At 28.6% G+C, this 144,179-nt stretch overlaps 2 protein-coding genes across 2 annotated transcripts in view; both read left to right on the top strand.

Moving 5' to 3' along the window:
- Positions 1–35,956: 35,956 nt before the first annotated feature.
- On the top strand, positions 35,957–107,654 carry LOC107452159 (cell adhesion molecule Dscam1). The gene is made up of 27 exons (XM_043050066.2): positions 35,957–36,350; positions 48,331–48,651; positions 56,363–56,524; positions 57,545–57,691; positions 57,796–58,089; positions 70,722–70,991; positions 73,149–73,559; positions 74,536–74,700; positions 75,498–75,788; positions 77,820–77,939; positions 79,677–79,850; positions 83,148–83,295; positions 85,207–85,355; positions 86,523–86,654; positions 87,100–87,261; positions 88,448–88,518; positions 89,624–89,864; positions 92,632–92,730; positions 93,359–93,544; positions 95,258–95,551; positions 97,181–97,351; positions 100,884–101,110; positions 103,024–103,087; positions 104,480–104,591; positions 104,697–104,809; positions 106,315–106,395; positions 107,497–107,654. The coding sequence occupies exons 1-26, from the start codon at positions 36,293–36,295 to the stop codon at positions 106,383–106,385; spliced, it is 4,653 nt and encodes a 1,550-aa protein (XP_042906000.1). The 5' UTR covers positions 35,957–36,292; the 3' UTR covers positions 106,386–106,395; positions 107,497–107,654.
- Positions 107,655–143,419: 35,765 nt separating this feature from the next.
- LOC107440193 (uncharacterized protein F54H12.2-like) overlaps positions 143,420–144,179 on the top strand; it is a 1,272-nt gene continuing 512 nt past the window's right edge. Inside the window, exon 1 of the mRNA XM_016053046.3 lies at positions 143,420–144,179. This exon is cut by the window's right edge and continues 512 nt beyond it. Coding sequence (XP_015908532.3) covers positions 143,420–144,179 — 760 coding nt within the window.

Below are 144,179 nucleotides of genomic sequence, written 5' to 3'. Positions count from 1 at the left end.
AACTATAGATAAATAAAAAAACAAAAGTTTGATAAAAACTTTAAAAGAAATACTTTTAGAAAAATTCTTTCTAAATAATATTTAAATAAAACACAATCACTTTGCCTGAGTGATTCTGTAAGAAATTCTAAACTTTACAATTTTACAAGTTAGGTGAAAAGTAAATATCTACAATAGTGGTAGGGAATTAAGAAAATTCTAAATCTAAGGTTTGAGTCCTAGAACGTAAACATCTGATCATTAGATCAAAAGTTAGTTTTAGATTTTTCGTTTAATGCTCACTGTACACTAAAAGGTTATTTTTTTTTCTTTTGAAATTTTGATTTTAACGCCCTTACTTCAACCTACTTCGAGTTATGCTTACTTTATAAACTTAATCTCAACTTTATTTTTCTTTTCACTTTTAAACTGTAAAAGACTTTTTCTCCATTTGTAAATTATGAAAAAAGTTATTAATCTGATTGCGTAAACAGTTAATTTATTAAAATTGAACATTCTCAATTAATTCCTTTTAATAGTCATTTATATTATTAATAATAATTATTTGCACAAAATTATAATAGAGGAAAGTTTGATTAGAAATTTAAAAGTTCTTGCTACAATAATTAGGGAATTTCTATTGACAAATTCAAGTAATTTTGTTTCCGGAGCAAAATGCATTTTTATTTAAAATGGAACAGTACTGACTTAACGTTTATACGATAAAACACTCTCTAATCGCTAACACCGATGACAGGAAATTTTTTTTTTCCTTTCCACAAAAAGTTTAGAACTTAAAATGTTGTTCTTTCATTATAAAGCAATAGCATAATATTCTCGTACCATGTAAAACTTTATAACGAAGTTACTTATCTACCGTTTTACAGTTATAAAATGAAATGATTATTGAATTCTATTTGCACTTTAAAATGTCAATGTCTCCATCGTTCAATGAGTTTTACGATTATTTTTATAGAACTGTGTATAATGAACATTTCAACTAAAATAATTAGTACAAAATAGCTGCTAATAATTCTCTTAACATTTATAAATATTATACATTTATAAATTTCAGATTTTCGCATTATTGCTAAATAATCTCTACGTCGAAAAATATTTAAGTAATTCCATAATAACTGAAAATTAAATAAAATTTGAAAAAAATTGTAAATGGTTATCGAGCAGAACCATTAAGTTTAATTAATGAATATAGAATTAGTAACAAAGTCACTGCTGAACAATAATTTTTTTTTAATCTTTTAAGTAAACAAACTTTATTGTAATAATCATTTCATTATTAAGGATTAGAGGTTATTGTGAAATTATTAATTTTAATTAGTGGATGAGTAGGTAAAGAAGTGCACTACTCGAAATACGCGTATACATTTAATGAAAGTTATGAAAATACAGAAGGGGGCTATGGTGGTAATAATATATTTTTTTTTTATCTTAGTTTTACTGCGATCTTCTAAAAAACGCTAATAAACACAATTATGTTAACAAATACAAACGATTATGTCGGAGCTATAACAAAAAAATACGCTTTATATTTCATTTAAAGCGGAAGAATCTAATGAAGATCAGCTTATTTGAAACTCTGAAATGTCACACCCATATATAACTTGGCGAATGATAGATACGTGATACCGAAAACAAAACAAAAACAGAAGCACATAGCTGTTTGGCGATTTGCGAGACGCTCCTTCAACGCCGATAAATATTTTCGCCAACCCCTTTACAATCTACGGTATGTTCTGTCAATACGCGTACGGTGTACAAAATCAACTGTAAAAGGTGGAGGCGGCTCGGTGATGGTGTGGGATGCCATGACACCTTCACGATGTGGTCCAATTCCCAAAATCGAAGAAATCATGGATGAGCATGTGTATGTGGACATTATCAAGACTTTTTTTCTGCCTTGTTACAGGAAACTTCGCTTAAGAAAACCAATCATGCAAGCCGATAATGATCCAAAGCGCACGAGCAAAACTGCGAAGGCCTTCTTGTCAAGCAAGAAAATTGAGGTTTTTCAGTGGCCTTCCCAATTACCATATCTCAACCCGATCGAGATGCTGTGGATAGATGTGGATAAATATGTGAAAAAACAAAAACCAAAAAATTTAGGTGATTTATGGAAATGTGTCCAAGAAGGCAGGGCATCTATACCTCCCGAGCGATGTCAAAGATTAATACATTCAATGCCTCGTAGAAGTGAAGCAGTAATTGCCACAAAAAGCTTATCGACTAAATACTAGCTCCAAAACTTTAGTTTTTGTTACATTTTTTACGTAGTTATTAATTTTATTAACGATTAAGAAATATTTATTTTGTTGTCCTTAAGTATGCGGAATGCATATTTTTTCTAAAATGTTGCATAATTTAAGTATAACAGTTAGATAAAAGATTTTCATTGTGAAAATATAAAAATAAGTCATTTATAAGTTATTATTTTAAGTTAATTATCAATTCAATAAACTTATGCTTGAACATTAAATTTCGGATTTTACTTTTCATAAAGACATGTCCTTAAGTACGTGAGCGCCACTGTATGTTGTAGCAAAACTTCCAAAGTAGTTAAGATACTTCGTCGGAATTAAAATTAGATTGTAACTCATGACCGGAAATGACTTCATACGTCACTAGGGGCGCTTAATTAATATGAACTGTTTCTTCGTGCGTTTCTGAATAGGTCGTAATAGGAAAGCATCTCTTACAGCGTGCGACGACATTTCTGGCAAGGTTTCCTATGAAATTTTAAACCTGATGGTTTATTCTAACTCTCTTAAAAGTTTCCCCCAACATTTACGTGATCCCCTGTTACGTAATCCCTTGTACGCACAGCAAACACAGTAGTGTTTTCAAACTTTCGACAAAAGCAGACTAAAATGTATTTTTATAAAAGAAATATATATATATATATATATATATATATATATATATATATATATATATATATATATATATATATATATATATATATATATATATATATATATATATATATATATATATATATATATATATATATATATATATATAATATATATATATATATATATATATATATATATATATATATATATATATATATATATATATATATATATATATATATATATATATATATATATATATATATATATATATATATATATATATATATATATATATATATATATATATATATATATATATATATATATATATATATGTATGTATATATATATTTATGGTGAAGGAAGTTCAGGGTACCATTTATGTTGAGATGATGGAATATTAAGGTGTGGGTGGAGTTTGTATTGGTATAGTGGACAAGTTGAAGAATACTAACAAATCGAAGATTGATGCTGAAATCAGGGGATGATGAAAATAATACTTGAACCGGATCAGAATTAATAAAAAGCTTTTATTTTATATATTTGCAGAGCTCGAGATACCAAATATAAATATTAACCATAAGAATTTCAGTTGAATCAATTTTGCATAATAGTATTAATAAGGACGGGCCATGGGAGACAAATCCCCCACAACCTGCCTAATCAAAAGCTAAATTTAAAAAGTACGTGTAATTTGTTCCCAACCGACACAGAAGCATGGGTAGGAGATCCAAAATTGGCGAATTATCAAAATATAACATAGCCAAAACAAAGCCAACCAGCATATCAATATTGGGTTTAAAAGAATTCCTTGGCGATCACGAATCTTCAACAAATTTATGAGAATTATTACAACCATGCAACTGAACCATATTTTCGGTTAGAAAATTTAGAATTAAAAAGTTATTAACAGATTTTTGTTCTCGATTAGAGGTGACAGTGAATTAATAAGTCTGCATTAGTAATGAAATAAAAAGTATCCGTTGCACTGATTTAAAAGAGAAGAATTTTATGTTCGTTCTAAAAGATTAAGTCCTTGATTTATTTTAAATGTAATTCTATTAATAAAAATTAGCTTAAGTAATAAGAGATATTTAAAAGGATAGGAAATAAATACGTAATGCCAATTGTGGCATCACATATATTCCCGCTGGACACAGAAAAAAAATATGCAATATTTTTTTTCTTATTAAATTTATGGATCTCCCCCATGTTACAAAATAAGGTATTCACTGAAGCATAATATATCAATCTAACATATAATATACAATTATGTATAGTTAAATATTAAAGCAAAATTATTATTCAAAAAAAAATTTTAGACATATAGTTATACTTCAAAAATGTATTTTCAGTATTCATGTTATTAAATCTTATGTTGATGTAAAATTAGCTGAGCATTGTCATCACCTGGACAGGATCTTCTAATTTCTCTCGAATTTGAGAAAACTTTATCAGTAACAAACAACATAATTTGCAAAATCATTTCATTTACCAAATATTTTTTTTTTATTGTCATTAATACTTTTCTACATTGACATACCTATACAATTCAAAATATTTAAACATATAAGTGTAATTTATCATATCATATTCTATATTTCTTATTATAAGTTAATAAAATGTCACGAGGTAAAATCATCTCTTTAATTTCAGAGGCAAAATTATCTAAAAATGCAGCATGTATATCTATATATTTATTCAGCATTTTTTTTTTAACCTTTGAACTAACTAATATGATCTAGAAAACATCTGATCAGGATTCCAACCTGAATTTTTGTCACACAATGTATTAACAATTATACTATCACAGCTATCTAGTATTAAATTCAAGGTGAAGTCATTTTATAGTTTTTTTTTTTATTTTTTTATTTTTTTTTAATCCTATCAACTTCTGAATTAATGTTATAACAAGCCTATGATCAGGATTCAAACCTGAAGTTTTGCATACATGATGCATTGTATTAACGTTTATACTATCATGGCAGTATATTATATGCAAGAAGATAAAAGTTATCATTATTATTTTTACTGCATCTATAAAAATTCACTTCATTTTAATGAAGGAAAATATTTTAATCATTTTATATATGAATGTTCAATTTTTCTTCCTTTGAATTTCATGATTATATTTTTAGCTCAGTTGGACACTTATTTAATATAAATTAGAATACTTAAAAATATTCGACAATTGCATTGTTCAAATCAATAGATTATTTTTTTTACATATAATAAAATTTCTGAATTTATTTATGTTTTGATAAAACAAAATATTCATGAGTAACTATTTGGATTAACCCTATTGAATATGCACTTGTAATGAATAAAATGGCTTACTCATGTAAGTGAAAAACTATTTGTGCTAAATATAACAGCTATTGTAAAATTTAAAAAAAATTATATTAGATAAATTGTTTATTACTATGTTCATTTTATTATAAAAATATCTCTACGTCACTTAATGAATTTTAATTACCTTTCACCACAGTAAAGAAAATCACCATAAATCATTCCGCACAGAAGCCTCCATGCAAAACAACAGCAACAATGAGACAGTTAATGAAATTTTTAATTAAAGAAAAAATATAGAGGCTGAAATCATTAATTTTCAAATTTGCAAACACTACTCATACCAAGATAACAAAAGTGTGTAATTGTATGCTTATTATTTTGCTTCTTAAAATAAATCTGGGTGAAATTATGTTACACTACTATAAGTAACGATTAAGAATTACTTTGGGATAGCTTAATCCTTATAATACATTTTAATAACATGTTTTTCCCTATTGTGTCTTTTTGCAGAAGTCAATATTCCTTATTTAAGTATTGTTATCTTATTTGAAATTTGCAACATTTCTAAAACATAGTTAATTATTGATATTTATGAGTACTTTCAAAGTAACTTAATTAGCTTGAAGCTAATTTAAACTGTAAAATTTAAGTGTGCATAAGGGTTCATAAAATATATCTTTATTATTATCCGTATTATTTAAAATACATTTCTGGTTTAGTTTAATAACATTTGTAAATCAACAACAATAATTTTAAAAATGCACTTGAAATATATATATATATATAGTATATTAATTTATGGCAAACAGTATAAAATCAATTTATTTTTATTGTAATATTGCAATTCTTGATAATGATCAACCCAAAATATCAACGGTAACATAAATAATGTTAAAATGACCAATGAAATTATACAAAATTGAAATTATTTTTAAGAACTAATATATGATACGAATATTTAAGTTCTGTTATTCTTAATTAGATAGCAAAATTTGATTGCAGAAATAAATCTTTGAAAATAAATTTTTACAAAAGTAGAATGACAAACACCTCATTATCTGTAAATACAAGATACCTAAAGAAACTTGACATGCAAATTACACCTAACCAACACTATAATCATTTCTTGTTTTGCTTTGAAGAAATTGTCTGTAATAAAAATACAAGAGTTGAAGAAAATTTTCAAATTAACAAAGTTTGCTTACTGATGGTCAAATCAGAAGCAAAAACACTAAAGCTCCCGTAACATCCACAAAAACAAAACGCAAGGAAGTCTGGAAACATTCCTTCTAATTTACCAAACAAAATGTCCTTGAAAACCAAAGTATATTTACATCGTTTAGTTCAGACATTAAAATAGTTTAATTCACGAGTTATAGGCAATTTAAAATCTTAATTCAAATATCATTTATTAGAATAATCCACATGGATAATAAGAACTCTTAAATGTTATTTCTGAGAATAAATAAACATTCTTTAAAATAACTGAAAACATCGTTAGTGTTCATTAATAAAATATGTTTCAAGTAAAATAACACTCGATTAATTTATAGAAAATAAAATATGGAAAAATTGATTTTACATATCATTTCTTTTGTATATTAATTAATTGCAAATCCTTATCACTGAAATTAAAACATGAACTAAAATATTCAAATCCCGTGAAAATAAATTCGTTTCAGAATTCAAGTTAATTCCAACAATAATTCAAATTTCAATAAATTCTTCAACTGCATAAACATCACCAAAAGGCTAATAAGATCAGATATGCCGCTTAACTGGATAAATTACAAAATTTTAGGTTGTAAATAAATAAAACTAAAAATTTGCTATTATATTTTTAACCTTTTAAAAAAATTTTTAAGTCAAATGCTCAATCAATTTGTCATACAAAAATTAAAATTCATTTAAATGTTGTAAACATGAAATATAAATAATTGAAAGGATACGTAACGGATGGCAGTTCGTTGAAATTCCATGAAAACGAAATCAATTCCAAAAGCAAAGACGACAGTTGATAGGAAAAACAAATTTAGTTTCTTCTTTCTGATAAATCATAAATTAACACCGAAAGTTAAGGAGAAATTGAAGTAGATTATTCTTTCTAGTTGAGTAGGAGTGGGGAATGTAGAACATCTAACGAAATAGAGCATCGTAAACCATTCCAGGGTCAAGGTTCATCCAATTCCATAAGTTTTCGCAGCATTGCAAATTCACTGCTAAGCATTCCAATCCAGTAGGAAGTATAAAGTAGCCGTGAAGATAAAAATAATTATGGATTGAAGATCAGTAGATGCTTTTAAAGACTTGCGTTGATAACCCAATTTCGCTCCTTGTAACTAGGCACCATTTTATGGTGAAAGGAATATTTGAAGTTTGGGAGCCAATAATGTTAATATGGAATGGGCAGGTGTTGCAAAAAAAATATGTATATATACTATATATACATATTTTTTTCTGTGTCCAGCGGGGATATATGTGATGCCACAATTGGCATTACATATTTATTTGCAATCCTTTTAAATATCTCTTATTACTTAAGCTGATTTTTATTAATAGAATTACTTTTAAAATAAGTCAAAGACTTAATCTTTTGAAACGAATATAAAATATTTATTCTTCTCTTATAGATCAATGTAACGGATACTTTTTATTTCATTACTAATGCAGACTTATTAATTCACTGTCGCCTCTAATCGAAAACAAAAATCTATTAATAACTTTTTAATCCTAAATTTTCTAACCGAAAATATGTTTCAGTTGCATGGTTGTAATAATTCTCATAAATTTATTGGCGACTCGTAATCGCCAAGGTATTCTTTCATACCCAATATTGATATGCTGGTTGGCTTTGTTTTGGCTATGTTATATTTTGATAATTCGCCAATTTTGGATCTCCTACCCGTGTTTCTCCTGTGTCCGATCGGAACAAATTACACGTACTTTTTAATCTGGCTTTTGATTAGGTAGGTCATGGGGAATTTGTCTCCCATGTCCTGTCCTTATTAATATTATTATGCAAAATTGATTCAACTGAAATTCTTATGGATAATATTTATATTTGGTATCTCGAGCTCTGCAAATATATCTGAAATCTGAATAAATTTTGGAGCAAACCTAATTTCAGGTTTGAAATCCCGGATTTGACAAATTCAAGTATTTGTATAAATGTAACAAGAAATTAATCCCTATTGTTACAATTGTTTTAAATTTCAATAATATATGCACTTTCATAAGTATTTAAAATGAACAATACTTCTCTCGATATCTAAAAAGCCACTGAATCCTAATAAAAAGATATAATGCATAAAATAACCATCAAAAGTTATTATGTACTCTTAATAACGCGAGTTATTCTCATAGAAGTCGTGAATTATTAAAGCATAGTTGAAAATTGGGCGGAAACTGATTTAATTACGGTATTGACACTCTTAGTCTATTTTTAATGATATACAGAATTATGTTATGATGTTTTCTGCAAAAACAAGACTTTTTATGTGTTTCTGTAACCAATGCTCCTCCTCATTCAACAACAATGCTTTTAAAATCTGAATGGTTGCAAAAGTAAAGAATTGCCAATTATCCTCCTGAGAGCATCCCAAATACACTCTATAGAAGGTATGTTTGGAGACAAACTGAACTATCCATATAGCAGATAGTCTAACTTTTCAAAAATGCTTCTAACTAATAGGGCTACGATACCAGGCGTTGTGGTTCGAAACAATAAAGCTTTTGTAACTGCATCGCTGAAAAGCAAACATAGCCTTATGTAATATCATCGTTGTGTCTGACACCAAAGACTGACATGCTACTTTTAATTATAGTGCTCTGTAATATATACACCGAAGAGCCATTACATTATAACCACCGAAGAGCCATTACATTATGATTACATTACATGAAAACATATAGGACCACCTTTAGCCCTCAAAACTGCTAGCATCTGCCATGGCATTGATTCCACAAGGTGCTGATAGGTAGTCTGAGGTATCTGGTACCAAGCGTTCAACAACTGGTCCCGTAATTCCCTCACATTGCGAGGGGGTAGCGTGGCAGCACGAATGTGGTTTTCCAAGTAGGACCGCAAATGCTCTATTGGATTAAGGTCAGGTAAATTTGGGGGCCAAGACATGACTTGAATGTCACTGGAATGTTTCTCGACGATTCTATCCTTATGACATGGTACATTATCCTTTTGGTAAACACCATCTCCCGCAGGAAATACTGTTGCCATGAATGGGTGAACCTGGTCTGCAACTATGTTCAAGTAGCTTACAGACGACAGGGATTGTTCTATGAAGATTGTGAGTCCTAATGTGCCCCATGAAAACATTGTTCTTGGTTGAGAAGCCATGAAAACCTGGGCGAGCCCATTGTTATAGATGGAGGGTGGTCATAATGTAATGGCTCTTCTGTGTATACGCCTAACACCAGACTCCTGAAATGCTTCTTTCAAACATACGGAGAAATATTCTGCTATCAAATATGATATATTCCAGTGTCTTCAAGCCATTGCTGTTATAGTTGTGGATTTCTTGGTCATGAAGAGTATGCTATATGTGCCAGAATCTCGCAATAAGAAATATAGATCAGAAACATCCTACCTACCCACCTTTTGCTGTTTTTTAAAATACTTTTAAGAGTTTATAAAGAGAAAAAATGATTACTTCCCATCTTAAGGTAAAACAACAGCTTTTCATGAACTTCTTTAACGGCAGTTTTTTTTACGTTTCTCTACTGTCTACAATTACTTAAAATGGAATTTAATTTTCAACAAAGGATAGGGTGTGCTTTATGAGTAGATAAAAGAAGACAATGTGATTATTGGATTTTCATTTATTATATACGTACACATACAATAAATTAAAGCGCTTTGTAAGTATTGAAGAGTGTAAGTATAAACAAAGTGCTTTATAATGAAAGAAAAAGCTTATGTACTTCCATCTGTGCTTCATTCACATTGTTATGTTGCTTTAGGAATTAATTTTATTTTAGTTAGTTCATCAATTAACTTCATGAATTAATATCTTGACATCACACGTGTTGAGCATTGCTCGTGTCTACCAGTTTCATTTACTCTTTTATTAAACTTATCCCATGAGTAACTTAACTTTCGTTTTATAAAAAAATGGTAGAAACAATATATAATTAAAATGAATTGGAAAGATATGAACGCTTTGAAGAAAGCTCTTTAAACATATAGCTCGAGATATAAAAACTTTATATCTAACAGTAATACATGCGGAGAAAAGAAAGCAATATAAATGACCTCAAAATCACTTCTAGTGATTAATATTTGTGAAATTGTGTTTTTAGCAATGAACAGAATTTTTTACTTTTTTATAAAGATGCACGCACCAAACTCGATTATCTCTCAATCTCGTAGGGGTGAATTAACCTGAGAATCTTAAGAAAGCATAATTCTTTAATGCAGATTTAGATTTTTAATAAAAGAAATCTTATGACTCATGAATCCTTGTATTTTGTCTAATTTGTAATTGTAAAATGGAAAAGATTGAGACATTGCTCAAAATCGAAAAATCTCAATAAATATATTTTAGATTGAAAACATAACCATACGTGTTTTTGATATTTTAAAAAATTTAATTATTGACAAATCAATCCCACCCCCAAACTCAGGCCAAATGAAAGGTAGGCATAAATATTGCTTCGTACCAATGTTTAAATGCATTAAAAAATCTATCAATAATTAATTAATGGAATCGGTTCAATCAGAAAATGTATCATTGCATTATCTATCAGAAAAAGTATCGATAAATGATAAAAAATTTTTTTTTAAATATTTGACTCCTGTATTTTTATATTTTTGATCCAATGTGTAATTCTTAATGCATTTTATCATTTACATGCTTTTCAACCACCCTATACTTATTTCCACACAATGAAATTAATTTATATTTTTAAAACTGACGCAAAAAATGTTTTAAATTGCATTCTACAAAAGTTTACTGTTACAATTTCAAAATTTATTCGGATATCAAAATAGTTTGTATAGAAATAAAATAAATACATCCATCCAAGATAAATTAAAAAAGCACACAGGCTTGAAACAAACTTATTTGAAATGAAAGATTTCACTATCTTATTCTAGAAATTCCTTTCGAAATGAAGATTCCAAAGAAAATTGAGAAGCTTCATTTTGCTTGAATGGCAGCGAAAGTTTTCTCATTTTCTGTTCGAAATGTGGAAGGAGATTCTTTAAGAGAAACTTTTCATTCAAGCATTATAGATATTTTAAAGGTTGTGGATCGGGAATTTTAATGAGACATGCAAACTAAATCAGAATAAATAGTTGAATTTGAATGAATATTTAAGCAATTTAAATAAAGAAGTATATTATAATGTTATTATATATGATGGGTTTTAATTATTATAAAACTTTGTTTATGAAATTAAATTCCTTACTTTTTCATGCATGAAGTAACAAATGATTAAAAATAAATTTTGTTACTGTTATAATATATATATATATATATAAACACAATAAATACAAAAAGAATAGAAATAAAGGAAATAGGGATTAAAAGAGAAAATTAAGAAAAATAATAATAAATTTTATTTACTCCGCATAAGCTGCAAGTGCAGTGCGCCAATAAAGCGTACCACCCTGAATAACTTTTGAACTAATCATCGGATCTTCACTCTCCATGACTCAATCTTAATGGTTTGAGGGGGTGACCTAAAATTTGCCAATCAATAAGTGCAGACGATATTTTAAGTTACGGAGACACAAAAACGTACTTTCTCTGAATAACTATAATTTTTTTTCAGCGGATGCGGATTCTGTCCACCGAAATATAGGGCGTGGCCGCGTTTTGAGAAATATGGTCCCCATTGTCTGGTCAGGACAGAGATTCTAAGTCCCAACCACTTAGTGTTAAGTTTACTTCTTTGATTATTTCGCTATATTTTGAGAGCATTCAGGTGAATTCAAATATTTCTACTCAAAATTATAAAATTTGTTTGCCGAAGGACAATTCCATGCAAAAAATAAAATTTAGCAAATATTTATTATTTTTTTATTATTTTATTCAATAATCGACGGGAAAAAAATTAAATGTTAGGTATACAAGAATGTACATTTACATGGCAAAATACAAAATTTGAGTCAAATCGGTTGTCAAGTTCCTGAGAAATCGAATTTTTAAAAAATGACTTTTCCAAAATTCGATTTCTCAAAACGTTATCATTATATCAAAAGCTATTCTGGATGGTCCATTTTTTCAACACACTGTACGTAGAACTCCTGAATGAGTTACAAATACAAGAAAGAAATGGGAAAAATATATCTAAATATTGCTTTATGGAAAAATATATAAAAATATATGGGAAAATATATCTGTGGCTTTACGAAAAAAGTGCGCGAATTTTTTTGATTTTTTTTAAATACTTTTGTTTGAAAAAATACTACCGATAGTTTTGCAGCTATTTGATGCTTACCCCAAAATAAAATATTTCAAAGAAGCGGGCAACTTTATTTTTGCAAATTTTTTCTACCTGTTATTAACCAGAATTTGTATTTGTTTAGAAAAAAAATGTTATTCAATGACCAAGTACCTATTTAAATTTTCAGTTCCATTTTTAAATAAATGAAATAGTTGTGTTAGTGTATCTTTCATTTTGTTTCTTAAGCAAATATGTATTCAACTTCAAAGAGATTGCAATATAAAGCAGCAGTTTCGTATTTGAATCCATGTTGGAGTTCTTCCATTGAAATGTTTCAATATCAAATAATATTTAAATGAAAAGAAAAAAAAAACGGTTTTCGAAATCCTTTCATTCTTTTTAATAGTATATTTTTCTTCGAAATATTTCTTTCTGTTTAGTTGGATGGACATTTCATTTTGTACTCGATAAAAAGTAAATGTGAGAGCTAATTATTTAAAATTTATGAATTACGACCAGAAAATAAGAAGTAGAAAAACAGTAGTGAAAAATAAAATGATTTCTTTAAACCTAAAGTTGAATGGTTTAAAAAGAGTTAGAATTAACTTTGTATATTGGGAGATTTTGTCAACTAAATAGAGAATGTAATGAATTAGGAATAGAGTTAGGATTAACTCTATTCATATCTTCCTTTTTTTTTTGGAAAAGAGAAAAAAAGCATGCTTCATATTATGAAATTCAATGTAAATACAGTCTTAGTTATTGGATTTGTATCAAAAACGTGGTTTGCTTATGATTTTGTTGACCCAAGCACGAATTAGTAAACAAGTAAATTTCTGAATAAATGCATCATATTAAACTTTTATTTAAAGCAAAAGTGTGAAGACAGTTTTAGTTTAGATTTTCAGTCGAATATATAATAAAGTTAAAGACCTTTCTTTTGAAAAACTAAATTCATTTATATTTATTCAAAATAAAAATATAGTTAAAAGGACAATTAAATATTTGAAATTTTGAGTTGCTATTTATAAGTAAAATAGTTTTAATTGCACTAAATAATGAACTTTAAAATTATAATTTCGCTTTTAATTAGAATATATGAGTTTTTAATAATCTAAGTTTATTATATTCTGAATTGCAAAATGATATTTTTTGCCTTGAATTGAGTAATAAAAATATTTAAAGTAACAATTTACTTAAATTATGAGCATTCTAATTTTTTTCATACCCTTTTATGAATAAGTGCCTAATAAGTTTAGTATTTTTTTATTGCTCTATGCTGAAATACAGAAATTAAATCTATTATTTTTCATAATATATTATGTAAAAAAGCTTTATTTGTACTAATCAACAAATTTTTAAATTATAATCTTGTTTTAATTTAAAAATATGAGTTTACACAATTGTAGCAAAAGTTTTTAAAGCATCAATTTACATAAATTATGAGCATTATATTTTTTTTCATATTCTTTTAAAAATAAGTTAAAGCATAGAAATTAAATGTATTATTATGCAAAATAGTTTTACTTGAATGAATCAATAAATTTTGAAATTGAAAATAAGTTTTCTTAATTTAGAAGCATGAGATTACACTAATTTTTTATTACATTCTGATTACAGAATAATATTTCAGTCTTAAATTATGTAATAAAGAATTAAGAAATATCAATTTATATAAATAATCTACGTTATATATTTTTTTCATATTCTCTTATAAATAAATGCCTTAGATTAAAATTAGAATTATATTAAAATTAAAATAAATTATCAACTTCATTTGTGCTATTTTTAAAAAAAATGTACTTTCACTGAATAATTGGAACTAACTCTATCCATTGCACCTGATGCAATCGTTATTAATTAGGTAATCATTATTCTGGCTTAGTAGAACATGTTCTATGTCAGAGTCAAATCGTGGTGTGACGACGAGGAAATTGAGAGCCCTACACGACGTATGCATATCAATTTGTGACGTCAAAGTATTATTCGGTTATGCATAAGGCAATTACCATGAATCTATGTCATTTCATCATAAAGGCTGTTATATTATTGGTTAGAATTATTGAAATGGTATCAAATTATCACAGTTGCAGTAATAATGCTTATTTTTTACTAAGTATTAAATGGGGAATTCCGTTACAAACATAAATCCTTTCGAATTACCATGAACGAACTTTTTTCATTTGTTAAAGGATCGATAATATATAGGGCGGCTCCAATGTATGTGACTAGAATATATATATATATATATATATATATATATATATATATATATATATATATATATATATATATATATATATATATATATATATATATATATATATATATATATATATATATATATATATATATATATATATATATATATATATATATATATATATATATATATATATATATATATATATATATATATATATATATATATATATATATATATATATATATATATATATATATATATATATTTAAAAATTTCTTTGTTTAAAGTAAAAACAGGAATAGACAGTCTACATTTGTTATGTGACCGTAGAAATAATAGAGATAAATTTAAAATTAAAAATATAATTCAATCATCAATAAGGATTGAAAATATCCTTTTCTGGCAGAAAAATATGAATTGCGTTGTTAATGAGATATCATTATATTTAACCGCGTTTATAATAATAAATTGAAGAGTTAGTCTCTCGGTGCGTGTGCTCCTCTTGCAACTTCAGAATCGTTTGAGCTAGCGTCCTAAACTTCAGACAGTGGGTGAACATGCTAATTTTCGCCAAAGATCCTAAAAACCGATCAAATATTTCAATTAGATTATTCTAGAGAGGCACGTTAAAACTGGTATAGATATGAAACTGTAGGGGGGTCATTCTCACAAAAAGGTCTTTTTTTAAGTCCCTTAGTAATAAATATTAGGAAATACAGCAGATTTCTTAATATTTTTCCTCATCATTTTTCGCAAAGTTCTAATTAACAAATCATATGCATTTCTGCAAAATGTATTTAATATTTCATTCTTATTTTTTAATAAACACAGATTCAAAATCTCCTCCGTGGACGTCCCTACGTCTGTGACACAGAATAATTTTTAATGGCTGTTAAACAATTTAAATGTTATTTTAATGGTTTTTTAGTTTTACCTAGTTAAATGTTTATAGTAACTTTTCATTTAATATTTTTAAAAAAAAATTATTTTTATGAAATAAATGACTAGTAAACTTTGTCCATCAAAAATGAAGTCTCCCTCCGTGGACAATTAATATAGTTCGGTAAATATGCAATAAAGGGCAGGATATGTGAAATCCCTATAAGACAGCTGCTGAGAAAGGTTTTCTAATGTTAACTATCAGTTGTTTTTGTTTTCTTTGGTGTCAGTTTTAGATTGTTGTGTTCAAATGGGGTTTGGCAAAGTTCTCACCGTATACTCCGTCGACATCATAAAGAAGGTAAGAGAGAATTATTTTATTTTTGATAGATGAATTTTAGATTGCAAAAATAGTATATTTAATAAAAAGATCTCCGCCATATTTGAACTTTAAAATCAAAAATCAGTAAAATTCAAAAACTAGTTTTTGTCTTAGTTCACGGATGAGATGGTAATAGAAGAGACAATGTGTTATATAACCAAAATACAATTTTAATAATTAAAAAAACTATTTTCCTTTATCTGATATTTTTTTTAATTGAACAAATGTGTTAATTTGTTTGTATTTTTAAAGAAAATCAATTAAGTTTAAAAATTTTTTATCGGAGAAGTAAATACTGGCAATTTTTCTAAATAATTTCTGTGAAGTTTAAAATTTTTTTCTCTTCTAATTTTATTAAAAAAATGGCAAAACCAAAATATAAAAAAAGACGGCAATCTAATTTTCAAATGCAAAAACTTAGTATGAGACAAGTTAGTCAGAAATTAAAAGAAAACCCTATGTCGTTTGAAAAAATTAAAAAAAAAAAAATTAAAAAAAAAAGAAAAAAAGAAAAGAGCAAGAAACTTTAAAATTTGTATCAGAAAAAGATTTAACAGAAAAATCATGATTAAATGTACTTAAATTTCTAGAAATTGATAGAGAAAGTCGCTTGTGCTCAGGGAAAAAGAAACAATAGCAAGAAGAAAAGAGAAAAAACAAAAACGTTATTTGGATGACGGTATGTTTAACTTGCATAAAATGTTCATAGAAGAGTACCCTCAACACTCAACATTCATGTGGAGTCAGAATTTTTATTTTAATAGTATTTACATTTAATTTTTTAATATACAGTAAGAGTTACTTAAAAAATTGTACACCTAGGATAAAAATGGATGTTTCTTTTCATAGCAGCATAATTAATTGGAAGTAGCTCTATCTCTGATAATGAAATATTTTATTATTTACTTATTAATGTTAAACTCATATCAGTTGTACCCAATAATTAATGAATTCATTGACATTTTATAACATAAAATGTCTCCTCCGTTGACTATTACATCTCCTCCGTGGACAAGGCAGAATTTAAAATATTTTAAATCTTGCAAAAAATAAAATAGAAAACTTGACCATTATTATAAGGACTAAGGACATATAACAAAAATAAATAAAGGCATTTATGTAATTTTTATCACCTTTTTAATTACTTTAATTCAAGAAAATGTTTCAGTCTATTTATACCTTTTAAGTGAGAATGACCCAGGAGAACTTAACCCTTTGTAACTCAACAACTCTGATTTAAGAAATATTTACGAGGATGTTAGAATACCCCATATTAAGCGTGTAAAAAATTAATATCTTAAAATTAAAAATTTATTGATAAAAAGTATTTGCTGGACATCTCCAATATCGTGAAAAATAGTACAAAAATTCGAATATATTTAAAACTTCATGTGAAAAATTTTGAAATTGTTGTTTTTATGGTAACAAAGTCTCACACCGCATTTTTCAATCCCTCCTTAGTCAAATATCCAATCAAAGGGATTGTTGAAAAAAAATTGTATATCCTGCAATTATGTCGTGGAACAATTCTTGCTAAACGCATTATAATATTGGTAGCTGCACCAAGACTTGGTTCCCCCGAGTTTGCAATATTTTCTTTTCCTGAATTTGGTTCGATTTGGTTTACCAGCTCATTATAGGATTGAATTTTCATGTATGTTGCAGATATGTAGCGCGGTGATACAAAGGGTTAAAGACAGGGTCAGTAATGTTATTTACTGGGAATTCAGAAAATATACTTACATAAAATTTATTTGCTGCTAAAATTATAAATAAAGACAATTATAAATAAAGACAGTTATAAATTTACGGGATGTTACTAGGAAAAACGAAGAAATACGTAATATCTTTTTCAACTAATATAGTGCCCATTACAATATTGGTTACCTGGCCCAAAATATAAAGAATTTCTAAATGCATCTATGAGTGGAAATCTGACAACAAACTAACATATGTATGTTTATTTAAATACCAGTCATGGAAACATAACCGATTGGCATAAGGTAGCCTCATAGTTACAAGACAAGCCTTTTCTAAATAGAAACCTTACTTTTCGACAAAAAAAAGAAATAACTTTAAATTACTCTATACTTTAGAGTAGTTGCATTGACTTAAGCACAAAAATGACAAGCACATGAAGTCAAATTCTCATAAATATATCAGCTTAAAAATGGTCCGAAAAATCACAACACTGATAATAATGATAGTGAATTAATTGTATAATGCATGTTCTCTTCTAATTTTTCACCACAGAAAGAAAAAGTTTAAGCTTTGCGATTGGTTTGGAATCAAAAATTTATTATGAAATCACGCTACCATTTTTCAAGCTATAGGGATATGATTATGCACCATGAATTAGATGCTATAATTTCAAACAATTACTATGACCTGACTAAATACCTGGAATTGATTGAATTCTAAAGTTTCATAAAAGGCAAATTTCATAAAAGGCACTTCGAAGGAATAAGAATATAAATTTACAAGGGGCCAGGAAAAAGAACTAGACAATTATTCTGTACCGAATCTCTCTCTTCTATACATGATGATTCCCTAATTAGCGAAAAAATATGAAAAAAGAAAGTAGTTTTCAAACGAAGCACTAAATACATCAGTGACTTTATTTCAGTTTTTATTTAAAAACAATATTTGAATTGAAGATGGGGAATTCGGAAGAAAATTTACTCAGTCAAGCTCAACTGAGCTGATGAACTACTTCAATTAAGTTCTTTCAATCAAATTTAAATGATTTTAAGTTTGGGTTTTTAACAAGAATAAGAAATTTTAAAATGCATATATAATTGAATTCTACGTATTTTTTTGCTTTTTTTTTATTATGTACTCTTTTCCAACCTCTTTTCAATATAGACAAACTGCGGAAATATTTATTCATGCATCCTAAGATGGTATATATTTAATCAAACTGTGGTACACCTATGTAAAAAAAAATTTAAAACTTTATTCCTTACTTAAAACTTACTTAGCAGCCGATGTAAGAGCTGCACCACCCTACACTTTAAAATTAAATAAAAAATAATGGTTAACATAATAAATATTTTAAAACAAAAAATAGAAATTTTTTATTTAAAACAAAAAAAATTCATTTTTGTTTACTAAATGTTTGTTAAGGAGAGGTATAATTTCAAAAATCAGAATATTCGATAAAAATTTACCGTTATCAACAAAAAAATTACCAGCAATGCCATAACCATGTAGAAAGATAATTTTACCAGATTTTTTTTCTCAGTGTAGTATTGGTGTTCCAATGCATAATATTAATAATAAATACCAAATGAATAATTACATCGCTTTGTGATAAAAATAATTTTATTATTACGATTTTTAATTATAAAGATACATTCGACTAAAGTTTTAACGAAATTTTAATTCATCATTAGTATTCATGTTATGGAACTACTTTTAATTATTTCTGAAAACTAATGTCTCACTTTTTCAAGAAATCTATTAAAAAAGAAGACAAATTTAATAAATAAATAATCATTTTCAAAACTTTCATTAAACTTAAAACACCATTTCTTTTTATGCCAAAAATTAAAACACTGGGATTATAATTGTATTAAAATAAGTTAATTTAGCTCAAATGCTCCTCAGAAATTTTCCCCGCCTTTCATATTACACTGCCGCTAGATATTTATTGACATTTGCATAAAAGTTACGGAGAACTTGTATTATCAATGATCCATTTAACTCCTTCTCTCAGCTTTGACAATATTAATTCGATGTCGAAAGTTTCAATTAGAAAGGTCGTGTGTCTCCTCCAACTAGTTAGCGTGAACACGATTACTAATTGGACGGCGACTGAACCATTGAGTTGGAAATATTCTAATTAGAAACCGCATGTACTGGAAAGAATTTCTGAAATTTTAGAGACGTCACATTATCCCCCAAGCTTTTAATATAAAGTTACTCTACTTGCAGAAAAATGCGTGTATAAAATAGTATTCTGTATCAGAAAGTATAAATATTTTATTTTCTGAATACATGGTAAATTTTAAACTACATAGAATAAATTTGCAATTTAGTAAAAATTTAGAGTATTTATTTTTTGTAAACATTTCTTTTCTTTAAATTATTTTGCTTCGGTAAAATACTTTTGTTTTTCAGTATTGTCATGAATCATTTTTATTTGCAAATTCATAATTGGTAGTTGGATATAACATTAATAAACCCAGCTATGTAAATATTCTCATATGATTGTTGAAAATTTATTAAGATATTATTATAATTTGAAAAGCGAGCTGAATTTGTATATTACTATTATTTTCTATTCATGTGTATTTTCAGCTAGTTAAGGAAAACTGAACAAAGCTGTAAATCTCATTTAAGTATGTTTTAAAAATGCTTACACATTCATATTTTTAAAGTAAAAAAGTTAATAGCTTTTAATATTATTAGTGGAACGAATATTGAATTTAAGACTTATAAATCTTGACAATAAATTTTAAGTTTCGTTTAAACGACCTAGTCAATGACTTATTAAAATATCCTAATTTTCTTACTGTAGTATATCAAATAATAAATAATAGCATATTAAAGACAAGTGGTTAAAGATGAAAGAAATAGTTAAAATATTAATTTCTGAATCAATTTTAATTTTCCCATACGAGAATAAAATTTTTTTTTGCCTTAGTACATTTTTTCTGAGTTATTATGTTTTAAGTAAACATTCTTCGTCTTATTTAATGCTTTTGCTTGACTTTCTCTTTAATATGTTTATCTTGTGAAAGTAATATCGATGTTGAACAAACTCTTCTGCCTGTGACTGTCACAGATACGAGTGAAGAAATAAATAGTTGAAGATATGATGTTTTGTTTCAGTGCTCGGAGCTTCCACGTGACGGAAGATAAAGTGGACACTTATATAAAAAGCTGTTGCTCATACAACTAATCTTATTGTTCTTTTAAATGAATTTTTTAATATGTTTCTTAGAAGAAGGAATCAACTTTCATGTAATTAATTTTCTGCGATGAAAAAATAATGCTTTAAGAAAAAATGTTCCATGACATCGTTTATGCTTTATTAAATAAATACTTAAGATAAAAAAATAATTTAATATGCTTATTAAAAATAAATGCCTTGTTCGGAAACTTACAGGATTTCCAATAAGTTCTTATTCTGTTTCAAACAAAAAGTATCAGTGCATTGTGAGAAGTATTATGGTTTTATTTACTGTAAAAGAAAGAACATTTTTTATAATAAAAAATAGGAATTGGGTTGATTAGATAGCATTAGCAATTTTTTTTACCAGCTCTAGTCTCTTTTTACGAATGTTTGAAATCATCACGCCCAACATTAATAAAAATTTCTTCCCGTACATGCAATATAAAGGTACCGAATTCGTTTAAAATTGCTAAAACAGCTACTTATGCTTGCAGTATAAAACTCCAAATTTGATCAGTTTTTCTAAAACCACAATTTCCAACCAGACTTTAAAATTAACGCTACTGTATTGCTAAAAGCTTGTATACTGTAGTGCTTTTCTGAATAAAAGATTTGAAGAATATTTTATAGATTGTTTAGTTTGAAAAATAAGTATCGAATATTCTTCTTTAACATTTAGAAAAATAAAAAGTTTGGAGCTAAGAGTATCGTATTAGATTTCATGAAAATATAGTTCTTCTTTGCAAGCTTAAAATATAAATTTCTTTCAAAGGCAATGTTTTTAAATGGATTTTTAAAATCAGACATATCAAAGTTGAGGCTTTTAAGCTACATGCTTTAAATATTTAAAAAAAAATAGTATACAGTTAAATAAGTTTTTTTTTTCCAAATTGAGCAAAAATGTGTCTAAAATTTTTCAAAAATGTGTTAGCATAGCTCCTAAAAAACTGATGGTCCAGTTAGAAAACTCGGTGTATTCAAAATTGAAACAGAATATGCTCATTTTTGAGTAAAATGCTTAGTATCAAAAGTGATGATGAAGAGAAGTCTGCAAAATAGACGTTTGTTCGCTGCCCCTAGGATTCGAACCACAAAGGATGTCCGAGATTGTAGTAGGAAGCTCTAACCACCATATTTGTACAACCCGGTGCAGGAAGAGTTGCAGAATTGAAAACCTTTGCACCATTGTAATTGGAAACTCGCATGCTATGAAGCGTCATTGCGGTGCAAACTATTTAGAGCTTCCTAACTCTGCCTGGTCTTAGTTGAAGAACTGTTTTGGTAAGAGCATCCGAACCAAGGCTTTCTCGGTTCGAATCCTGGCAATAGCCAATAAACCCATCTCTAACATATTTCTCCCAATCATTACTTTTCATATTATGCATTTTGCTCAAATATAAGAATATTCTCTTTTAATTTTGAATACATAGGTTTCTTTAATTCGACTATTATATTTTTGGATCTATTTTGACACATTAGTGCTCAGTTTCAAGACAACCTATTATACACTAACAACATATAATTCCTAATATTCTTCTGATTCAAAGACATTGAAGATAATTTGACATGTTTTTTTTTCCTTTTTGTAAATACAGCAATGACATATCCTTTCTTGTTATCAGAAACAATAAATTAAAAGTTAATAATACTGAATGCAGTTAAGAAGATTGAAACTAAGAGATGCGAATACTGAAGTTTGAAGCAAGGATTTAGTCTGAAATATTTTTATAGGTTTATAAATCAATACAAATAAAAACTGTACTCGTTTTTTTAAATGATTCTTTAAAAATAAGATTCTTAAAAAGTTTTTAATTTATCCGAAATTTAAAAAAAAAAACACTAGTTTTCAGTATCCTTTAAATGTCTTCGAAGAATAAATATTGTGCAAATGAATGCTGCACAAAAGAAAATATCTGTCGTTTTTCGCAGTTGAGTCTTAAATTTTTAACTTAAAAATATAATATTTGGCAAGATTTTTTTAAATTTTAATCAGCATTTAAAATTGATGTAACTGATTAATAAAAAAATCATTTTTTTAGCTACTGTATTTTATTTATATACAAAAATGTGTAAAATAAATTAAAGCAAGTTTTCTAATGCAAAATTAGCTTTTTTCTATAAACATACTTTAATGGGCATGTAAAATATTTAAACATTGGAACGAAAAAAATTTTTTAAGATGATTTTACTTATTTTATTACTTAAAAGAGCGAGGTAGTTCTTATTTCCATTGTTTTTCGATAATATTTGAAGTAAGGCAGGGATAGCCGGATTGGTAGGGCACTGGACCCATGTCGAAGAGATCGTGGGTCCGATCCTTACCAGGCGAAGACTCCCCGTGTAGTAAATGGTGACCGATGCACGTTAAATCTTATGTCGGGTCACAAAGTCCTCCATCTCCCCATAACAAATTGATACTTCTGGGGTTACTGATCCAGGAGATCCCGTGTGTTCTGGATTGGGATCCAAATTACAAGGGTACAGAGTTGAACATTAGTAGTCGTAAAACCAGATTTGAGTCGGCTGTTCAACGACGGTTGTAAAATAAAATAAAATATTTTAAGTGAAACAGGCTTTTGATATTTTTTTTTTCATTTTTAATCACTTTACAACAAATACAATCATAAATACACATATTTTAGATTATTTTTAATTGTTTTCAAAATATTTTACGTTTATAAAAATATTTTAAACAAACAAATTATAAAATTAGGAAAAATATACAATATTCTTTTAAATGTAAAATAGAACTAATTTGAAAATAAAATAAATAATTGATAATTTCTTTAAATTAATTTAATTTTTTTTAATATTAAAGAAACTCATAATTGAAAACATAGAAAAAATTAAATAAAAGTTAGCACCTCACTTTTATTTTTAATTTTACTTCTGGAACTTTATTTTTTATTCTTATTTATTTTTTTGAACATTCTTAGAAGTTTTGCATTATTTGTGAATACTTATTATTTGGTAAAATATCTCATATTTAAAAAAAGAAAAAAAATACAAATATGTTCTGATTCTATTAGATTTATAATAGGCTTCGTAAATGCATTCCAGCAACAGCTCGACGCGAACCATTGGGGTTATGTAAATTAAGATTCCACAATTTCATGACAAACGGAATGATTTTAGCAATGAGGACAGCACTGTGCACTAGTCGTCTTTGTTTATGAAACTAGCTAGTGGCAATCACTCTGAAGCTGGTTGAACTATCACTAGGGTCCAACCCCTAATTCTTCGCGTTGATAGATCAGTGTCTTAATCGCTGAGCTATCAATCAGCAAGAAGAATTTGGATGTTCTGGCTAGGAAGTGCCCTGTTGAGTTGGGTTGTTTCGTTTCTGCTAGTAATAAACAGTTGTTTCCGTCAGATTTTCGCGTGCAGGTCGTCGGGCTACCGAAGTGGGAGTGCCATCTCCTCTGCAGAGGATCAAAACTGTGATGGCATGTCTTCGGATCATCCTCAGAGATGTTTCCCAGACCGTCGCCAATAGCCCATTGTGCAGCTCTAGTGCGACGTAAATGAACTACAACAACAACAACCATCAGGTTGCCATCCCCTACTGAAATCGTGGCTCAATAGTTGTGATATATAATGCATTTTGTAGATTTTGCACTAAATTTCATTAATTACGCAATATTTTATTATAAATTTTAAAAAGCGTAAACTTGATGATACTAAAATAATCATATTTCAAATTTCATTTAATTACTGAGGATACAGTATTATACATAAATACTACACATGCAATCCATATTATAAAAATATCATACACGTAGACAAATTTTCCTTTCATGAAGTTCTTTCCTTTCATGAAGTTCCAAATTTTCCTTTCAAAGTAATGAATATCAAAATATCTAATAAGGCTTAATTTGTACAATACCTGGACACAATTTTCCCGTTTAATGAATCCCATATGGATCATAAAGCTGATAATTTATAATCTACTACATTTGATGTAAATTCAAGTAGCATTAACATTTATGAACTTCAATTTAATTCCCCACTCCAACCAAATGTCCCCTACTTTTCCTTTTGATGTGTTTCTTCTTAATCCTATTATGAATAGATATTCAATACCGCGTATCCATATGGATCAGAGTACTTTGCTATTTAAATCGTTTCAAAATACTACCTTTGAGACCAAAACTTTCAAAACACTATCTGATTTTGAGTAAGCCTGATTAACATAAGATCCTTCTTTTGTCATACATATTTATGAATTGGTGTATAAATGAATGAATTAAGTATCCATGGTATATACTTTTGTGCATCTCCAATTCAGATGCTGTTGATATACTATCTGAGGATTTTCATATTTATTGCTACTAAATTTAAAGTCGAAATCGTTCTTGGTGCTTACCCTTATTTGCAGCATCTGTTTGATATCTATATTTGAAGCAACCGTTTTTTATATAGAATAAGTATTTTTTGTATAATAAATGTATCCACCCTTTTTTTCAGATGCAACTTTAGACTTATACATTCTTCTCTATTATACTAATTTCATTTTCCTACTCAAGTATCAGATTTGACTATTGTTTTTATATTATCTTCCTTCTGATGTCATTAAACACCGATTGACTAAATAAAATCTTCGAAATGGAAAACCGTGTGGGGTCATTTAGCGACTCCAGTTTGAAAAAAAAACATGTTTATTTACCTCGTGAAATAAAATCAAAACTTATCATGTTATAGATTATTTCATACTTTTATGGTATATACAAAATGCTATACTTTTCATTCTATAATTACAGTAAAATATCCGACAGCAGTCTGTCTACTCATTAACAGTAAAGTTTACTGTAAATATCTATTTTTTTACATTTATATTTGAACTATTTACAACTAGCGTGGTTTAAAAACAATGAAACAATTGTTTTTTGTAAATTGCCTGCTTCATTTTTGTATTCAAAGATGCGAAAAATTATTTTAAATTAATTTTCCATGAACTCAAGACTTATTTTTTTTTAGTTAAACTAATTTTTTCAATAGAGGAGTACTAAAAATATCAAATAAAAAAATAGATGGCATACTTAATACTTAAAAGCACACTTTCCTAGTTTCGTAAAGTGAAATACCTATGAACAAAGGATTTTTACGAGCTTTAAAAATAAAATTTATTCCTTTATCCTAAAATGAAAATAAAATCGGCTTTCAAACAAAATTCAATACACTCAAATTTAATGTAAACAAAAATAATAAACCTTAAAGTGACTTTTGTTTGAAAAAGTCATTTATGACATATTCCTCTTAACCATTGGATTAGAAGGCTATTTATTTGAAATATATTGCATTACGAGAAAAATGCAATATACGGCTGCTACTTGCAAAGGAAATTCTATTTACACAATCTCTAGCTTATATTTGCTATAGTTCTTTGAGTAAAAGCCTTAACCGACTTCATAGAAACCATAGTAATAATTTATCAAAGCTTAGCCTGTCAAAGCAAGATTTTCTTTGAATCGATGGCCCTGTAGGGATTTTCGTCCGCTTCATTATTTTTTGACAAGCTGTCTTAAAATATGATGGATAGACTATAGATCAGTTTGGTTTTCTATTTCTTTTTGACGTGGATTTGCTGACGAAATTCTAAATCCTGTACTGGAAAACACAAGGATTTGTTTTGAAAGTTATGTGTTTGTATATGCTCATTCTTGTAAATTTGGGATTTGGGCTTTGATAATATTGATATCTAAAAATATATGCGAAGTAATAATAGTCAATAGTTTGATAAATAGTGTAAACACAAAGTCATTTTTTAATTATTTAGACTACATCTATATAAAGATTGTTTTCGTTAATTATTTTTTTAATTAATTATTTATTTTTTAAATTAATTTTCATTTCAGAAAAATTCAGTGGCGATAGTAGTAGCTAGGAGATCGGAATCCAGTCTTGAAGTGCTGCAGTTTGATTCTCGACTAAACAGTAACCCACAGAGTAATTGGCATGTACGTGCTAGTAACTTTCGTGGAATCGAAAGTCCAGTGGTCGGTTGCTGAAAAGTACCACGGGTACAAGAATGTGAAGAATATTTCCTATCCCCGTAGATCAATGTCTAAATTAAGGAAGCGGCCACACAAAAGAGATCCCCTCTACAGAGGATTAATGGTATGTTATCGGGTCATCCTCAGGGATATTTCACAGATCATCGCCAAAAGCCTACTGTTCAGATATAGTGCAACGTAAATGAAGTACCTACCTACTGAAAACAATCAGTCTAAAGTCGGATCATGATATATATTTGAAGTAACTTTAAAAGACGTTAATTTGTTAAATTTTTCCGTTTACGTAGCAATAACGATTCAGAATTTCAATCATGTGATTCAATTTAGCACTATATACTGATTCAATTTAGTACTATATATGTTGTTCAGTAACTTTAAAAGACGTTAATTTGGTCAATTTTTCCGTTTACTTAGCAATAACGATTCAGAATTTCAATCATGTGATTCAATTTAGCACTATATACTGATTCAATTTAGTTCTATATATGTTGTTCAGTAACTTTAAAAGACGTTAATTTTGTCAATTTTTCCGTTTACTTAGCAATAACGATTCAGAATTGCAATTATGTGATTCAATTTAGCACTATATACTTGCAAATTTGAATTCGATATTAAGGTTATATTATCACGCTTAAATTTGCTGATAGTATAGATTTTATATTATAGTTCAAATAACATGAATTAACTTAATAACTTACTTATATAACTTAACTTAATTTTCTCTATAAATAGTAATTACAAGGAAGTTGAAATACCCTTGTTTTTTTCATGAAAATAGAATACCTTATATATACCTATGGGTACCCCATACCCAAAACTATCTAGAGGTATGGGATATTTATCAAAATATCTAAAGGGTCACACTGCCCTCCCTCGTCCTTTCAAGTATTCAAGTATAACGTTCTATATATACGCTCCCATAAGGCCTATACGAATGATTAAATCTCCATTTAAGTTGGATCAAATTATTGCGGAAATACTCAACATTTTCAGCAAGTTATTTTTCGAATTATGGAGCAACAAAAACGATAGGATCAAATTCATCTTTCTAGTATTTAAAATTTGCGAACCAGGTGACAAACCAGGCTGCGGAGCCATTAGCCGCAGGTTCGAATCTTGCTTAGGGCATGGATATTTCTTTCTCTCTCTGTGTTCTATGTCCTTTCCTCTTTGTGTGAATGTGACCCTCCCTATAAACAGGTTTGTGGTTGTGTGACGTGGGCGACGCTGCTCCACCGCCGTAACTTCGCCACAGGTGCCCCCTGGGCAACGAGAAGAGAGTAGCAGTTCTGGCATATCTGCGGCCAATGGGACAAACCCCAAGTGCCCGCCATTAGAAAAAAAAAGTATTTAAAATTTTCTTATATTTTTTTAAGTAAAAACTGAGCATATTCTTTTATTCTTACTGTTTGAATAATAACTTGAAAGAATGAATACCACATTTAATTTCAATGAATATATAATTATATTTTTTCCATGTCGAATCACGAATTGGCTACTTATCTCGGTTCTCCTTTTTTTCTTTATTTTATTTTAATTTTTAGATGTCCCCTCTCTTCTCCGCTCTTATCATCGCTTAACGCTAAATCTTGTGCAAGAGTAGGTTTAATTGCTCTTCATAGAACTTATCTAGACGTCCAGATTGTGATTCGACATTCTTGTCAAAACCCTCGAATCATAAGCTGTACTTTCAGCTATGGTCAGTAGAAATGTCGCGAACAGCTTTTTTGGCTTTTGAAACGTAATATGGATTTTGTAAGCACAACGAAAAAAAATATCAAAAATACTATTTATTTTTAAACCTTCAAAGTTAAATTGAATTTCTTGAATTTCTAATTTAATGATTTGAAAATTTGCTTGCCTTAACTTGTATCAAATAAATAGAACCCCGGAGAAAAAATTATTATAAAATTACCGTATTAAAAGGTAATGCCAATTTTGATAAAAAATAAAAAAATAAATAAAAAAAAAATAAAAAAACTTCCCGAAATTCTGGTTTTTTAAATTATATTTCTTATTTACCAACAAATGTTGGATAATAAGAAATATAATTAGAAAATACAAATTAAACAGATTAAGAATATACAAATCTGAAAAGTGTAATTAATAGAAGAAATTTTTTACAATAGTCTCCAAAATATCATTATAAATCTAATAAATTTTACTACCTTTACCAAATTTTGTCGCATATTTCAAGACTAATTTCACTGCTAATTTAACCGAAATCATTGTTAGAGTGCTTTATAAAATATTACCGAGTTTTTTGGTGTTACTTTAAAGCCATAAATACGGTAAATTTTTCTCTAGTCTCGTAGTTTTATTTATGCTTTTTATTCACTGAAGTCATAATTAGCATAAAAAAATTTTCAAAAAAAGACTAGAATATAGAAAAAAGGCTAGAACATAGTTTTCACCAATTTTTTTCTAGGTATAGAAATAGAATTTAGAATTATTATTAAAAGTAAAAATAATGACACTAAGAACTTTTAACAACTACATTTAAAACTTTTATTAATGCAAAACATAATATTTTTTGAACATGAAATAATAATAATATTTCTAGCATAAAATATTCAGACATTTAAAAATAAAAAAATATATATAATGAAAGAATAATGATGCCAAAATATTTAAGTTATCCGATACCTGATTAATAATTAACTATGTTCTTATTGTTTTTGAAAAAAAAATTAAAAAATATATATTTTTTAATGTCAGTTTAAAACATAACAATTCTAAATAATAATTTTCAATTTTTAAATAATTTTTTCCTTAAAATCCACAGACAAAGCAGGAGAAGTATTTTCTCGAAAACTTTAAGAGTTTTTATATCTTTCACATTAAATATGAAAATAAAATATACATTTGAAATAAATACTAAAAAGGTATTTCTTTATTATTGATGAACTAACAAATCTATCTTGATTCTGAAAAAGATAAAGTAAATTATATTAATAACTCCAAGTTTTTGAAAATATTAGGAAAATACAAATGAATAATAAATATTGCTTCGAAAGCAATTTATCTAAAATATGCATAACGGAACAACACAATTCACTTGAGAAATTATTGCCGTGATTTCTCCATGCATTTTTCATACATTTGTGAATTTCTCATTTGGAAAGACAATAATTATATTATTCCCTCTCTTGCAGCACTAAAAGGTGAAACATATCAAATAACGGTAATTTAAATTTTATTTACTTCAGTTCTATGCTAAATAAAGCAATTTTTCATGATATATAGTCAGGCAGTAATAATTTGAATATTAATGTTGAATCTAATCAAAATATAACTTTCCTTCTTGTAATTCAATTTGCTTTTGCAATTAAAATTTCAAGAAGCTAAAAAAAGCATGTTGAGACAAGAATTTCGAAACAAATGATATTAAGGGAAGATCGTTGATTAAATTAATTAAACAACATAAAAATTAAATTTCTGTTTAAGAAAGTGAGAAAAAAACACATTTGTTATAGCAAAAGTAAAAAACCCTAAGGCATTTAATGCTTTGTATTTTCATAATTTCTTTATTAGTAATAATTTTTCATTATCATACAGGTAATGATAGAAAAATTTTCCATGCAATTAATATATTTTATAAAACAGAAAATGCGTGAATTGAGTACTAAAAAAGATGCATAAAGGGACGTACTATAGTTTCAGTTTTATACAAAATACACTTCTTCAATTTCTGAACAAATATATTTATGTTCAGACAATGTGGAAGGTTCTCGTATATGAAAGCAAAACTATACTTCATGAACACTTTTGTGTAAAAATTTTTGAATATGTTGTTGACCGACCTAAAAAAATTTATGGAGGAACAATTTTTTAAAGTTAACAACAAATCGAAATTTCAATTAAAGGGGTGTACTTTTAAATCTGAACACCTAAATTCCAAAAAGATTGCTCTAATCTCATGCTCATTTGTCAGTTCCGAAAGCACCAATATTGCCGCTTAATAAATAAATTTTTATCTGATATATTAATAAATATATTAATAAATAAATTATCTAAATAAATTATTTACAGCTAGATTAGTTGGTATAAGATTTTTTCGTTATATTCGCTGCTAAAAAATCCTACTGGAACAACGCTCACCGTTAAAATATGTATATATGTTTTTAATTGTGGAATAAACATAATTATATTTTAATTTTTGAATACCTGTGAGCTGTATTAAATAATTTTAAAAGATTTTATTTCTATCTATTTCAATTTTGTTAAATCTTGTTCCAATTTGTCTCAATATTCTCTCTGTGACGCGCATTTGCCTGATTAACAAACTATGTTTATTTTAAAAATTAGTGAATGTATCTTAAATTGAAGATTCTTACTTTATATTGCATAGTAAAATAATAATAACAAATGTATAAATAATTTTCTTTATATTGTTAAATTGAAATGAATCGCGTTTATATTTTATGCCCAGTATACATTTCCGTATTAATATTTTGTTTAAAAATAATAGGTTAAATTAGCCCATGCATCATTAATTACGTTTTAATTGTGAGCATAAAATTGGATAAATCAAGAAGTTGAAATTCTTAACATTTAAATATGTTGTTTTCCTGAGTTTGCATATACAATAAAACTAACTCTCTCATTCTAAATGACTGTATTATATATGCATAATAAATTAACCCCTGTTCGAAAACTTAATTATATACTTCACAAATATCCTTCCAAGTTAATTAAGCTTTTATTTCTCTATTTAGAGCAATAACTGCGTTTTAATTTAACAATGGATATTATACTTGTTAGAGATTTGAATATTATATTTAGCTGTATTATGCATTGCGTAATAATATCACGTTTGCAGTTAAACAGTTACGTTGAATAAGGAAATAGTTAATGAATAATTAAAGATAGTGATTATCTGCGGAAGAATAATGCAATAGTAGTGCTATACTTGGAGCAATTTCAATTAAGCATCTGACGTGTCCTGCAACGATTGTCCAATTACAATTAATCTTTAGTTCTGTGGTCCATAAAATATTACTGTTGACTGGAAATTCAGATAGATAGCAATAAATAATGAAATTTATGAGCTTTAAACTACAATACGTTGTCGTTTAGAAGTCATTATATAGCTGTCGCTTTTGCAATGCATGTTAACATCCTCCAAACTAAAACCATATTTAGGATCCTGTTTAGGCTATAAGCATTTCCAAAAATATTTTTCTTTTAAAAAAGTGATATTTCATACTTCTGTGAATTTTCAAATTTAAAATTGTTTATTTTGTTTAGACTTAACTAACAATATAGTATTAAATATAAATATATTAAGACAAGTAAAAAAAATTACAATTAGCGGGATTGAGATATTTGTAATAGGTTCTGATATAAAATTTCGTAAAAACATGAAAAATACGAAGGAGAGTACCATCACATTTACAAGAATAAATTGAGGCAATGACAGGTAATTAACGGGACAAAGTTTTCGCTAGAATTTTAATTAGGATAAGAACATATGGGATCTGCTAATTGAAACACATCTTATATAAAACTTTTTTCAAAAATGAAGCATTCTATGCCAGATTTTTTTTTCCTAATTTAAAAAAAAAAAAACGATGTTGGGAGAGAGTAGAAAAAAATAAAGATTTTAGATTGCTCATTCTTTTATTTTTATGACCGTAATTTCTATCCTGTGTGAGATAGGGAAAAATATACTAGCAGTAGCAAATCTAGTATTTTCTTTATGATGAGAAACTACCAACACACGAAGGCCAAAAAAAAATAGTAATATTACAGTACTGTATAGTAATGACATTTCCTGTAAACCAGTGAAAAACATAATTTTGCTAACAAAAATAAAATATATGCCAGTTAAGCAATTAAATTTATAAATTGATATGATTTTCAGTTCATATGGCAACGGCTTACCGGAAATTCTGGTTTCCAATATTATACAGGGTTATTCATAATTCCCTCCGCCTGTAAGCGCCATTTTTCTTTTCTACAACTTACTTCAGTGGTACATGTTATTGACATCTACCGGCAACTGCTTAAATTAAAACTTGAATACTTTCGGAATAATTTCATATGTTCTTTTTTGCCATATTCGTCTTCGTTTTTTTACTATAACACTTCAAAACCCCGGAGGGAATTATGAATAACCCTGTATATAAGATATGTTTCTTAAACACATTAAGAAAAATACAAAACTAAAAATTAAATGAAATGAAACTAGCAATTCTGTTTCTAATGTATTATGATTAAATTACCAAGTTTTATAAGTAAATAAAAGGAAAAGAACTAATAAATTTCTCGACTATCTATTATTAGCAACGAATCTTCAAAAAAAATATATTTGATCTTTCTTTTTGATAAAAACAGACATAAAACATCCAATTTTAAATGCAATAATGCATTTTTAAATAAAAATAAATTTATTTTATGTAATTGGGTTAATGCATATTTTAAAAGTCAAGGTGCACATAGTACACAGTGGAAAATGGTCGGAAGCAAATAACAGTCGAATATGGAAGACCCAATATATTGTATATTGAAACAGCTTCCTCTCATTTAAGAACAAAATTCAAGTTCTCTAAATTGATGCGGAGGGCGAAGTAAGTAAGTAAGTATGTTAGAGACATATACATAGGCTGCTGGAAGGGTTCAATTCTAGAACGTCTGAGTTCATAGTAGGATACTCTTACCATCATAGTTTTGGAACACAGACCAGGCAGAGTTTGGAAGCCTTACATATTTAATAACGTTATAACACATGCCTTTCCATTTGCTTAAGAGTTTTTAAAAATTAGCGAAAAAATCAAAATGTAAACTTAAAATTACTGATCGTCTGACTAAGCTATAGATAAACATATTTTTCGAATTGCAACCCTTTGCCCCATAGGAAATTACTATGTCATTGCTTTGATCACTATAAAACGCTTCCTAACTCTCCCTGAACTACTATAGGAATTAGAGAATTTTACAACGAAATCGGAGGTCCTTGTTTCGAGGCATCTAACGAATGCTTCTCTTACGTTTCTTCACTTTTTTTTTTCTCTCCACATCACTTTTGAAATTACGCATTTAGCTCAAAAAGGAGCATATTCTGTTTCAATCTTGAATGTATGGATTTTTTAAACTCGACCATCATTTTTTTCGGAGCTATGCTAACATGTTTTAAGAAGCCCTTTTTACAGTGCAAGCATATACTTTAGCATATATTTTTTATTGATCAATATCATTAAGGCTTGATTGCGCGCTATTTTCTGTTGTTTAAACAGAATTTAAAATAATTAAGAAAGGTGGTAACTTTTCTCAAAAGTTTAAATCTCAAAAAATGTAAATGACTTGACTTAAAAGCACTTTCGGACAACTTTGTTACTCTTCACTATAGGACAAAAGATATTAAAAGCTTTCAATATGTTAATGCTCGCCATTTCATATTTTTAGGACAGTATTGTAATAACTGAGTAAAGTTTTATTGTTTAAGAACTCTTGTAATTATCTCACTGGGTTGAAGTGAATTTAAATGGACCTGTAAAGGATTTAATAAAATAAAGTGCTCCTTATTAAAGGGAAAAATATTTAAGTGCTAAATGTATAAAAATGTATATATATGCATATATATATATATATATATATATATATATATATATATATATATATATATATATATATATATATATATATATATATATATATATATATATATATATATATATATATATATATATATATATATATGTATATAAAATATATATAAAAATAAATATAATATATAAAATAAATGGATATATAAAATAAATGGAAACATTTAATTTATTGATTCAGGATTTTTATTACTGCACACTTTTTTTAAATTTTTTTCGGCATTTAATTATTGCATTTTTTCACGTCTCGAATAAAAAATAATTACCAGTATCAAAATTCATTTTTTCTTAAATTAAATTTTATATTTCTTTTTATTTCACATGAGAAATAGTAGTTACAATTTATGAGATTGTTTTATTAATAACAATGTTTTCAAAGCTAAAAATAAAAATAGAAAATGGAAGAAGGTTTCACTAATTAAGCTAAATGTCAAACCTATTTATAAAATATATTTTAATTCCGTTTTTAAAATGGAAAGCTATTTTTTTCTGTATGAAAAATAATGGTCCACTAATTGCTAATTTTTCTGAATTACTTAAAAAATACAGAATCGTGTACAGTTTTAAACATATATGAATTACATGGAATTTCTACACCATGTCATTTCCGAGCATATAGGAAGTTGTTAAATATTTAATTCAAATACTACTTAAAAAATTATCCTATTAAAGTATCATTTCATAAAATATTTTGTTCTTTAATTATTTTTCGACACCGTTAGCAAAACAAATTACTCTTAAATTGTGAGTACTTTTTTTTGCTTAAATTGCTTCATTTAATATATATTTATTTATTTTCGTTTTTATGTAGTAAATGTGAAAAAAAAGTTGTGGATAATTTAATGAAGTGTATATCAGGCTAGCAAGCTTTAATTTTACCACAAACAATTTACTATCATAACGACATTTTTATTTGCTTAATACTTAATGGTTTAAAGATTCCGATTACAAGAGCATTTCAGTGTACTCAACTTGTCGATTTATGGATAACAGAATGATTTTAGAGAAACGTAACTTTTATTGATACACTATTTCCTATACTGTGTTATTTTGTCAAATGCTAGCAATTTATTATTCTTTTCACGTCTCAAACCCATAAACGTATCCGTCAAATGCATCGAAGCGAACATCCAAGAAAAATCCTATAACGTCAATAAACGTTCACTTAGAATGACGTCTAAACGAAACTAATTTCGCGATCAAACTCATTTCCAATCCATTACTCATTGACTTTTACACCAAAAGTTTATGAAAGAAAAAAAAAGTGCTTCAGTAGCTACAAACGGTTCTCAACTTTTCCCCATTCAAACTTAGCGTAAACTATGAGGCCCGCTCCAAACTGTAATATTGTGTTAGGGACACAGCGCCCCCTTTTCGTTCTTAGCGAAAGAGCGGTAGAAATTCCATACCAAATGTTTACTGATGCTTCAATCATCTGATAGCAAAGTCGATAAGAAGTGCTTCTCCTGCGTGCTTCTGAGTTCGAGTGGAAAACGAGAAATGTGTCATTTGCTTCATATAGTTCGTTTCCTACTGATCGCACTTAACGATTGAAAAAAAAGAGGTCTAAACAAATATCTTAAAAATTTAAAACTATTTATGATATGCTTTTGAAAAATCATTTAAGTTGTACACATTTAATAAATTGTTAATTCACAGTGCAAAAATGATAGCAGATAAAGTTCGATTGCAAAATTGAAAAAAAAGAAGAATGGATTGAAATTTATTTGTTGAAATTAATGCATCGAATATGAGGATATATCGCAAATATTTGCGTGGATTATTTCTTGCTGCATTTTTTACCACTGGTAAGTAGTGTGTGTATTTCTTTTCATATGTAATTAAAATACATCAGTATAATTAGTTCTCTGCATTAAAGGTTTGTCACAAGGATTTATTTATCTAAAAAGAGAAAATTATAATTAAGAAAAAGTGTAAAAGTTGTGACAAAAAAAACTAGAACATTGCCCTAAAAAGAACTACTTAACAGCTGTTGCCAAAACTGTAACGGTAATTTGTTTTTAAAAATTATATTAAAAACAATTTAATATTGCATAGTAAAAAATATTCTTAAGATTTATTGAAAAGAGTAAGATGTCATTAAACTGTGTACATTATGGTAGATGTCATTTTTTTAAATAATTGATAGAGTAATGCGGTATATAAATTAAAAATGGGAAGTAACTGAAAAAAAATATTTTTCACTTTTCACTTGTAATATATTATTGATTTGAAAGCATGTTACAACTTTATCAATTTATGATATACTGTAATATTCACGGCTAAGAATTTAAATAAAATTATTTCTAAAATTTAATGGGCATTCAAGCGAAAAAAAATATTTTGTGCGAAATATTTTTTTTTTAATTTGTAAGACATTACAACTTAAAAAGAGATTTAAAATTAAAATTAATTTATATTAAACAATTAAAACAATGCAGACAAATTGGAAAAGTAAAAGATTAATTTGCATGAAATGTCTTAAATTGCAGAAATAAGCAACAACAACATTAAAATAATTTTCCCTATGCGCAATATATTTTTTATTTGTTTCGTCATTTTTTTACATATAGCTCATGAAATATGAATTTAATTCATTTCGTTGTCTTAATTAATTATTTGAAAATTTATTTAATCTGATTAGAATTGTTTCGCAAATGTTCTTTAAATAATTATAAAATACGTGAATCAGCTATTTTTTTTATTGTTATAGTTATGACAGTTGTTCCTTTCAGTTTTCTTATTTTCATAAAATGTATATTTATTACTTGCGTGATATTTGAAAATGCGAAAAAGTACTTACGTAATTTTAAGTATTTTAATTGGATGTAATCCTTTAGTAATCCTCAGTTGTAATAATATTATAAGCTTTGTAAAATCTTGCCTTAGTATGTATTTTCAGAATCTTTATTCAGAAAGGAAAAATAAGTTTGCTCATCTGGGTCTAAGAAATTAGTAATTAAGAGGGGAAAAAAGAAGAAAAAGAAAACTTTTTCGAGATATAACGTATGTTACAAATGAAAAAGTAGGTTTCACAATACACCAAAACTCCTTTAAGCTCAAAAAAGAAAAGGGGAGCTATTGAAAAAACCAACAGTCATTAAAGTTTTTAATAACCAAAGATAAAAAACATTTTTACATCGTTTGCACCTGTTTCCATCATTCTAAAATATCTAGCTATGAAAATATTTCTCTTTCTTCCGCTTTTAAGCATTAATTTAAACTATCTAATTATTATTGTTTATCTTTTATATCTTAAACTATATACTAAGGTTCGCATTTGCGTAACATACTATTTTCCCTATGGGTATGCATTAAGATAATACTTAGTCAATAACATATTTTTACAAAGAATATTTTAATAGTTTTTTAAATATTAATTCGAGAGCTGTAGATAAAGTAGAAATTAGGACGTCCAATTTTAATTTATTATACTCGTGATTAATTCAAAAGAATTTATAAATTATTTTCCTAGTTTTGTTAGGCTCAAACCCTTTCGTAATATTTCTTAGCATTAATTATTATCCATTATTTGATATCTATTATTAGATATCTATTATCAGATATCTATTATTAGATATCTTTTATTAGATATCTATTATTAGATATCAATCATTAGATATCTATTATTAGATATCTATTATTAGATATCAATCATTAGATATCTTTTATTAGATATCTATTATTAAATATCTATTATGTTAATAGTCGAATAAAACTTCAGAAAAATTTACAACCAAGATTTTTTTTCCTATTTTTTAATAGAATAAATGTCCTCGGAAATGGTGTCTGAATTCTCCTGGACAATTAGTTGAAATAATTGTTTAAACTGACTGTGAATTGATGTCGCAACACGCTTCATATTTTTGAGGTAAATGGGTAAGGGAACGAATTTTAGACAGGCAAGTTAAGCATTGTTTTTGATGCATTCTTAAGCTGAATCGAATGAGACCAATCGCGAGAAGATGGGACTAATAGTTTAAAAAGTTACAAGGGTCTTATATGAAACAAAATATGCAAATTTCCACTTGCATCTATTTACTCATTTGCTATATCTATGTAAACAAGTGATACATTGTTTCATATGCATTTTCTCACGTTGAATCGAATGAAAATATTACAAATTAATGTAACGAATATCTCAAATAATATGAGCATTTTCATGGATAATAAATACTATTTTTGACATGAATTTACGTTACTATCTAGGGTGACTAACTAGGACTATCTAGGTTGATGCGGCGCGTTTTTGATATTTTTTAATACTGAATTTAATGAAATAAAAGTTCGAGTTGAGAATATAAATTTATTTTAAAGTTATAAGGGTTTCTTTCCTTCATTATGAGTCAACTTGAAAGAGGTATAACTTTTGCAAAGCTAAATTGTTCCGACTGAATGTTGGCTAAATGGTGTTGATATGTTGGCTCTTTTAATTCTTGTTTGGCCTCGTTAAATTAAATAAGAAAAATAAAAATAGAAAATAATACATTGTCTATATAGCTATCTACGACAACAAAATAAGTACAAAATTGCACTTTTTGTACATAAAAGACTTCTAAGTTCTAATCTAGTAGTCTAAACATCTAGGAATCTGTCTAATTCAATTCTACGTAAAATGTTGGAAACAATACTTTGCACATTTATATTAACCGGAGATAATAGTGCAAAATGTATACATATATGTAGTACTCAAAATTAAAAAAACGGACCATCCTGAATAACTTTTGTACTAATTATCGGATCTTCACGTTCTGGGACCTAATCTTATTTATTTATTAATTATAATATTATATTTAACTGTCTTACCTTACACTGGGTAAATTTAGTTATTTTTAATAAAACGACTTTAAACTCAAATTTATTCACAATATTTGCAATTTGGAAACTTATTCGCGAATAATAAGGTGAATGTCAAACTAAGTTTGTATAAAAATACTAGAAATTGCATGGAGCATTTTATGAATTGTGATTGAAGGGAGAAAGATAGCTATTAATAATATTTTTTCATGATTTTAAAATGAGATACAAAATGAAGTACAACGCATAGAAACATACCTACATATATATATATATATATATATATATATATATATATATATATATATATATATATATATATATATATATATATATTTCCAATGCCCACCTGTGTTAACATCCGTCAATTCAGGCGATTTTGTTGGCCTCTCTTTCAGGGGCACCATATTATATGGGCCAACGCCGCTCCCACGGTGAGGAGAGATAGTAGAGAGAAGGAATGAACATCCATGCCTTGCCCGGGATTCGAACGCAGAACCTTTCTGATGCAAGGACAGTTCTCTGCCCCCTAGGCAGGCCGGTCGGCTGACAAATACCTAACTGGAGAATGACCGTTCGTCATACAGGCTTCTAAAGGGCAGATTTGTTGGTCACTCCTTCAGGGGCACCATATTAGGTGGATCAACGTTGCTCCCTTATATATATATATATATATATATATATATATATATATATATATATATATATATATATATATATATATATATATATATATATATATATATATATATATATATATATATATGATTTCTATTATTTTTTTACAAACTTAGTTTGACATTAATTACTTCAATTTTTTTGCTTATATAATTGCTCTGTTAGTAATTTTGGACTGTGAGAAACCGTGTTTACTTTCAAATTTTCTACAACATTATTAAGATTTAGAGTAAAACCGCGTTACCGTGTAAATTTTTCCAATGCAAGTTTGTTTACACAACAACATGACTGAACACGAATTGAAGCGCTGAGCACTTTATAAGCTATTTAAAGTTGCTCATCTTCATGGTTCTAGGTGATAAAAATATTTCTAAGCAATAAACACATCTTTTTGTGGGAGTTTCGTTGGCATGCATTGATACTGACTCAGAAATATTTTAACCATTTTGCAAAACCAAGAAAAAAATGGATTTTTTAAAAATTAATTTTTGATTCATTGCTTTACATTTATCAATAATATTTTTTCATTCAAATCTAACATTTTATATTTTATAGGGTTTTTAATTTTGAGCCCTAAAAGTAAGAGAGCGTATCTATTTATTTTATTAAAACTACAAGTTTTAAGAAAGAGTTTTTCCTAGAAGTTTTTAATTTATTTTTCTAGCGACCTATACATGGAGAAAAACATTCTGGTAATTTACTTTATTGGATTGTAATGGTGTTTCCGATATGGAGCAAAAAGATTCTAGTTCATAAATCCCAAATGTATGGCATTTAAATCATATATTTGGTATTTTTCCGGATCATATAGTAGCAGTTTACGGGAAATTCCGGTTTTCAAAATTATAGTTCTTACTACCCGACATTTTGTAAAAATACAAAACTGAAAACATAAACTGCCTTTAAGCTATTCTGCGAAGTTTCATAATAAAATTACAAAGTTTTTCCACATTAACAATATTTATCAATAACATATACATATACTTCATTGTTAATTTTACCAAACTCATTACCAAAAATTGCCGAGTGGTTTGACATTTTAATAGAGCAAGAAACATTTTCAAACTTCCCCATATCCTGGTAGTTTTAACCTTACTTTTTTTCTGTTTAAAGAAAATAAACAGTAAACAAAATACTATGGAAAAATTTCCACCTGATAGCAATTGAGTAATATTATAAAACATTTAAAAGAAAATTAAGTTTAGATATGAATTAAGCAGTACATCTGATAACTTTCAAAAAAGATAAATATTTTAGGCAATAGCTACAGAATTGTTAAAATTGCTGTGACTAAGTTTGTTTTGTGGCTGATAATAACCTCAAAATGACCCTGAAAGATTTGCTTCGGCATATTCTCTACGAAAACATTGTAGAGCAATGAAACATTTATGAGTTTTGTTTCATTTTGGTACTTTTTTTATGAATAATACATAAGTTATTAAAGTTGGTACTACTTTTGAGAAGAACAGAGATTAGATTTTTATCATCTTTTAATACACATAATACGTTTTTATTACTAAAGGAAGAATATTACAAGAAAACAAAATAATGCAGGTTGAGTTAAGTTTTGCCGAAGCTGTAATTTATTCTTCAACTTTATTGATATAAGTGACTCATGAAATATTAATGTAACATTTTATGTCTTTAAATTTTTATTAAGCTTAACAGCAAGTTTCTTATTGTAATATATTTTTCGTTTATTTCGTCCAAAGAGCATGATTTTTACCAAGAGAAAAATAAATTTTCATAAACTTCAAAGAGTTTACATTATACTTATACTCCGGAGTATTAAGCTGCTTTTTACCTCATTTCATTTAATGCTCTTAAAAAGAGAGGCATTCTCCTTAAATTAGAGAATTTTGCGATATGAAAGGATTTTAAGTAACTTTTCAAATTTAATCTCGACGATATGTTGAAAATTTTTATCAACCATTCTTGGGAATTAAGCTGTCAATCTCTGGTTTCTGTTTTAAGTTCTCCTTCAATAATACTTTATTTACTCTTGAAAATAAAAAGTTTTCAAATAAAAACAGTGCATTTGTTTTTAAATGAAGCGTATTATTGAAGTCCTTGAATAATGCATGAGTTTTTCAAATTTTATATTTAAGTTAAAAAATTTATTGTTTGGTTAAATGAAATTTTATAATAATCTAAAAGATATGAAAAACGTCACTAACATAAAACTTCATGAAAGTTTCAGTGGATTAACTTTAAAAATTTGAAATCTATGGAGACGTGGCAGGAAATATATAACAATGAAATTGTGATATTTATTGATTATAAAAATTAGCAATCATACAATGTTAGGATATGTCGATCTGGTGGCAGAGTGGTTAGCGTGCCTGACTGCGGAGCCGCTGGTCGCGGGTTCGAATGCTGCTCAGGACATGGATGTTTCTTTCTTTCTGTGTTCTGTGTCTTTTCTCCTTTGTGTGTGATTGTGTGAATGTGACCCGCCCTGTAAACGGGTTTGTGGTTGCGTGACGTGGTCGACAATGTTCCACCGCCGTGGCTTCACCACAGGTGCCCACTGGGTAACGCGAAGAAAGTAGCAGTTCTGGCATTTCTGTGGCCAATGGGACAAACCCCAAGTGCCCGCCATTAAAAATAGATGTTTGGATATTATTATCATTCTTTATAACTTATGATCTGTGTAGTGCAGGGTAATATGTAAAATGTTTTCGAAAAGCGATTCTAGAATCTAAATTGCAAAGAGAAATAAATTGTAAAGTGAAGTAGTCCCCTTTATGGGATAAAGGGAAAATATGAATAATTGTCTTTCATTAGGCTCTTTCACATTCAAAAGAGAAAGTACTGTACATATTTACTGCCAAAGTTTTATATATGTAAACTCCGATTCTCTCCTCTCTATACATAAAAGGCAAAATCTGTCTGTATGGGTAATCTCTAATACCTCGAAAACGGGAGTGCAAAATTGGTGCAGTTTTTTTTCTACAGTTTGCAAATTTTTATTGGGCTAGGTTTGTTCACTATTAATCACTACTTTCCGGCTAAATAAGCTTAATTGAGAAAATATCACGATACATTGTTAAGTATTGATATTTACGTTAGCACTGATGTCAGTGCAAGTCGAGTGCTAAATTCGTATGGACCAGCCATTTCTGGGAATCTAACACGGGTCACCTCATTTGCAGGCGAGTTCTTTTTCCACAGAGAGGCACCTCTGCTCAATCATGGGTATTTTAGTTTATTTTATAACAGTCATTCAACAGCCGACACTACTTTTGGGTACAATGCTTGGTTATACTGACTTTTCATCATCTAACAGCGCAGTGAAAGTATTTTCTTTTTAAATTATTTTTCGCTCTAAAATGTGCCATTTACTGTTTCTGACCAATGTATTCTAAAAATTCATTTCATTTTGGGGAAAAAAAACTCTAATAAATTCATTGGATTGCAATCGAAAATTTATTTGCAAATTTAACAAAAATTAATAATAGAAAATAAGTGAACAGTTTGATTCTAATAAAGTTGCTACTTTATTTAAATATCCATCAAAAGAGCCATGTACTAATTAGCACATTTGTTTTTGTTTAAAACCATAGAATAGACTTCATACTTGCTTATTGTCTTCAAATGTGAATGTACTATTTTAAATCACAAAATTATTCTTATTTGAAAATGCAGACCAGTCGTTCACCGGAGGTTGCTTAATAAAGGTGACAAAAATAGCAAAAAACAATATATTTTTTTAATTGGGTTACTATATGTCTTTGAGCTTTATGCATGATTGTGTATGTTAATAAATATTGGTTCATTTATTTTTCACATTTTTTTGTTTCGTTTAAATAACGGATGTTCAGCTATTTTTCATTAATACGAAAAAAAAATCATTGCGTAATTAAATTCAGGAATTTCTTAGCCATCAATTCATGAGACAAAATATTGTATACGCTTAATCTCACATAGGGGACATCCATATTGTGAGTGCGAAACCCAATATGGGGATTGAAAAAAAATAATTCGTTCAATAAGGTAGATTTTATTCAAGCAAAAGAAATTTTTCACGCATTGTATAACTGGTATGTAACTCTATTCAAAATGCAAAAGTTCATGCTCCCCATGCAAAAGCTTATGCTCGCAAAATTTGAGCAATCAAAAATTAAGTACCATAACCTCCAACTCGCTTCACTTCCTATCTCCCACGATCTTATTCTTCTCTTCTCATTGGCACGACAGCCCAGGATGGGCTCTGGCCTTTTCAACAAGCCTATGCCAAGACATTCTTTCCTTAGCCAAGGTTCTCCAGTTTATTATCTTTAATAAAACTTGTAGGTCCTTTTCAAGGCAGTCAAAAAAATCTTAGGCTTGGTCGTCTTCTTTTTCTTGTACCTGATGGCCTGGCACTGAAAACTTTTTTGATTGTCCTGCTATCCTCCATTCTCACAATGTGGCTTGCCCATTTAATCCTTTGAATTTTGATAAATTTAATGACATCAGGTTCTTTATATGCTTCGTAAAGTTCCGTGTTTGATCTTCTAAACCAGGTACCGTTTTTACTTTTTCCACCAAAAATGCTTCGCAGTATTTTTCTCTCAAATCTAGCTATCATATTTTCTTCTCCACGGGTCATTGTCCAGGTTTCACGTGCGTATGTAAGCACTGATCGTATAAGACATTTATAGAGTAACACTTTTGTCTTTCTTTTTATTAGGCTTGACTTAAGATATTTTCTTAGACCATAAAAACACTTTTTGGCCATCTCCCACGACACGTTGCTATATTTTTTGTGTACTCAAATATATTATGTTGCAACAAAATTATAAATAGTACAAAAAAAGCTTTCAAATTAAAAATACCAAAAATGCATGCTTAAAAAAGATTTTTGCAAAATGCGAGTCTCTATCATCGCAATTGCCTCACATCTTTATTGCTTTTTTCAAATATTGAAGGTTTCACAAATATGTATGCACTAAGAATATTTTTCTCAGTTGTTTTATATCTTGTAGTCAGTGAATTTGATCTTGGTTAAAAAATTTGCCTGTCTCTTGGGGTTTATGTCACACATATTAAGAATACATATTTTTGAAGAGACGATGTTTAAAATTTAACATTAAAGCAGGATCGCTTAATAACAGGATGATGATTAGCAAATAATCACTTGTAATAATCTCTAATTAACAAAATCCAAAGTTTAAAAAAAACATAAATGCATTAAATTATAAAATAAAATATTATCTGGAGCAAAAACTCAACATTAATATAAATTACCTATCTACATGCAAAAAAATAATAATAGCCTAATTTCCTTACCAATGACAACTTATTTCATCTGAAAATGGAATACATGAAGCTGTCCATGAATACCATGTATAGATTACTCTAAAAGCCCGAAGACTCTCTAAAAGCCGACACGCACTTCATTATGATGAATCCTAGGTTTTACTGGTAAAATAAATCTAAGGTATAACAATGATTTGGTAGTTCCCTATACTGGTAAAATAAATCTTTGTTTTATTGGTGAAAATAAATCTAAGGGAATATAAATTTACCAAATTTACTTGTTCCTCCTTAGTTGTAAAACAAAAGTTTGATAAAAAGGCGGAAAGAAACTATATTAAACCCTTCTTCAAAATTATATTAGGTAAAAGGCCGGTTTTACCGGTAAATAATAGGACTTACCAGACGTCGAGATTATACCATACCAAATATATGTAGATTCAGTTTTATACAATCACATAATCTCTAAACATAATGATCATAATCATATTTTTACAAGCTGCCAATTTACCAAATTGACTTGATCCTCCTTAGTTGTAAAACAAAAGTTTGATAAAAAAGGCGGAAAAAAACGATATTAAAGCCTTCTTCGAAATTATATTAGGTAAAAGGTCGGTTTTACCGGTAAATAATAGGACTTACCAGACGTCGAGATTATACCATACCAAATATATGTAGATTCAGTTTTATACAATCACTTAATCTCTAAACATAATGATCATAATCATATTTTTACAAGCTGCCAATTTACCAAATTGACTTGATCCTCCTTAGTTGTAAAACAAAAGTTTGATAAAAAAGGCGGAAAAAAACGATATTAAACCCTTCTTCGAAATTATATTAGGTAAAAGGTCGGTTTTACCGGTAAATAATAGGACTTACCAGACGTCGAGATTATACCATACCAAATATATGTAGATTCAGTTTTATACAATCACTTAATCTCTAAACATAATGATCATAATCATATTTTTACAAGCTGCCAATTTACCAAATTGACTTGATCCTCCTTAGTTGTAAAACAAAAGTTTGATAAAAAAGGCGGAAAAAAAACGATATTAAAGCCTTCTTCGAAATTATATTAGGTAAAAGGTCGGTTTTACCGGTAAATAATAGGACTTACCAGACGTCGAGATTATACCATACAAAATATATGTAGATTCAGTTTTATACAATCACATAATCTCTAAACATAGTTATCTTAATCACATTTTTACAAGCCGCAGAAGTTTTTATTAACCAATATTTTATTTGATTACAAAAGTTTTTAAAGAAAAATTCATTTTTTCAAAAAAATAATGCATTTGTAAACATTTAGCGAAAGAACTTAGCGATAAACTGTTTGATGTAATCAGTAAACGTATAATTCCCGTAACTGTAATTATTTTGCGGTTGCGATAGATTTAAGTACTTCTTGTTACGCTCATGTTCCCAGATAAACTACATTTAATGAATGCATCCATTAACGAAAGCAAGGAAGATACATGCGTCAAATTATCATCAGTTGCATAAATTTCATTAAGGGAAAGAGGGAAACTTTATCAGATTAAACAGTTATAAGTAGTGCTGTATAGATTTTCTGCTACAATTATTTTTGCCTATTTACTAGTAAAAGCAAAGTTTTCAACGCTGTATTAACTCAAAATTAAGAGCTTAGCTTATTTATTTACTTCAGTTTTAGCCTAATTAATGTTCACGTTAGAGAAAATGGTTGGTATTATTTGGAGATTTTTCTATGATTATGTGCATACATTTTCCCAAATTTAAATGTTTATTTTAATATTTCAAAAAAATAGGCTTTAGAACATATAGATTAAACTTCAATAATTATAACTGATTAAATGAAATTGACAAGTGTAAGCGTACAATGAGCAAAACATTGTAATTTCAATGTGAGGAGATATTTATATATTTAATTTCGGATCAGCTGAGAAATAAATGTTACTTGAAAAATTATGCTTATCACCATTTTTACAAATAATTTTATTTATTTATTTGTTTGTTTTGGAGCATACTCTTTAGATGTTCAAATGAAGGCATGAATAAGTAATAAAATTGTCAAAATAATTAATCAGCGAGTCAATAAGTCAGCGGATTTTCATAACAATAAAGTTTAACAGATAAATATTTATTTCCCAGCATGTATGTTTAAAACCAGCTTATGCTGTATGGTTCAAAGAAACTAAATGGTTATCTATACTTCTAGAAATATTTGTTCATTTGTGAATCCCTATATGGTTTGATTTTGAAGCAACATTAAAAAAATGAAACTGAATCATGTTGAGATATCAACTGATTTATTTAAACTGAGGAAAATTAAAACTTTAAATAAAGTTAAATAAAATGTTTATTAGAATTAACTGTTACGGTTGCTGTAAATTCAAACGCTAATATGGTGAAGCACTCTTAAAAGTTTCTGTGTACAGATATTAAGATCGCAGTAGAAAAGGAACTTATTAAACTTATTTGTTACTTTATATCTGAAGCAAATATTAACCAAATACTAATTTTTGATGGGTTTTGAGACTATTACAGACACTTTTGTTCCCTTATTGCATTGTTTTACCTAAAATTGGTACAAACTTTAAAAGTTTAAATCAAATCAAATATCTAAATATTTTTTAATAAAAAATAAAAGAAAAAAAGGACGAAGAAAATAGACTATAAATTCGAATTAAATCAATTATAAATACCAAAGAAATTACTTGACAGTTCATTATAGCCCTTAGGAGAAGTAATCAATTTAATTTAATAGCAACGTTAACAGAATTTATACTTTTTTTTATTTTAGCATGCGCAAAGTTCAGTGCACAAACTCTATTCCATTAAAGGAATTATAAAATTATTAAATTTCAAATCAAGTTTAAAATATCCAATCTTAGTTCTAAATATATATTTTTTCATATATCTTATCTAAATAAAAGAAAATAAATGAAATGACACAGAATGTTTTATATATCTTGTTTAAAGTAAGCAGAAAATAATAACATACATCATTACAGACTTAAAGATTAAACTAACAATTTAAATTTTTTATAGAGTTTGTAATAAAGTTTCTTTTTCTTTTTGCAGGTCTTAGCATAGAGTTTAATTTGAAAGCCCCTAAATTTCATCTAGAACCTCTTAATATTGTTGAATTTTTCAATTCAAGCGGTACTATTATACATTGTGGTGCAGAGGGCCAGCCCACACCAGCTATTAAATGGGTTAAAAATGATGGTGAAGTTTTGCAAGATATACCCGGTTTGAGACGCACCCGGCATGACGGATCTCTAGTATTCAGCTCTTTTGCCAGCCAAAATTACAGGGCAGACGTACATGCATCAACCTACAGATGTGAAGCTTCAAATATAATCGGTGTTATTGGTAGCAGAGATGTTCATGTTAAAGCTGGTAAGTTATTTTAATAATAATATACTGGTGTGCTAATTTTCCTTGTAATGAATTAAGTCAAGTATTGTCTGTTATTCAAAAATAATTTTAAGAACAAGATCGCTTTTTAGTGAATTATATTTTTTTATAATGTTCTTACTTTGTAATAGTATATACAAACTCATAGGCTAAGTTTCATCCATCTTTAACCAGGGCCTCTTATGCTTCTAGAAAAACCACAGTTTCGCGATAATGAGATGCGTTTGTGAAAATTTATCACATGCCAAATTTGCAACGAAACTTCACACTCTTACGTTGCATTTCGTACGCTCCCATACCTAAGATTTGAAGTAGTTGCGCTTGCGCACTTGAAGTAAGCATTTGTCAATTCTGGGATAATGAGTATGCACCTGTGAAAAAGGATCAAACTTATGTTAATGAAAATAAGAAATTTTGAAAAATCCCATATGCAAAAAATGCAACGAAATATCATTACAACTTCGACATCAAAATCAAAACAAACATTTTAATGGGCAAACATATTTTGGAAGTTAAATTTGACCTAATTCAATTTATATAGTCAGGGCCCTCGCTAAGCATTCGCCACCTCGCCAAATGCGTTAAAATCGTAAAGTTGGCCAATAAAATTGTGTTTTGGTGAAAGAATTGGTGAATGATTTTTCCACTGGAAAAACAAATATATATTTAACTCGGTCCTCAAAATGATGTCAAAACGAATTTTTCGAAACAAATCAGTATTTTTCATTCGATTACAGTACTTTTTGGTAGATGCACCGCACAACCAATTAAAATTGGGTCCAAATAATATAAGCCTTAAGAAACCTACCGTAAAATAGTTTTCTATAGGAAAAAAAATAACCATAAAAATTTTGAATTAAGCTATAGCTTTCGAAAATTGGCGATTGCTTTTGGTATTTGGATAATTTACTAGCTAATAATTTGAAATATTTTGAGCGGGGCCTAAAAGTTAAAATAAATATATTCTATAATTTTAAAACATGAAAAAAAATATTTACTTTCTTAAGGACCTGGTGCAGATAGGTAACATAGTTATGAACTAAAAAAATTAAATTTGTTTTTTTTCTCGTTAAATTAATCAATTGTTGTAAAATCACATGACTCATTTTAACATTGCGTAATAACGAATAGTAAATTTTCATTTTGTGCTGACGTTTTTCTTGATTTATCAATAAGAGGTCCATATTTTTAATTCAAAGGTGGGCTTATAAAGAGAAAACAACAACTTTGAACAGCGTGCTTGTAGCACTACAGAGTCACTCATAGGTTCTGACAGTAACGCGAGCACGAATTCTTCCTATTTATTTAGTGTAAATTTACGAAATCTTCCAAAAGTCTGAGCTCACATCATTCAAAACTTTAAAAAAAAAACGCTTATTGATTTTAATATTTTGAACCTAGGCCGGAAGCGATAGCCAAATTGACGAATTTTAAAAATTTATCCATTACTTTTAAATTATTTAAAATGTAAATCCAATATAGAATGTTGTCTTCTTTTCTAATATATATATCGAAATATATTTGTAATTTATGTTCCCAATATTTAAACATTTTCATTCTTTTAAAAACTAATACGAAAAAAAAAAATTGCAAAAACTTTTTTCTCTGTTGTGTTCTTTTTTACGGACTGTATTGATCATAACAAGAATCCCGTTGAAATAAAGAAACTACGAATATACTATTTATTTTGCTTTTAGTATTATTTCCTCACAGAACTTTTTGTTCAACGGATACTTTCCTCTAAATTTACAGAGAAAAAAAAATAACAATGGATAAGCATCATCAATATCTTTAGTGCTTCTTTTCTTTGTTTATAGTTTGAAAGACTTATTCTTAAACTTATAAGGCTTTTCATAAATCCAACAAAAGAAAATGTAAGAAATAAGAACTAGAAGCAGATATTTGGAAGAATTTTTTTTTCTGTATAAGTTTTTTTATTATTTTGTTTTGAAAATAAATGATTTACCTTATTGTTATATTCCTTTCCGAATCTGCAATCTAAAGGGTTTAAAATTTGCTGGACCACTAAACTGTACAAATTTTCTGTAACCGTAATATGGTACAGAGCTAGTCTACGTTGTATTCAAACTTAATTGACTTGTTCCAACATGAATGGGAACAGTGTTCCACTATATTATTCTCCGTATTTTTGCTCAAAATAAAATTTGGCACGTATCGGCACTTATTATAGAAAAAGATCATTTTGGTGACAACTTGGCGGTGACTTGGTTTATTTAGTTTAGAAGGAGCCTGCGGGATAGAGTTATCGCCTCTCTATGAGGAGACCCGGGCTCGAACAAGCGGTGGCTGATCAATACGAATTCTGTAGCCGGCTAGCACTGACCACAGTGCTGACGTAAAGTATCTGTAGTGGTAGACGATCATGGTTTGGAATTCCCTTTCCGTAAGGCTAACCATGGGATGTTTTCGTGGTCTTCCTCTTTATGCGACGCAAATGCGGGTTAGTTCTACTTAAAATTCTTCCACGACAGCAAGTATTTACGAAATTGATCTTGCAGTCATCTTGTCGTCAGGATTAGAACGAAAATTATAAGGACAATGAGTTAAACAATGTTAGTCATAAACTTAAAACTGGCTAGGCTATTCCACGACGGTAATAAAATAAAATAAAAAAACTACTCTGACGATGCATATTATCTTTTTTGGTAATAGTTTAAAATCGAGGCCCCTCTCATTTTTGGAGATTGGGTTTTGAAGAATATATGTGTAAATAAAAAACGAACGAATCACATAGAGGTAAACAAAGGTTAGGGTAACCTGAAGGTGACGTCATTGAAAGCACAGACTGCAAAGTATACCACACTAGAGCCATTTTTTATGTATCCATGGGTCATTTATAGATATTTTTCTTTTATCTATTTTAGATTCTTATACTAACTTATTTGCTTAATACATTATTTCTAAGAACTTAGTCGGTATTACAAAAAAAAAAAGGAAAGAACATCGTTTTTTTAAACAATACACGCATTATTGCTTCATATAATAAGCGCATTTGAATTTTTTTTCCCGTAATATCAAAATGTATTTACTTAATATATATATATATATATATATATATATATATATATATATATATATATATATATATATATATATATATATATATATATATATATATATATATATATATATATATATATATATATATATATATACAAGGTCTGGCTATTAATTTCCAGGACTCATATAATAACTCAGAAGAAAATAAAATTAAACGCATAGCCATTTAATATTATTCGAAGTAATCCCCATCAGCCGTAATGCACGTCTGTGCTCGGCTGTACAAATTTCGGAAAGAAGTTTTTAAGTCCTCTTTCGGAATGCTCTTTAATAGTGACGTTACAGTCTTCTTGATGGCTTCGACATCTTGAAATCTTGTCCCCTTCAGCGAATTTTTCAGCTTAGGAAACAGTCTGCGAGTGCTAGGTCTGGAGAGTATGGTGGATGCTGCATCTTAACGACACCATGCTGGGTTAAGAATAGCCTCACAGGCAGCGCAATGTGTGGAAGCGAACTTTTTCAATTGCTTCGGGCGTGCGTAACGACTGCGGCCAACCTGTGTGTGGATCATCTTCCACGCTTTCGCGTAGTCCCGAAAGCTTTTAAACCATTCAAAAGTTCTTGAGCGACATAATACTTCCTCGCCGTAAACTTGTTTTAACAATTTGTAGGTTTCCGCAGCTGTCTTGCCCAATTTGAAGCAACATTTAATGTTTATTCTTGCTCCATTTTCACTTCGACAACAGGAATTTAAGAGCTACGTTTTAATGCGCCTTTCTACGAGAACCACCTACTTCAGCATGGTGCCGATTGCACTGCACATGCGCAAGAAAGCACTCTTCAATATGCAATCATTAGCGCCATCTTCCGGCTTTTCGTTCTCCTGCAGTTACGTCAGTCCTGGAAATTAATAGCCGGACCTTGTATATATATATATATATATATATATATATATATATATATACAGCATTAGATTTGCAGTTATTTAGATCTCTACATCAGTTTCAATGAGATAGAAAATATTTCCAGTTATTTTTCCAAATGAGATGTATCATATACAGATGTTTTTCTCAAACAAAATATTAATACAACTTTTAAAACCGGCACTTAGTGCATTATACCACAGAGTAAAACTAATAATTTAAAAAGAAAGTTATTTGTAGCAATTATTGTAAAAAAAATATAGATATTGCTTTTAAATTTCCCTAATATCAAAATTCAACCAGTGTTACACGAAGGAAAATATTTATCATAGTTATGGCAATTACACTGTAAAATATTCTAGATTAAATTACGGTATAAAGAGCCGGCACTTTGGATGCACTATCCATAATATCCATTTTACAGTAAAATCCATTTTTACCTTATAAAAGTATACCTTAAATTTAAGCTCTACAGTAAAATTTATTTATTAGAATTACTTGGTGACCTTGCGATAATATTATTACTGTAAAAATAGTACGTCTCCGTAGAAATGGATAAGGGAGAAACGCAATTTGAACACAATTTTTTACAGTGTGCCCAATATTCAAATCAATTTTTAGTAAAATAAAGACATTTAGGTATAATGATCTTGCACATTTCATGTTTATGGGAGGTAAAATGTTTCAAGTTTCATCTTCGTGCTGAAATTCAGGTGCTTAATATTTTTACTTCTGATAATTCAGACTTCTTTGTGAAGTAAATAAATACAGAATATACAGAAGCGATATTTTAGTTTTTGTCAGTAAGATGCCATTTAACTTCCTCACTTAACAAATCTCTCAGTGTATAAATAAATATAAAAGTATATCGCTTTTTACCACCTTCTGAAACTTGTGACTCCCTTCTAAGGTATAAAGCAAAGCTCCTAATTTAAAATTCCGAACATTTCCTCATAACTTTTCGGAATTGTTATCTGTCAGTCTGTCTTTATATTTCAGAAAATTCGACAGAATCTGGTGTTGGAAATAAAAATGAGTAACAATTCATGCCGAAAGAGGGAGTCAATTTTTTATATTCCAGGAAAATGTCACCGCGAGCAATATAAGGCTTCTAAAAGTATTGAGGAAATAAGAGGTTTCGTTACAAAAAATGAATCAATGATAGGTTGAATAAATAAAGTTTTAGAAAAAAAATGATATATTATAGAAACACAGGTTAATTAAATTAATATTTAATTTATTTTGACATCTTTATATGATTAAAATACTTTAACTTGTATTAAAGTAGTCCTAAATCTAACTAAAAAAATCTAAAAAAAATATTAAATTGCTTTAGGAGATGATAAAATTTTAAAACCATAATCTATATCCTAGTTCAATACATCAAATAATTTTTTCTGAGAATAACCTGGTCAAAATATGATTTTGATTGAATTTAATGCTAAATCTTTTAAGTTAATTTAATCATGTTTCATAATTAAATATTAAACTGTATTTTTCTGAAAGACAAATCATTTTAATTTTTCATTAAAATTCAAAGATCTGTAAACTTTAATTAGGGTTTTGAAGGATTTAATGCATATAATTATGTCAAAAGTCTTAATTAAAAGACCAATTTTTGAAATATTTCGTTTATTTTTTTATTTTCACTTGTGTATGAATTGTAGAATGAAATACATACTTAAAATAATTTCAAATGATAAAGGTTTGGAGTGGTAGAAATGTATGAAAAAATTAACTTTCTGTTCTTAAAATAATTGTTTTTTATGTCACTGCTGTAAAATATTTTTGTAATTGTTTCTTTTCTACCGCTGGAAAAAAATGATTTATTATCTGAATAATGATTTTTATGCAAAATAAAAACAATAGTAATTCTTAAATAATAGCATTTTTTAACTTTAATTATTATAATTTATTCAATTATTTATATAATAAAAACTGTTAAATAATTAAATTCAGTTAAATATATCTATGAAATGTAAGGAACAAAAAATAAAATACCTTCAGAGAGTCAATTTTTTTGGCATAAATTAGCATTGTTCTTTATACCCTATTTATGTATTATTTCTATATTGATTATCAGTTTAAGCAAACTCTCTAATTGTTAGGCTAACTAAGACTCTTTCTCAAAGTCACTATCGTAATTTGAAATTATGATTTTTTGCGAATAATATGCTATTTTTATAACTGTTACGTAGATTTTAGCCTATCTAAAGATTTCGCTATTTACGCTTGTTAAAATGGCGTAAAACGTCACTACGGAGAAAAGCCACACTTTCGTGAAAATGAAAAGCATTTGCTGTCTAATTTTTTAATATTTAAAAACTTACTCCAATGCTGCATTACCTGCGCTCATAAAAATTTACAAAAATTGAGGTCCCGCAGTGGACTGATCTTTAAGACACGGTTCCCAGCAGATCACCGAAGTCAAGCATCTCTGGCTGCGGTCAGTGTGTGGGTGGGTGACCACTTGGATCAGTCTGCGTAGGGACCGAGGGTGTGCGGTATTGATCCTCGTTAAACTGTGCTACCGTTAAGTGCTCCACTTCGCGTGCAGGTCGTTGGGCTGCCGAAGCGGAGGTGCCATCCCCTCTGCAGAGGATCAAAATTGTGATGGCATGTCTTCGGATTATCCTCAGGGATGTTTCCCAGGCCGTCGCCAATAGCACATTGTGCAGCTCTAGTGCGACGGAAATGAACTACAACAAGAAAAATGGAGAATAAAGTAGTGATTTTTATAATTTTCATCTGAGGGAAAAAATGTCACCAAATAGGCGTTTTTATAAAAATTTATAAATATATATATATATATATATATATATATATATATATATATATATATATATATATATATATATAGTTTAAAGTCATACAATTGCTTCAAGTGTAAGGCCTTTAAACTTTTCCTTTTTTTTTATTTTCCTTGGCGACTGAGCTTCGAAAAACAGCTTTAACAAATGAAACAAGTTTCACCAGTTCTAACATAGTAATGCGTTTGAAAAAGTAGTAGGATAAAAAGTAAGTAAGTAAGATAAAAAGTCAATTTACACGGTTATTAAAAAATATCTGTCAAAACTATAACAGTAAGCATACCATTACTGGTCAAAAGCCCGGTTATTGTGAGCTGTATTGTAATGCATTAATCAAGCTACACATCGCCACCATATAGGACAATGTAGAGGTATACTAGTAGAATTACGAACTGTGTCCTTCACACTGCACAATTTTAGTTCTGTAAAATATTCCGGATAAAATTACGGTAAAAATTACCAGCACCCTGAGTGCCATTTCTTTTACTGTGAAATCTATTTTCACCAAAACATATATTACGGAACAAAAAATCTGTTATACCGTAATTTTTAGAGTATTAATTACCGTAAATTCACTGAATCACTCAAATTAAATAAATATTACCAGCATACTACTCTACGGTAAAAGGGTATTTTTACCGATGATGTACCACATCTGTCAGTATCTTATTCCGTTCTTTGATACAGATTTTTTTACAGAGTATTTTATGAAGCGGATTTTATACAGATAAAAAAATATTAATAAACGAGACGTAAATAATATAAACCTTGTAGAAATAAAAATCGTTAAATAATATTTATAAAATAAAATAAAACAATGTCGACGCAAATGTTGTGTTCCACATAATGTGTTATATCGTAGATATGTAATAACAATTAATAAATAATTTAAAAAAATAAGTTATTATTAAATCTAAATATTGTTTTTTTTTATTTCAGTACTATTACAAGATTTCGATATCCACTTATTCGATGAATTTATTCTCAAGGGTAATACAGCTATTCTTCGATGCCCTATACCAAGTTATGTTAATGACTACGTAAGAGTTAGATCATGGGAAAGAATGGACGGCTTCATAATAACACCTGCTTTAATAAATGGTAAGCTGCATTAAAAATTGAGTATAAAAATTAGTTATAATTGATAATTTTAATTATAACTAATAACACTGGTGAACATTTTTGTTTTGTTTTCATGAGCATGGGATTTTTTATTAGGACATCTTAGATACTTTCGTATCGCTGATTTCAAATCTGCAATCGGCTTCTTTCTTCAAGTTACAATTTTTTTTTAAACGACAATTTTTGTCCATTTTTTTGTCGAAATATGTAGTTTAAAGACGTTCTATATAATAGTGAATCACGTAAATGTTGCGTAAAGCTTCAAGGAAAGTTAGAGTATATCACCAGGACTAAAACAGCATAGGAACCCATGTCTGAAAATGTCGCCATACGCCACAGGGGACGCTCCCCATTATTAATTGAACTGTAAGTTTCTGAACTGTTCATTTAAGGGAGGACGTTCCTTTCCTGAAGGTGCACTCAAACTTTCTTACCAGTTCTTCGCGTTATAAACAGGACTTCCTGTTGTGTTTACCGTTTTTAAACCTGTTCTTTTCGATGAAAAATTGACTAAAAATTTCATTTAAAAAAATCTGTAGCTTTATGAGCGAAACTAATTTAAAATCCTTACAACCAAATTATGCAAGCTCAAGTACTTGTCTTAATGCAACTAAAAATATGTTCCCCAGAGAAATCAATATTCACTATTTGTTATAAATTAATTATTAATACTATTTTTTAATAATTAATTATAATCCAATCCCTTAAAATTAAATCAAACTAAAATAACTAATTAATTTTACGTTAAATCAATAATTAATGTTATGTTTACTTTATCTCATTGTCAGTGATAGGCAATTTATATTTAATTTAAATATTACTTATATTACATTTTATTTTTGTCATGTTTAAATTTTGTAAAATACATTAAATTTATTAGCTTAATTCCATTTCTACTCAAACAATCCTTTACAAAGTTGACTATCTTCTATTGATTGTTACACGAGATACGGACTATGATATTCGGTTTATAAAATATGATTTCTTTCTTTGTAATAGCGAAATATGGAATGCTTGAAAGTGGTGATTTATACGTTAAAGACACAACAGATCATGATGGATCATACAGTTTCCGTTGTCACACAGAAAACAGAATAACTAAAGAGAAGAAAGTGAGCAAAAACTACTCCAAATTAGTAATAACAGGTAAATGAAGAATCAAAAATATTCTAAAAGTTGCTATTTGAAAGCTCTCACATAATAAAATGCATGTCTTTCTTATTCAAACATTCAATGTATTTCCTCTCTAGAACCACATCATAGCCAGCCTCCAAGGATCACTCTAAAATATAATAGGGTATCTGTAGCAGTCGGTCAACGTGCAACACTACCTTGTATTGCCCAGGGGTTCCCGGCACCGTCTTATCGTTGGTACAGATCCGAGACAGGGCTGAAACCGCTACCAGATCATACTCTTCCTGTCAGTCAAGAAGGTGGAATTCTAGTGTTTCATAAAGTGACTTCTACTGATTCTGGACGATATGTCTGCCACGTGACTAATGTAATAGGAGAAGATAAAGCTGATACTGAACTAATCGTAGCAGGTTCGATTTTAGTGACATATTATTTATTTCACTTGAAATAATCAACTATATATAATCAACATTATTTATAGATGAAAAAAATATCTTTTTTTTGTCACTATGTGCTTCTTATTCATGTATGCAGAGTATAACAGGCAGAGAAGGATAAAAGTGAAAAAAGTAGACTTGCTGGAGGAAGTTCTTATTTTGGTTTGATTCAACTGTATGAGCATTAATTTATTTTGCTTAGTTTCTAAAGCTTAGTTTGCCTAGTTTTTTTTTAAAATTTGCATACGTTTGCTAAGTTTCTATATTTTATTCTTTGAAAAAAAGTTTTTAGTTTTAATTTTTTTCATTTCAAAACTATTTTTGTCGTTTTCTATCAGAACACTACGTGATTGTTTTGGATTAAAACTAAAGAATAGAACAAAACACCTGAGAACTATTGATGAACTATCTGCGTGAAAGAGTTAAAACGATTCTCTGCTATTTTTTTCCAAAACTGAGGCAAAATTATTCTGAATTCACCATAAGGTTGTGGATACATTTGAATTCTACCCTACAGAACATGACCAAAGTTTTTTTTTGATGATCTAGTATTCTTCAAATCTATATTTTCCTTTTTCCAGAATCTTGGCATAGGTTTTCTGGACGGCACGGTTGTGTGTATTTAGTCATCACGACCCTTATCTCCCCGTGCAGAAGATAATTCCATCACTAACTAAACGGCTCTTTCAACTACGCGTGTATATATGATGGATTTTGCAACTTACTTCCAATCATATCGACCGTTTTAGTTTTTTTCTAAAGTTCAGTGCATGATATATGGTAGTGGATGCTCGGTAAAAAAAGGTAGTGGATATTCGGAAAAAAAAAATACAATTCTACCAATTGAGTCTGCATGGTCGTTTGTCCTAATGTTAAGGGGCATAATAATGTGGACACGAACAGTTTCACTACTTCAACCTTCGGGATCTCATTCTGGAATACTTATTGCTAATCATAGTAATCAGTCGAAAAACAATATAAATTACTAATTTCAGATCAGCAGGAAGATTTCTTGCATTGTGACAGCTTACGGAAGATGCTGCACAACGGCTTTACCGAACAGTTAATTTCTCGTTGCAGGCTAGACTTTTGCATACACTTTTACAATGTATTCCACAATAGTCCGCATTTCAAGTAATTGCTCTTCTGTAATAATATGTATAAGCAGAGCTTTGAAATTTTTTTGCTACCCACTGTCGCTAGAGAGCTATCCTAAAACATTTGCAATATTTTTGAATATTTTCCAGAACATATGACTTGATAAGAATTTAAAATATGTCTCTGATCAGTACTTAGTTCCCCTACAGCGAATAATGGTAGATCAACAGTGATTTTTCTAAACTTTAAATTTGGTAGTTGCTTATACACGCTCAGAAGTTTCCCCTTAAGACAGCAATATGTAAGAGTAATATGTAAGATAAGTATTTACATGTTGACACCGTAACAAATAGCCTAAAGATAGCTCATTTGCACGAAATTGAAATACCATCCAATGTAATGGTATTTAATATGCAACATAAATATCCTAATTTATCCCTAGTTCATATCAGTTTTGACTGCCGTTTCAGTTGATCCAATTGCTAGTATATATTTAGTGGAAGACAGGCATGTTTTCAAATAATGAAAAATTCTAGACTCTAAAACATTGAACTATACTGCCACAATAAAGATGAGTTAAAAGGCTTATTTCTTTACGTACAGAATCTTCAAGAAGTTAACCGCTTCTCAGATGTTTTATACATTTGATGCATATAACTTTTTGATGACTATTGAGTGATTCGTTCTTTCGTATTTTTGTTTTATGTTTAAGAAATTTAGTAATGTTACTATAAAAAATAAAAGCGATTTTAAAATCACTTTAATATTTAAAAATTGAAATAAACTTAGATGAAAAGCAAATAAAAACTCAAATTGGACAATCAAAACTTTATTTTTTATGTATGCATTCATTTTCCATAGAACAGCCATTTAAAACACGTTATAGCATATTTGATTGTAATACGAAGGTTGTTGTTGTTATTGTTGTTTATTTACGTCGCACTAAAGCTGCACAATGGGCTATTGGCGACGGTCTGGGAAACATCCCGGAGGATGATCCGAAGACATGCCATCACAATTTTGATCCTCTGCGGAGGGGATGGCACCCCCGCTTCGGTAGCCCGACGACCTGCACGCGAAGTCGAACACTTTACGGTAGCACAGTTTAACGAGGACCTATACCGCACACCCTCGGTCCCTACGCAGACTGATCCAAGTGGTCACCCACCCGCACACTGACCGTAGCCAGTGATGCTTGACTTCGGTGATCTGCTGGGAACCGTGTCTTAACGATCAGTCCACTGCGGGACTGTAATACGAAGGGTTCCTCGAATTGTTGCAATCTTTCTGCGTTGTATCATTCGAAAGTCGAATCTTTCCTCGTTCTGATATCGTTTGACTCCCCAGTTTTTAGTTTAGTAACCATTAAAATCAGCCTTTCCTCTTGCTATGGCCTAGTGCAGAATGATTTGATGGCAGGCTAAATTAGTCCTTGAAACTAGGTCAAATTGCATAAACATATGTTACCGCACCACAGAAACATCTTCTCTTTGTTAAAATGAAAAATAATTTCGTCATAGCTTCCTTTTCGTCGTATTGCATATTACGTACATACCAAGTTTCCTCGACATTTGATACCAGAACTTTCATTACATTGGTCGAAACAGGTTAACTATAAATTGCCACCCTATGACAAGATGCGACCAACATGCATGAATCTAGCATGTTTGCATTCCTGCATCTACGATTAGTTTATTATTTATACCTTTTTTAAAATTTGAATATTAATTCGAGATATTAACTACGTAAACACCAAATTAAGAAGGAATTATCCGAATAACTCTAAATTTGATAAATTCTAAACGAAAAAGTTTCTAAAAGCAAATGAAAAGAATTGAGTTAAAAATTGTGTTTTTAATGTAGTTCCACTTTTGGAACAATGGCACTTAACGAAAGCCGTTTTTTATTGTAGTTACTATCACTACAGCTGTGTTTCTGTATCCATATGTCTTTTTTAAAAAAATAATCGTTTATTTTTAAAAGAATTCAAAGAAATTGCAGGATGTATCTTAGGAAATAATGATAATTTCACCGTGTTATAATAAAACTTAAAATGATCATATATTGACGAGATAGTCTACATATTCAACCGGAATATGTCATAAAATATTCCAAAAGGAGAAGAAAATAAGATTTCAGGATATTTTCTAAAATTTTTTTTTTCATATTTTTCGATTCTGTTGCCTCATCGAATTTCCGTTTCTTATTTAACTTTATAATTGGACTTTCACTTTTTAATTTTTTTTATTTCCACTCGATCTTGGGATTTGATTTTTCTTTCCCATAAAGTAAACGCAGACATAAAAAGTATAACAAAGTCCTAATTGTTTTTATCTGTGTTTTCTAAGTAGAATATTCAGACTCGTCAAATTTTTAACTGCAGAACATATGTATCTAAATATCTACATTCAAATTAAAGAGCACATTGATAAGCCACTTTAAGTTTAAATGCCAAATTGATCACTGTCAAATAACGCAATAAAAATAAAATAGTCAATAATCATCTGAAAACAAGCATCTTATCAAAGAGAATTTCTCTAATAATAGATAAAATATCACGAAGTAAAATGGACTGATCGTAAAGACACGGTTCCCTGCAAAACACCGAAGTCAATCATCACTGATTAGAGCCAGTATCGGGTGGGTGACCACTTTGATCAGCCTGCGTAGGGACTGAGGGTGCGTGGTATCGGTCTTCGTTAAATAGCTCTACAGCAAAGTGCTCGACTTCGCTTGCTCGTCGTCCGGCTACCAAAGCAGTGGAGTCACCCCCTCTGCATTGGATCAAAATTGCGATGACATGTCTTCGGATCATCCTCAGAGATGTTTCCCAGACCATCTCCAATAGCTCATTGTGCAGCTCAAGTGCGACCTAAATAAAGTACCTACCTACATCAAGAGAAAAAAGAGAGAGAGAGAGAGTGAGAGAGAGAGAATGCTCAGTGTGAGTGAATCTTTATTTTAAAATCATTGCTTCTCTTAAATAAATTTCATATTAACAATTAAATTAAATTCTTGAAGCATAACTCAATGAATTTCGTGGAATTAAAAAATGGAACTCTTAAAGCGCTCATATTTCAGAAATGAGCATGTTGATTGGAACAAATACTTTTTCTTTAAACCAAAGTTGACCAAAGTTGATTTTAAACCAAAACTTAGAATCAGAAGTCGAACTGGAGGCCATAATAACCTTTCGATATCACGTAAATAGCATATTCGTCATATGAGAATTGGAATTTGATAAATTAGAATGCAAAGAGGGGAAAAATTTAAAAAGTGTGAAAAAATACTTCATAATGTAAATTTTTAAATTTCGGTGAAATGTGGTTATTCGGTTATTCACTAAATTTAATATCAAAGCTCATGCTCTATTTTGGGAATATTAGCACGTTTAAAGCTATTCCGCGTATAATTATTCAAAATGTAACCCGTTAAAATGACAAGATTTGTGTCATAAATGAGAAGTAATAAAATTTATTTTTTATAAATGAGATTCATAAAACATGTATTTAAATTTAAGCAGTATTTTATTCAAAATATCAAAGATATATGAAGAGAAAAAAAGGATATCTCACTATAAAGTAGTCTTCATATTCAGGTTTAATACCAACCATAATAAATTCATCAACGATAATGACTCCCTTATCTTTGAAACTTTGAGCATTCTCTATTAATATCTCATATTTTTATCTTCATGAAAATCCTTACGTCAATGAAAAGTACTTTGTTTCAAAACAGATTTTTAATCAAGAAGCCACATCCACGGAAGGCACGTAAGATAAATTCATAGCCGCTATTTTACTGCCAGTACTTTCAGGATGCTATTATGCAAATACTGCCAAGCAACATTTAACATCTATTTTTACTGCATCCTTCTTGCTCTCTTTCACATTTATGGTGCTATTCAGAGGCAAATCGCAGTGCAATTTTCTTTGATGCTTTAAATCGGGTAAATAGTTTCCAGTATCCTCCTACTGTCAAATGAAATAACCTTCATGGATAATGTTCTGGAATAAAACATTTTGCCCATTTCCGGCAAATCTCTTGCGGTAAGATCTCCCCTCCAGCTTGTATAAGCTACTTTTTTTACAACATCTTAAATTTTATCTTTTATTTCTCTTGGTATTTGGATACTTACGAAACGATATAGTTTGTTTTGAGATTTGAAACTGACCACATATAATAAACAATATACATTTTTATCAATCATTTTTCAAAAAAAAAAATTATAGACGGCAAGCAAAAAAGGGAGTAAGAGAAAGGTTAAGAGAAAAAATAAAAAGGTGATAAAAATAATATATAAATCTGAAATAATCAGAAATAAAAATATATAAGGAATTTAATAAGATAATAAGAAATTACTTAGAAGAATAATACCATATAAGGAAAATTCACTCAATAATAATTTATTACCTCTGTTCTCATGCGTTGTAATATTAATTTATACAGAAGAAAATAAATTAAATTATAAAGAGAAGAAGAAGAAAAATTATAAAGAAGAAGAATTAAATTATAAAGAGTTAATTAAATTTTATAGAACAATCATATTATTAATTCTTTGAAAATATTAATTGTTCTTTCAGAGTGTTTTATTTGAAAGAAATTTATATTTCCGAAGATGATATAATTAATAAACTTAGCTATTTCCTATAAACTATTCTTAATTTGTGTGATTTACGATTTCTAAAAACGATATGTTTAATCAAACTTAAATTCTCTAAAAAAATTTAAAAGTAAAAGTTTTGTTTCTGAAGATTTTAAAACAAGAAAATAAAGGTAATAGTGTATGAAGAGTTTAAGTAAAAAAAAAGTTAATATTTCAGATTTTCAATGATTAATTTTCCAGAGAAATATTAGTTATTTGGAAAGTTTTGAGTATGAAAAGTATAATTGAATCACCCTAAAAAGTTTTTTAAAGGTACAAAAAACCAATAACCTAAAACTATCCAGTAAAAAATACAAGTTTCTTTGTAATGAAAAAACGCCCAATATTTTTATTTTAAAATAAACAAAGGTCAATATAAAGGACTAAAAAAAGAATAATATCTAGTAGTAATATAAGTAGGAATAATATATAGAAATGTATATAATATGGAATAATTCTAGTACTCATCTAGTATGATAATTCATAAAATCTTTCGATTAATTTCGTAGATCAGCTTCTTGAAATTTTGTTTTAAATTTCTGATCTGGTTTGAAGATTAACTACCAATTCAGAAATTTGAATTATATTTGCATTTTAAGTTTAAATTTATTTTCAACTATTTTTCGAATATTATTATCGAAAATAAGCATAAGTTTCATTAATTAGAAGTATGGTCAAGATGTTAATTTAATTTAGAGTTCTTTGATAATACATATTTTCTGCAAATAAATTTAATGCCTATTTTTTGCAAATTTTAATTGCGGTAAGTATGGGTTAGGTGAAAAAGAAAAAGTACTGATTAGGTATTTGCATGGACTGACCACGAGGCAACAGTTCCGGAATATGTATCAGCTGTTGGCCATAATTTTCTCCCACGTGGTCAAAACTACCCCCAAACTTTGATTTTTGAGAAATTTAGTGGGGTAACTATGGGCACCACTCTATGAGCAAACATATGTTACTTAAAATGCTTTTTCTACATTCTTAAAGAATCATAAATTCATCCTGAACCATTAAAAAATTAAACAGGCAAAAAAAAGAAGAGAAAAGAATCAAAAGTTGACATAAATTACTCCAACCGACCCTACAGTCTCTAGCAATAGAGTAGAAAATCCTTGCACATTTAATTAAGATTCTTTGAATGTGCATTTAGAAATACTAAATGTTAAAATTTATAAAATTACAAAATTGTTTTTTTCTTAGGAAAAAAATTAGCCCTTTTCGAAGATTTATACAATTAAAGATAGATTAATTTTCATAATTTTTACAAAAACATAAATACAATGCATTTATTATCGTAACAAAATGATCCACTTAACCAAATAACACATATCTTAAATTCATCGTCAAAGTTACCTTTCCTATTCATGGTTCTATAAAACATTTTGTGGAGAAAAAAATATCTGATCTACGTTGAAAAAACACAGAGCACAGCTTAAGTTTTTTTTCGATTTAGAGGAATTCTTTGTGATACTTTAAAATTTCTTCGATTTTCTTTTCTTCTTCCTTTGTAAATCACATCTTTTAAGCCCGCTTTCTATAAAACATTCGGTGTTGTTTTCGAAATATCATGCTCTTAGATTCGAATTCTAAGAACACTTCCGTGCCTTAGCACAAATGTATATTTTCGAAAACAAACAAATCTACTTTGGCTCTACTGTAGTTGTCTATATATTCACAAATAAGCATACATTTCAAGAAAAGGGAATCATGAAGGTTTTTATGTTTCGAAACAAGTAAAAGCGTACTTAACTTTTTTTGGCATTCTAACATGGAATGAAATGTTGAAGATAATATAACTTTATATTGTATCATAGAGAGAAAAGAATCCCACATAGTATATCATGGCAAAGCATTATTGATACATTTATAATAATCTTTAAATAGTAATTCGATTATCCTACTACAAAACCATCATTTTATACAGTGTTATTTACTGATGAAATTAAAATGTTATATTGGTTTTTTTGTTAAATTTTTTTTTAAGTCATGAATTTGTGCCGATGAAGAAAAAATGATAGGTTATTTTCAAATACTAGTGGGCTGCGCCCCCTGCTAGTAACGCTCGCCAACCCCCGAAAATTGCTACGCAATCTTATATGGTTTGCTTCGCAAACAAACCTCGCTTCGTTCGCTACTAACTTAGTACATTGCAAATGCACAAAATTCTAAAAATTCATAACAGTCATTTAAATCCATATAACAACTTTTTTTTTAAAAAAAATTACATCTTTTTAGTAAATACTAAGTCATTAAAATAAATTTGAATTCAAATAAATGACATATTTAAATCCATATAACAACTTTTTTTTAAAAAAAAAAATTACATCTTTTTGGTAAATACTAAGTCATTAAAATAAATTTCAATTCAAATAAATGAAATATAATTCGGTAAACCTATTAGAAATGTGTTATGGTATAAAATCTGAAGATAAAATTTCTAAAACTGATATTTCTTTTAAAAGGTTAAAATTTTGGCTACAATTAAGTCTATTAAAAATTGAAATAAGTGTATTGCAATGGAAAACCTGCATAAACAAATAAATTCTAGTAAAACAAAAAAAAAAATAGTGCGTGGAGTCCCTCAGCGCGAAAGAAGTTAAACTTCGCCACCTCCGACGTTAATTGTAGAAGAATCAGCAGTCGTAGATGGATCACTAAATTCTATTCAACGACTCTTTTTCCTGCTCCGCTCGCTTCCGTGCTCTGTAATCACGGTAACACCAGTGGAAGTGCTTGTGGTTGCCTCATCGTCTCGCCCTGGAAAATGTATTTGTATTAATAATGTATGTGAATGCGTCATAATGCAATTTCGGAAGAGAAAACCTAACAATCAATTGATATTCACAAGAGACGTACCTTGACATAACCTTAAATCCATCGCATTGTCCGTGTGATTGTTTTCACTAATTTTTTACAATTGTTATCCACTAAATTTGAAAATAACCCTATTAAATTATATGTGTATCAAAACAAACTAAAAAAATATTTATGGAAAAACAATACTTTTATGACTTTTATTATTTTTATGCTAGTGAAAACCAAAACAATATGGAAATGAATGAGGGAAAACTGGATCCTACCACGTGATTTCCCAGCCAATAAAAATGTAGCGTTAAACGTTTAACGCAACCTTGTTGGAAGTCGCATAAGAAGTATAACTTCAATAAATTCGTGATATTAATCAAAAATCGTCAAATAAATTCGTAATATATAATTTCGTGAAAAAAAGTGTTTTCGACAAAATACTATAGTTCGCGATCGCAACAAACTATAGGGGGCGTCGTTGTATGAGACGCATACCTGCGATTTCTATATGAACCGTCATTCAGTTACTCTGGAGACGTCTTTAATGTAGCGTGTAGCATTGTAACGTTCCTTCTTTAATGTGGCTTATTAAATTTAAAAAAGAAAAATGTTTGATATCCTTTCTTATACAGCCGAAAACAAGATGGTATCTCTTTTTTTTTAAAAAAGGAACATCCAAAACACATCGGAAAAATATTTGTAAATAAACAGAAAAAAAATATGTATCTTCTTATTAGAGTTAAAACCTAATGCCTGATAAATAGTTTTACTAAATTTAATGATATAACCTGAAAGGCCTATTTAAACTTTACATTCCATAGTTTTAAGAATCATATTACTTCAAACATTAAAAGAAGCAAAGAGTGTACATAAGCTTCATAATTTTATGTAATTTAATTTTGTAAATAAAGTTTTTTGACAAGTAATTTTATCAAAAAATTTTAAGTTTTAATAAAAATCATTATTTAGAAACTGAAAAACGTAAAGTAAAGAATGCTTACGATACAAAAAAAAAAAAAAAAAAAAAAAAAAAAACAATTCTAAAAATTCCTTCTATTAAAATAAACAACTTTCATGTTTTTTCTTTTTTGATTCATAATCGGACTTAGAAAACTATTCTATAGAAAACTATCATCAAGAAAAAAACTACTTAAAAGTAAATCTTTTTATTTTATAAAAATTAACACTTACCTGCTTTATAAATCAGAAGAATTCCAAAATGATTTGTTCTTCGATTTTTGTTACCATTTTTTAGTGCTACGAAAATGCGTCTTTGGGATTTGCCAAAAGTAGAACAAGATGCAATTTTATTTTTTCTGGAGCGAAATATTTTGCCCATTGTCCACCGAAATCCGATAAACTACTTTGATTTTAAATAAAGTGTTTCGTTTTATGATTTGTCACAAAAATTGTAGGTGTAGATTGGCGGCACTTAAAAACAGCCAAATCTGTAGCTGTTGTGGCGTTAATACATAAGTACCGAATTTTTATTCATACTTTTCTGAATCATATTACTTGAAACATTAGAATATGCAAGAAGTATACATAAACACATAATGTTATACCATTTATGTTTTCAAAAAAAGTATTTTGACAGCAATTTTTATCAAAAAATTTTAAACTATAAAACGAAAAGTAAAGAATTCTTAGGATAAAAAACGATTTTAAGAATTCTTTACATTGAAATAAAAACTTTCATATAGTTTCTTTTCTTATAATTCTTAATCAGACGTAAGAAACCATTCTGTAGAGAACTATCATTAAATAAGAAAAAAAAGTTTTACAAGCTAATTTTTTATTATAAAAATCATAACACTTACCTTCTTCATAAAACCGCAGAGTTCCAAATGAAATGTTCTTCGTTTGAAAGTTTTATTTTCAAATAATATGTACATAGATTATCCCTTTATTACTTTTAGATAACATACCACACATAAAAATTTTATAATTGTAAGACCTCGATATGAATTTGAATATGTAGCTTAAAAACAGAACAGCTGAATTCTAGTTGAAATTATCTATTCTTTCAAAACTAAGAAATACTTACCAAGAAAACGATAAGAAATTTATTAATCATCAGCACAAATGACACTATTTTAAGTAATTTGGTTGATTCTTTATTGTTGTTTTCCGAATTATATAGATACAGAAATATATACTGTTCTATAACAAAGAAGAATTCTATAACTATTGCAGTTCTTGACGTTCTGAATTCACATTTCTTTATTGGAATGACGAAAGCAATGTTGACTTCATTTTAATTTGTAATGAATTGAAGACAGAAAATTTTTTTTACCGTAATATACACATCTGTAACAGCAAGTGATCATGAAATTGTAAGTTATGTTGTTGGTAATAGAAAGGTAAAAATTATTGAGAAATTGTTCTTCAAATGCTTGGCGTGTTCTGCTTCAATGTTTGGCATGTTCTGGTTAGTTTTTTCAAGTTCTTCAGCTGTTCCTTAGGGAAATTTCGATTTTTATTTGCTGCTAAGAAAATGGCGTCCGTCATGGCCGATGATTTTGATAGAACTAAATGAAAACGTGATAAATTAATGTCTGATATTTACAGGCTCCCGATAGAGGGCGTACTCGAGCGTTGCGATCGCGAATAGAGATCTATCGACAAAGACTACTCACTTCTGCCTAGCTTATGCTCGCTCTGGTTATTTCAGTTTCCGTTTTTAAAAGCGCTATATGTTGACCCATCTGAGCTAGATTTGGCATGTGACATTTTAAGCAGCAATCATTGGTCAATTTTCTAGCGTTGCCATTCGGGGAGTTGTAATGAGGCTTTCTTTTGTCACCGTGTAAGAGAAATATATATATAGATACATCATTTTCAGATTAAACAAATTTTCAAACCTAATTGTTAAACGACTCTTACTTATAAGGCCATAAGTGCGACTTTTACAACGATATCCAGACTTTCATTTCTCTTTTGAAACATTTGTACATCCTTAACAGAAATAGTTTTAAGAATTCTATGCAACTTTTTCTACTTCTGAATAGAATAAAATATATATTTTTCAAAAGACATTTAAGTTACCATAATTTAAAGTCTTTTACTATTAAAAATAAAAATAAAAAATACAAAATTTATATTTCAATTATCTATCATGGTACAACAATATACATTATTTATAAATGTAATCGATTTTATGGCAAAAAGCAGAAGCTAACACATACTAAACAATTGTTCATCATAAGAAATTTTGTTATTAAACTTAATAAATGCAGTGGTATAGTTTGCGCCTTGCTTCGATTTATACATAGTTCTTATGTGATTGGAATTTGGCTTTAATAGTTTATCATAATGATACGATTAGATCCACAATGCGCAAGTGCATTGTACCAATTGAAGATCTAATACGTATAACAAAGTGAAGTTTTTATCAGTCCTTACTGTGGTGCTCCTTTTTCCAGCCAATATAGAATATCAAAAACTACTGATCAGAATTGTTTAATTTACAGCATATATGTTACTACAGTTTTGAAAGCATATAAAAGCTATGTTTTTTTTTTTGAAGAATAAATATTTATGGTTCTTAATAATAATAATAATAATATAAATAGTGTTTTTTATCGCTGGAGAATTTTAGTACTTTGTGACATGTACATATTAGCTTTAGCACTTCAGGCAGCATTTTGAAAAATTAAAAAAATCAGGTCATTAATTTTTTTTTGTCGTATGCCTGTTTAGGCAGTGGAGGTGAGATTGTTCCTGTTTTTCAGTGGCGCCATCTATGGCCAGGAATTCGACTTCTGCCGCACCATTCACACAACCACAACCCGTTTATAGGGCGGGTCACATTCACACACAAAGGAGAAAGGACATAAACACGCAGAGGGAAAAGAAACATCCATGCCTTTCCCGGGATTCGAACCCAGGACCTTTCTGATGCAAGGACAGTTCCCTGCCCCCTACACAGGCCGGTCGGCAGGCCATTAATTCTAACGCGATTTTGAATTAAATTCACATGCTTAGTATTACTAAACATGGCGTTTTCTTATTAATTAATATGTGAAATAATGTAACATTTTATTTATCTTAGAGGCTCTGCGGGTTTCTGTATCACCACCAGAACTGCGATTAGAGATAGGAAAAACTGCCACATTCAATTGCTCCGTTTCTGGCAGCCCCCATGGCATAGTGAGCTGGAAGAAAGATATGCGGACTATAAATATGAATCCAAGAGTAAGTTCACCGAATCCTTTCCTACTGCAGATACGCCAAATTAAGAGACAAGATCAAGGCATGTATCAGTGCTTTGTTCACCGAGACATCTATTCTTCACAGGCATCCTCTCAACTCATCATTGGAGGTAATTTGCATTTCTTTGCACTACTAGAATTAAATTTCTGTATGTTCTGTATTTTTACAGCGTTTATATCAACTTGCCCTCGTGTATGTCTGTTCTGGTGGAATTTTGCAATCGATTTTAAACTAACTTCCTGACTAGCTACAGACTTCAAATTTGGCACATAGTTCAGAATTGGATGACAATACATGAAAATGAAGAGAAAAAGACATACAAAATAAAATAAAATTAAAATTAAAGAAGAAAAATTAATATTTTCGCGATTGTCCTTTGTTGTCCATTCGATTATTTCAAATTAGTGTCACATGTCTGTTGAAAAATTTTGTGTGCAGTGAGTAAAAAAATTGAGATTTTGGAAGTGAGTACAACAAAAAATAAAAATAAAAATAATATTTTTAAAAACCACGTTTTTGTAGTGGAGAATAATAATTAAAAAACAAAAATTTTAAAAACGAAAAACGTGGGGCGCATGAAAAACATAACAGTACATATACACATTTTCTTACTCATACACATGCACAACCACATCCGCATTCAGATACAATTACAGACATACATACACATATTCTCATGAGCACACATACTGTTACTGTTATGTATTTCATGCTCCCCACGTTTCTTGTTTTTCAAATTTTTGTTTTTTTAATTATTATTCTCCACTACAATAACGTGGTATTTAAAAATTTTATTTTTATTTTTTTTATAATTATTGTTGTCTCAGCTGCTACAAAATAGATAGATCTTATAACAGCCTTTTGCCAAATCTCAAGATAATATTTTATGTTATAGGATAAAATAAGAGGAACTGAATTAAGGAAAAAGGCAATTGGGGAACTAAGTTCAGCATTAATAAATATAATGTTCTGTGATTGTGTGTTAAATAAAGAGTGTTTTCTTATCCGTCGAAAAGATAATAATTAGTCGAAAAGAGGATATTGATTACTAATGTACTGTTTACAAGCCATTCGTATTATATATCATAATGATGAAAGGGAGTTAGCGCAAGTATGAAGTGCGTCATGTTGTATATTTTCTGGAAACTTCTTTTAATACAAAACTGAAATGTCTGTTATAATATAGTTACTTTTTGAATTTTTGACCATTTCGCAGTTAATACACTTTTTTTTCGTTGAGGGTGCACAGCTTTTGTTTTAAATAAAAATTTGTTTGAGATTTATTAAATTCAATGAAATTACTAGATTTGACGCCGGGGATGCAAACGTCCTTACCTGAAGAATATTAAGAAAAATAATTACATGTAAAGTTTTTTGTGTTTAAATTAAGTAATTAAAATATTTCTCCAGTAAAATTGAAATATTTTATTGGTTAGAAAACACACGCACATTAATTAGCCAATTCATGATCATTAATTTGTTTTTCTAATAGCAAACAATTGAAATCCTGAAACCAACAGGTTTTAAAACAAGAAAGATGGATGGGACCTTCTCAGCCTCTCTCATTTTCCGTTGTTCTGTAACTCAAAAAAAATTACTTAAAATATTGAGTATTTCTTTTATTTTGCATATTGTGGTTCATTTTAAGTGATAATTTAATCATATACTAGCCTTTCGCAAACGTATAAATAATCTAATAACAAGAATGACGGGAGAGGTCAGAGTGGTCACCTTGATTTTTTGGTATACTTCCCATAGGTTTAAGTATAAGATACTCTTTCGTAGGTATAAGGTACTATAGTTTCATTTTTAAAAAAACTGAATATTTCTGCATATCTATAATAATATTTTTTTGAGAAAAGGAAATGCAAATATCAAAGAAACTAATCTGTAAGTATATTTGAAAAGTCAGTTTTCCATTTTATTAAATATTTTCGTTTAACACCATAGAATTTCGATAAACGAGTCTACATTTTCTCTTAAATTAATTATGGTTATATTTTAAAATTTCGGAGGTCGAATTAATCTATAAACTGCCAGGGAATCGTCAGACTGGCCTCTTTAGACCTTCTAGATATACATTAATTCTCAGTCTTTCGAACGTCAATTAAAAGATATAATTTCTGATTAATAAAATTTCATTAAATATCTAAAATGCGGAACATTTAGATGAAAATATTTTTCTACCTATTTATAATCACTATAATATATCTACAGTAAAAGTAGACACCAAAAATCAAAAAAAAATTTATTCATTTATTTTCAGATTTGAAACCAACCATTAGGACAGCTTTTCCAGAAAAAACGGTTCGTTCCGGACGATTTGTTTCCCTCACTTGCGAGGCTACAGGTCACCCGCAGCCTACAATACGATGGACTTTGGATGGAATTTGGCCATTGTCCACCAGTGCTGGTGTTCAAATCAACACATATCAAACATTGAATGGTGATGTTATCAGTTCAATAAATTTTACATCAGTTGATTTAACCGACAGTGGAATTTACACATGCCAAGCAAGAAATGATGCAGGAGAAAGTAGCTATTCAAACAGACTTAATGTTTTTGGACCAGTTTTTATTCGATCCATCGGTAATATGACTGCTATCTCTGGAGAGACTTTTAAAGTAAATTGTCCATTTGGAGGATATCCATATGAATCAATTGCCTGGAGAAAAGGTAAATTTCCTTTAAGAAGTAACTTGCGTACGAACAATTATTACACTTAATATTTTTTTTTAATTTAAAAATTTATTATACGATTGTATATTTCGAGTCAGTGTGGAAATTACAATGGATATCAGGCATCAGGCATTTTAATCATCTAACTGAGGATTACATGGGATCTAATGGCGTCACATTTAATACAATTTAAACTTTTCAAACTCATTTAAATACTTTTACTGCAATTTCTTAAAACACTTTTAAATAATAACATTTGTAAATAATGGTTTTAGAAAAAAAAAGACTACAATTAGTCATTTCTGCACACGAATCTAGATTATTTATTAATACAAAGAAGACTTCATCTCTGGATGCGAGTGTGTTTTAATCCTAGTAGTTAAATTAGTCATGATAATCAGCAAACTATGATTCTAATCACCAATTCTAATTATAAAATTTGTAATTACTTTGATTTTGAAACTTTATAAAACAAACTTGCTTCTTAGGGAGAACACAGAAAACCATATGTTTTTATCTACATACTTCCTTTTTTCATTTTAATTGATATTTTATATCCGTCTTAATTTTTGGAACAACCACCATCACTTGATTTAAAACAATTGCAACTTTAATCTAAAACTAAAAATATAACTTATATATATAAGGTGTGAATAGGCATTGGTAAGAGCTAAATATATACTCCATTATTACTCACAACTTTGTGTATGAAAGAGACCATCAAAGGTTGCAGGTGAGCTTTTTACACTATTTGCTCACTTTATTAAAAACGAAAATGGCTCAGAAAATGTACTGACTACTGGGCAAATTCTTTTCTTGTTAATTGAGGTTATCTTAGGCATGGGATCAACTTACAAAGCAGTCAACTTGACATGTTTCAATATAGCAGATAAGTTAAACTGAATTTCATTGACGTCAAACTCTGAGATTTGTTTTTACTATTATTTATAAGAATTGAAATATTTTTTTATAGATGAACAAGCTCTTCCTGACTCTCAAAAACAATCCGTGTTTCCAAATGGGACACTATTGATTAAAGAAATGCTATCTGGCATCGATGACGGTGTATATACATGCGAGGTTAGAGGATCAGCACAAGAAATTCCAGCATCACGATCTTTTCGAGTAGTTATTCGAAGTAAGGAAAATATGTTTACATTTATTTTGTGCATTTTTTAATAAATCAACCGTATAACTTTTAATATAAAATAAGCAGTTATTTTATTTAAAGTTAAATATAAATTTTGTCAATGTTCGCTGTTTATCGTTATTTAACATTTGTTTTTGATGTTAACTTCACAAGCAATTTCATTAATGATATTCATCGTTAATGATAATCCGGAGACAATATTGATTCATGTTCACTACACTACCACTATCTAAGCCATAGGGCTGGTAAATGTTTGCAGTTATCATCTCGGATATTTAGTTAAACATCTGGCACTGCGAAAACTTTTCCAGTTAAGGACAAAGATTCATTTTAATGCTGATCCGTAGACAATACTGACACATGTTTCACCATGCTACTACAATTTAGACAATTCACATTGGAAGGCTGATGTTACTAATAATCATCCACCCTTCGTTTCTCGCTCTTTCATCACCAAAACATGCAAAATTAAATTCCAGTTCTGATACCACAAAGAACTTCACATTAAAGAAAAGACTCCGTACAGCTAAGAACGTAAAAAAAAATGTAGTCCGATCAGAAACTCAGCCTTCTGCACAGGAAATCAATCCCAAGCCAAGTGATAAACTAAAACTTAACAACCTTAATGACTGGATAGCATCAATAATTTAGATTTGAGAAAATAAATAAAATAAAATGATTGCATGTAAAAAAATACATTTACTTACTTAATGCATGCTTAAATAATAGTGTTAAAATATAATTTGTTTGATTTTATGATTTAATAAAAAAAAATTTTTTTGTAGCAAAACCCCAAGTTGCCAGATTTCTGCTGCAGGATAATTTGCACGAAGGAATGCGGACAGCTTTTACTTGTATCGTTCTTGCGGGAGATAGTCCGATGACCATTCAGTGGTTAAAAGATGGATTCCCTATCAATGAAAGAAGTCTGGAAGCCTCAATAATATTTGCCGAAGAAGGTTACGTTTCTACCCTGACTATAAAATCATTAGCCAAAAAGCATAGCGGTAACTATACTTGTCTCGCCACGAATGATATTTCTACAGCTTCATTTAGTGCTGAATTAAATGTCAAAGGTAAATAGTGCATCTACGTTTCTTTTTCTTGCCTTTTTCAGCCAAACAGTAAGACTTTAAGTTAATCATTGGCAATTTTCGATTACATAGATATAATTTTAAAGATATCCATTATAATTTTTTTTAAATTAATTTTGACAAAAAAGCCAGGGGGGTAAATGAAACGTCGAGGTAAAATTAGACAACGCATCTAAAAATATCGTGCTAAATATCACAAAAGAGATATTTCGAAGCGATATTTCAATAATCACAGTATCACATTCATCGTTTATCACGATATTAAATATCGTAATGAAGCTTTGAAATATTGAGTTTTATTTTTTACGACCATTAGCTAACAAACAAAAAATATCGTTAATAATGAATATCGATTACAATAAAAAAGTTATCACTACCTATAACGATGAGTATCAAATATGATATTATGATAATTATTGATTTTTATACTATCGTGAACGTCGCTAAATGTCATGTCCTGCTTACTTACTAAACATGTTTTCCTATCTGGGAAATGTCAATCTTTCGAATACGAGTTTCTGAAGTTGTTCTCCTTAATGCCAAAGCACTACTGCCAGTGATATCAACTATCCAAGTTTTGAATTCTTGAAACCTAGAAGAGCTTGCTTTTTAGAAAGAGAATTCGTGAAGAAAATTATAAAAAAATTAATTCCATATTCAGAATGAAATTCCAAGTTAACTAGATGTGTATCGTAGTAAAATAATTTTTTGAAACTATTGAGATATTTCGTGATTTCTCAGTTTTACAACAAAATAGTTCATTGCTAAGACATTAGTCAAAATTTTGAGTGGTTTTCTAATGATGGATCAACGCAATCTTGTTGGTAACCATCAATGATTCCATCATCAACCATCATAATTTTCATCGTTACCAACATTTTGATGGAACAACCATCACCTCAATGTAGGAATTTGAACTGATTTATGATGGTCCAATATAAACATTGCTACTTGTCCTGTTAATTTGTTGAAGTCGAACCATCAGAAGTTTCCTTCATTAGTTTCTTTGAAATGTTGGATCAATCATGAACCGCCATCTACCCAATGTAAAAATTCGGACTAAATTATGATGGTTCATCATAAAATAAATTGTTTTGCTGGTGTATTCCTGCTGAACTAACAAGAATATATATTAAACCGTCATGGAAATGTATTGTTGTACCATTATGGACCATCATGAATTACCATCATAATATCTTAATCATCGACAAAGGTATTTCCCTGACTCTTTCTAGCTGAAATCATATATTTCCATGAGTTACTAACATTTATATTAAATTTCGTGAACGCTATCTGGACTATACCGCAAATTTGACTATAAGAATTCTGTTTTTGGAATTATCTTACGTCTCTGAACTTGTAAGATTAAAAGCCCAAATTTAGAGCACAATTCAAGATGAATAACATTGAGTAAAAGAATTGAATAATCCAAGCCAGAGCAAGTATTTTGTCAAACAGTTGCGACCAATGTAAAGATAAAAAGTGCCACAGCTGCACTTCGATGGGAGTGAGATATTCCCTAATTCTTGTCAAGGAAGCCCAGCAACTTCCGGCAGAGTCAAATAGCACTCTTTGTTTAATCCTAGAATCAAGGCTTTTTGTCGCAAGTTTCACAGAGTGGAAAGGAAGTGCTCTCAAGGGCACTTGGAAAACCACTGCACCCTTCTTTACCAGAAGGTTTGTATCTTCATTTACCGAGATCCGCAGGGATGAAACTTAGAAGTGCATTATGTCAATGATGTCGATTCCTGTCTTTTTAGAATAAATGTTTAAGTAATTTCAGTACTTAGGAACAAATGGGATACAGCATACATTATCACAGTTCAAATAATAATATTGAAAATGATGTTACTGATTCGAAGTTATGTATTCAACCATACAACTAAGTTGTTGCTTTTTTCATATAATAATTCATCAGGTTTTATTTGCTATTATAAGAAAACGTTTATTAACATGAATACCGATAAAATAATATCAATATACACTATATACTACATACACTGTTTTTTGCAGCACCACCAAAATGGATATTAAAGCCTAGCGATATTAGTGCTGTCTCTGGTAGAGCAGCCATGATTGATTGCCAAGCAGATGGTGTACCACAACCCCACATTCGTTGGAAAGTCGCTTCAGGTACTAGAATAATTTATACAAAAGTATTTTAAAAACGTTGGACATACGTTGGAAATTAGTAATTTAGAAATTTTAATATTTAAGCTACGAAAAAATTTGTTGTATCTTGGTGCAAAATCCACTAAGAATTTTATTTTTCTAAACTTAAAAAAGCCTATAAGATTATTTGGTGACGGTAGAAGCACCATTATTGGATTCACCTATATTGTAGAAAATTCCGGATTAAATTACTGTATGAAGTACCAGCAATTTGGACGCATCATCCCTAAAATCCATTTTACTCTAAAATCCATTTTTACCGTAAATATTATACCGTATTTCTTCTGCATTAATATTTATTTAATTAGAGTGATTCAAAGAATTTAGGGTAGTTGTCGCAATGAAAGTTGGGGTATTTTAGACTCGTTGTTCCGTAAACACGTTCCGGTGAAAATGTGTTTTACAGATAGAAGTATCGGCAATCTTATTGTCGCTACTTTTTACTGTAGAGTCAGATCTTAATTTTTTTGCAGTGTATAATATACACTGTAATAATTATACTTAATACAACGGATGCAAATAACTTAGTGAAGGAACAAAATAAGAAAAAGTAAATACTTATTGAATAATAGGTTTATCACATTTGAGCGGTTTAATGTTGAATTTTTTTTACTTTATTTTTTATACCTGTCGTTGAACAGCTGACCCAGTTCTGTGTTTGCGACTGCTAATGTTCAACGCGCATCAGTCACCGTCTTTGGCCGCGGGGAACCCAGGCCCCATTGGTAGGATGAATTGCATATATTCGGATGTTCCTTCAATTTTAATATTGTTCAAAATTTCTGCAATTGTATAAATATGATTGTAACGCCGTGATGGCTCAAGGGCTAGAGGGTTCGCCTTCCAATGAGGTGAACTGGGTTCGAAACCCAGTCGATACGAATTCCACATGCGGCTCGCACCAACCACAGTGCAGACGTGAAATATCCTCAGTGGTAGACGGATCAAGGGTTAGAGTCCCCTTGCCGTAAGGCTAACCGTGTGAGGTTCTCGCGCTCTTCCTCTCCATGTAACGCAAATACGGGTTAGTTCCATCAAAAAGTCCTCCTCGAGGGCAAATTTCTCCCAATATTCGAACCAGCAATTTCCTTGTCTTCTGGATTGAGCTCAAAATTAGAAGGCTACGGAGTTGAACATTAGTAGTCGTAAGCCCATGAAATTGGGTCGGCTGTTCAACGACGGTTATAAAATAAAATAAAATTGTGAAAATGTGTTAAATTGAATTGCATTCCCTATCAAGCTAAACAGAAGTACGAGTTATTAATTTGTCACAATATTACGGTTCAATTCGAATTATTATGGTTAATAGGAATATTATGGTATGGTTGTAGCTTTCCAGAAGTAATTGCTGAAGGATTTACCGACAAAAATGCAATTATAAAACATGCGTAATCTAGCTTACTTGTTTCGTGCATATATCGTCGCTTTGAAGCTAAACCGTGGTAACTCAAAAAAGCAAGTATTTCAGGAGAGCGATTTCAAACTTCCCGCGCTAATGCTAATCGCGGCAATGCGGGGATGATTTATCTGCTCTCGAAATTAACTTAATGGAACTATAAAGATAACAGGTTATTTTTCTAAAAGGGTGACTTTTTTTACACAAAATGACCCAAAAATCTCATTTTTCGACTTTTTTGAGTTACAACGGTTTAGTTTCAAAGCGACGATATAACTTTAATTTCATTCAATTCATTTCAGATCACGCTCACCAGAATTTTAAAACAATTGTAAGCAGTTCTCACATTCACATTTTAGTAAATGGTTCTCTAAACTTTCGAGGTATTGAAAAATCAGACAGTGGATATTACCTTTGTGAAGCCAGCAATGGAGTTGGAAGTATCTTAAGTACTGTAGTACGTCTAACTGTCAATAGTAAGTTTTTGCTTCAACTTTGTTTTTCATGTTTTTTATTTTATTTTATAAGTTTTATGTATTCATTTGCAATAGTTTCTAGTTTATCTTAGTTCTTTAATCGATCACGTGACTCAATGTTGAATTTTGAGAGGTAGATTCAGTTTTAGGGAGCGGTTTCTTAGAATTTACTAGTCGGCCTCAACACTTAAAATTAATTCTCATCAGTTATTATTTTCCTTTAAATCAGTATTTTCTATAAAAAAACAAAGCAAATGCTTCTTACGATAAACTGTTTTGTAGATAATCGGTTAATCGTTTCGAAATTAAAGTTTACTTGAATTTTAAATATGATGATTTGTCTCTGGAAAAAATATATTTTAAAAGAATATAGATTATTGGACTCAATAAGAATAATTAAAAAAAACGTAATTATACTCGTTAAAGAGACTCATAACAATTCAACTAGGAGATAATGTTTATCTTCCTTGTATTAAGTTTTTTCGTTTCGAAAATTTCAATATAAATGCAAACATTTACATGTAATCACTTTCTTTTTTTCCTTTTTTTTTTTTTTGACAACATCAACTCATGGACATGTTTGTAAAATAAAGATCTCGAGAAAGTTAAATAAATGTTTCTACAACAATCGATAAATAGTCATATTTATAGCGAAAAAAAATTTAAAAAACTTAAAATATTTTTCAAAAACATTAAAATAACTTTTACATTAACATTATTATTTATTTTAATTTATTTTAATGTACATTTGTTTAACATTAAAATAACTTTTGAATTTACATAAAAAAAACTTTATTAAGTCAACAAGAGAATTGTTTTACAAAATGTCAAATTTCAATTCCGTTGTTGCATTTTAGTGAACAGCAAATATGTCGCATGATATTTTAATGCAAATATTACAAATAATAGTTCTCAAATTAATTATCGAATATTATACTTTTATTCCGTCGTATTTTCTATACATGTTTCTAAACCCTTTTAAGTTTCATAGTTTTTCCAAAGCAAAGAAAAAATTATAATGTTTAAATTTAGAACCGAAAGCAGCTGCAACATCAGTATTTACGATTTTTTAATATATTTATTTTAATGTATAAATGAGAAAAAGTATCTACCTTTCTATAAAAATTTTTCTCCATCGATAAAATGTTAATTTACTCACCTTTATAGGTTATAATATTTTACATTCTGTTTAGCCATCATTCTAAAAATATAGATTGAGATCTTTTATATTTGCATGGCAATTATTATAACGAAAAGTGCACAAAATCCCAAAATTCTAATGAAAAAGAAAAAAGAACAATGTAACATTAAAATAATAAAACAAAAAACTAAATTTCATAATGAATATTTCAAAAATGCGCGAAAGATTAAAAATAGAAAGAAAAAATTTCTTTCAGAAAAAAAGGCTTTTTCTTTAGGAAATGGCGTATGTTCCGAAGGGAAACGAGCCGTATTCAAAATTTTTGACAGAAAATATTCTTTTTCAGGGGGGAAGGTATGGTGTGGAATTGACAAATGTAATAAAAAAAAACTTAATACTAATGGAAGTAGGCAGTGCATGTCCATTTAACTTTTCTTGTGAAACTTTTATGAGACAATTCAATTACCCAACTGAAAGCAAATGCGTTTTACAGATGTTGCAGAAATGTTTTTAACGAAATCTTATGTCAGAGTTAAAATTTCTTTAACTCACTGAAATTCTTATTTTTGTGTCTATTGTTTTAAGCTTCTACTTTTCATTGCTTCTTCTGCATGAGACGTTACATGCAAATTTGTTATATATCCGCATTATATTATTATATTATTCTTATTAGTTTCCAGTATAAATTAAATAGAATTATAATCCTCGCAGCAGAATTTTTGTTCATTTCTACAAGTACTTGAACATATCTAGTTCAGCTGACTAGATAAGTTCAGTTACTTGAACTTATCTAGTCAAGTCATACTAGTGATTGTAATCATCAAGAAATGTCATAAAAAATAATGTTAAGTGTTACTTAAATGTAACACTTAATAATTTTTATATCTAAGCCTCCAAGTAGGAATTAAAAGGGTTAAACAACAAAAAGTTTGATCTTTCAGAAAGAAGTGGGTCAGTTTTCTAATAAGAGGGACGGGGTGTTTTGGTCAACTGGCAGCCCAATGGAGGTAGGCCAGTGATAAAAAGTGCACAATTGGCCAATTTATTTTTACTGCTAGCATACAATGAGATAGTAACTTATTTTTTCGTGTCGGAGTCACCAAATCTCCAAGTATGATTTGGGTGAAACATTGTACAAACAGCATTATCACCCTGGAGGCGTCATGACCACTTCCATCTAACCAGTAGCAAGGACTGCTGGAAAGCAAATAACGAAACCAAGTTTTGTTTTTTCAGACTTCCATGATTCCTAGATGAGATTTTTTTTCTCTATGTTTAGTGATTTTGGGAAACTGCTACCCAAGTCTCGCCTTAACTACAATTTAACATAATTAACTATCGCATAATTAAGCCTAACATAAAACGTAACTAATAGCTTAATAAGTTCATGATTATAATTGATAATATTTTTTTAATTTTACTTGATTTATCTTTATTGTAAATCATTGTTGTATAGGGTAGTTGCTATAATTTAACCGCCTACATAATGCTTTTAATATGTAATTAATGTATGTGTAACTAATATACATATATATGTAATTCAATGCAATGTAGTTGAATTGTAATTTGAAAATTTAATGTAATTATAACTGTTATTGCTTAACCCTAACTAATCTATTCATTCTAATATACATGTTAATAATCATATTAACTATCAGTTTTATCAAATCATTATTACTTATTATATTAACTTAATTTAATCAATAAATCAATGTCCATTTTTATTCTAGCTATAACTTATTTTTGAACTCCACTTGGTGTAGCTGTAATCAGATTAATTGTAATTCTAATAATTTTATTATTATGCATGAACGAAACCATAGCGTACTACTACGTCTCCTGTTATTTAATTATTGCGATTGTTTTTATTTAATGTCATTAATACCCCTTTTTACAGCCAAGCCCAGACAGACCTTAGTGGATCAGTAAGGTTGTAGGATTAGGCAGTAGGAGCGCGGGACCTCACGCACAACTTCTGGGTGGCTGCTGGTGGTTGCTGAGTCCGATGGGCCTGGGTCTTTCGAACTTCTGAAGAGTGTGTACTCAGTGGCCTCTTCAAAGTCGTAAAACCGCCTTGCGGATAGGCTGGCCTTCTGCGGTGACTAAATTAATACCTATTTAATGGTTTTTTATACTAGTATATTGTATCATTTTAGGTGCTCCACAAATTCTACCTAAGTTCTTAATAATGAGTATCAAGAAAGGTGAAAAATTCACACTTGATTGTCAAGCAACTGGAGATCAACCACTGAGATTTACATGGAAAAGAAATAATCAAATGATTGATCCATCCTCTGAGACTAGGTAATGAATAATATTGGCAATCAGATTATTGAATCGTTAGATTGAAACTTATTGAGGTTTGAATATGGTATTTCAAATATGATACAAATGCATACGGTTAGAAATATTGAGTGCGTTGAAGCACAATATTTCACAAAACTACAGTACTAAGTTTATAAACATCGTAGAGGCAGATCAACTTAAATTGGATTGCATGTAACAAAGGTTTAAAAGCAAATGAGGCATAGATCAAGTTAACACAGTTTTAATGTTGCAATTAACTTGCGTTACGTAATGTTTCAAGGAACCAATATTGTATTTTAACGTTGAACCATTTTCGGATTTTTTTTCCATTTACTTTGCTTTTAGAAATAAATTAAATGTTCGAGTTCATTGATTATTGGACTCTTTTTAAAACTTTACCGCATGTAAATATGAAAGAGAAAATAATGCATCTAAATGCGAAAATAAAATTAGGACTATTGAGGGCAGTAGTCATAAAATCAGAATTAATTATTTTTCTACGCTATTGTTATTCGTGTAACATATTAATAAAATATTTTTTCTTGCTCTAAACCGAAAGAGAATTCGTATGTTCACAAAAAGTGACAAACAAATATATGCAACAAAAATGAAAAAGCACAGACTAAAAACAAAGCTAAAGATAAAGTTTTAATCACAAAAAATAATCATAGAGCATTCGTTCCGAGTTAAAAAGCAACCTGATGGCAAATTATTCAAACTTTCGAATTCAATTAGTTCGAAATAACTTTTGATCTATTGAACGGATCTTGTCTTTCTAGGACTCAGTCTTAATGATTCGAGAGAGTGATTTCAAATACGATTATTAATTAGTGCAGATGATATTTTAAGTCACGAAATCAGACTCGTTTTTTTTTCTGAATAAACATAACTTTCTTTCTACGGATTCAGATTTATGACCCCCAAAACATAGGGGATAGCCACATTCTGAGAAATATGGTCCCAATAGTTTGATCCGGAAAGGACCCCTTCTAGTCAAATTTCACTCTTTGCTTAGTTTATTATATCTTCTGAGCTTTTAAATAGAATTGAAACAGTTTTGCCCTCAATAATTAAATTATTTCATCCAAAGAAATTTCCATGCAAAAAATAACTTTTCACAAATATTTATTATCATTTTTTTCATTTATCCTTTTTACTTTATTAGTATTTGATTTAGAAATGGTAGAAAAAATTTTAAACTGTCTGGTATACAATTTTTGCATCATTATAAGGAATATAATTTTACGTGGCTAATCGGTTGAACAGTTTCTATGAAGTTGAATTTCAAAAAAGTCAGATATTTAAATTTTGATTTCTCAGGAACTATTCAATCTATTTTGTTCACAGTTTGTAGTTTGCCATATAAAATTATATTCCTTAAAATGATGTGGAAAATGTATACCTTACAATTCAAATTTTTTTTCTACCATTTTTAAATAAAATAATATAAAATAATATATTTTTAAAAAATATTATTTTTTGCATGGATAAAGAATTTTATAATTGCGTGCAAAAATTTTTCAATCTCGAAATATAACGAAATACCCAAAAAGTTAAATTATTATTAAGGGATCCGAACTTAGGACCACTCTCCTGAACAAACTGTTGGGACAGTATTTCCCAAATTGCAGCTACCTCCTATATTTCATAGATCAGATATTCGAATCCGTTGGAATAAAGGTATGTTTATTCAGAGAAAGTACGACTTTGCGTCTGATTTTGTAGCTGAAAATATCTTCTACATTTAATTATTCGAGTTTTTGAGGTCACCCTCTCAAATTATTAATCTTTAGTCCCAGAACGTAAAGATCCGATCACTGGATCAAAAGTTACTCAGGTTGGTCCATTTTTTTTGCGCACTGAACATTTATACAAATAAATATATTCTTACAGAAAGTTTCTTTTTAGGTATTCACTTTCCATGAAAGAAACTGGTCTGGGTGTAAAGTCTACATTAACCATTGATAAAACAGAGAGGAAAGATTCCTCTTTGTTTATTTGTACAGCGATAAATGATTACGGAGAAGATTCCATGAATATCCAAGTAACCATTCAAGGTAAAACATCATTTCATTGATTGAAATAAAACAAGTTATGGAGTTGCAGTTTGTTTTGAAAACAAATTTACATTAAAAATTTATAATTAAATTATTTCTTTTTGAATTAGATTAACAAGTTTTAATCATCTTTGATATCTAGAAATCAGTTAGAATAACAAGGAATCACATTAAATTGAAAACCTCGCACGTTAGAAAAACATTTCAAGAATCGCAAGCAACCTATTGTAACAAAAAAAAGTGCAAACGATCTTCCCTAATTCCAGAGCACTGAAATTCCGGAAAATCCAAACTTTTCGTATTTTAAAATGTTATAAATGAAAAAAGTATTTGTAAAAATAACCATTATGGGAGTACACGACTAACGGAAAAATATATGAACAAAACTACCTGACTATGGTAAAATTTATCGTATTTATCGCTCTTTAAACTAAACTCAGTGGCGCGACAGCCCATAGAGGGCCAAGGCCTACTGTGCCCATCTCAGTTTTCTTGACCTTGGGCTCTGGGGTGCAGGAGCAGATGTTCCGGTCAGGTGGTCAGCCGAACGCGGAACCCCCTGTGTTTAGTTCCCAAGCATGCTTGGTACTCATTTATCGACCCACTGAAGGGATGAAAGGCTGTCGCTCTCATTTATCGCTCTTTAGGAATAACAAAAATCTCGGAAATATTTACCAAAGCAAGGATGACGATTTTGTCAAAATTAACAAAAAAATATATATATTTTAGTAAGTGCAAAAATTTTGTAATTGTGGTAAAATTTGATTATTTTATCTTGATACAGTAGATCGTGGCATAAAAACCATTCATTTAGACAAATTAAGTTTTCTATTTAGCATGTTTACTAAATGAGTGGTAAAATTTTTAAGCCCACAATATTCAGTATTTTATTATTCTTCAAATATTGGGCAGTTTTTGATAACATTTGACAATTTTGAGTCAAAATCAAATGTTATCAGCAGTGTTAATTTCGCCGAGTAGTGATAATCAGCGAAAAAAAAAATCTTTTTTTTTAATATCATTCCCAGTATTATAGGAAAATAAAGACAGAACTTATTTAAAAAATAAAACTCTTAAATGAAAGTTTTTAAATAATCTTTCTAGGGTAAATTGATTTTTCAATATGCTGCACTTTTAACTTTTAAAAATGCATGATATTTTTCTTAGACCTACCAGATGCTCCTCAAAATTTAGAAGTTCATGATGTTTCTAGTCGAAGCATCCGATTGACCTGGGACCGTCCATTTGATGGGAATTCTCCAATTACGGAATACACTATAATGTGGAGATATGCAGATGGTAAGTTTCTAATTTGAATTAGTCGCCGCATCCACCCCCAATAAATCAAAATTATAAACTTCAAAAAAAGGGAAATAAAACAATTAAATAACTATATCAGATTTTTATGTATGAAAATGCGATCTTAATGTGTTCAATTAGCAGTTCTTAAACATCCAAATTTATTAATTTATTTCATACTGTTTGTAAAAAAGTCAGGCACAAAAACGTATTTTCTTTGAAACAAATGCACCCTTTTTTGAGGAATGATCAGATTTCTAACTCTCAAAACTTTGGATGAAGAAATGATGAAAATTTTGAATGTCTTTATAAGAGTGTTCACATTTTGAAAGAGGGCAAAAATTACCAATGAACTTATAAAACGAAAATGAGCTTTTCTATATCATTTATGGCCATTTTCTATCGATTGAATTTGGACAATAATTTGTTTTCCTTTTTTCCCCAGCCGAATCAACAGACGATCCTATAAAGGTGCAAGGAAAAGAAAAAACTATAACAGTAAGAGGATTAAAGCCGAAAACTAAATATTATTTTCGTGTGAAGTGTTCGAATTCTATTGGAGAAAGTCAATTTGGAGCTGAAGTAGCAGCAACAACTCTGGAAGAACGTAGGTACAATGATTTAACCGTAATTAAAAATTTAAATGTAATTATGAATTATAATAATAATAATTGCTTGATAGATATTATAATCAGATTTTATTAGGTATTATAAAAAGATAAACTTACATCATTTTTTGCAGCTTAAAATAACGTAAACTTGACATTTTTTCATACTGCTAAAAAAAGAAAAAAAAATCTTCAATGGACAGGTTTATATTCAATAAAATCCTTCTTACTAACAGATCATCAAAAATAGTTCACTAAAACTTCTTGTTGCACTATGATTCAAAAATAAGTCATACGCAGTTTTTAAAATTTTTTCCACCGTCTATCACTAGTATGATTATGAAACTATAAATACAAAACTATACAGTTTTGTACCACTTACACAACTAGCATGTTTTCAAAACCGTAAAAAGAAAATTTAATTTTATGTTGGAGTAAGGCTTTTTGTTAGGTAATGGGCAAAGGAGAGTGCAGGACAAGAATTGGGGAGTGCAGAATGCAGGTATTTCTTCATCTGCTGAAGAGAATGGAGGAACTATAGTGGTGTTAACTCTGCGATTGGAACCCCAAGTACATACGTAATGAGACTGACTGATAAACCCTCTCGGCTATAATATGAACGCAGTGGCAAAGAACTAAATGGCTTCATTGGGTGGCATATTTGGTGCGATAAAATTCTGGTTGTTTAACCTTATTAGGTGATAGCAGTCAATAAGAGGATTCTGTCGCAGTTTACAGTTTGATTAACAATTTTTTATGGGTATTTGACATTTTTATTTGAATATGGTGAAATAGCAATTAAATAAATTGTTATTAAGTCATTTTTTCCAAGAAATTTTTAAGAGTATATGATCTGAAGTAATATATGGAACATTATATTTTACAGATTTGTAATATTAAAACTCTAATTCATACCAACTAATTACTGATAAGTAAATAGTTGAAATGCTCTTACAAATTTTAAAAGCCTAAAATTACCATGAAAATTTTTCGCATTTTTCAGCTTTGAAAGTAGTGAAAAAAACTAAATTTCGAAATAAAGTATTGTATGCTAGATTTAAAATTTATTTAATAGCAATAATGCTGTGTTTATTTAGTTATAAATTCAATGCAAATTCCATTATTTATTTAAATATATTGTATCACCAATTTAAATTTTATTTCATTTTATTTGTTTATTTGTAGCTCCTAGATTGCCACCAATTTTCGTTACATCAAAAGCAACGTCTTCAAAAAGTGTTAATGTAACTTGGCAGGTAACATATATCGTTATATTTGCTTACAGATTTTTATTTTTTTACTTAATGCTATGAAAACCCTTTTTTTTCAAGAGCAATCTTATGAATGTACACATTAAAAATCAAAGAAAAATATTACGAATCTCTAAGATTATTGTTAAAATTAAATAATAATAATGAAACGCATGCCTCAAAACCATAAATCAAAACCTAAGGAAAGTAATAAATAGAAGAGGATATTATCAATGACAAACCCTCTTTCAGAAAGCCCAAAAGTTCTAGCTATAAGAATGTCGTTATTAGTTAGATGTATAATAATGAAAATATATGATTAATAATAATTGAAGTATGTCACAAGACCTAGCTTCAAAGGCGACGTCTGTGATTAATGAAGTAAGATCTTCGCAATAACAAACACTTTTAAACAGTTTTGATTTTATTCAATTCATTATTATCGAAATTAAGGTCACAAAATTATGTTTCAAAGACTAAGGTTTGTAACGAATAAAAGAGGTTTTTTTTTTCAATTTTGATTCCTTCGAATAGCACAAGCTGTGCTTCCTCTTTCGTGGCAGTCTTTCCGACAAGAAACCACGTGATTTACAACGAAATTTTTAAACAATTTGACTTCTTATCCCCATTCGAGTATCATATCAGTTTATTTTGGGAGTAAAACGTTCTTTTTATTGACGAGATATTAAGAAAGGTAATGCAAACACTAGCCACTGAAATTTACTGAGTGGTATTGATTTTTAAATCATTATTTTATTAATTACTATGCCTTAAAAGGCACGTAAGCTGATCTTAACCTCTTTGATTTGTTTTTTTTTCTTTCGTAGTGTCACTGATACTAACACTAGAAAGGACTTATAGTTTGTTTAACTCTTTCTATAAATATGATTTTTTTTTCTATTTTCTCTAACATAATATTAGTTTAGATATATCAAACTGAATTCGAACTCATTAAGTTAAATATTCTGCAATAATCTATGACCTTTAAGATAACTCTCTTCATAAATACAATTTTCATGTTTAATATTGAGTTTTTCGTTTATTATAAAAACAAATTACTACATTTTAATTCATATATTTTCAAATATATGACAATTTTAAACGTTTTTAGATGTCTTCTGAAGAAACTGATGGATCAAACTATGATGGATTTTATATCGGCTATAGAATGAGTTCAAGTTCTGAGCCTTTTACGTTTACAACCATTGAACAGTCCCGAAAGCATTTAGAACATTTTTATGAAGTTAAAAATTTAAATCGTAACACTGATTATAGTTTTATTGTCCAAGCTTTCAACCAAAGAGGAGCTGGTCCACCAAGTGAAACAATTTCAGCTAAAACTATGGAATACGGTAAGAAGAATGAAACTAATAAATTTTATTAATGAAATTTGTCAAGATAACTGATATAAAGCTACAAGCTTAAGTGGTTCACTTAAAAAAAAAAGAAACACTGATCATTTGAATGTAGGTGCAGCAAAAAAATTTAATAAAAAAATGTTAGATGTCAATGATATAGATGGCGCTTTGTATCCGTGTTGGCTCAGGGGGGCATCCCAATGAAATGATCCCTGGTCAATACGAATTCTGTATCCAGCTCGCACCGACTACTATGTGGTCGTTAAATATCCTTTGTGATAGACGAGTCGCAAGTCAGTGTTCCCTTGCCGTCATGATAATCGTGGGAAGGTTCATGGTTTTCCTCTATGGGTAACGCAAAGGCTGGTTAGTTCATCAAAAAGTCCTCCACAAAGGCAAACTCCTCCAAACACTAAATCCAGGAGTTCCCTTGTCTTCTGGATTGGGTTCAAAATTGCAAGGCTTCAGAACTGAACATTTGCAGCCGTAAACTCAAATTTGAGACTGCAGTTTAAAGAAGTTAAGAAAATATAAAAAATATAAAATGGATGGGGCTTTGAATAAATTAATTATATTAAATCCCTTACTAGTAATGTTTTTACACAGCCCTTTTAAAGTCAAAATCTGTTATTAATTTCCTAAAATACATTTTTTTTATTTTTAATTTCGCTTCTAATTAGCAATCTTTTAAATATAAATCTTGAGATTTATTCTAACTCAATAAACTAGGGTACTTCAATTGGCGAAGAAAAAAAAATTAAAACTCTATTCAGAAAATTATTAGTATAATGACTAAGTGTCAATTAGAGCTTTACAAATTAAACTAAAAGTTGTTTTAAAAGCTAATTATTGCTCATTTATTGAAATACAAGTATTTAAAAAAGGCTTATTAAGTTAATGGCATTGTGTAATTTTTAATTTACCTTAGGATGAAACTCAAAAGCTGTAAGACGGAAGAGCTTTTAAGTCTAGAAATATGAAGCTTAATTTATTCGATTTTGTTATTATATTCACAAACACAAAATTAACAAACTCAAAAAAAGGGAATATTTTTAATAGAAACTTTTGATAGAGTAGGAAAACAGCTATAAGATGAGAATAATAAAATTTAACGAATATTTCTTTCAAACACTTACATAATCCACTAGTTTAAATAGGCATGGATGAGGGAAATGAAAAATTTTCTAAAATATGCCTTTATTTAAATATGTGAAGACAAGCAGTTTTATTCATTTGGTTTCGAAATTCTTTGGAATATTATTTTCAATCATAACTTCAATATTATTTCTGGAATATTATTTTCAATCCTAACTTCAATATTATTTCTGGAATATTATTTTCAATCATAGCTTCAATATTATTTCTGGAATATTATTTTCAATCCTAACTTCAATATTATTTCTGGAATATTATTTTAAATTAAAAACTTACGATATATATTAAAAAGGACATGCTCGATGAAATCAAAATATTTTTAAAAAGCTCTAAAAACACGCCTTTGTTATAAATGTGAAGATAAGCATATTCTACCAATAACGTGCTGACATTTTTTTGAATATTACGTCCAAACATTTAAACAACAACGATGTTTCTTAAATGAGCATGATTCACGAGATCTGGAATATCTTGAAAAAGATTTCTTTATTTAAAAATGGAAAGACAAGCAGCTTCTGTCGTGTGTAGTTATGGAATTTTTTCGAATAATATTATCAAACTTTAGATAATTCAATATGAAGTAATAAAATTTTCAAGCATTTCTAAAAGCATGCTTTTAGTTAAAATTGTGAAGACAAGCTGGTTCCATCTTAAAAGTCGTATTTTTAACGCTTTTGCAGAAACTTTTTCAGAAACATGAGTGAGGTCTATCCCACGTTTCACAAGCTACTTTAAGTATATTTCATCACAATATTATTTTTTCTCAAATTTCACTAATTCTTAAAAAGACTTTTTCTCTTATGGAGCCTATGAAAATTTCTATGCATTGGTTACTTAAAATTTTTAATTGCAGCAATATTTGCATACATTTATTGCCAAAAATATAAAACAAAATATTATTTTCCAGAGTTTGTCTATATGAAACAATGGCTGATACAGATCCTTATCTTGTTATTAATTAATATATTATATAATAAATATTGATTAGTTATTTAATCGATATTGAAAACATTAACTATTTCTCATTCCTGAAATTTGTTTAAAAATGCATAAGCTTTCTTTTTTTTACTTTTAACTTTCTTTGAAGCTTCTCAATCCTAAAATTAATGAAGCTATACATTTTTACTAGTTTTTAAAACGTTATTTACAATTGTATTTCGTCTTTAAAGTGGTATAACCTGATTTAAACCTTTACTTTTAACTTTAGGGAATTTTTGCTGTAATACGTTACGTTTTTACATCTGAAATAGTAAATGTTTAGCTACTGGTCAGTTAAGTCAATCGGTTAACATTTTTAACGCAATTCTTTAGTCTTTTTTCAGATTTTCTAAGCGTTGCTATAGTTTTGATGAATTAAACAAAATATATTATTCAATTTTCCTGAATATTAAAAAAATTATACTTTTTATAGAGAAGACAGTCGATTAAAAATTTAAAAATTGAAAGGTTATTTGCAGTTGAAATTCAAAAAATAATACATCGTTTTTACAACAGTAATTTAAAAAAAACATTCCAACAATAAGTAAAAAATATCTGTTGTGGATTTTTATTTATCGCTTTTTTCTTTAAGATTTTAAATTTGTTTATAGATTGTGTTTTCTCGTAGATAGACCTTTACCACCAGTAATTAAAAGTTATTACGCCACTACAAATTCTATAAAAATCATATGGGAAAGCAGAAGTCTACAGCATGCACCTACTACAGGTATAATCATTTTCACATTACAATAAAAGTTGTTTTTCATACATATATGCATTTCATATACATATATTTCATATACATATATTTCATATACATATATTTCATATACATTTATTTCATATATGTAATTTATATTTAGAATATGTGATTTAAGCAAAAATCTTCCTCAGATACACAAATCATTTGACGTATTTTATGCTAGTTATATTTTTCTGAAGCAGTACTCTGTGAAAAATTCCAGATCCAATTATGGTAAAAGTATCAGCACTGAGGTAACCCTCAGTGCTGATACTGTTTTACGGATTTTGTTACCGTAAATTCCACTCTTAGCAAAACAGGTTGAGGAACAAAAGAATTTGGTGTACAGTAATTTTTAAAGCAGTATTCACTGTAGAAAAACTAAATAACTCTAATTAAATAAATAATATTCTAAGCATTGCAGTATAATGATTTATAATAAAAATGGATCTTACTGTAGAATTGATTTTGCTGATGATGCCCCTAAAATGCCGTTATTTGTATCATAGTTTGATCCGGAATTTACTTACAGAGCGGTACATCTTTGTATCCTTTTATTTTGTATCCACATAATTTGTATCCTTGAACCACTGAATAAAATTGAATTTTTCAGGATTGACAATCTATCATAGAACCGATGGGGCAGGTTGGCAAGAATCAAATGTTTCTGGTGACAAAGCGGTGTACACGTTGCATGATTTACTCTGCGGGACGAAATATTATTGTTTTATAGTTGCATCTAACGATGCAGGCAGAGGAAATAGCAGTGAAACTATAACAACGAAAACTACTGGAAGTGGTGAGTAAAGAAGATTTCTACATTTTTTTTTGTAAATATTATAACTCTCTTCCTGCTAGAAAACAGTGCAAAATTATATACACTGGTTATCACAAAAATAAGGAAAGATTAAAAAAAAAGTAGCGATAACTTTCCCAAAAATGCGCCCACCGCAAAAAAAAATGCATATGCTGTAAAATACGAATTGCTAAGTGAAACTGCATCATGTAAATTAGCGGCGATGTAATAGTAAACGTCATCTATATTGGACATAAAAATGCATATTTGATTGCGAACCTGAAATTTTCGCTGTGCTTCTTGTCATGCTGAACAGTGCATTACCTATTTTCTAACATTTAAGAACTAAATTATTTTCGTATTTAATAAAAATCAGTGAATAAAAATCAGTAAAACATAATCGGTAATATTTTAGTACCACAGCCTTGAATTGAATGCAGAATAACATCTATTTTTTTTCAGATTTTCTCTGCATCTGTTTAACACATTATCATATAATTTGAAAACCCTTAAATGGTGGCTAATAATTTTATTTCATTAAAATCCGTTAATATTTCTCATACTTTTCTCCCCCGGCAAATTTTATGAGTAAAAGGCCTATAAAAAGAACCTTGGCAATAAATTTAATTAATTAATGGCCGATACATGGATTTTTTTCAAAAATTTCATTTGCAACAACTATTTTGATGTATACATGACACTCGCATTTTTGTTTTTTGTCTGATGGTGGTGTCCTATGGGCCTTTGTCCAGCAGCTATACACCCTCGGGGTTAGTTTAAAAAAATTTTTTATTTATTAGCATGTACGTACATAGAAGAGAAAAATACTTTTTTTACATTTAAGCTCCATATGATTTCATAAAAAACAATTTTTAAGTAATATTTATTAATATTTAATATTTAAATAAATTTATATATTATAAATTATAATTAATATTTAAAAAAATTTCAACGAAAATTTCAAAAAATGCAAATTTGCATCTTCCTTACAAGAATAATGGTTTGCACTTCCAATAAAACACATCACTGTATGTTCTGTAGTGTTGCTAGAGGTGATCATACTCCCTACTGAAGGTACATTTTCAATTCCTATCTGACACATCTAATTCATGAATCCCATACAGATGCTAATTTTTGCAAAACAATAATTACCTGGTTAATAGTTTTTATGTTATTTATACATTATTATGTGCACCACAATGAGTGCAAGTTTCTTTAAATTTTTTAAGTCGTCATTTTTGTGTTTTTTTCTTAATTTACGATAATTTATGATAGAAAATTACAGCAGGGACTGAAACAGATGCTGCAAGTTATGGCAAAATTACTTCCTCACTGCTCATTACTAAGAAATTCCGCCATAATTTAATTTCCGTTTTGATATTTTGAAATTTTATATTTTAGTATTTTAGTATTTTAGTACTTTTTTTAACATTTGCACCTTTTTAATTTTCATAGGGTGTTTGAAACTCACTTGTTCTGCAAATTAAATTTTAAATAACTAAAATGGATAAAACAGAATTGGTGGTGAAAAAATTTCTCACGTGGTATAGCAAATTCTCCTATGGAAACTATCTTTAGATTCTCCTTTGAAAACTATTAATATTGTTTTTTTTCTATTGTGATTCCTGAATTCTTTAAAATTTCATGTAGAGTATAGTGATTTACGTATTAAGACTGCTTTCATCACCTCTGGAACTCTTTTTAAAATAATTTCAGCACCACTTGCACCAGATAAAAGACTTTTACTTACAATCAACTCAACAACAGTAACAGTGAATCTCAACAGCTGGCATAATGGTGGTTGTCCAATAAAGTTCTACATAATACAGTACAAAGTCAGTGGTCAGCAGGATTGGGTCTTAGTGAGCAATAATATTGTTCCAGAGCAACAGGCAGTATCAATAACTGACCTGATACCTGGCACGTGGTATTCTATTCTGATGACTTCAAAGAACGATGCTGGTTCAACAGATGCTGAATATGTTTTTGCTACGCTAACTCTTTCTGGAGGTAAATATGCATTTCAAACATTTTTATAATTGTAATATGCATTTTATTTTTATAAAGAAAATTTCTGTAACTCACCTGCAGAAAAATCCTGCTTTTGAAACTACTGAAATTTACTGTAAAATTATATTTCAATCTGAGAAAAGTCATACATATTTGCAGTATAAAAAAGATTGTGTAGCAATTGTTGCGGATTTATTTTGCTATATACAGAATTAATTTTTTTTTATTTGGAACACTGAACACTTTGGAACACTGAAACAAAGTAACAACATATTTTGATACTGTTATCTTTTTCCATCTAAGATATTTCTTCCAAATGGCATGAGTTTCCGTAGTTTTGCACAGCATTATACCTTCTTTATATATAAATTAATCAAAGTGATGCGTTTGAGGATGTAACTTAATAAAGTATCCTAACTCACCGTAATTGAATGAATAGCCTTTTCAATGTTGTTCGGAACATCAAGCAACGAATCAAGAGGCTCTTGGTTCCATCACCACTGGTGGCCAAACATCTGGTCAGAAATTCATGGAACTCTTGCTTTTACTGAGATGGGTTTAAGCTATGATTTACTTTGACGTGGCAAATGAAATATAACAGCCTAGGTCAAAATCAAGCAGACCATACACAGACGACTCACATATTTTCCAAATTTCACTACAAATATCAAAACCTTGGCGAAGATCAAAACTATTAAGCTGAGATGCGTTTTTTGTTTACGTAAAATCACCAAAAAATCAAAATAGAAAATTTCCTGGTATCAAAAAAATCTGATCACGAAAATCAAATAGTGTTACAAAGGAGTTAAATGCGGTATTTATGTGATACGGGGTATTTAGGCATGCAATCACAAGTTCATATAAGCTTAAATATATCTGATTAACTATAGTAATGAGTAATAATATCTATTTTATAAATAAAAAAAACATAAATTTGATTTAAATTTTGCACATGGTGTCGATATAAAAAATGTAGTAAAATCACTATATTTTTAAAACTTAACAAATCCTGGCTAAATTTAAAGAGTTTTCATTTAAACGATTTCCCCCACGCCATTTTACTACCTGTCCTAAAAACACCTAAATCTTAAAAAACAAGTACGAAAAACTAAAGAAGACACATATTTAAGCTTTACAATGCTCTTCCCCCAAAACTAGCTTAATTATAATTGGATTTTCAAAATCAATTATAAATGTTGAGAGAAGCCTGGCGTTACTGGCTATATATAAAAAAGCCAGAAGACACTATATTCAAAATAATCACAATTTTCTGCAGAACATGTTGCAATCTGTGTGGGGGCTTAATAACTAACTGATACCCAGATAAATATTTAAGCTGGAACTCTGACATGCAGTAAAAAAAAAACTTTGTCTTGTGGATTTTTACTGCTAGCAGCGCCATCCCAATATCAGTTATGAAAATAATTTTTTTAATTTCTAAGTTTCGAAGTAAGTCTGTGGTTTTGAAATTTCTTGCGTTTTTTTTCTATTAATAGCTTTATTTTAGCTGAGATTTATATAAAGTATTATTTTAAGGTTTTTTGAAGGACAAATTTATTTCACATGTTTCTTTTTATGACTGATAACTTGATAATTTAATGCTCGCTTTATTACATATACATTTCAAAGAATATCCACCACATCCATCTGAAGTGATTGATTCAACTGGAAAGTTTTACCGACATCTATCTATCATTATACCTGTTCTCTGTTCTGTCGTTGTCCTAATTTTAGTGTTCTGTGTGGTTTGTTTAGTGACTAAACGAAGAACTCCACACGGCCGACCAAGCACTATTCAAGGTAAAATATTTTGAAAAAAAATTAAAAAAAGTTATTTTTATTAATAATTAGTTAGTTTAAGCTACCCAATTACATTTCAAATAGAATACCTAATAAACTCCATTTCAATTTAAGATCAAATGACACGTTCGTTTTTCTTCTTCTACTGAACTAAAATCGATTAAAGTTTTAACTGAAAATATTGCAATTGATTGAATAACATATACTTAACATTCTAATAGCATCTAACAGAAAAAATATTATATTTTTCCTATTATTCAGTTGCGTAAATTTTTATGTAGAGGAGTTGAAATTGTTTGATCTCATTTGAAAAAAAAATGAAAACTTTAAATTGTTTATTTAGTAAATATTTTATAAGGAAAAGAAGACATTTCTTTTTAAACACAAAGCTTTCATATGAGATTATAATTTAAATAATTATTGCAAAATTAATTATGGATTAAGAAAAAATATTTTTAGTTTAAAAGAAAAACGTTTTCAAAAATAAAATAAAAAACAAACTCTTATAAATTCAAATGTAATTGAAAATTAACTTTAAAAAAAATCAGGAGTATACTTAATTTTGAAGAGCTTATCATTTAATAATTATTGAAAATAAATGCATTATTTAAAAATATTTTTTCACTGAAATTCTTTCGAGTAAACTATTTTAATTAAAATATTACACGTTGTTATTTATTCCAAAAATATGCTTCGCGCTTATTAATTCAATAAATGGCTGCTGTAAGTTAAAAAAAAACGGAATTTAATTCAGTTTTACTAATCAATTCAGTTAGTATGAATTATACTTAAATAATTAATATATTTATTGAAATAAGGAATTAGCGAAAAGGAGAATTCTTTAGAGAATTTACTGAAGTGTATTTTTAATTAATTTAATTTCGCAAACTATAATTACTTTTAACGAAACATTGATGCTTTTTTTTTCTTCGCAAAATCTATTTTCATAGATATTGAAACTCTAAATTATATGTAATTATAAAAAAGCTTTTATTTTTCGAAATTACTATCTCATCATAAAATGTGATTTGTTTATTATTATTAAGACTTTCGTGTTACTCATTAATGATAAGATAAAAATGTATGAAACTAATTATAGTTCCTTAAACTTTTATATATTATTTAAGCTTAAGTAGGTTCAGAATTTTAGGGAAAAATATTGTGCTCGTGAAAATTGACATTACTTAGTCTTTTGCAATTATTAATGCGATCAAAGCCCATTAAACACTACGAGATCCTGTACTCCGCATATTTTGTATGATATATAAGCTTAAGCGATTTCAGAATTTACTGAAATATTAAAAAATTTTATTATCAAGAATTTATCTTGAAGTTTTAAAAATGTATCATGTCCCCCCCCCAAAAAAAAAGAATAATATAATAAAATGTATCAGAATATAAGTATGTATTTTCCAAAAAATTTTTTTTATTAAAAATCCGCAAAATATGGGGAATGCGATCCCGCATTCTCTATATTTTGTATGATTTGCAATCGTAAGTGAATTTTGTATCTCAGAAACAATAAAAAATATTGTTACCTTGAATTTTACTTAATCATTTGAAAAAATATCAGGTTTTCCGAAAACAATTTGAAAATTTGGAAATTTAATTATATAAACGGAATGAGATATACTAGCATTTTTTAGTTCTTTTTGCTTAGAAAAATAATTTTTCTCTATAAAAGGCGAAACTATGAATGGCATTTATAAAGAGTCCTGTTTGCTAGCAAAACTATAAATGGTGTAATTTGGGCCATGCCAGATCATTCCAATTGAAATATTTCAATGAGTGATAAGTAATTTTGTACTTTGATTGCAATACGTTTTTGTTGTCTATTCTTGCATGCAAGTGATATTGCCTATTCTTGCATCAGGTGAAGTAAATTACGTCTCCCGGTCAATAAACGAAAATGAAGAAAAAAAAATGAGCGAAAAGCTATAAACACAAAAAATGAAGAAAATATAATGAACAAAATTGATATAAATAAAAATAAATAAGACAGTATATATCAACTAATGTTATTCATTCATCGAATTCTATTACAGATAAAATTCAGGTAGGGGAGTAATGTGGTGTAACCACCACTATAAATATTAAATACCAATTCACTAGTATATAAGACATGTTAACTTGATTCTATCTAGAAGTACATTTTGATAGATGAAGGTTGACGTAGTCGATAATTAATTCCCTTCCACGATATTCCCAGGATGGAAATTCAATGCAATTTTAATACTGATGATTCGCTCTAACTTCCCAAAAATATTGACGGGTATTTTCCTATTACCTCGTTAACCATTTCGGCAAATCAGAAAATACATATGGCAGTAGTTCAGTATTAAATAATTGCTGATTTTGGCATGCAATAAATTATAATTTTATGCTGTCTATCTCCTTGGGATCAACTAATATTGAAAAATGACTTTGGAAAACGCCAAAATGATTTACACTTTGGCGAAAAACGTCGACGGGATAATACCTAAGTACCGTTTATAAGAGCATTTGTGTGACCCCCCGTTATATGTAACATTTTTAAACTTGTACACTTCGACAAATAATACACTAAAAATGTCATCCTAAAAAAGAAGTGTTTTCTTATTGAAAAAAACTGATTCAAAATTTGAAATCAGTGATACGAAAGTTTCTAATATCTGTTTAAAAATCTCATGCAAAAGAAATTATTTCTTAGTAGTTACAGTCGGACTTCTATTTAACGAACTTCCATTTTGCGAAATTCTCTATTTTGCGAATTTTTTCGAGGAACCAAGAACATTTTGGAAATTTCTTCTTAAAATAACTTTTGAATATCAAAGTGAATTTTCTATTTAACGAACTTTTCTTTGAGATCCACATTCCCTGTTTCCCAAAATATTTCGAAACGTTTCTAACTTGTTAACGCATTCTATAGAAGAAATGGCTTTGAAATAATTTTCGAAGCCCCTTTTCGCTTTTTGTTTGCATTTCAAACGAAAAACTCAGACAAAATTGACAGATTTTATTAGCAATTAAACTTAAGAACCCATGTGGTAATGTATTTGAAATTACTTTTGAAATAAATGCAGCTATAACTTTATACATAAATTTAGCTCTTTTTTTTTCGTTGAAAATATATGTAGCGTGATAGTGTAACACTGGATAATGTTTTGCTCTATTCTTGCTTTCCATGCAGATTTCTTTTGCGGTTAAGATTTATGAAATAAATAGTAGATACTAGTCTACAAGATAAAGGTGTATCAATTGCTATTTTAATTATATCTAGTGTTTAGGAATTTAAAGCCAGTTTTGTGTTAAGGTATCTCAAAAGTGATTTTCTGTTTAACGAATTTTCCATATAATGAACTCATTATCAGGATTTAACGACTTCGTTAAATAGAGGTCCGACTGTAATTACATTCAAGGAATAGTTTTATTACGAGAATCATATAATTAAGATAATTCTTAAATTCAGCCACTCAATCAGATATCAAGTAATTGGAATATCTTATTAATATATATAAATATTATTCTGATATAAATATTTTTATTTATTTAGATACCATAGATTGCAATGTTACTAAACATGAAAATACACCGCTTTCTGGAACTTATGATTCAAGGGACGATCAGCCTTATCACTCGACGCATTATGCAAGTAGCAGGATACAGAACTACACAAAAGATCTCAATTTACCACCCAATAAGTCAAATTCTCAAAACGCCAACACATTTGGCAGTATGCGAAGTGGATACACGTATGACATCCCTTTGTCTCAAATTAAAGTACAGTATTTTTTATTTAATTCATTACTTATGATTCTACAAACTTTTCCTTTCATTCATTTCTTTTAATCAAGTTTATTTTTTGTTGTATAACCATCGTTCACCAGCCGATCCAATTTTTGTGAGTTTATGGCTACCAATATTCAACTCCGTAGACTTGTAATTTTGTATCCAATCCAGAGGACAAGGGAACTCGTCGATTAAGTATTGAGAGAAATTTGCCTTCGCTGAGGACTCTTTAAAGTTACCCGCATTTCCGTTAAATGGTGAGAAAAATGTTATTATACTTCGAATATTTTATGTCGGCACTGGGATAGGTGGGAGTTGGGTCTGGAATTCGTGTAGAATAGTCATTACTGGGATTCGAACCCGGTAAACTCATTGGGAGGTGAGCGCTTTGAGCCACCACGGCTTATTAGCGTATAGTAAAATGAACTTACAAACTAATCACAACATAAAGAAATTCAATCAAATAATATTATTTTATATTTCAGATTCGTATTTTGATTATCTTATAGAGGTTTTTAATGTTTTACACCACTGTTATGATTATTTAACAGTTAATTTGTGCTCAACGTTTACAAAGTAATTAAAATGTTAGAATGATGGTATTTTCTTTCGGTGTACAACATACGCTTTCATAATTAATATTTTTCTAAGCTAACCAGAGTGTTTAAAGAACTGAAAAACTGGCGGAAACATGCATGAAAGTGGAAAAAAGTTTAAATCCCACTTATTTACTATCCTAATTATTTAAAAAACAAAGTTAAATCTCTGCGATAGATGTTTTTGCTCTGCAAAAATTCCAGATCAAATATTGGTAAAAAATACTGCAACCCTGAGTGCAAAATCCGTAAAATCCATTTTTACCGTGAAACTTTATTCAGTAATATTTATTTAACTACAATAATGCAGTAATTTTTCAGTAAATTATACAGTTATTATTAAGGTATATCAGATTTCTAATGCTCCGTATAGTTTACAGTCAAAGTCAGCCTGGCATTTGGAGTACTTCGTGCTTCTTCTGCATATATGCATTACTTTTTCCGTATTTTGATCTGGAATTTATTACAATATGATGCTAGAAAAATAAATTTTAAAGATAAAGCAGCGGATTATCAAATATACGTATAGTAATTTTACTCTCAGTTTTCTTTATTTTTCCGATAACAGTTAACTTACTTTTTCCAACAACAATAAGTAAAAACTATCGTAAAATTAGTCAGTTGAAGTTCTTTGAAGTTCATATTTTGCATCCAACACAACACATAGCCATGATCGCTCAAGGGATAGAGCGTTCACCTTCCAATGATGCGAAACGGGCTCGAATCCCAGTGATGGCTCTTCAATTCGAATTCCGCAACCGGCTCGCACCGACCACAGTGCTGACATAAAATATCATCTGTGATTGCCGGATCATGATTAAGAAATCCCTTGCCTTCAGACTAACCAAGGTAGGTTTTCGTGGTTTTCCTCTCCATGTGACGCAAATACCGGTTAATTCCATCGCAAAGTCCTCCACGAAGATAAATTTCACTCAATACTTGATCCAGGAGTTCCCTTGTCATCTGGATTGCGTTTAAAATTATTTGGCTACGGAGTTGAACATTAGGAGTCGTAAACACAAAAAAATATGTCTGCCGGTCAACGACGGTATTAAAATAAAATAAAATCCAACACAACACAGTATTTTTAAAGATTTCACAAAAGTAAATATGTATAATTTTGTGTAAACTTTAAAAGAAACAGGGGAAGGGTGATGGCGTACCTCACCAACCAATCCAAATTATTACACCAGTTCAATATTCATGTTTGAAATGTGTTTATTGGTTTAAAGCACCACTGTATACAATGATAACAACATATACAGCTCATTATATTAGCAATTTAAATAGTATAATTTTCCTTAACAGATGAAAACTGAAGATTGTATTTATGCCACACCATCCGTTTATTTTTCTACAAATCATCAACTAGGTAAGTGCAGAAGAATTTGCATATAATTTATTAATAGCTTAGTTACGTTCTTTCTAAAACAAAAATAGGCATAAATGACTTTTTGCTAAAGGAAACAGTGATAAATAGCATTCGGATTTAAGCACATTTTAATCCTGTAAGTAAACGAAGAGAAATGAAAAGAATTAATTTTATTTTGACAATCCACGCTGAACAAATATCAGTTTTTAGTTTGAAGAATATATTTATCCACATAAAATTTGCAAACTTTTCTGCTGCATCTCTCATTGAAAAGTAAACATCAATAATAAGAAACAATAGCTTGAAAAGGAAAATAAGCAAAAAAAATTGTTTTGCAAATAAATTCTCCGCTGAATTACAGTTCTTAACAAAAACCAATGTTCATTTATGCAAAGTTAAAATTGTTCAAAAATACATCGCTTTGTTATCATTTTTAAATAAACATTGCCTTCATTTAAATTTGAATAATATCTTTCCATATTTTAGTTTGGTACAATAGTTTTAAAAATGCTATCATATTCTCATTTTATGAAAATTGGTGAAACTTTATTTTTTTTTTAAATATATATTTATTAAAATCACTAAGCATTTGATTATTTTTCTGAAAGATATGAAAAAGGTTTATGATTAAAAAATAAAATAATAAATACGGTAAAATCATTTATAAAATGTCTTGAGGTTACGATGCTACGTTATTTACTTTAAACAAAACAAATAGACAAAATATTTATTTTTATTTCTAAAAATAAATAATTAAATATATTTTTTAAAAAAAGAAATTTTTTAATTTCTTTAAAGTTTTTAAAATTATTTTAGAGTTTAAAATAAATGCATTTTCAATATCAAAAGATTTTTGTCTTATGGGTCATGGGAAAGAAGTGCATAATTTTTTGGCAAATGTTATTTTCTCGCAGAATAATACATGGGAATTGGCTATTTAAGTACGAAAATTGTCAGTCTAAAAACCTCGAATTTCTCTCAAAAGATCAAAAGAATTTGGAAATTTTATTTAGTTGACATAACATTTTTAAAGCAATCTTCTCATAAACGTAGAGTTTCATATAGCTACACAAAACATCATTCCTGTTCATATGTACTGTGTAACCTACCTACAATAATATGAACTGGGATTTCAGTCGTGCGCTTAGAAAGTCTGATTTAACGCAAATAAACAAATGAATTAAGTTCCATTTGCACAAACATGTAATAAATAGCATCGGCCAGTCGGAGTATGGGCTGCAGGGATTAAAATGGGAATAGTTACTAAAGAAGTGGTACAAATCTCTCTAATGCAATATAATTGAACTCCGAATGTCCTCTAGACTCTAGATTAACATCTAATGTTCTAAAGTTTTGATATATGTATTTAAAAATCCTATATTTTTCTCATAGTTTATAATGGTGCAGAATTGCGCACAAACAGAGAAATAGCCCTTTATGAGGCTCCTTTGAGTAGAACTACACTATCAGAAGAAGAAAAGTTTTGGAGGGAAGATGGAGACGGGTAACTTATTTATTGCTACCAAAAATTTAATTATAAAGTTCTAAAGAACATTCTTTGTCATATTGATATGATATTTGCAAGCAATTATTCAAACATTTATTGCAGAAGTTCCAGTTCAGAATCAGATAATGAGGATTTATTTTTATCCTTACCACCAACTAAAGAGCTGTCATTACGAGAAGATGCTAGAGAGTCTGAAACTGAATGTGATAGACTATGTAAGTACAATATATATATATATATATATATATATATATATATATATATATATATATATATATATATATATATATATATATATATATATATATATATATATATATATATATATATATATATATATATATATATATATATATATATATATATATATATATATATATATATATATATGTTAAAAATAGTATTGTCAATATTACGAAGCAATAAAAATTCCTTTGGGTAAATTTTATTTTTTAATTTTTATAATTTTCAAAATTAAATATATTTAACTAATCAATAAATTGAAAAACAAATTCAATTTTAAGAGTGGAATTTTTTTGATAATAGTGTACAAATAAACTAGCTAAAAGTGATGAATAATTACATCACTATGATATTTCATTTAATTGAACGAAAATGTGTTTCCCATTATAAATATAGTTATTAAAAACCCAAATATATACATATATATATATATATATATATATATGTGTGTGTGTTTGCATATATGAAAAAAATTTGGAGCAAATTAGAGTATAAGGCACCGGCACTTTTGGTGTACATTCCTTAAAATCTTTACCATTCGTAATATATTTTACTGTAATGTTTACAGTAATACTTGACTTATTAGAATAATTCAGAGATTTTAAAATAATTATTATTGAAAAAATGACATCATATTAGGTTTTTTTTCCGTAACATGTTTTGCGTAAAATATATTTTACGGTAAAAATTGCAGGCACTCGGAGTGTCGGATTTTTCTCAGTGTTCCTAAAACTAAAGTTTACGTTATGTAGACCTACATGTAAGAACTTTGTAGGCAATTTATTGTTAAGAGAATGGATCAATAATACTTATTTGTCCATTAGAACATCACCACACTGCGTTTTTCAAAGTTTTATTTTGCCCTACTCACTGTGAAGTCTTCTTTCAACTACTCTTGAAAGAAGTTTTCTGTCCATGTTGTTTCTCTGAAGTGTTGACGCTCTACCACCTGTCATTTTGTTTTTCAATCATAATTTTTAACCTCTATTTGTTTTCTGTAAATTTGAAAAATCAAAAATTAAGATAATTTTTGTTTTCTGCAATTAAAATATCAATGATATTACATGAATTTTGTTAAAAACCAATAATACAAATATGTAAATATATAGTAAGATCTCTTCTCGTGTGATATAAATTGTCAACGATTAGTATCGAAACATTAACGAATTGTAGACATTCTGAAACATATTCACAGTTTTAAATTTTTTTTCAGTTTCCTAGAAATAAAAATATTAATATAAAAGTAAATTACTTACATTTCACTGTGCTTTTGAAAAAAAAAATTCCTACCTCCTTCATTGCTTTAACATTAAAGTGGATACAATTTATTTGCCTCTCTAGGACTGAAACTCAATTACAGTAAACTGAAACTTTTATGTTAGAGTGTATTTGTATACAAATATACTGTCGAGAGACACGATGTCTACTTCAGTGTTTACTTCTATTGTTATTTGTTGAAAACTCTATTTTGTTTCAGGGAAATCTTATGCAATTCCCCAGTGTAAAGAAGTCAATCGATGGAAAGAAGGAGCATTGGTTTCTTCATGATTTAAGCTTCGTAAGTACAATTGTAATACGTTTAACTTGTTTTGTTTTGCGTAAAAAATATTTAATTAGGTATTATTCAATGCATTAAAACTCAAAGTAAAGGAACCCACAAAGGTATCAATAAAATATAATAATCTATTATGAATATACTTTATCCTTAAAAGTTTTTTTTTCCTAAGAAAATATTTATGTTGCCGTAAACCATATTGAAAAAAAAATCTTTTAAAATATTTTTGATCTGTAATCATGTTAAAGTTTAGTGTTTCTTAAAATTATGCGTGGATAAGCTGATTATTATTTCCTGTCAATTTGGTGTGATAAGCTATTTTCAAAAATGAATACCATGACTTAAATTAGTCATACGAGTCATTCTTTCAGATCCTTTTATTAAAAGTATTTTGCTGTTTATTTGATTTCCTATGTAAAATAGCATGTACCAATTTGCCTAAGCCAAATTTCAATAGTTAACAAAATCAAATTTATATGTTTAATTTTAAAAGGTATTTTACTCGAATTTTGAACTTCCGTGTAAACATTGTTATTTACGTGAAATTTAATATATTATGAAACCAAAAACGAACGTTTCAGATCAGATATTTTTTCTTAGATTTCTGTATTTTAATTCGCTACATTTTTTCACTAGTAAGATAGTATCTAATCATCAATAGATGAAAAATTATAACATTACTGGTGATTTTAAACAATATATTTTTATTTGTCTACAAGTACTTTACTTAAAATCGGTAACTGTAGAAAATATCAGCCATTTTATTGGTTTTTTATTTTAATTTGGTAAATATATAACGCTTACGTAACCTATTGGCTAAAGTTTAAACTTTTGCTGTCATTTTACTTGACAAAAAAAATAATTGTTTTTTACTTAAAGAACTAAGTAAGCAGACACTGATAGTAAATTGGGTCAAGCGCAAATAATAAAAAAATAAGTATATAATTTTTTTTCTTCAAAAAACATCTTTTTTTTCTATTGATATTTATAATATATCGAATATCAGTCAAATGCAGAATAAAATTTAAAATACACAGTTTTTGATGCATTTTGGTAATTTTTTCAAATATGCTTACTTAATTTTTCTTCTTCTCATTTTTACAGATATTCGACTTTACTGGTGCTCAAAGTAAAGTGATCAGATATTAAATTTTAAAGAAATGCAAGCTATTATTGTTGCTATCAGTATTATTGTATGTATTATAATTTGGTAAAAATCTATTTGTAAAATAAAAAATATATAATTAAAATTTTTAAAGTCATATCAGTATTAAATACTTATTTTAATAAGAAAAACAAATCGTTTTATTATTATTAATGAAAATTTTGAAAAAAATACATTCAATTTCTACGAGGGTTACTTTTAATGAAAACAGTCTTGTGAGGAAGTAAGAGAAACTTTATTTATGCACGCAAATTGTACCACAAACTAAAGTATGAACATTTATTCCTTTTTTCACCATTGTCAATATTAACATTGAAGTATTTGTCAAGGTATTTGACCGGCTTTTGAATCTTATCATCAAATAACTTTACCCCCTTTCTGTTAATGAAGTTAGTAACAGTTTCTTTCAACATGTCATTATTTTCCAAGCGCTGTTCTCCAAGAAATTTCTTAAGTTTTGAAAACAACTGAAATTCTTATGGCACATTAATTTTTGATGTGCATTTAAATAAAAGAAATTTTACAATTTAACACATACACCTGAGTCAAACAGTTTCATCCTTAATTTTCATAAAGTAGTCAGAAAAAGTCAAGAACAGATGCTGCAATGAACAGAAGAAACAATGGAAAAAAAGGAAATGATTTGTTACAGGTGACATAAAATATAAAATAAAGTGAATTCCGTTAATTTTAATTCATTCCTATGAAATAAGAATTGGTATTAATGTTATGTATAACTAAATATCTAAGAGAAGAAAACGTCAAGTAAGAATTAACACTAGAAAGACGGATTTGATCCTTATCATTTTTTATTGCCCGCTAATTCAAAAAATAACTTATTGCAAAAAAATTTCGTATTTTCGACTTCTATAATTTAATCCAATTTAAATGTTTATTTAGTATTTATAGTTAGCTTTATAGGAACGCATATATACGGTACGCATATGAATGGATAAAAAAACTTTTTCGTAGGTTTTAAGGTAACTCGACATATCTATTACTGTTATATTTAAAGAAAATGATATATCAATATATCAAAGAAAATAATGTATAAGTATAATTAAGAAGTCAGTGTTCCATTTAATCAAATATTTTAGTTAACCAAATCAAATGAATTCCGCTGAATTCTGATGATCGATTCTTTAATATATTTTTATTAAATTAATTATAGTTAGATTGTAAAGTTTTGGGAGTCTAGTTACCAATGCAAACCATGTGGGAAGGGACACAATTGCCCCTTCTGTAATTCTAAATAAACAGAGATAAACAGAAATGTTCAGTCTTTTTAATGTTAAGTCAGATTTTATTTCTTTGTCTTCGTCCAAGTGTTTAAGTCACAATACATTTATAACTACTGTCTGAAGAAAATAAGCATGCTTCTAGTTGGTATTGGTATAAAAGAGAGAAAAATTGAAGGACTCAAGATCACCAGGAGCCAGGGTATGAACTACTTTAAAAAAAAAATGGCTTTTAAAAACGAAACGTGATGCTGCAAAATTATCTTTTATTTTTGGTGAAAGAAACAATATCATTCATTTTGCTCAAGTTTTTGGTTCGGATATTCAATTGGTGTAAGCGTATTTTAAAATATTGGAACAAATGCTAACGCATAACAATTTGACAAAATAAAGGCTCCTCTTTATTAAAATATGAACAAAAAAGAAAGGTTACTTAATATTTATCCTGTTAAGACATTAGAAAAAATTTTACTTCTATCCAAATGACAACAAGGAAGAAAAGCGGTTTTCAGCACCATTTTTATTGATTTTATCAGTTTTATGCTGAGGACTTAGATATCAAGCACTTTTGTTGAGATTAAAGAGAGGATTTCTGAGGTTGATAATCCTTCCTACATACCAAGATTTTTTCCCCTAGCAGAGAAACTTTGCTTAGCGTTATAGTTCACATTATTTTTTAATGCATTGTCATACATATGCAGACTAGGGTGTTCAGAACAAAGTACTGCTTGTTAACTCTAGTCTAAATTGAGAACAAATAAAATATATTCGAAACATAAAGTAGGAAACATGACGTTTTATGGCTGGAATAGAGCCTCCAACTTCCTTGATTCAGAATTTTTGCGGAACGGCGAAAACGCTTGGCCAAATAGTTCGCAGTTCATCACAATCACAAAGCTATTTGAGTTTCACAGCGCATGCGCGAAAATTATCTTTCAAATCACAAAAGGATTAGAGAATAATGTTATCGTCATGGTTAATATAAGGCTAACACGATGTAAACGAGTGCAAGAAGTGCACACTCTCTTGTACAAACGAGTACAAGAAAGCGTTTTAATTAAGATAGAGTCCCTCCATTACTGCTTGTTTAACCTTTTACCTGCCGATGCTCCCAAATGGGAATATTTTTTCGTGAATTTTTTCTCATCTAATTATTTGTTCAGATTTGTCATATTTTCTGAAATGACGCAGAACAGTATGAATTTATTTTAGTTGCTGTTAATTTTGGGAAAACTGTTCAACTTTCTTATAATATTAAAGTCAAATTTACTGAATTTCTGAACTTAGAATTCTTTTAAGTTTTTCGGTCTCTTATTTAAAGAAAATAATAGAAAAAAACATTTTATTGGTGTTATTTATTTGCCAGGGGACAGATATTTCGTTTTAAATAAACAAAATATTTACAATTATTATTTCTAGGGAGTCATTTCCGTAAAAATTAAAATTTTCCCATTCGGGAACATCCGCGTTTGGAGTATAGTATTTGAGGGAATTTTTCGTCACTCGCAAAATTTGAGTGCGAATGTGTGAATCCTTCCTTTCTTTCACAATTATTTTTTGAAAGCAAGCAACACCTGCCCACAAGACCCCCCTTTTTTTATTGTTGTGAAGAGGGGCTTGGTTCTTTGCCCTTCACACCCCTGTTCTATGTAATTCGTTCGCTCTATTGTTTGTCAATCACGGTTTCGTGGTTTGAAATCTTCATGTTTTCTACCCGATTCAATTTTTAAAAATTGCATATGCGCTTCTCATTCGTTAGAAATGTATCACGTGACTAACGGAGAGGCAAAGACACGGGACTTTCGATGAGCGGTCTCATTTCAGCATTTCATTTCACGACGCGACGTAGGTGCGATCCGTTTCTTTTATCGAGTTTCATACGTACCAACAATTGTGTTTTTAGAGCACTATTAGACTCAGAATGAAATAGTTTTCATCTGTTTAGTGTTTTTCAATTATCATTCAGTATAAATATAATAAAAGTATAATATAAGCATAATAAAAAGTAAATTTCTTCATTTGACATTCAAGACAAACAATAATAATATTCTGGCGGAAACATTCAGTTTTCCTATTTGAAATTATTAGAATATCTCCTAAACTAATAATCTTCAAATATTACTCGAATTAACTTATAATTCTTTGAGGGTAAAAACAATTTGTAACAATATCATTATAAAATATTAATTAAATTTTTCCAGGATGTACTTTCAGTGAAATGTTTGAAAAATAAGATTGGCATTAAGAAAAAGATGAGCGTAGTTAATTATTTTATGACAATTACACAAACTTTAATTTTTTTTTCTACTTAGTGCGAATCATATTATGAATAACATGAAAAAATAATCTTTTTTTCTTATAAAAAGAAAGAATACAAAAACTTAGTTAATGGTTTTGGAAACGTCTAATTAACTCCACACACGAAATGTAATGAATATTTTTATACGATAGCAGACAACTATTATAAAAATGCAATACATATTATTTCAAGCTCCCTTGATTAAAAAGTCAGACAAAAGTATAACATTTTTACTAAATTTTCCATTGAAAAAAATACATTAATTATGATAACTTACTTATAATTTAACGAAGAGTTACTTACGCACATAATGTTTTAATTATTAAATAGTTTAGGTAAAAAATTTTCTACTAAAAATTGAGAGTATTAGCCATGATTAAAAGTGGTCCAAAATGTGACATAAAAATTATAGTTAAAAAGCTATTTCAATAAAAGATCTAATTAAAAAAACATTTTAGCAGCTGAGACCAAACAAGTTCGTATCTTGAGAAATTGTACAAAATTTTTTTAGTAGTTTACAATTTTTTAATAGTTATTTTATAAGAAAAAGTAAATGTCTTAACCTATTGTATATCTCCAAAACATATTTCTCTAAGTCTGTAAATATTAAGTATTAAGATTGAATTAAGAGGAGTTTAACAAATGGCAACATTCATTAATTTTGTCAGAGTATCGATTACATCTTTCATTACAAAGAATTTTGTGTTACAAGCTAAATAGTTTAAATTATAATAATAGTTAAATAGTTTAAATTATACAGTTTAAACATATTTGTTTTGTCTAAATTATTTAAATTTTATCTGGTTCTAAATTTCAAATTATTTATATGACGGTATGGATGAAAAGATTATTAGATATTTTCGGGAGTTAGTAATAAAATTACCGTACTAAATTAATTGAAATTATCGTATTGTATAATGGTGACGTTTCTGTATTCTTTGAACAAAAAAAGACATAATTTTGGTTAATGAAACCTAAATATCCAGTGTTTAAGACATTCATTTGGCATTTTTTTCTGTTCCTATTGTAAAAGTTTACCGGAAATTCTGGTTTTCAAAATTATAGTTCGTATTTTCCCACATTTTGCAATAAACATAAAACTATGAAATGAATTTATCCAAGTAAATGCATTCTATGCTCTAAGGTATCCTCATAAAATTACTAAAATTTTCTATATTTACCAAGCTTAATAAAATTTTATAAAATCATATTTTACTGCTAATTTTACAAAACTAATTATCCTAGCATTTCAGTAAAAATTATCGATCTTTTGGTAAAGTATTGAACCCAAACCACGGTATGTTTTATTATATTCTGGTAGATTTAATCACATTTTTTAAGCTTTAAAAGGAAACCATTCAACTAAGGAAACTAATTTGACATGAAAACGTACTGCATTAGTAATGCATCTTAAGGGATATCAACACTTAAAACAGTAAAGCAACGAACATGTCAAACTAATCAGAGAAAAACTCATTTTATAAATTAAGTTCAACTTACTATATGATTAATAGTCTAGGCTTTTCTTATTTATTTAAATTTAGCTAGATCTTATTTGAGCATACTTTTGAAAAATGTACATCTCTCTAAGGGCATAGTAGCCTGACAGTTATAAAATAAAATTAGATTGACTGTGGATCGCTTTAATCTTTTTTTATAAGAAAGATTTTATTGAAAAAGATAAATTTTTTATCTATACTCAATACAATATTTCTTTCAATTAGATATTATTTAAATTACAGTAATTATATTTTAAGAAAGTAAAAAGAAAATGTAGATTGAATTTATAATCTTTAACAACAAAGATTTTTTTATTAAAAAAATTTCATTTTTAAATTTGATTAAAGAACTCTGACTTTTCCCATTTTCACGCATTTTTTAATTTCAAACACTAAATTACAGTCTCAGAAACAAATAAAAAGAATTAGTAAACCTAAAGAACTTGAAATCTACACTACGTAATATAAAGTAGCATAAAAGATGATTAAGATAATGGAATTTACTACCATATATGGCAACGTTACTTTTAAAAAGTAACGAGTAAAAGTATAAGTATTTTTAAAAAAAGTAACGAGTAAAAGGTAAAAAGTTCTTACTTTAAAAAGTAACGAGTAAAAAGTACAAGTAAAAGTACAAGTACTAAACAAAAAAAGTAACGATTTAAAAGTACATTTCTAGGAAATCGAAAATTCAAAGTAACCTAAAAGTATATGAAATAATATTCTTATGTTCTTAAATGTATTTGCCAAATTGTTGTTATTTATTTAATTATATTTAATTTTGAAAGTTATGGACATTAATTTATTTTTAAATTCGGAAGAATATTATAATATAATTTTATAATATAATCGTATAATATAATTTTAAAATCAAATATAATTTTAACATCAAACTTTTTATAGATTTGCACGAAAAAGAAATTTTATCTACTGATTTTAATTTTAAGTTTATTATTTTTATTTATTTAAATTACCATTTATTTTAAATTGTTTTACTCTATAGAAACGCGTTTTAAAAGCACTAACATAAACAAACACGGGGTTTCAGATAGCCTTGTGATCTTTGAGCTAGTAAAAAATAATTGAATGTGCAGTATAAGTTGAAACGGAACAGTCTACAGTTTTATTTGTAACAATGGCTAATGCTGATGTCATGCGAGAAAATCATTTTCCGAACATTTCTGCCTAACGGAATAATTAAAGTTTGTAAACGAATTTTAGTATCATAGGTTAAATTAATACCTTCGAGTTTTCAAGAGTTAAAATAGTAATTATAATAGTTTTCAATGGCACAAATAGTTTCGAAGCTTTTAGAGATTTGACTGGGCGTTGTTTGACAAGATCGGGCATAAACATAATTTTAGTTAAAAATGTACTAGGTAAAAATGTATTTAGTAAAAAATGCATTAAGACAAAAATGTATTATTAGTGAGTTCAAAAAGAAAAATAAAAAACGTAATAAAAAAATCCAACATTTTTTATTTAAATTATATTAAATAAATGCATAAAACTCAAAAATGAATGAAAATAACTAGCTAATTAATATTTTTATTCATTTTGCAAAATAATTGCATTTTCAGCTTTTAGAAATCTCACCGAGTTTTAGAAAAACTGTAACGATTTCCTTCGACATTTCCGTTACAAACACTTGTACTTTTTCCCTAAAAAAGTAACGAAAGTACAAGTAAAAGTACTAAATTTAAAAAGTAACGAAGTACAAGTAAAAGTACTTACTTTTTACTTGTACCGGCGGTACAAGTAACGAAAGTAAAAGTACTGCCATCTATGTTTACTACAGCTAAATACATTTTTCAGAAATAAAACTCTCATTTTAAAAAAAAATATACTAATCAGGGACCATTTATTTCATAATTTTGATGATCATTCTTTTCATAAAATCATGTGATTTTCAATGTAATGTAAATCATGCATATTTGACAAATCTAGTGATTAGCGTGTGGTGATGCGTTATTCTATGTAGTCTAAGAGTTCACTAGCATTTCTCCAATTTTAAATTACTTGCACGATTACTTGCACGCTCTGTTGTAAACACACTCCTCTAATTCGATTCTGGGTAATAGAGCATTTACTCATTTGTATTTCTTCTATTAAATGTCCCATCTTCTAATCAATTTTTTAATCAATATGTGTTAAACCAAATGCTTTTGATAAAAAAATAAGTGAAAATAAAAGTTTTTTTCTTGTTCACCTAAAGTAGTTATTAAAAAATTGATGTAACCTATAGCGAATAAAATTTCAGGAATTTTGTAGATCAATTTTCATTGCATAGTATATTCACCAAAGATTAAAACCGAGAAACAATTGATTTTCTGACATTTATATTCCTCTGTCGACGAAACTCAGAAGCATAAGGTACTTTGAATAAATGTAGAATTACAAAATAAATTCAAGCATCTGATTTAAGAGACATTTAGAGATAACATTGCTTTTAAGACTTATTACCCATTTTGTAAATGCATAATGTTTTCTTGAAATCGCTGCGTTAACGACCACTTTATTTCGCGAAAGAGCGCAGTTAAGACATAAATACATGTTACCCCTGGCACTTTTAAAAGTATAAAACGATACTAAACTTGTTTGATTTAACCTGTTTGTCGATATTGTGATATTTTTGTAAATTTATTGTTTCTCTATTTTAAGTGCTTTTTTATGACTTTAAGTAAGTTCAGGAAGCTTTACAATATGTTAAGCAAAGATTAAAGTACCCATAAAAAGACATTAAGACGCGCGTTAAATAAAATTTTTCAGTACATTTATGTGAAGGCTTTTATGACCTTACATCAAATGTCTGATTTCAAATAGCTATTTTCAGTAATGGAAAAACACAGTAATAATGCTTAATAACATATTTGAGATTTGATAAATTTAGTTTCGGGGGAAGTTATTCAAAATAAATAAAATTCGAAGGGAAAAAGAAAATGTGTTTTGATAATTACATTAAAAATATTATGTCTGATAATATTACGTATTGCGAATATTATGTAAACTAATTAAATTTTTAATTATAAAAAAATCTTTTCGAAAATTGTGTATTTACAAAATTGATTTTAACAACTAGTGCAATAAAAATTTTTTTTTACATAATTAACTTTTTTCCGCACCCCATGAATCGCATCCTTTTGTGTAATCGCATCTTTTGAAATTCGTATATCTTTCTTGCCGAAAGTAATGTTTCTTAATTATTTAAACGTCATTCACAATATTTTTAAATAAATGAAATAAACTTCTTTAAGTTAAAAAAGAAACAGTTACAAAAATATCTTTACAGGATTATTTTTAGTTCAATTTAAAATATCCTCCTAATGAAACTTTTTTTACCACCAATAAGCACATTGTAAAAAATTTTGGATCAAAATTCATTTAATCGTAAATTTTATAACGTAATTTTTACCAAAATATCTATTTAATTACAGTAATATTACAGTAATTAAAGATTTTACAGCAAATATTAACGTTAAAGTTACGGAATAAGAAATTTTTTGCTAAGAAAATTTTTACAGTAAAAATTTCTTTTACTTATTGCGGTTGGGGTAAAAAATATTTTCACCCTGAGTACTGGTATTTTTTACTGTAAAATAATCAGGAATTTTCTATAGTGCATGTAATTAAGTATCTTACGAAATTACATTACTCTGCTTATTAAAATATTTATTTTAGAAAGTATTTTTTTGCTTCCAGAAAAACATGTATTATTGGGTCTAAAATTTTCTTATGGCTCTTAAACATTTAATATCTAATCATGAAATACCTTAAAAAATTCCATTAATTAAATAAAAAATAAACTGCTGACATAAACAGAAAGGAAATAAATTGCTTAATTACATCCTTTAAAATTTATCCTGCTGATTCTTCCTTTTATAATAAGGGAACGTTTTAGAAACAATTTCAAGAAATAATTGTTTTATAAAACACTTTACAAAATGCAATTAGCTAATTTAAACGGTACGTTTATGCATGAAAATCATCGTTTTGTAAGATTTATTTTTCAAATCCTCTTTTTTATGGAGTTTGTCCTCAAAACATAAAACTCCAAAAATAAAACAGCTAGTTTATCAGAAGAATGTTAGTTACAAAAATTGTTTTCACTTTATTAGAATAAAATCTTTGCATAGCTTAATAATTTCGGAAACGAAATAAGTTATACATTTGGAATTCAGCATTCTCTTGCGTTTAAAGTATTACCAAACTTAATAATCTACAAAAACGAGTTCTTATAAAGTCTTCCTATCCTATATTTTAATTATGTATAAGTCGACCCATCTTTTTCGGTTATGAGATAGCAAATTTCTGACTTGGAGGGTGTCGAAGTCGACAGCTGAAAGAAACAACAATCTTAGAATTTGTATTCTAAATTTACGGTAAAATAACCGGCAATAGTCTGTCCCTCCAATTAACCATAAAATCCCTCCAATTAACCATGAAACCATCCAATTAAGATTTTACCCATAAGGTTTTTTAACCATTCACAACTAGTATGAAAATATTAGAATATTTTGTGTTAAACAGATTTATGGTGCTACCATCTATGCGTGATTGAGAATATTGAACTCTTCATGTTCTCAATTGAACTCTTCATATTGAGAATATTGAACTCTTCATGTTCTCAATTGAACTCTTCATATTGAGAATATTGAACTAGAAACTCTTCATGCGTTGAAGGGAAAGGAGAAAATAATAGGGGGACGCGAATCCCAGCTCTATCGGTCGTGAGTTTGACATAATAGCCCTCTCTACTATAATATGTGCAAAGCTGTATGAGACTAAGTGGCTTCATTAGATGGGCCTAATTGGTGCGATAAAATTCTGGTTGTTTAACCCTGTTAATTAGAAGCAGTAAATAAACTATTTTTTTCACAGTTATGACGGTTTGAATACCATCTTAGCTATGGTTATTAGACAGTTTTGTTTGAATATAGTAAAATAGCAATGAAATAAATTCCTGCTTAACCATTTTTTTATATTTCTAATAGGGCAGATGATGTTCTGGAATCTTTAAATTTGTAGTTTTTTTTAAATATGTTTTAAAAGTTTTCAATTTATAGAATGTTTTTATTACATCTTTTGATTTTTGCTTAATTTTCCTATTTTTTCCAAACGTATTGTTTTTAGCATTATTTCTAAAAAAAAATCCCTTACCTATGTGTAAAGAAAATATGATAAAATAAAACACAAAAATTATTGACAGTAACATATTAAAAATAGTTTTTTAAAGGAGTAAATTGATTCATTGCTATCTCATTGTTTTTAAATACACCGATAGTTCACTATCAATTAATTATCTAAATTTTTTTTTTAAATAAACTTGCAGAAATACTTTTTGATACACAACTATGAACTTATATATGTATCCATATTGTGCCCTTAAACACGACAATAATTTACTAAAAATTTTCAACAGTATACACCCAATAACCTGAAGGGAAACATAAAAAAATGAAGAAGTTTAATTAATGATAACAAATTTACTTTTAAAGTAAAGTAAGCCATTGAAAAAAATTAATTAGTTCCTTATGTTTAATTTTTACCTTGAATGAGGAACTCATTTAAAGTTTAATTAGTACTCATTTTCTAGTCTAGAGAACAAAGTAAAAGGCAAGTTTGAAAAATGAAGCGCCATTTTCTTAAACTTCCTCCCATTTTCTAAAGTAAAATGTAAAATTGATGCCTATTTATTTTAAAGTTATAGCAACTCCTCCCTATAAATACAAATAGACAAGTAATTAAATATATTAAATAAATTAATTAAATTTCACGTAAAGAAGCATAAAAATATTTATTTCGATCAGAAACTTTAACAAGGTAAATTTAAAAAATGTCTTTTAAATTTTTCAAACTTCTATTGATGTATTTTAATTCTTTTATTCATTTAGTTATATTTAATAAAAAAAGTATCATTTAAAGCTTAGAACGATAGATTTTTGTCTTTGATTCAAAAATTAAGTTTCGATTGTAAGTAATTGTATTCAACTTTTTATAACTAAATAAATTTTGCAGATTTCATCTATTTGTCATTTTTTCCTTAATAAAACTATGCAACTATATTTTTAATTGACATTAAATGGCAGAAAACATTAATGCTTCAATTTTAGATAAAAGATAGTGATTTATACAATACTATTTTAGCTCATTTAAACTTTCATTTTTTTAATAACTTGGTGGATGATATCATTTTTAATTCCTATGTAGTATTTAAAGCGTTTCATATTTTTTTAAAAGCAAGTTTTAGAAGATTAAGTATAAAAATATATATTCGGATTTTAAATTAGAAATAAAAAATATATAACCTTTGACGGAACTGGAAGCAGATATTTGAATAACTATTTAAACTTGAATGTTAGAATGCGTTTAGAAAAGAGATTACAAAAATGAGTTCTGCATGAACTAAATTTTCGACATGTAAATTTGTGAAATTTTATTTAACGAAATCAATTAGAAAATGTGCAAGTTAAGATTAAAATAAAATAACGTATGAAAACGGCATGAAAAACTAAATTAAACGAAATTATTCTACCGCTTCCCCTTTCCGAAATTGTGTATAAATTAGACGAATAAAATAGCAATCATATCAATTAAAATAATATTTGAATCATAACACAGCTACAGAAAATTACAAGGAATTTTTTAAACTTTTTCTTTACTTTAATTTAAATGAAAAGCGAGTTAGGAATATATAAAGGAAGAATAGAGACTGATGAAAATATTCAAAACTAACATTAAAATGTACAGAAATTTAATCGAAAGACACTTGTTCAGACATAATTGAAAGAAAATTTTATACACAGACAATTATTCGAAAATCAGTACTGAGTTTTATTCTAACATAATGCTTACATATCCTTGAATACATAATAACTATAAATAGCCACAAATTTAAAATTCTAATAAATCATCCACATATTTTTCTGAAATGATTTACTTAACTCAATACGATCAGCTCTTTTTTTTTCCTCAGTTTTAAAAAAGAAGAAATAAAATACACACCTGCTTGTTTTTTACCTTTCTTCCATCAATCAATCAGAACAGTTGATCCGAAAATAGACGGTAAAATGTTTTCTCTAAAGTACTTTTTGTCATCCACTTTTCTATTGAAACGTGATTTATGAAGAAAAGAGATCATATTTCTGATTTAAAAATAAAGCCATGTTTTAGAGCACTTCATTCATCTGCCTTTTTTTACGATTTTTTTTTCATGGCTTAAAATTATAGTTAGGTTAATAATGCTATGTAAAAAAATATGTATATATATTACGTTTTTATGCCTGACATAACATACATTAAATGTTTCGTGAATTAAGAGTTTGTTTCTCGATTTTTCGATACACTTCTAACATTGTATTTGATATATCGCATTGTTTGTTGATGGTAATCACCGGATTAACATTGCAAGCTTTAAATATTTCGGATACACAATTCCGAATTTTTTATACCTGCAAAGCCCAGTGGCTTAAGTATATAAGCTTTCATTGAAAAGGATCAGATTTTTTTCGCCTGTGGATAGTTGAAACTCACTTACCTTTAAATTATAAGTCAGTCTGTAAGTAAAGGTGGCCTATCCACAATTCTCATGAGTAAAAAATAATTTACTGTTGTTAAAATACTTTACAATTTTTTATGTATGCATTTATTTTCAATTTAGGACCTCGATTATGTTGTTATTCTTAGGTATGTATCATTGAGTGTCGATTACATTTGCTACTCAATGATATATTATTTGAAAATAATGAAAATGTGATACTCAATGATAATATTTTATTGACCTTCTAATTTGGAAATGAAATTTTGTCGCCTGCACTATCAGACACTAGTTCCTCAAGTTGTCATGGAGTCGCACTAGAACTTGATGCGTTTTCACCAACATGCGAGAAGATAATCTTATGTCTTAGAGTCTTGTCTTATCTGGAAATTTAGCACAGAAGTAAATATCACACCACATGTCCAAAAAAATAAACTCGTTTACTTTTCATCCTAATATCTGGAGAAAAGGGTTGATAAACGAGACACCCAACTTTTTCGTAGGAGTTTAGGCTACGGATGTAAAGATCCCTGACTCGATCCCGGCTTTAACCAAAGAATGTTTCTCCTGTACTTACTCTATATTGGTAACAGACAATGAGCACGCAGCTCTCGCATTCCTCGACAGATGTCTAGCGTATCCAATGGTTTGCTTTAATTTAACAAATAAATAGCCCGAGTCTTAAAGGTAAAATCTCGAACTTAGCAATAACTTTTTCGTCACTTAATGGTCATTATCCATGCTCTCAACGAGAAAAAAAATACAGGCTGACATGTATTTTAACGATCATATTAATTTTACGGACATATTTCTTTTATATCTGTTCACCTGAACACTTCATGCCGGTCTCTGACCGTTATCTAGTGGGAAACAATTTTAGAATGTTTCATTTTATTAAATTGATCTGCTATTTGCATTCAAAATTTGGAGTAGACTAGCCAATTAATCGGGATTTTTCCTACAATTGTAGTTTATAATAATAATAATAAAGCTACATGTGAAAATTAAATCAGCTGAAGCACATACTTTTATTTACTTAACTAAATTAAACTGATTTTAAATCGGAGAAATATTAAATAAACCATGCATCCAACTTTATATAATACATCCAACAAATATAATTAAAAAAAATTACAAGTGTAAGTTTTAAAAATAATTAACTCCCTAAAGAAAGCCATTAAATATCTTCAAGAAACTAGGATTTCGTTGAAACTATTTTATCAGAAAGAATTCAGCAGTAATATTTTCAAAAAATCAGAATTGTGATTAAATGTACAAGTAATAGCTTTGTGAAAAATTTCATTTTTAAATTAATATTCAACTTTTACCCTCTTGGGATTCCAACGTTCCATTAAAATAGAAAATAACAAATACATAAATATATGCATTAAAATCAGCATTCCTGAAAGTCGTTTTGGTACGGCATAGTATGGATTTATAATTGAAACACAACGATTACAAAAGAAAGAAATAGGTATTGGGCAGAGTAATTTTCAAATCTTCTGAAGATTATATTTCATTCCCAGTAAGAAAGAATAAGTTATCATTTTACATTGAAAAGGCAGAAATGGAAGAAGAATTTTTAATATAAAACTTTCATTTAATTAAAGAACATGAAATTCTGTCGTTGCATTGTTTTTTTTCTTCATATAGTAGAATTGAGTTGCTGTTTTTTATTCTATATTTATACGTTTATTGTTCAACGCCTGTTTTGTGTATTTCTTATGAAATTAATGGGCGTTTCATTAACTTCGGTCCTTTAGGATATTTTAGACTTTTTCTTGTACTGAAAACTTTAGATATTTGGATGCATGTAGAGATTTTTTTGTTACGTCATTACATCTTCTGTTATAGGAGATATTCTGATTCATTGATTTTTTCTGTATTTGGGATTGTGAGACTATATAAAACATCATATTTATATTGTGAAAAAAACTAAAATTTCAAGAATTTTTTTATTGCGCTGCTAAAGTTTGAAGATTAGAAGATCTTTATTATATTTCTCACAATGATTGCCTTAAAATTAGTGCATCAAAAAGCAACTGTAGGAGTAATGCCAAGTTTAATTATGTCCCCTTATTAAAATTGGCATAAAGCCTCGCAGATATGTAAATGATTGGAAATGCTACGTGATTGTGCATTGCGTAATGTCACCATAGGTCGTTGGACTTTGTTATCCTTGGAGTATAAAATAGGTATGTAGAGTTGTTTGCGTGTTCTTAATTTATTGCAAAGTGAAGCTTTTTTAAGCAGGAATACCGTTACTACGATTACAGAACACGATATAAATCTGTCAGAGTTTGATTGGAGAAAAATAATCGAGAAAACGGAAGCCGGGTGGTCAGCTTGGTGAGTAGTCCTGATTCAACTGAGGGAATGTTTTAGAACCAATGGACAATAGAGGTCACTTACACAGCGAAGAGGCTCAGGATTCCCAATGCTGACCATTGTTCGAGCAGACTTAAATATTATGTAACACGAACTCAAATATTGTAACGTCTGATTGACCATCAACCGGACCAATTCAGCACTTTCACTGCAGGCTTTTGTGTTAGTCCGTGCCATGTCGATGAGCCTGGCTAGCTGTGCTGTCATTGACACCACCTTACCATTGCCTCATTTCGGAGAAGTGCCACGCTTGACGAGATCGGACTGAAACTGAGAGCCAAGTCTTCTTAATCGACCATCTCAATTCAAATCACGTGTATGGCTGGTCGGTAGAAGCTGCACACCATTTCACGCCGATTACTGTGCTGACATAAAATATCATCTGATACAGATGGATCATGGGTTAGAGTCCTATGGCTGCCAGGATAATCGTGGGTTTCTTTCCCAATTTTTTTCACAATGTTACGCAAATGCAGGTTATTTCCATGAGAAAAGTCGTCTAATAAATTTTGATCGAGGAGTTCTCTTGTCTTCTAGATTAGGTTCAAAAGTATAAGACTAAGAAGTTAAACAATGGTAGTCCTAAACTCGAAATTGGGTCATTTTTTCAACGAATGTGATAAATAAAAAAAAACCTTTACGTGTGTGGAGGAACTGGGGTGAACGTCTCAATTTCGCCTTAACTGTGACTGGTGTGATGGTATGGGGTGCAATCGCTAACCACACACGATCACACCTAATATTGATCCACAGTGCCATGATGGCTCAGTAGTACGTTCATGACATTCTTCAACCACATGAATCATCTATTATTTCTATCATCTAATCTACTACTGCTATCATCTAAAATTATATATCCATTTAATGTGATGATCTGATCATATGCTAATCAAATTATAAATAAATTACTCAATTGTGACATTATGTATTCATCATATGTTTATCATGTCATTATTTTTTTAACAAGCGAAACATTTGCTTCTAAATGGTTGCATAAAATTTATGTTGTAATACAATTATTTTACTATATGTTTATCATATGATATGTTTATCTCAATTAAAAAAAATTTATTTTATAATTAATTTAAATTCATGCATGGAATTTATACATACATACGGGATAATGTTTCAAATATTATATATTTTTAGATTAAAAGAAAAACGTAAGAGTCTGCAATAGGTAAATGGATATTTTATATGTTTCGAATTAGCAACAAAATGCAGAATGTACAATTATTAAAACAATAATTTTATATAAGACATTATTTTGCAATGCAAGAAAATATTTATTTTCATAAGTTATTTCTGTGATTTTAGGTTATTAAATAATGAATCACAATTGTTCCTTTTTAAAAAAGAAAAAAAAAACTTAAAATTAGAAAAAAATGCATGCATTGCTGGAAAATTTTTTTCAACAGATACAATGAAAAATCTTATTTTATTACTTATCTTTCTAAAAATACTCTAAGAGGACATGCTTCGAAAAATTAAGACGCGTAGCATAAAGAGTAATTAATTAAAAAAAACTTTTTAATTTATTTGAATTAATTTAGAAGAATGAGAATTTATTATTAATTGATGCTTGAACAATTAAGGTAATAATTTTTTGGCATTAATAAAAAAAGAATTTAATTTATTTTGAAAGAAGGTTTTACTTTCGATCCGTTTTTTTTTAGATTTTAGTATAGTTAATATTTATAATTATTTTATGTTCAATAAATTTTTTTCAAAATCCTAATTTTCTTTCGACAAAAAATGAATTTAAAATAAATAAAAATGAAAAAAAAGCGGTTTTACGATTAACTGAAAATATGCCCATAATTGGTTTGTATAGAAAAAATTAAGGATGTTTATATTCTACATATTTCGTTGGCATTTTTGTATTCATTTCAGTTACTTTATTCATGATATATTGCTTTATAAAATGCTGTAATTTGTCAAAAGTAAAAGCAAAACTTAAAATTAATGGCTGAAATATCCTGAAAATTGTTTTTCATTTAATAAATTGCAAATGATTTATAACTTACTGTTTTACGTACATTACGTAGAAACTTTGAGGAGCATTTTTATCATTAATCAAAATGAAGTACGAAACTTTACTTTCTAACGTTCGTAAAGTTGAGAAAACTGAAATCTGCGTTTAGATTTCCAATCGATAGCAAGCATATTAACCGTAAATCTTGTTTTCTAAAAACTAATATCTAAGTACTTCAGGAACTTGTGCATAATCAGCACTACATTTTACAAGAATTTGGAATCATATATTTAAATTTCGTTATCTTCCAAAGAACTGCTTGAAATATTTTTGCGGAATTACTTATTATTCATATTTAATGTTTTCTTTTAAATTGGATAACTTACTTAATGCAAATGTTTGAAATTTTAGATCTTCTGAAAATGATATATAATCTGAATATGATATATATTCTGAATATGATATATATCTGAATATGATATATATTAATGATATATATTAATGATATATATTCTGAAATGAATGATGAATATATATATATATATATATATATATATATATATATATATATATATATATATATATATATATATATATATATATATATATATATATATATATATATATATATATATATATATATATATATATATATATATATATATATATATATATATATATATATATATATATATATATTAGTTATATGAGTAGTTTTGACCATACTTTTATTTTCAGCATAGAGTTAGAAAATGCTCTTCAAACGCCGCAAATGCTGTCTTGTGAAATTTATATCAAGAATCGAGGTTGCATTAAGTGAGTTGAAGGTTTAAAATTGAAGAGATGATCATTATAAAGAAGCCACTTCGTGTATAAAATGACTAAAGCATTTTAAATCCATGGTTTTTATGAAATGAAATACCGATGAGACGAGTAAAAGCATTAACTGACGCAATAGGTACAATGATTAAATATATATATATATATATATATATATATATATATATATATATATATATATATATATATATATATATATATATATATATATATATATATATATATATATATATATATATATATATATATATATATATATATATATATATATATATATATATATATATATATATATATATATATATATATATATATATATATATATATATATATATATATATATATATATATATATATATATATATATATATACTATCATCATTCACCAGGGAGCTATTGTTTTAAAATAAGCTATGAATGATTCAGTTTTGTCAAATATTTTAAGAAAACATCAGTGATGTTTGCTAGCTTCTGGTTCCATTCAAGAAAATTAATTTATTGCTTGTTCTTTTTTACTTATTAGTGTCCGTTATACCAGGTTGTTCGTTATACCAGAATTATCAACGTGATCATGATAACCTAAGTACACTACGCCCCCAGCAAAAAACTTCTTATGTTTAGGCTCGTGTTTATTTGATTATATTAATGCCTATACTGTAAAATAAAAAATTAAATATTCAGAATAAACGGTAATTAAAATTCAAAAACGAAATAGACTAAATAGAAAATAGTACTAATTCGTAGAGGAGAAACGTAATAAAACACCAATTTTAATTAATGACGTCAATGATAATTAATTCTGATGATTGTTATTAACTGAAGTAAAACAAATTCTTCACACTAAAAAGAAAAAATAAGTATAAATGCTACTAATTCATTTTAGAAAGCCTGAAAATTCGTCTTGCTTGACACCAATGATGCCTAATTTCGGTAATAGGCACTACTGGCATCATGGTAATTGGTGAAGTATTAATAGGTACCAAATATTCTCCAATTTAGTTACAAAGTTTTTTTAAAGTAAATTTGGAGATTTCACTAATTTTTTTTATGCTAATTTTTTTTTACAATGCGTCGAAGAGATAAGTAAAGGAGAAAATATCTTCATTGTGGCAAATTTTAAATATCATGAATTTATTTCCTCAAGTAACAGCATTATGCCAGATGATACTAAATGCAGTAAACTTTATATTTATTTCGATGATATAAATGAAACTAATAACGAATCTTTTGCTTAATTTAATAACGTAAAGCCACCGAAAGGGTAACAAATAGTAAATAAAATACATTAAAATTACATTAGGAGCATGAGACATTAGGAGTGTACTATCATGAATCAAATTTTAAACACTTATTTAAAATATGTTCTTAATAAAATAATTATTTCTACCAAGAAAAGCAAATTTTATAACTACTTATAGATCAAAAGAAACGCATGATCTCCAAATTAAGTATTCGATAATGCAGTTTAGGCATTCCTTATTGAATGCAACTTTAAAGCTCTCAAGGGAATTATTTGGATAACAACTATTATCGAACATTTCAACTATTAGTCAAACGACATGCTCATTACTTAAAGAATATTTTGCGTGCAATTGATGACTTTATTCTCTTAGAGTTTTGTAATTAATGACTATTTTCCATGAAACATTTCGATCGCAATATCTTAAACCTATTTTTAGGCTCTCATTTCTACATTTCTAATGTCAAAGTTTTGAATATTATTGATTGTTTTAGTACAGTTACTTTCAAAGAATTGAAAAGTCATATTTTTAGATGTTTGTGAATTTCGTTTATTGTCAGAATTGTATTTTTGTATTACATTCCCTTATTTAAACTATTATTAAAGTTCAAAGCTTAAAAATACGTATAAATAACAATAAAGCGTCGTGAAATTTCTTTGAATTATTTACAAACTATTACGCACTTCCTCCCGTTTTTTTCTTCCTCTATTGTTTCACTGTACCAATAATAATTCAAAGTAATTGCTAGAGAACAGTGATGTTCATAAAAAGTATAAAATGTATTTTGATAAATTACATTTTTTTACATGAGAAGGCTGGAAATAATTTATTAAATATTTTTAGAATTCGCTTTTCATTAATAACAATATTAATTAAATTCATACTTACAGAAAATTTAAGAGAAATTATACGCTTTCTATCTGTTTTCATTTTTTCAACTGCAGTATTATTTTATATTTTTATTCCAATATTTACTTTAAAGTCTTATATACTTGAGTCATGTAATTGCAAACATTAGTTATTTTTGCAATTAAATTGAGAACATTTTGTAATTTTTAGATAGAAGTTCGAATTTATTTAAAATTTTAATTTAATTTAATTACCCAGTCAAAACTTATAAAAATATTTTATATAAAAAGTTTTTTCTTAGCAGATTGGTAATTAAATCAGAATTTCCTTTTCGAAGTAGTACACATAAGCTTCTGACTTCATTTTAGTAATCAAATTTCTTCTTTTTACAAAATCTTTCTTTTTACACAAAATGTACGTAATAAAATTTATTAACTGACATCAAAATTAGCCTTATTTTTCATTCTCATGAATAAGTCTCATTTCTATAAGAGATGTCTAATTTGCGAAAGGTTGTAAAGTTAGAAGTTACTCAAGAGGCTTTTCAAGATAACATGCTAATTTTTTTCAATCCATCCGACGTACATTAGTTCAGACATCTCCATTATTAACACGTTTAATTTCGTTTTCAATTTGGAATTTTAGTTCAACAAACCAAACCAAACTAACCAATTCAAAAGAAGAAAAAAAATATTAAGAATCTTTGATAAGATTTGTTAAGTTTTATTAACTATGTACAAGATGCAAGTATACAGAGCGCATAACATAAAATTAAAAAAAAACTACGGAAAAAAATCCCCAGAAAAACCGAAAAAATAAATAAAATATGAATAAGAATGAATAAGAAGTATATTTAATATAGAGAAAGGTCTAAGCACACCCCTATTTTTCCAAAAATTTCCAACTATGAGCCATTTTAACATTCCAAAACTATGTTTATGGGACACATTTTCGAAGAAAAGAAGAAATACGCTTTATGTTTCACAGAACCTTTTATCGATCCTTGTCTTTTTTTAAGAGAAATGCATTTCAGAGGCATTCGCTTGATCAATTTATCCAACGTACTCTAAATCCAGATGTTATGCAGATCTTTCCATCTGTTTTCGATGTTTGCTTTCATACCTCCACATTTAATTCCACAAGAACCGATCGGGGGCAGATGAAGATGCTGTGGTGGTTACCATCGCAAAAATATTTTGGCTGACTCCACCATCTACTTTTCTTTTCAGATAATTACTGCATATATTTAAGTCTGCTTTTGGACATTATCTTGTAGAAAAATAAGTCCACGCCTAAAAACTAATATTACTAATGAAGCAACACGTCACATTAAAACGTTGTGATCACTTTTTGATACACATTATTCCCTGCTGTTTCGATATAAATCAATAGATTATTCACCTGCAAGTAAATCCCCAACTTGACACTGCTTCATTCAAGTGTAAACGCAGGAGACTACGTAATCAGAAGAGAAATGCTTGTAAGGATAATGATGCATAATAATTTTGGGATAAGAGCCGAAAAGAGAAAAATCGATCCAGAGAATTATTTTCTACTGTTCTCTAGTTTTTACCGAAAAATATTTTTTTTAAAGTTTGCTGCTCCAAGGAGTGATGTCTTACACGAAGCAACTTCTGTTATTTTGAACCCGAAATTATTTTTAGACATTTCCTATATTTGCTTGTTCACACAATAGTTCCCCACAGGAAGTAATTAGTTGTTGTTAGGCGAAAGCAAGAAGTTGTTTTTAAGCACCAAAATTGTCGTTGAACAGCCTACACAATTTCGAGTTTACGACTCACGATGTTCAACTCTATGACCTTGTAATTCTGAACCCAATCAAGAAGGCAAGGGAACTCTTAGACCAAATATAGAGAGAAATTAATCTTCGTTGATGACTTTTTGATGGAACTAACTCGCATCTGCGTTACATAGAGGTTGAGAACATAAAAACCTTCAATGGATAGTGTGACGACTAGGATACTCTAGGCCATGATTCGTCTACCACATGGGATATTTTACATAAACACTGTTTTTGGTCGGAGCTGGGTGCTGAATTCGTATTGACCATCACTTAATTAATTAATCAAACAGAAAAAAACAAAAAAGTACTATTGAATTGCGTTTATTACACCTTTTTCTGAGTTTAAAGTCTTAAAAAATGATTAATGAATAATTAATTATAAAAATAAGCAGCAGTTTTTCTTCCTAGATAATGTTAATAACCAGTTTCAAATCAGACGTGGAATTCAAAATATTTTTTCTTTAAGTACCAAACGCTAAGCACCTGAAATTATATAATCATCTATACATAATACCCCAGAGGACAAAGGAACTCATGGATTAAGCATTAGGAGAAACTAACCTACGTGTATGAATTCTGATGGAAGTGGCCCGCTTTTGAGATACAAGAAGACACAAACCACGAAAATGTCCAATGTTTAGCCTGTAGGCTCAATTAGTGCAAAACGGGAATCAAACCCGTGATCTGTTTACCACTGAGAATATTTTAAGTTAGCACTGTGGTTAGTGTAATCCGGGAGCAGAATTCGCTTCAACCAGCCCCAACTATCTCTGGGATTCGTACCTGGGTCACCTAATTGGATGGCGAATGCTCTATCTCGTGAGCTACTGCATCTCATCTGAAAGCTTTGCTAAAGCTAAAGGGAAAGCATCACTTGAAGTGAATATTGTTTATGAAGAAAAATTAAAAGTTTTATCAACCTAGAAAGCCTCCAAAAACCACCCCATAAAATAACCGTAAATATTAATTAATTAGTAAAATTAATTTACTAGTTTTATTTACGAACATTATTTAAATAATGTCTTGTACCATTTTAAAGACAAGACCTATAACAGTTTATATTACATATCTCTCATTAGTTTTAATTTTTATTGAAAATCAAAAAAAATATTTTTAAAATAAATAATAGATGCTTATAAACTAGAAACTATTTCTATATCATTGCAAAACGCTCATTAGGATGAAATCATTATTATGCCATAATGATGTTACTTCCTAAATGTAATCTGAAATAAAAAATAAAAAGTAAAAAAACAATCAGTTTCTCCTTAAATCCGAAATGCATCGTTGTTTTGATAATGAATTTAAAATGGGAACTATTTAGGGTCAACTTGGCACTAATGACTTGGAAATTTGAAAAGACAATATTTCTCTCTGATGTTTCATTTTTCATTTATGATTTTGTCTTTCTCATATTCAGTTTAAGTTTCAAGCAATATTTCACCATTAGCAAGATGAATGAGCTTTCAGCATCTTTTGTTACTGTACATAAAAACGCTTTGAAATATAAAGTTCGATATTTTATGTCGAAAGGTAACTGTCAGATTTATAAAGACAAAATTATGCTTAGCGAATGAATACAATTTACAAAACAAGAAAAATGATAACGGATAGATTTTTTTTTAATGTTTCTTACAAATATATTGAAGTTGCATTAATAGCACGCGGTACAAAAGTATTTTAAAAATATTGTCCCCTCCAAATTTCTAAAATAAATTTCCTTAATTTTAAAGTAAAATAATGTTACTAATATTTTATTTTTATGGCATTAAATTTTACTCTTCGGTTTCAGATTTAACAAGATCAGAATTTCTCAATTAAGTATCATTTAAGAAAAAAGAAATGGGAAACAATAATAATTTAATTTTCTAAATTATGCCCTCACCATAAAAACTTTTCTTTATGGAATTTGTTAGAAAAAAAAGTTTAGTTTTGATTATATCATCTTAGACCAGACTATTCACACTCACTTCCTAATAATACACTTTCACTAAATACACTCACTGTGCAACAAAATGTAAAAAAATAAATAAATATGTGCAATATAATGCAAATAAATAAACCAGTTCTTCATTGACTGACCAGATATGATACAGGAGAGAATGAAAATACGTGAAACATAACAACAAATAACATGCAGCGATGAAAACAGCACTGAGTTTACATTAAGTAGATACTGGGGTATCATATTCGCCTTATTTACCTAATCATGTTTAAAATTTAAATAAACAACAAATTACAACAAATAGGTACATAATAATAAATAGGTGTAATATAATGCGAAAAAATAAACCAGTTCCACTTTAATTGACCAGATATGATACAGGAGAGTAACAAAATACGTGAAATATAACGAAGAATAACATGCAGAGATGAAAACAGCATTGAGTTTACATTAAGTATATACTGAGGTATTATATTTGCCTTATTTACCTAATCATATTTAAAATTCAAATAAACAACAAATTACAACAAATAGGTACATAATAATAAATAGGTGCAATATAATGCAAAAGAATAAGCCAATTCTTCTTTAATTGACCAGATATGATACAGGAGAGAAACAAAATACGTGAAACATAACAACAAATAACATGCAGAGATGAAAACAGCATTGCGTTTACTTTAAGTATATACTGAGGTATTATATTTGCCCTAGTTACCCAATCATATTTAAAATTCAAATAAACAACAAATTGCAACAAAAAGGTAAATAATAATAAATAGGTGCATTATAATGCAAAAAAATAAGCCAATTCTTCTTTAATTGACCAGATATGATACAGGAGAGTAACAAAATACGTGAAACATAACAACAAATAACATGCAGAGATGAAAACAGCACTGAGTTTACATTAAGTATATACTGGGGTATCATATTCGCCTTACTTACCTAATCATGTTTAAAATTTAAATAAACAACAAATAGGTACATAATAATAAATAGGTGTAATATAATGCGAAAAAATAAACCAGTTCCTCTTTAATTGACCACATATGATACAGGAGAGTAACAAAATACGTGAAATATAACTAAGAATAACATGCAGAGATGAAAACAGCATTGAGTTTACATTAAGTATATACTGAGGTATTATATTTGCCTTATTTACCTAATCATATTTAAAATTCAAATAAACAACAAATTACAACAAATAGGTACATAATAATAAATAGGTGCAATACAATGCAAAAAAAATAAGCCAGTTCTTCTTCAATTGACCAGATATGATACAGGAGAGTAACAAAATACGTGAAACATAACAACAAATAACATGCAGAGATGAAAACAGCATTGAGATTACATTAAGTATATACTGAGGTATTATATTTGCCCTAGTTACCTAATCGTATTTAAAATTCAAATAAACAAAAAATTGCAACAAAAAGGTACATAATAAAAAATAGGTGCAATATAATGCGAAAAAATAAGCCAATTCTTCTTTAATTGACCAGATATGATACAGGAGAGTAACAAAATACGTGAAACATAACAAAGAATAACATGCATAGAAGAAAACAGCATTGAGTTTACTTTAAGTATATACTGAGGTATCATATTCGTCTTATTTACCTACTCATGTTTAAAATTTAAATAAGCAACACATTACAACGCCAATCAGGAATGTAAACGCCAATCATTTCCTAACAAAGTGCACAGCCTGTGACCATCCCAGCTAAAAGTAATCCACAGAATATCATTAAAGAAATCTGCGGTAAATCTGACGGTTTTGGGAACATTGCTTTCTTCAGATTTTCTGCGTACAATTTGAGGAAAACTTGTTCCACATATCTTCAGATTTTCTGTAGAATATAGGAAAATAGCATAGTTCCAAAAATCTCTAAATATTCTGTATTTTTTTGGAAAAAAATTCAGAAAGTCTAAATAAAATTATTATTAAACAAACTAGAATTTTTCTCTTTTAAATGAAAAAAATTTCTTTAGCATGACTTAAATTCTTTTTCAAACCAAAACATATATTAATTAAAAAAAGTACGAAAAAATATAATTGGAAGGAATTTTAAAAACAACGAAAAAAACAATCTATCAATAATGCTTACTATTATTTATAAAGAATGTTATAAATATCAATTTCATTCAGTTGCATAAGTAATAAATTTCTATTTTCCTTTTCTATTATATTTTCGTATTTTTACTTCCAAACCTTATTCTCGTAATTTAATTTGCGTTTTTATTTTTATTCTTATTTATACTTTTCCCATCTATTTGTTTTTTCTGTTTACTCCTTCAACTGTACTTTTTTTTTCTTTCAAGAAAAATGTTTTGCAAACACAGGTTAAATTCTATTTTGTAATTACAGATAAATCCATGGTGGCAATAAAATTTATGATCATAATTAAACGTAACTTAATTATTGCAGTTAATGAAACACATACAACTTATGTTTAAGGAATTCAAGAAAAGTTATGTGGAAAACCGAATAAAAATAGATTAATTAACTTCTATTTTTTCTTTGCTTCCAAAACTGCACACAAAATATGTACTCTAAAGTGTAACAGTAAATGTTTCAGGTATTTTCGTAAACATGTATATAAGCATGTTTCAAACTGTAATTAAAGAAAAAACATAGAGCTGGAATTTTTACTTTAATTTATTCCAAAAGACAGAAAACTGAATCTATAATCTATATTGTCTAAAATGAAAAAAAAAAAAATACATGTTTTTTTCAAGAAATAAATTTCTTCAAAAAAGGATTATAAATCTTAATTAATTAATCACAATAAATAATTTAATTTTTATTAGCACTGCTCACAATTTTATTACCCAGTTTTCACCATTATATAACTTTTTTTAAATTGAGACATTTTCACTTTTCGTTAATTACATTTAAGTTTATAACAAGAAATCCTTTTGGATTTTTTTTTCGAAAAATAATTTCTTATTGAAGTTCAAAAATTTTATTTACGCATATTGGTTAATTAATGCAATAATCTTTTCACTAATTAACTTTTAAATAAAAATTTCATTATTCAGTAGATTTTAGGAAAAAAAAAGACAAATTTTGTAATCTCTTTTGACTTATACAAATGTTTGTGTTTTAAGTCTTTACAAAGAAAAATGATTATAAAATATTTAAGAAAATTAGTAGCTAAGAATAAAAATCAATTTAAACATCTTAATCTTCTTTAATCTTCTTTTTCAATTTTGCGATATTTTATTTAATGATTAAGATGAAGGAATTATTTTTATGTAATTAAATAATGATAACTGAAATGGATTTAACTATGTTTTATTAAGTTCTGTAACGCTTGATAAGAAACAAAAAAATTTAAGTTAATGAAATTTTAACATTTTTTAAAATTATATTTATTTTATTTTGCTTTCGTTTTAGAGACATTCATTTTTGTTCTTCTTAAAAATCATACAGAAAAATTAAAATGTTTCCTCCTTGAAATAAATAAATCATAATTGAAGTTGCATATTTAAATTTTGTTTTCTCGAAGTCCATTCGACCAATTTCTTTCAAATATTCTATTTTATCATTAAAATTTGGAAAGTTAAATTTATATAAAACTTTTGTATACCCTGCAAGGTATCAAAAAATTATCACATTATAAGATGTTACTGTTTAACATAAATTCTATTTTTCAATATATAGAGTTCTTATTACTACATATTTACTAAAAAATACATAACTGTAATGTAAACTTAACCAGAAAAATTATTTTTAATCCATGCTCTAAGTATCCATGCTCTGTGTATAAAATTTTCCTACACTAACTTTTTTTCCAAGTCACATATTATAATCCTTATTTCCTTTATAATTTTACCAAAATTATTAGCAAAAAGTTTCGGAGAGTATTTTCGGGCTTTCTGGTGTTCCCGTAGAAACACAGTAAATTTTACCTTATTCTGGTAGCTTTGACCATCCTATTTTTACACGGTACAATTAAACTTCGAATTTTAATAAACATAATAATAAAAAAGTGCTCAGTATTTGATAAAAAGTATTTTTATGTGGTGCTATCTTTGAATATACGAGTCTTAGAGTTGCGCGGCAAGATTTTTTCCAATTATGAAAAAGGGTGAATTCAAAGGGATCCTGCTTAATATATGACAGTGACTGGGTAAAATTGGGGTGACGTTTCTCCTCTATACAGTATTTCCCTATCTTATGACATGGAGAAAAAAACAGTTTTTCTGTGAAGAAAAGACTGCAGGTTAAAATACGACTTTTGAACTGCAGAATCGTGATTGGGTCAGTTATTGGAACTATAAAGTTTCAAGATTGCGACAACCCTCCAGCCATATTTAGGGGTTGCAGAAATCTGAATCCGTTCGTTTTGGGGAGTGAGTTTGGAAACTAAATTGTTATTTTCGCAAACTATCATATTTATGGTTCGATGAAAAGATTTTAAGAGTAATTTCTAGAACATGAAAAATTTAATTACTAAATCAAAAGTTTTTCAGAGGATTCATTTTTGTTTTGTACATTGAACACCAATGCTACAATAGGACTGAAATTAAATATTTCTAGTTAAATGAGAACGCTGGACGATCACAAAATTAATTGTTGCAAAACAGGGCATTTCGAGAATGTTATCCGGAACGCGAGAATAATTGAATAAATTAGCCCGTACTCATAATACATTCAATATGGAATTGAATAATTTTGTAAAGGGTTTGTTGGTACCTAAATATGGTGTATGCAGTTGATGCCCTATGTATAAGTGTAGTAATTTTGAACTACGAAACTACATTGGATATGTATCGCTAAATGAAGCCATAATTTAATTATTTGCATGGCATTTCAATTTTCAGTCCTCATAGTCATAATAAAAGCAAATTATCTTGCCGCTTATATATTAAATCAATGCAAACTAAATTAACTGACATCAAGAGTAAATTTTCAGCTATTAATATTAGTTACAGTAATTTATATACAGTTCTCAGTGCTTTCGAAAGGGCATCTTTTTAAATGTGATCAAATACTGATTATACAGCATCACTTAAAAAAAAAAATACAGAATGTTATTTATATCTAATATTGCACACAATCAGACAACAATCTCTAAAGCAGTAGAAGCTCAAATAATCTTTTAATATTGATTATTTGAAGCTTTATTTATGGGTGTTACTTTTAAGTGTAACTCTCTAATTCCCAAGACATAAAATAATGTAGAATAACTGCTTTAATATAAATGAGTGTTCAAAAGTTGTATTATTCCTCTAAATTATAATAAAAATGAATTTAAAATTATTGTTATTATTTATACCACTTTTATATAACTTTTATGTTCAATAGCTTTTTAAATAACTTATTTTCAATAACTTTTATGCTTCATGCTGCAAATGTTACTTAAATGCCTGTTATGAAGTTATGTTGACTCCATTTGTTTGTAATGTCAATGACAATAAACTAATCAAAATGCATTATATCGAAAGCATACATTTACTGTTAAGGCCAAAAAAATTCTTATCTTATTTTGAATATCGGAATTCAAGTAGGAAAAAACTACGAACTTTTACAAAGATACTATTAATGGAATGCGTTGATTGATTGTCTTCAGTTGTGCCTGCTCAACTTTTTAGGTCCTTTAGACAACGAAATAACTATTTGGTTTTCACACCAACTACTTGCAGTTGTGGCATTCACAAACGCATCTATTCTTATTTTTTTACCTTCAACACAAGTTAAAGTTCAACATCAAACAGAAAAAGTTAAATGGCATAAAAATTAAGTAGAAATAAATTATTAAGGATTATTATTATGGAAAGATTACTTAAAAATAATTTTAGCATATAATAATATAACATAAGAGATCAAAACTGTAAGGGTATAATATAAAAGATATATATAAAGGGCATTATAAGTGTCAAATTAACCCCGCTTTATAACTTCTATGGTTTTTAGAAATTTTTAACTTGATGCGGTATGGTTAAGTTGTGGTTAGATTTTTTTAAATTTGTGCAAAACTAAACAAATAAATTGATTCAAAATTTCATTTGAAAAATCCTTAGGTGGTTAGAGAGAGAAATTGATTACAGATTTGAATTCAGTAATACTAATGTCTCTAAGATCAGATTTTAAAAAAAATCCCAAACAACAGAAAACAAATGAAGTTTTTTACCCAGTGTAATAAGATATATTGAATAAAAAATACAGAATGCATCAAAATCATGAGGCAATTTGAATGAAAAGAATAGGAAATTTCCTCTCAAATAATAAGCAAAATCTACATAAAAGTATTACTGTAACCTACATAAAAATTTAATGACTCCTTGCATAAAAAATATCCATATAAGTTCAATATCTTCTGCATAATTAGACTTGATATGTGGTTCATTTAATTTTGATCAGCATCTTAATGATTACTTTACTTATCGTTATATTCGCAAGCTCCTGAAGAAAGAACAATGCATTTTTCAGACTATGAAATTGAAAGTTTTATTCTGATCGTAGTCTCATATATATATTTTCAAAGAGACAATAGAAAGGGAAATGACAAACCGCAAGAGTGAAAAGAAAGAGGCTCAATTTCGCTTAAAATTGTTGCTTTTGAACAAAATGAGTTTTTATTCTTTTGTGTAAGTCTCATAAATAGAAGAAAAAAATTGCTAAGGAGTATAAAAGTTGAAACCGGAAAAATAGTTTTTTTTTATTTTTATTTTATTTTTTTTATAAAAATGCACTTTTTAAAGAGGCATTCAATGATTAAACGAATGGGAATTTTAAAAAATATGATAATTATAATACAAATTCTAACAATTATGATTATAATTTTCAGATGAAAATGCTAATACTTTTTTGTTAATTATAAAAAATATGTACTCAAACTTTAAACAGACTAATGATCTAAGAATTTTAACTTGAATATATTTTAGTACTCCGTATTTTACTAAAGTAATAATGCCAACAGGATAGTAGAATTTGGACCAATGCGGTATGATTGAAATTGGGTATTGCACAAATTTCTTTAATTTTAATTTTTTTAAAATTTGCTAGAACTTTTAAAATAAACAGATATGTAGTTTTTATGCTTGTTTGAGGATTTGAATATCCTAAATGAGAAAAATTCTGATCAATAATTTAAATCTTTACACTCACGTAGCGATTTAGAAAAAACAGAAGAAACCAATTTTTCGTATTTTTACGGTGTTCGTATTTACGGTTTCGTAGTTTTACGATGTATTTCTTCGCTTATTGTGTTAGATTGGATCATTGTGTAACTGGGATTCACCACGTGAAGATGATTGTTTGTCAATTTCCTCCAACACCCTATTCACCAATTATATAATTTTCTGGACAGGTATTGATATTATAATATCAGCTATTTCCAAATATTTTCAATACAGTAGTGTTTATTGGCTCACCTTTCCTATTTATATCTACTGCGCAATTAATCACATTATTATTATTTTTTTGAAAAATTCGGAAATACTGATCTTGAATATCGACCTCTAGCTTCATGTTCACATACTTAATTCGAAGCCTCTGCCTATCCTGCCTATCCTACAACCTAACAGTGACAGCGAGACTGGAATTTTTCAAATACGCCTAAAGTCAGAACTTGTGAGTGACTTAATATCATATTTACTTTAATCAAGCAGCATCGGGGGGGGGGGGGAGACATACCACACAAAAATTTTTATGAGTTCAATGATTGCAATTCTAAGCAGTCAGAAAAGTTAATGTTTTTCGTTTGTAGTGCGAAATTTTGAACAAAATTTTTCTGCCTACTCAGTTGAAAACAGTTGTCCATCTAAAATGAGGGAAAGTTGCTTATTTCTAGCCGTTGTTCTAGCTAATAGTTGCTTATTTCTGCCCGTCTTAAATCGAAACTTCGTCTGCAGCGTCATGGGGAGCTTATTTCTTTTTTTCTTAAGCCTAATATATTTTTAGTTTCGGTTTCTGTTTTTAATATAGTTTCGTTTTTTAAATATTATTTTCATTTATTACTTTTTTGAGGGTGGCAACACATAATAATTTCAATATTAGTTTTTAAAGGATGGCAACCCTTAGGAGAGCTTCTTTCTGCCCGGTTTCTGTACTATAGTAGGGAGGGGGGCATTTTTTAATTTAGTTTTCGTTTTTTCGTGGTGGCAACGATACCAATCCTGCATCACTAGGTTTCGTTTGGCGTCACAACTACTGTTGATAGATGGCAGTGAGTCATTCTGACAAGACATAGCAAGATAGGTCTTGATCTGTGACGTATGTATGCTGAATTCAGTTCCCTTCACTTATGCTGTTGAGTTGTGAATCACGTGACTGCGTATTATTTTTCTCATTGGCTGTTAGAGTTACTTTTTTGAGTTGGGCAACGATTAGAGAGGACTTTGAACTTCTTCCCCCACCGTTTATCACAAGTTCCTTTGCTCTGATGTGTGTTGTTGCTTTGTGAAAGTATTATTTCTTAAATTTGTTTTAGTTATGGAAGTCAATTCTTCATTAAAAAGAAAGCACGTCGAAATTCAAGTAAGTACTTATTACTTTTCTTCACTCTTATTTTATGACTGTTTATGTGAAATAATAATTTATTTATTTAATGTTAATAGATTTTCATCCTAAACATAATTTTAAATTCTTTAACTACTTATTTCTTAACTTACCTATTTGTAAACTTAATCATATATTTTTTTACTCTTAAACTGTATTTTAGATTTTCATATTACTTAGAAATAGTTTTTTTAAAATAATGTTCAATCATTAATAATGTTTTTTCTTGGTGACTCAAAATATTTATTTTTTAGGATGTACCAAAGAGGAAAGGTCTTTTCCAAGAGGGTAGCTACCCTGAGCACTTCTACCCTATCGGAGAAAATTACTTCATTTTAGCAAGTTTGTACCAAACTAAAGCTGCTATACACATAAGGAAATTCAACAGATATGGAGATAATTACTACCCATCGAGTGTTGGGTTGACGCTACAGCCGGATCAATTCAATGTTTGTTTTTCTAATGATGCGCCCACTTCAATATTCGACATTTGTGATATCAACATGCGATTAGAGGCAGTTAATCCAGACAACAAAAGAGAATTTTACCTCCTCATGGCAGAAGACGGAAGAATATCTTTGACACGTGAGACAACGTGTCGTAGTGGACGAGTTTATAAATGGCCCTTGGATATCACCCACGCCCAATGGCACGCCATCCGTAGAGTTTACGAAAATGTGATCTCCAGTTACATAACTTTGAAGTACAAGCACAGAGACTTTTTAAAAACTTTTAAAATGGTGTCAAAACGTATACTGCCAATGGAGAAACCCAACAGTGTCCGCTATGAAGAAGCAGAGGGTGATATGAATCGTTGTTTTGCCATGGTCTTATACAAACACATAGGTGAAAAGAAAGGTCTTAGCCCACCTATGCGAATTTGCGACGAAGATATTGAAATCTCTGACTTAGTCTCCATCAGAGACTTTAATGAGTCTTGTATGTATCTCAATGTTGTGGCATTAGCCAGAGACTTTGAACTATAACTTGTTGATAATCACAAGTTGTTCCCAGACCAAGAACCATTAATTGACTTTTTAAGTGAGAACTATTTAAAAAATATTCGATTGGATGAATGCATTGCTGCTGCAAGGAAGGATTTTTGTAGTTATGATTTTTAATTTTTTTTTAAGTATTTAAATATATTTGTTTGAATAAATGTAATTAGTTTGTTAAACATTTTTGTTTTTTTCTTTCCATGTGTTAACTGACTTTTCATTTTTCAGAGGATTGTGAAATTTTCTTTTTCAGCAGGCATGAATTTTCTTTCTTTCACGTCTTTTCAGAGAGAGACAGTTTTATTGTTAAAAGTTATTGCATGATGTTTGTTATTTAAAAAAGAGATAATATTAATTTTTGTGGTATTTTGTTCCATACCAATATATTTAAATTTTAATTCTTTACTAAATTAACTTTATAGGAATACTTTTTCTTATTGATAGAATTTTGTTATGGATAGTTTACTTTCATCTGTTTATAAGAAACCTGAACACCCAGGAAGTTTTGGTGGTGTTGATGCAATTTATAATGCCGTGAAAGGTAGAGTGAAGAAGAGTGACATTAAGAAATGGTTAGAAACTAAAGATTCTTATACGTTGCATAAACCGGTTAAACATAAATCTAGGCGAAATCGAGTGATTGTTGGTGGTATAGATGAACAATTTCAAATCGATTTGGTCGATTTACAATCATTAGCAAAATTTAATAATGGATATAAATATTTGTTAACGTGTATAGATTGTTTCTCTAAATTTGCTTGGGCTGTGCCTGTAAAAGACAAATCAGCCAAAAATATGTTGTCTGCTTTAAAAACTATTTTTAAAGAAAGAAAACCAGAAAATTTACAGTCAGATAAAGGAACAGAATTTACAAACAAGACTGTGCAACAATATCTTAAAAGGATAGGAGTTCATTTTTTTACTACAAATAATGAAACGAAATCAAGTATCGTGGAGAGATTTAATCGCACTTTAGAAACGAAGATGTGGAAATACTTTACAGAATTTAACACAAAGAAATATATCAATGTTATTTCAAAGTTAGTTCATAGTTATAATCATACTAAACATCGAAGTATAAAAATGGAACCTACTTCGGTGAATATCGATAACAAGTATGGAATACTTTATATAAGGATATGATAAATAATGAAAAACCTGTTTTTCAATTAGGCGACATAGTTCGTATTAGTAAATCAAAACTTACATTTGAGAAAGGTTATGAAAATATTTGGACGCGTGAATTATTCGTCATAGATAAAATAATCACGCGAAATCCCATAGTGTATAAATTAAAAGATTTAATGAATGAGCCAATCGAAGGTACTTTTTATGCCGAAGAATTACAAAAAGTTGTTGATTCTGGTTTTTATCCAGTTGAAAAAGTCATTAAGAAGAAAAAAATGAATGGGAAGATGCAATATTTTGTTAAGTTTCTCGGTTATTCGGATAAGTTTAATGATTGGGTGACGGATGTTCAAAAAGTATAAATAGCAGAGCGCATTCCTTAAAAGGTTCATTTTAAAAAATGTCTTTCTACGTAACGTTACCTTCCGATAGCTCGATGCGTTTTTTTCCTGATAACAAAATCTCTCATTTCAAAAACTCAATTACCTATGCCAGTGGATTTAAAGAGTGAATGGGAAGTGGGACTCTCTGAAATCATATATCCCCATTCTTGGCTGAACGTCAATGAAACTAACAATTATTTTCATTACAAGATTAGTAATGGGAATATCGTTTCGACTGTTAAGCAAACAATTGATGTGGGATGTTATGAATCCATGTTTGATATTGTTTCAGCGATACCACTTGCTTTGCCTAAAAATCCCAGTCGGTTTACAATAAGTTACAATAAACCTACGAAACGAGTTAAAATTAATGCAGTTCAAGGTTGCAGTCTTCATTTAGAGAAGTTAGGGTGATTGTTATGTTTCCGTTCTGATACAACTATCACCGGTAATATGAAAAGTGAATTTGTTGCTGATGCATGGTCCACATTTTCGGTTTTCTACGTTTACACGGATCTTTTTTCACCTCAAATAGTGGGTGATACCCAAGCTCCTTTATTGCGAATCGTGCGAATCAAAGGACAAGATGGAGAAACAATCAGTCAGTATTATGATCGACCTCAACACTTACCCTTAATGAGACATTCATTTCAAACAATTCAAGTTGAACTTAGACTGAATTCAGGTGCTTTTGTTCCATTTGAAAGCGGTAAAGTGATGGTCGTATTGCATTTTCGAATGCGGCATTTTCTATAAAAACCCAAACTTTTTTCAAAAATGTTTCATTTCAAGTTTAACTGTCAAGATGAAAGTACCTTATATCTGCTGCTCCAAGAAATTGGAAGACCATTATTCCTCTCAATCGGGAAATGGTTTGCCATATTATCGTGGTATATCCTATCAGAAAGGTTATGGTCTGGGCGGTATATTTAGACGACTATTTAGAGCCGCGTTACCGTACATTGTTCGAGGATCCAAAACAGTTGGAAAGAAGCATTAGTCACCGGATCACGTGTTATGTCTGATGTCTTAGCAGGTGAAGATTTGAAAACATCAGCTAAAAAAAGAGCAAAAGAATCGGGAAAAAATCTAGCCAATAAGGCACTTGGAAAAATACAGTCCATAGTGGGTAGTGGACGGTATAAAAGAAAGCGCAAGTCTAAGAAAGAGATCATTTCATCAAAGAAACAGAAAGCGAGAGGTCGTGATATTTTCGACTCATCATGACGTTTGTTTTAAAAGGTTCCCCGGAATGTGTGAAATCTGAATTGGAATTGTTTCAGATGCCTGGCACACAGACAGTTATTCAAAGCGGACAGTGGGTTGAATTTCACCCGTTATCGAATGTGTTTGATGGCGGTCCCGTCGAATTTCACATTTCTGGGTCAGGTGATGAATTTATTGATTTAAGTCAGACTCAACTTCATGTGCAAGCAAAAATTTTAAAAGACGATAATACCAATTTGACGGCAGCGGATGATAACATTGGCCCAGTTAATTTATTTTTGCACTCCTTGTTTTCTCAAGTGGATGTATCTTTAAACGACCGCATTATATCGAATTCGAGCAACACTTATCCTTATAGAGCCTATATTGAAACGCTTTTAAACCATGGATATGATAGCAAAACTTCACAATTGACTGCAGAGCTTTACTATAAGGATTCTAACGATGGACTTAAAAAAAGATCTGAATACTTTAAACTAAGTTCAAGTGTGGATATGATTGGATGTATTCATAGTGATCTATTTCACCAAAATAGGTTATTATTAAATATGGTGGATATAAAAATTAAACTGAGTCGCAGTAAACCAGAGTTTTGTTTGATTGGAAAAACAGGTTATAAAGTTATATTAGATAGAATTTCTCTTTTAATAAGAAAAGTACGCGTGAGCCCCGGTGTTATTCTAGGCCATGCAAAAGCTTTAGAAAAAGATACTGCAAAATATCCTATCAACCGAGTCCTTTGTAAAGTATATTCCA

The sequence above is a fragment of the Parasteatoda tepidariorum genome, chromosome 10 (assembly GCF_982258835.1).
Source record: "Parasteatoda tepidariorum strain Cologne lab strain chromosome 10, Ptep-v5.0, whole genome shotgun sequence".
In the NCBI taxonomy this organism is placed as follows: domain Eukaryota; kingdom Metazoa; phylum Arthropoda; class Arachnida; order Araneae; family Theridiidae; genus Parasteatoda; species Parasteatoda tepidariorum.
Note: the sequence above shows the minus strand (reverse complement) of the source record. Positions and strands in the feature narration are given on the sequence as shown.

What these genes read in the sequence shown, in the direction of transcription:
- LOC107452159 (XM_043050066.2), top strand. Translation starts at nt 36,293, where the DNA reads ATGAGGATATATCGCAAATATTTGCGTGGATTATTTCTTGCTGCATTT. An exon ending in TCCCTTTGTCTCAAATTAAA is followed by an intron (nt 101,111 to 103,023) that starts GTACAGTATTTT and finishes TTTCCTTAACAG; the next exon opens with ATGAAAACTGAAGATTGTAT. An exon ending in TTCTACAAATCATCAACTAG is followed by an intron (nt 103,088 to 104,479) that starts GTAAGTGCAGAA and finishes TTTTTCTCATAG; the next exon opens with TTTATAATGGTGCAGAATTG.